This window comes from Danio rerio, chromosome 5, assembly GCF_052040795.2.
Source record: "Danio rerio strain M-AB ecotype USA chromosome 5, GRCz13ab, whole genome shotgun sequence".
Lineage (NCBI taxonomy): Eukaryota > Metazoa > Chordata > Actinopteri > Cypriniformes > Danionidae > Danio > Danio rerio.
The window spans coordinates 48,390,566-48,534,744 of record NC_141025.1 but is presented as its reverse complement, the minus strand read 5'-3'; the positions used below and the strand labels follow the sequence as shown (position 1 = coordinate 48,534,744).

Sequence of the window (144,179 nt, the reverse complement as noted above, 5' to 3'; positions counted from 1 at the left end):
GAATTACTATAGTTACATTAAACAGCAGCTCCATTTACAAAAGACAAAGGTAAAATACTGTTCTTTTATTCAACATGGATGCTATGAGGATAAACAAGAGATGAAAAAAAAAAACAAGGCCTTGAGTATGATAAGAATGACAGTTACAGCTAGTGTCTAAGAGGCATCCCCTTTTTGCCCAGTAAGCCTATCTTGTGATTTATCTGATAATGAAAGCTATTTATAAAATATATACATAATGTATAAAACTATACATTATTTATATTACTTCATATTACATATACGCCTGATATGCTTTTTATATTCATGGACAATGCAGAGACGATGATGTTTCACAATGTTTTTACATTACATTAAGCTTAGTTTACTATGTTTGCAGTGTTTACATTGTTCTACTTGCAGTAAATCTAAATCCTAAGTATCCAAAATGAAAACAGATTTTTAAGATTTCAATTATGTTAATTTTAATGGTGATTAATGCACTTGACACTTGACAGATTTAAGTGTTTTTAGTTTTAGATGGTTTGTGTAATGTGTTTTATGTTGGGTAAAATAATTTCTTATTGCATCTTTAGTGATTTTCAACTAATTACACTGGATTTAGCCGGTTTTGATGAAAACACACAAATTTAGTTAAATGCAAAAGTTTGCCCACACTTTAAATTTTTTTAGAATTGCAAGCCAGTCTGCTGGTCTTTCAAATCAACAGCTTCACATTTTATTCCCTAGCGAAAAAGCAACATCTCAGTTCTGACATAACATTTATTTAATCAACAAATGTGAGGCAATTTAAGTCATAACAAAAACAGACTTGTGCAAAAATTTGGGCACCCCAACAGAATAAAGACATCAATCTTTTTATAACAACTTTTTGCTAAAATAATAGCCTGTAGACACTTCGTATAGTCAAGGATAAGTCACTGAATTCACGCTGAAGGCGTTTTGGGCCATTTTTCCTAGCAACATTTCTCCAGTTCAGTCAGGGTTTATGGGTGCTGAGCTTTAACAGCTTTTTTAAAATAAATCTATAGGTTTTCAATGATGTTCAAGTCTGGGGACTGGGATGTCCATTCTAGAACATTGTATCGTGTCTGAGCATGATTTCCTTGGTAGGTCTAGAACTGTGCTTTGGATTATTGTCCTGCTGAAACATCCAACCATACCATAAATTCAGCCTCTTGAATGATTCCTGAACATTGTTCTTCAGTATCTGTTGATACTGGGTGGAATCCATGCGTCCTTTGACTCTTTCAAGGTTTCTGGTACCTGTGCTTGTCACCTTTCCCCAAAGCATGATGGATCCTGCACAATATTTTACAGTACGGAGTAGGATCTTCTCCTGGAATGTTGTGTTCTTTTTCCACCATGCAAAGCACCTATGGCTGTGGCATCTGTCCACACTATATTTTTCCAAAATGATTCATGCTTTTGCATATATGAAATGACTCTTCCTGTTGGCAGAAGAGAAAAAAGGCTTCTTCTGCATTACCTTCCATTGAGCTGTTGTTTGTGTAGAGTGCACTGGACTGTGGAACGATGTACAAATGACACTATCAGCAGTAAAATGTTCCTGGAGCTCTTTGGAGGTGGTCTGTTTTTTTGTCTGTGACCATTCTAACCATTCTTTGCCTTTGAAATATTTTTTCTTGGTCTACCACATCTTTCCTTCACAAGAACTGTTCCTGTGGCCTTCTATGTCCGTGCTGTATTTCTGACTCTGGAGATAGAGACATTAAACCTTTGCGGTAGCTTTTTGCATCTTTCTTTTAATTCATGTTGGCGAATTATCCTGGGTTTTAGGTCATTAAGAAATTTCTTTTGTGGTTCCCATGTTGCTACATTCCGGTTCACAGTAAGGAGAAGCACAACTAGCAATCAGCTGTCTTAAAAGTCTTTTCATGATTGGTTACACCTGTGTTGGGATTGTTTACTGCGTCACTCAAATCAATTGTATGTTGTAATCATTCAGCATTAAGTGACTACAGGTTTTGAAATCCACACAAAATAGTGGGTACTCATACTTATGCATAGCCTATTTTTCATATTTATTATGAAAAACATCTAGCTTTCTCTAGAGACTGAATGGCATATCACTATAATCTTCCTTATAAAGAAAGAGCACATAACTATGCAGCCACAGATTTGTAGTAATAGCATATAATAATAATAATAATAATAGTAATAATAATAATAATAATAATAATAATAATAACAATAAAGTGGTTTACAGTTATGTTATGACATTGTTTTTCATGATTTAAACGAGTTTCATTTTTTGTGGATTGTTACTACGATTATTATTAAGAAATGCAAATTTAATCTACTTTGGACCCTTTTACCTCAAACATTTTTCATGCATGGCTTGACTTCAGTGTTGGTAAATACACTTTTGATTAAAGCGCGGTGTATTAAATTGGGGTGACTGTGATGGAGCAGCGTTGACCTTCTCTCATCTTTGTAAAATCTCCCCACGTTCTCCCTCTAGATCTTCCGAGGGAATATTGATAACAACACTCCATTTGCGAACTCATTCACCCCTCCAATCGAGGCTCAGTATGTGAGGATCTACCCGCAGGTGTGCAGGAGACACTGTACTCTCCGCATGGAGCTGCTGGGCTGTGAGCTCTCAGGTGAGTTACCTCAATAGACAGCATGCATCATTCTGAGTGCACGTCCAAAGGGGACTTCAGAGCTCTGTTATGCCCCTGAAACATTGTCCAGACTGTCAATAAATAGTGCTGAAATCAAGTCTCTTAGCCGTGTTGTGGGATCTATATGTCATGTGTATATTGAGGGGAAAAGTATTTCACTAATTTTTGAGAAACATGTTTGAACAATAATTACTGGTAATAAATAAATAATAATAAAAAAGAAGTTACTGTAAAATTTCCATAAATTAAAACAATTTCATACATGAAATATATATATATATATATATATATATATATATATATATATATATATATATATATATATATATATATATATATATGCAATTTTCATTTGCTAAAATAAGGTGAGTGAGTCTTTAAACACCATAAAATATCAAATTTAACCCTAATGTACTTCTTTTTTAAAAGAACATGAAAGCTCCTGTTGTTATTTTTATATTTATTGTTATATACAGTATTGAGACATCTACTATTATCTATTTTACTATAGCATTTTTGCAATCGTTTGCTGAAAAAGTATGATCTTTTTATAGTATTATAGCATTGTTTTATAATGTAAATATCAGCAGTCATGTAAATCCTGTATCTTTACATTTATGAATTCAATTTTGCTGGAAAATGATGACAAGGTTGGCATAAAGGCTGATTTATACTCAACGTCGTCCTAGTTCGGTTGAGTTTGCACGGCAACTGTGACGTCATTGCGGTGTTTGCAAAGGTTCACAAAACTTGATTTAGGCTAGAAAGCGCACAACATTTTTTGAGACTCAAGCGAACAGTTCACATGCCAACACATTTCATTTGAGTTTAATATGAATCACTTTGGTTTGGATTTTGTCTGAAACATGTACTCTTATACAGAGATCTTTATGATTCATCCATGCGTGATCATTGGGTTACCCAGATGGCCAATAATTCTTGGCTAGAAATTGCAACAGCAGTGAGAAAGGAAGAAAGTTATAAAAACTTGAGAGATACGTTTGTTAAAACCGAAAAGAAAGGTCATGGCAAAAGTGGAGACCCATGTGGTTTTAATAAACAATTGCAGAATATGTTTTTCCACAAGGTTTTACACTGCTGTATATATTGCAATATTGAATTTAAAACAATTTAATAGTTACTAAACTAAAATAATAATAAAAAATATATGTATTTGATAACTGGAAAAGAATATTTGAGCCTAAAAGTTTACAATATAAGCGACGCAGTGGCGCATTAGGTAGTGCTGTCGCCTAACAGCAAGAAGGTCGCTGGGTCGCTGGTTCGAATCTCGGCTTAGTTGGTGTTTCTGTGTGGAGTTTGCATGTTCTCCCTGCCTTCGCGTGGGTTTCCTCCGGGTGCTCCGGTTTCCCCTACAGTTCAAAGACATGCGGTACAGGTGAATTGGGTTGGCTAAATTGTCCGTAGTGTGTGTGAATGTTTGTGTGTGGATGTTTCCCAGGGATAGGTTGCGGCTGGAAGGGCATCGGCTGCGTAAAAACTTGCTGGATAAGTTGGCTGTTCATTCCGCTGTGGTGACCCCAGATTAATAAAGGGACTAAGCCGACAAGAAAATGAATGAATGAGTTTGATATTTGTTGTTCTGTTGAACACAAAATAAGATATTTTAAAGAAAAAATGTTACCAATCATACACAAATTAGGAAAAATAAATGCATAAAGATATTTATAGGCTACATCTTTACTCACTTTAAAGTAACCAATTGATTTTTCCAGTAAAATAATATGTTAATAATGTATATGTTTATTGATTGTTCATTTCTGCTAAAATATACTGCATGGCTGGCCTTCAGAGGTGGAAAGAGTACTGAAAAATGATACTCAAAAGTATCATTTCGTACCCCAAAATGTACAACAAGTAAAATTATTTTTTGTAAATATTACTCAAAGTATAAGAGTAAAAGTAGCCCTTTTTCAAAGTACTCATACTCAAGAGAGTACTGAGTAGTAAATATGACACTGTAAAAGGTTGATGTGTTTACATGCAATTTGTGTGTGTGTGTTTGTGTAAACATAACATCTCTAGTGCATTTAGTTATTGTTTAAGGGCATTTTAGTTATCATACACTAGACATCCATCATTTTCTCATCAGTGTTGTGCATCTAAATAGTCTCTCAGTCATTGTGTGTAAAGATTTTGCGTCATCTGTGTCTTGAGGTTGTTCTGTATTATGACATTTAATTAGACGGGAATCACAGGACTGACTATTTTACTTTAGCCAATCACCATAGACAAGAAAAAAATTAAAGTAGTGACTGTAGGTTAAAGGAAAAAAGTGGAGTAAAAGTATTGATACAGCACTAAAAATTAACTCAAAGAACGCATTTTTAAAACTACTTAAAGTACAATTCCAGAAAAACATACTTAATTGCAGTAATTTGAGTATTTGTAATTTGTTACTTAACACCACTGCTGGCCATGATGCAATAGCTAACATAAGTTACATGGAGAAACCAATGTTTGTGTAACCTTGACTTATTTACACACATTTGAATTGTTCAGGATGTTCGGAGCCAATGGGCATGAAGTCTGGCCACATCCAGGACTACCAGATCACAGCCTCCAGCATCTTCCGGACTCTTAACATGGACATGTTCACTTGGGAGCCTGGAAAAGCAAGACTGGATAAACAAGGGAAGGTCAACGCTTGGACATCTGGGCACAGTGACCAGTCCCAGTGGCTACAGGTATGATTAATTATGTGTTTGGATGCTTGTGGACTGCCTATTCGTCTGTTATTGACTTTGATTCTATAGAATATGTCACGGTTGATTGCAAGAAAGCAGACCCAGTTGCAGCAATGAACAATGCAAAGATTTTTGTTGACGGAATTACGCACAAGTAGACAGACAAGGGTATGACAAGATTCAAACAGAAGAGGCAATAACACAGGGAAGCCAGTGGTAGGGATAAGATGACATTAAAATGAACAGCCAGCCAGGAGTAGGAGCAAGAGTGGTCAAAACCAGAGCTAAATCCTGGAGTAAGCCACGTAAATTTCAGACTGGCAGGTCAGAGAAGTCAGGACAGGGGATAGGACTGGAAAAGTAGAGGATAGCAAAAATATACAATAAAATAACTTACTAAATCTAAAAGAAAATATGAAATCAAATATAAATCCTATCAAAAAAAAAAAAAAAAGGAAAACTAGACTAACTTGGGCAACCAGAGAACAGAGAACAGAAACTGAAATAAAAGACTTCTAGAATCTTAAAAAGAGAATTAAACAATCACATAAAGTTGTCAAAAGACAACTAATGATCAACTACTAATACAAGACTGAGACTGGCAGAACAATGGAACAAAAATGGTCATAAGAATAAAGGCAAGACAAAGATTAGAACACAAAATTAAGTAAACACTTGGAAAAAAAAAACTAAAGAAGGTAGTAATTAAGAAAGTAGTAGTACAGTAAGTAGACAGGACAACTAGAACAGGCAAGACAAAATGCTCAGGAAGTATACAAGCTTTGAAACAAACCAGCAAAGAAATGAGAACACACAGCACAATATATACTGTAGAACAAAGCACACAAGAGACAGGTGAAAACAATCAGGATAACAAGGTCTAAATAAGAGGGCGGGGTAACTAAAAACAAGAAGGAAAGACAAGAAAAGCACATGGCCAACACAAATTAAGGCAAAGCAATTTAAGCAAGCACAGGACAAGCAGGGAAACATTAAACGCTGACAGGACGGACAAGACTGTCAGGTCAGGACCATAGCTGTGAATGATGAAGAGCTAGTTTAAATTGTACAGTAGCCCCTCTTTGATTTTTTTTTTTTTTAATATTTACCAAATGACGTTTAACAGAGCAAGAACATTTTCACAACATGTCTGATAATATTTTTTCTTCTGGAGAAAGTCTTATTTGTTTTATTCCGGCTAAAATAAAAGCAGTTTTAATTTTTAGGTTTTTTTTAAGCCATTATAAGGTCAAAATTATTACCCCTATAGCCAATAAACTTTTTCGATAATCTACAAAACAAACCATTGTTATACAATAACTTGCCTAATTACCCTAACCTGCCTAGTTAACCTAATTAACCCAGTTAAGCCTTTAATTGTCACTTTAAGCTGTATAAAAGTGTCTTGGAAAATATTTAGTCAAGCATTATTTACTGACATCATGGCAAAGATAAAAAAATAAAAATAAAAAATCAGATATTAGAAATGAGTTATTAAAACTATTATGTTTTGAATGTGTTGAAAAAAAAAATCTTCTCTCCGTTAAACAGAAATTGGGGAAAAAATAAACAGGGGAGCTAATAATTCAGGGGGGGCTATTAATTCTGACTTCAACTGTAAGCACTTAGCACAGCACTAAAAGTACACAAAAGTGTACTTTTACAACATTCAGTGTTCAGATGATCCCTAACAGAGAACCTTAACGAAGATCAAAGCTTCATCACAAGGTCATGATTCCTGCTATTTAGTTCCCAGAATCAAAGTTTCAACAAAAGCCCACTTATCCATTCTCCCTGGAGTCTTTCTTTTTATCTTGTTCATTCACAGTTCATTAAGGTAACCAATCACTTCAAGCTTCATCTGAATTTGCTTAGTTTGTTTTTTGCTGTAATTTAAGCAACCTGATAGCATTTCTATTTAAGAGATGCTATTGTTGTCATTAAATGTAATATATTTATTTTTGTTTATTTATTTTTATTTATTATAGATCTATCCTATTGAATGCAGTAGAGGGTTTTAATGGCAAAGCTGAATTTTCCGCACTCAAGTGCATGTGACAATTTACCTCCACACTTTCAGTTGAATGTCATGTTTTTTTATTATTATTATTATTATAAATTTTGATTGACAGCTCTGCATGTAATAGATGGGATTGTGCCAATTGTCAGAAGACATGGACGGTGGTTCATGAGACCAAGTGATATAATGAAATGGGAGTAATTTTCTGGCTCATGAGGTGTTAAAAGTGATTAATATCGTAAGATTGCTGAATAAATGCTCCAGTGCAATCGCAGAAATTGAGCGAGCGCGAGACACAGTTGGGCACGTTTCAAACATCAGTTGCCATGGCGAACTGTGGCCTTCTGCAGTGCCCCAATGGAGCAATCAATACCAGTGGCATCGCAGAATGACTTTAGGCTTAATAGATTAATGGAATTAATCAAGCCTAATGACAAATTAAGTATTCTAATTAATCAAGACAATTGCAGTGCTGCACAGGCAAGAATCACCTTACAAACTGCAGTAACGTCAGAGACATCTTGACCCAACTGCGCACATCTCAAGGATCTGCCATAGAGATGTGCTGAATCACACAACATCAAAATCCTGAGCTTGTCAGAGTGTGTCAGCAGTGCAGGTGCTTTTAGACTCGTTTTAGGTCTATTGATTTTGGGGAAAACAACACTGCAGTTGCTGGCAGCCATTTATTTGAATCTCAAATAAGTAGCATAAGTCTTGCTTGCTATTATATTTAAAGTATTCTTTACTTATATTGAGTGTCATTTAAGTCTGTAATCCAGAGTTAGTAAAGTTAAACAATTAAATTTTTTCAGAAAACTCTATAAATCTCAACATAACACACTATTAAAGACTTGTTCATGTCTTACTATGGTAATCTTGTGCAAAAAAAGCACACAAAAGCACTTATTATTTTAAACAGAAATAAAGATTGTCCTTTTTTTCATATCATGACGTATGTGCAAAAACACATAAAACAGTCATGAAATTCGAAAAAAAGTAGGGTGATGCATGATCTTCTTTTGGGAACTGATTGGATTGGCATGTTGGAAGACAAAAACATGACACATGATGATATCCCCACCCGAAAGGTACTCCATGTGACCAGAAGTGACGAAAAGTTATTGTGAGGGAGAAGGGTAGGTCATGTTATTTGAAAAAAAAAAGATTACGGAGGTGATTACATTTTTACAAATGATCAAAGTGCACAGATGCATCACTTTTAACAGGCTATACTATAACTACATACTTCTAAAAATAAGTAGAGCAAATTTTGATTTCATGCCGACTTTAAGTACTGCAATCAAATTTTGAGTTCATGTAACTCGTTTCTATTGTGTGCGATGTGCATTCATTCAAAACATGTCAAAGGAACTCACTTCCTTTAATGAATTGCACTGCTTGATTTTACAGAGCGCTTACTCCAGTCAAGCATTTATTTGTATGGCACTGAATGTGCTTGTGTCAACATAGAGCAGACCTGGGTATTTTACAGCCCCCGGGCCACATGCGGCCCGCTGGACTTCTTTGATCGGCCTACGTGAAGTATTTCAAGAGTTCACACTTAGTTGATGATTTACAATAAGCTTTTTTTGGCATGCTGTGCTGGGAGAGAGCCTTGAGCTCAAGGGAGAACATGCAAACACACAGAAATGCCAACCGGGCTGGCAAGGACCATAGCCGACGGTGTTCTTGCTGTGGGGCAACAGTGCTAACCACTTGCACCCAATCTAGGTGGAAGGGGTAGGAGAAGGGGAGAAAGGGGGGTTTCATCCAGATGAAGAAGATAGTTGTGGAATAAAGACTGTGGTTATTTATAATGACTTAGGAATCATATGATTGGAGAATCATGATTACCTAATGCAGGACTGGCTGTGGTCAATCATAAGCATGTGATCCTCTCTAAATTAGTTCATAAATAAACTTTATTTAAAGTTATTTAAATATTATTTACCATTATTTAATTTAAATTGAACCGCAAAAAGGGCCTTGCAATGCACAGGTCGGATATTGCGAGTCCACAAAAGGGGGCTGTTACAACCCCTGGGCAGTCTAGGGAAGTGGGGTTGCACACTTGATCAAGGATTTTGTTCAAACAAACACTCAAATCAAATTGTACTCAAAGTAATGACCACATACAAGAATTGCTGTGCAAATAAAGTGATTTATTACAAGTGGTGATAAGTGAAGCAGTGAGTAAGCTATTTACAATATTTACAATTCACAACCAAAACAAAACAAAAATTAGAAAGACTGGCTATGGGTGGCGCTAAAGCAAAGAAACAATCAAAACCAAACAGTCTTACTAATATCAAATCTCCGCTAATCTAGTCTAATAAACAATAATGTGAAAAATAAATCTTCAACGTCCAAGACGTCTTACCTAAACTACACTAACTATCCACTTAACCAAAAATACATGGGTTGGCGCTCACCCCCTTCCCTAGTGTATCTCTAGACAGTTGAACCCCTATGTGTTGAAATGTATGTGACGTGACCTACTTACCTACCAGTCTTTCTACCAAACCTCTGTAGGGAAACATGAGGAAAGGGAATGAATGATTACACTGGTAAAAACAGACAGTGACTAAACCAAAATGACAACACAGTGTAATTAAAGGATAAGACGGACAATATATCACAACAAAACTGAACAAAATGGGGATATAAACACAGGTTCAATCAAGCGAGCAAACAAGCATAGAAACCAGTAACAAGTTGAGCCAACAAAGACTGCCAAACTGCTGGCAGACAAAAAATATATATATAGTGAGCCGGAGTAATCTGATTGGCTGAAACTGGAACCAAGTTGTCACAGAGGAACCAATCAGCATAAAGCAGTGTCAGGATTGGTTGCATCAAGTAAATGTGAACCAGCCAATCAGGAACAGCAGTAGGCATAAACAAGGAAGTGAACTAGAGTGATAAAAAGAAAAACACAATGAGACACATCATATAAACATAAATAACCAATACGTGCTGGCACGTAACACCTCCCCACTAAAGAACAAACATATAATGTTTGTAAAATAAATATTTTTAACAACGAACATTCAAACATAAATAATTAAATCCACAATAACTGAATTGTCAAATTTAAAACTTACGTGTCAGGTCAAGACAGGGTATCAGCCACAATATTCTCTTTCCCCTTCTTGTGTCGGACCTCAAGGTTATAGCTTTGTATAGTCAGTGACCAGCGCATCAGTCTCTGGTTCTGATTATACATGCGTAACAGAAAGACAAGTGGGTTATGGTCTGTGTAAATCACCACTGGAGTTGAGCTGGAACCCACATACACTTCAAAATGCTGTAGAGCCAACAATAGAGCAAGAGCTTCCTTTTCAATCGTTGAATAATTCAACTGGTGTTTGTTGAACTTACGGGAGAAGTAGCAAATCGGATGGTCAATTCCTTCTTTATCTTCCTCCAGCAGGACAGCGCCAGCACCTACAGCACTTGCATCTACCTCCATTTTAAAAGGCTTTTCGAAATTTGGAGCCATCAACACGGGAGCTTCACACAGAAGTGCTTTAAAACTTTCAAAGGCATGCTGGCATTCAGATGACCACTTAAATTGCCTTGAAGGGCTCAGTAAATTTGTAAGAGGCATTACCACACTTGAAAAATTCTTGCAGAAGCCACGGTAATATCCCGCCATTCCTAAAAACCTACGCAATTGACGACAAGTATTTGGGGTAGGAAATTCTGCAATGGCTGTTACTTTTGCTTCTACTGGGCGGACCTGTCCTTGACCAACCTGTTTACCAAGATAGGTGATGGTTGCCTGAGCAAACTCACATTTTGCCAAATTCAGAGTTAGATTAGCATTGGCTAGTCGTTGGAACACTGTTTTCAACTGAGACATGTGCTCTGGCCATTCAGAAGAATAGATCACTACGTCATCCAAATATGCATAACATCCTTCAACTCCTGGCAGTACAGTAGTTATCAAACGTTGAAACGTAGCAGGTGCGTTGCGAAGTCCGAAAGCCATAACTTTGTACTGCATAAAGTGATCAGGGGTAACAAAGGCCGATATGTCAGATGCACGAGGTGTTAATGGCACTTGCCAGTAACCCTTTAGCAAGTCTAGTCACAAAACACAGTCCTCCATGCACGGCAATGGATAGCAATTAGGAACTGTCACTGCATTGACTTTACGGTAATCAGTGCTAAAACGATTTAACCCATCAGATTTGGCAACGAGAATGCAAGGAGAGCTCCATGGACTACAACTTGGAACTGCTAGTCCATTTTCACATAGATATTCCACTTCCTGCTTTATAATTTGTCTCTTTTGGGCATTAACACGGTAGGGATGCTGTTTGATTGGATTGGAGTTATAAATAACAATATCGTGTTGTATCGTGCGTCAGAGTGTCATGAAACAGTTCTGGGAATTACTCAGTCAGATTTTTAACATCCTTCTTTTGGGTTTCTGTCAAATGAGTCAAGTGTGAGGACAAGTTTTTCAGAATCTTAGAGTTCTGTAACCAAGCACATTACATATTGCGTGTTTTGCACGCTCAATTTTGTAATTTCAAATGGAGACATGCTGTTTCAGCACGCAAATAAGAAGAGATGCATATGCGGCATGTCACGCTCACGTTTCCAGGCACCGCGAGTTGTAAGAATGTAAACATTTTAGAATTCCGCAAGCGAACCATGAGTCATGTGACAGGAACAAACCAGGCAACTTCACTCTTTGTACTAATTACCTCAGATTAACAATTTAACAAATGCAGATACAGATCATCTCTCAGTGATGACCATTATATCACATATCCACGTCACATTTAACCTGACTTTAGTGAACTTGTTCGGCCCAACACTGTCAAGAATACGCTCATTGAACATAAAAAATTAATAAGTAATTGAATGAATAGATAAATTAATAGATGAATGCATGAATGAATGAATGAATGAATGAATGAATGAATGAATGAATGAATAAATGAATGAATGAATGAATTAATCAATGAATGAATGAATGAATGAATGCATTAATTAATCAATGAATGTATGGGTAAATAAATAAATGAATAAAAATTAAATAAGGTGAAGCAATCAAACTAACAACACTATGCCTTTTATATGAATTTGATATTATGGTGCTGGTCTTTAAAATACTTTAAAAGGGACTTTAGACAGTTTAGTATGGTTTTTAATGAAAGTTTATTGAATAGTTTCACAGTTGTTTTTTTTTTTTTTTTTTTTTTTTTTTTTTTTTTTCTCAATCCAAGATAAATGTATTGGTCTGGTCCTCTAAAATGGCCTTAAAGTGTAATGTGGCTCCTTGGAAAAATTAATTGCCCACCCCTGATATAGAACAACACTAAGCAAAAAGTTCATTTGCTTACATTCATTTGGCTGGCTTTAAAATTGCACTAGACTAATGCAAATAAAGTCTTATATTGCTCTGCAGTTTGTTTTAGTGAATTAAAATGCAGGCAGAAGTCAAACAGAGTCACAAACAACATTATCTTTTACATCTGTTGCAAACGTTCCCTCCATTAACCAATCAAAAAACAAATCATGCTGCTTTTCCGGGGACATCTGAGGTCAAACAAACCACTCACATTAAAATTTATATAAATCCCATTGACAGGTTTTGGAACAGTTTGAATGAAGCAATTACTCAAATACACTGCAAGTCAGCTTCTTTTTTTGTCTGTTTGGACAAACTCCACTGCAAGAAGGCCTTTTTTGAAGATTCTGTTGATTGCTTCCAAACATGCTGAGTCGACCAACAGACAGCAAAGAGACGCCTATTCTCATCCTTTTACATCTGTCTAGCCTGCCCGAGTCTATCTCTGGCTTTTCTCCCCTCGAATTCTTGAAAAATTGCCTTTTCAACTGGTTCCTCTCCCTCCTCTTCTTGTGTAATGAATCGATTTAGTGTCCTCATTTGTGGTTTCCTGTGTCGTCTCCACTAGTCAAACAGAGATGTGACCTCAGTCCCACACTGAGATCTTTTAGCTTTCGTCAGGCAGGCATGAGATAGAGCGCTTACATTCATTATACATCCTAAACCCACTCATTACTGACTGTATGCATGAACAGTTTAAGAAATCTCAGTAGTGTTTTTTCTTCACCAAAGATGAAGACTGGAATTTACAAGAAATTATATCTTAAGTCAGCGTTTCTTAAGCCAGGGTCCATCTCAAATAGCCAGGAGGTCTGTGGAAAATTTCTGAATTGGGAACAAAAATCTTGTCAAAACCATGACAAGCAATATGATAGAGCGCAACCCAGAGTTTTCCGGCAGCCTGGGGTCTACAGAGACATTTTCCATCCATTTTCTCCATATATGTCAAACGTTTGATTAGCTTTTATTCAATTTGACTTGGCCTGTGTTGTTTAGAATAAATACATTACAATCCGTCTTTGATTTATCATCTGTATGCATGTTTTCAGATTGTTTTCATGTTCTGAATACAGGTAAAACTAAGGGATTTAAAATTAAATGTGATTTTTTACATGGTAGCTTTCCTAAGTGCAGTTAAATGAGAGATTATAGGCTTTAGGCCAAAGTCAGGCTACTTTTATTTTCAGATTTTGACCTTGTTCTGTTACATGTACTTGTTACATGTAGCTTAGTAGTTTATAACAAATATCATTATAATTTGTGTTTTAGGTCATTTAATATTTGAAGCCTATGGTATATGGGCTATGCTTTTTATGCCGTGTAAAAAAAATAGATAAAAAAAAAATAATTCAAAAATGATTCTTTGGATTTACTTTTTTTAAGGTAAGTCATTGTAAACATTTACATGGGCTGAACTTAAACAAACAAATTAAGTTGAACATTACAAAGTGTAATTTGTTAAAATTCAACCTATAAATTGTAACAATTTTGCATTTTTTTTCAGTGTAGGCTCATTGTAGATTGAGATCGTTATTGAATATATATGGAGGAAACAAGCTTTTCACTATGGAAACCAAACCTCCAAAACATTTTTATTTTATATATATATATATATATATATATATATATATATATATATATATATATATATATATATATATATATATATATATATATATATATATATATATATAATTATTATTTTTTTTTTTTTGCTTTATTTTAAAGGGACAGAATTACTGATATTATCATTAGGTTTACTATACAATCACAAATTACCTCCAGTAATGGAAAGTACTGTACAAATTTTAAGTATCTGTACTTTATCTTTATTTAATTTTTATTTATGTGTTTATTACTTGATTATTTATTTCTGTATTTATTAAGTTAAGTTGTGTAAAAGGTTATTTGAAATTGTACAAATTGTCACTTCACGCTCAACATACTAATTTCAAATGTTTTCAGTGTAGGTATTAAAGTGTGCCAAATTTTAATAGTTCAACATCCTTGGAAAAAATACATTTGTCAGTAAGTACCTTTACTTTAAACATTTAAGCAAATAAAAAATAAAGTATTTTTGTCATTTTAAGTTATATTGAAAAAATGAAAACTATATATATTTCTACTGAAAGTGCCTGATTTGTATTTTGTCTATCAATATTTACCTGCGATTTTGTGATAAATACTACCAAAAAAAGATCATCAAAATATTAAAACCAATTCTCATAATGTTCATGAAAAAAATTATTTGGTTTTGTTAAACATAATTAAATAGGCTGTATGTGTAACAGTGTCAGGGTACAACGGAGGTGAGGTATGCAGTTTGTTAACAGCTCATACAGGCAATGGTCAAATAAGAACAAATAGAATCATGAGGGTAATCTAATAGCAAAGTTGTGGTCACAGACAGAGTTCGTTGCAGGCAGCAAACAGGATAAACAAAGAGATACTGGCAAGGATCTAAAGGTCTGAGAGGTGAATATACTGTATAGTCCATGTAATCAGTCTGTGATTCGTTTCCGGCTGTGTGTGTGCAATCAGGGAGAGAACTGGAACTGTTGTATGTGAGGTGGATGATGGGTTCTGTGACAGATTTGTAGTTCTTCAGTGATCTTCTAGAAACTGCTAGATTGCTGATGATTGTGCCAATAGGATTTTGTTAGATTATTTGCAGATTGTACCTGTCATGTCTAGTTTTTTTTTTTACAAAACTGGCAAAATTGTGAAAACTGTGCCACTGTTTGATATTTTTGCACACAAAGTCACACTTTTCAGATATCAAGACACCATACCTGTGGAGGCGGAAAGAAAACCTTGGTTGGTAACCAACTGTAGACACTCCAAATGTATTACAACAAGCTTTGAGCTAAATTCAGAATTAATCACATTATAACATCTGATTGGAAGTATAAACAAATCAAGGTACAAGATAACGGTACAAGTTTATGTGCTTATGATTGACCATTCATAATCCTAATCAGATCTGCAATGATGCGACCGTATTGATTTAAGTGTTTGGACGTGTTTAGTTATTTATTCATGGTAGCCCAGCTATCAATCTCAAGATTGAGTAAAGCAACCTCTCCTTTGTGCTCAATATAAAAGCGTTTATAACCCTGCAATGGCCTGTTATCTGTCTGGAGCTCTTCACATTGTTAAGACCACATTTATCATTACCCTCTAGAGGGGTCTTTCCTTTGACTAGAAAGACTTTATACTAACAAAGACGTGGAAGCGGCATGACTTTTATATGTTAATTATAGCTTGAATGTGTCATTCCACAGACATATTGCAAAATAATTTATTTCATTTAAGTCAAGTAGGAATATGTTAGTGTCATGTTGGTTTTGTTAGAGGTCACTTATGTCTTTTGAATTGTTCTCTTTGTACTGCAGCCTTACAAGAATTTGACTTTGTATTTCATTTGGCCTGGGGTTGTTTCAGATGATTTCTTACACACTCATTTCGTTAGAAGATTTGTGATACGGTAGACATTATACTGTCCGCTAAAGTTTGGGATCAGTAAGATTTAAATTTTTATTATTTTGTAAATTTAAATTAGTAAAAAAAAATATAATGCACTTTTATTTAGCCAGAATGCACTCAGTTTAGCAAAATTTGTGTAACAATAATTTAAACTTAATGCTGTTTTACCTTTCTATTCATCAAGAATTCTTGATATTAAAATTCAGCTGTCATAAAATAGACAACACTCATTTTCCTTTAGTTTATTCCCTTATTTATCAGAAGTCGCCACAGCAGAATGAACCGCCAATTACCCTGGCACACGTTTATGCAGCAGATGCCTTTCCAGCTGCAACCCCCAGTTCTGGGAAACATTCATACGATCTCTGGAGGAAACCCATACAAACACAGGGAGAACATGCAAACTCCACACAGAAATGCTTCTTTAAAATAGAAAACACTCTTTTGAAATTATAGTAATATTTCAGAATATTTTATAACAAAGAAATATATCTTTGCTTAGTTTTAGAAACTGAACATGAAGTGAAGGTCATTTCACACTGAGCATGTTGAAGTGTGTTGGGTAAGTTACCTAAAAAACTTTGTAATTACTTTACTTAATAGTACTTAAAATCCAAGTACATTTCAAAGCATACAGAATACAAATTAAACACTTTTTATTCTTTAAATTAATAAGTCACATCCATTTAGGTTTAATGGAAAATAACACAATTTTCTATAAAACAAATCAAAACAAAAAATGCTTTAAAGAAATAATGACACCATATATCATTCATACCATGTACTGTATTGATGTTAATTTCAGTTCATTGTTTCTTAAACATGTGTAATTGCCTGACAAATCTAACTTTCTTGAGTTAAAGTTCTTCCTCAAATAGATCTGTATAACATAATAATAATAATAATAATAATAATAATAATAATAATAATAATAATAATAATAATAATAATGATAATAATAATAATAATAATAATAATAATAATAATAATCTAATTCTATGAACTGATTTATATAGAACTGATGAATTTAATCAACAATATTTTTAACAAGTATACCATAAATAAGTAACTAACTAAATGACCGAAAATCAAATGTAATTTTGTCCTCTTAAAATTATAAGGTTCTATCTGACATTTTTGTCAAAATTGAGTTATTGATATATTCTTCTTAAATGACAAATTATTTACATTATGAGATGTTTTTTTATAAGTTGTTTATATTTTAAGACTTTTTTATTTAAAAAAAACAAAAAACAAATGTTACACACATACTGTTTGCTGTGGAAGGCTTTTTTTTTACAAACATTGGGGATTAATTGGGAAACATAATCTAATAACAGTAATATGTTGCTTTGAAACTAATTACACCCAATATTGTTGTTAGTGTTGTTATTAAATGATGTAAATTGCTGACATACTGTGCTTTCACACCAAATGGAAAACCCTTGCCTTTTATATTTATCAGAGCATTTTCTGTTCTCAGACATCAGTGATAACAAACCTTTGACATGCAATATTTACCATGACATAAAAAAAAACTCCTCATTTTGTCCTGTTGTGATTGTCAAATCTAGTGGTAGCTTCATAGGGATCCGTTGTTTAAATTTAAGATCATCTTGACTATGTTCACATGGACATCAATAATCAAATTATTTACCTTAATCTATGTGTTTGGAATATCCTGTCGTAAAATGCGGCGAAAATCCTACATGACGGTAATAGTTTAATTGTGGTGTTTACATGTCTGTACTGCTCTTCGATAATGCGACCAAAATCAGAATACTCCACATGTCTTAACTCTATTTCAGTTTAGTTCGATTATGACCTTAATTTTACATGGTATAATTACATGGTAGACTCTTAAACTGAGTACTGTCTTAATTGTATTAAACCAGATTATTGGTGTCCATGTAAACATACTCACGGTGTCGTAAATCATGCCTACGCACTATGAAAGGGCCCAATTCTGATCCCAATTTTTATAAATGTAACTGTAAGTAAAAAGAGAATTCATTGTTTGCTAATTTAAACTGATTGTGTTTAAGACGTACAACTATATTTGACATTTGAAGTCAACTGCACTGTTGTCAGCACTGTACATTGAAGAGCTGAGTGAAGCTCTCAGTAAAGTATCGTAGATTGTAGTCATATTGGAGTCCTCAGAACTGGCCTGTGAGAGGAGAGACTCCACTGTGAAAGTTGCACACTACACATATTTTGTTAGCATTGTTACCTGATTTGCATAATTCCTTTAGGGAACTGGGTGCTAAAACAGCACAGTCTGCATGTGCTAATAAACAGAGTAATCAGTGGGGATAATTCATTCTTAGTTAATTCCCCGCTTAATCTCTTTATCGGGGAATTTAATGTACCTCTACCTTGTTTTAGAATTACCAACCTTTTAGCTTTCCCATTTCTTTTTTGGCAACTGACCAACCTGTTGAATTGTTCTGTGTTTTGGCTGGCCTCCCTTGATGTTGCCGCAGGCACTGTTTCAGAAGAAGATAGAAAACCACTGTAGTCTGAGCTAGCAAGTTTCATACGGTGCTTTACATTCACTGTTCAGTATTGTACGTGAGGTATGAGAGACCAGGATCTAACTACAGTATTAAAACAGAAATATTTCTCTTTGGATTTCTTTCTTTTTGGCTATTTACAGTCATTTCCACATCATATCAAACATTTCCTTATTTCATTTTAAAATGATGAGTTTGTGTAAAAAAAATAAAAATAAAAATAAAAATTTAAAATAAAAAATTACCCTCATGCACTGTTCAAATGTACTACCCTATTGTTATGTTAAGGGATAAAAACTTCCACTGAATTAAACTGCTGTGACCGGTTTGTGAATTAAACCACTGTGTATGTGTGCGAGCGAGCACACGTGCATGTGTGTGTGTGTGTATGTGTGTGTTTGCATAAATCTGTTAATCAAACTCAGTTCTGATTAAAACTAATGCTGTAAACATTACATTTTTTTACAGGATTTTTAACTCTTTAATTTATTAATTAATAAATTATGTCATTGATATGGTCAAAACAAAACACACAAAATGCAATAATATATAAAAATAATAATATATAAAAATATGTATTTATCTGATGCATTTTTACAGTTCAATTTAGTAAATGTTTTCATCCTTAAGATAACAAAATGTTAGTAAGTTTGCCCAGAGTGTATTGTTGAGGCTTTTTTATATATATTTATTCAAATCTTTTATTCAAAATATGTGTTAAATGGGATTTGTCATCAAAAATCATTCTGCTAGCTGAAACAGAAAAGTTATGGCAAAATTAAGACTCAAAATCACCTCAAAGTGAATGAAAACATCTTCAACATATAAGATTTAAGAATGAAAAATGACGTTAGATAAATTGTTGCTGTTTTGATGGTTGGGGGCGAGGGGGATATTAAACATATTCTATGTCACATACATATTCTATGGCATTATTGTTTTTTTTTTTTTTTTTTGTTTCATTGATTAGAACAAAGTCAAAATGTGTGCAATATGCACTGTAAAAAAATCCTTCAAGTTATCCCTACACAATCAATTAACTTAATCAATTTTGTAAATTTAAGTGGATTGAACATAGAACAATTAAGTTGTCCCAAAAACTTTAAGACTTGTGTTGTTTCAGATCATTTTAAATAAGTAGTTTGAACAAGCGGGAATGTTTTTTGAGTGTAAGGTTGCCTACAGATTCTGACTGAAACATATGGTGCTATAACTGTAGTCAACTATACATCATTTGCTTTACTTTCACTGCGTGCAAACCAACACTATGCATCAAATGGTCATGTATATACATAAATGTGCTAGACTTTAATAGTAAGGCAAGCCAGTGTTGCAAAACCAGTGCATAAGTGGTGTTGTAGTATTCTTGGTTTGGGCATATCTATGATTTATTGAACAATCACATGCGTTCTGCCTTCTTTAAATGTACATCATTCTTTTTGAAAGTCTTCGTATTGATTGCATTCGTACTAGGTGCCATTGTCAGTCTAAGATTACTTTCAAGACAATCCAGACCTCATATCCAAGATAGTAAGTAGTTAAGTTTAAGTAATATACATTTTTAAACACAATCTTGACAGCAATTTTTATTTTTATTTTTTAAAAGTGCACAGAACTGCTGTGCATTTATAAGCAGTACATAAATGTTTTGTTACTAACTGAATCAACCGCTTTAAACAAATTAATAAAGCAGTACAATTCAAAATCTGGACTCTGGATCCAGACTCACCTCCATTTCATAAACACATGCAAACCTTGTAATTTTGTTTTTTTCATTTATTTTTGGTAGTGTTTAAAGTTTTCCAGTGTGGCGCTGTTATCATGATGTCCAGTTGGCTCGTTTTTTTTTTTTTTTTTTTTTTTGTAATCACGTTACATCTGGGGGTTCAAACTAAATAGGGTGTGAGCATGGTAATTTAACCAATTTTGAAAGAAGCTGCAGATCACATGGTTCTATACACTCATCAGCCACTTTATTAGGTACACCTGTCCAACTGCTTGTTAACACAAACTTCTAATCAGCCAATCACATGGTAGAACTCAATGTATTTAAGCATGTAGACATGGTCAAGACGAACTGTTGCAGTTCAAATTGAGCATCAGAATGGGGATGAAAGGTGATTTAAGGGACTTTAAATGTGTCATGGTGCCAGATGGGCTGGTCTAATTATTTCAGAAACTGCTTATCTACTTGGATTTTCACAAACAATCATCTCTAGGGTTTCGAAGAATGGTCTAAAAAAAAAGAGAAAATTTTGATCCCAGAGGTCAGAGGAGAATGACCAGACTGGTTCAACAGTATCTCATATAACCACTCGTTACAATCAAGGAATGCAGAAGAGCACCTCTGAATGCACAACACATTCAACCTTGAGGTGGATGGGCTACATCAGCAGAAGATCACACCGGGTGCCACTTCTGTCAGCTGTGAATAGGAAACTGAGGCTACAATTTGCACAGGCCCACCAAAATTGGACAATAGAAGATTGTGAAAATGTTGCCGGGTCTGATGAGTTTCGATTTCTGCTGCGACATTTGGATGGTAGGGTCAGAATTTGGCGTCAACAACATGAAAGCATGGATCCATCCTGCCTTCAGCAGTTCAGGCTGCTGGTGATGGTGTAATGGTGTGGGGGATATTTTCTTGGCAAACTTTGAGCCCATTAGTACCAACTGAGCATTGTGTCAATGCCACAGCCTACCTGAGTATTGTGGCTGACCATGTCCATCCCTTTATGACCACAGTGTACCCCTCTTCTGATAACTACTTCCAGCAGGATAACACACATGTCATAAAGCGTGAATCTCTCAGACTGGTTTCTTAAACATGACAACGAGTTCACGGCACTCAAATGGCCTCCACAGTCTCCAGATCAATCTAATAAAGTGGTCGGTCAGTGTATGTAATATACTCTATGTACATACATGCAGCATATATTTCATTATTGTGAAAATTGGCTTTTATACAGTATATGAATATGGCAGGATGAGGTCCAAGCAACATCTGCAAGTACATCTTTGAGAACCGGACCAAACAGTTACACCATTGTATAGTATAATACCACACTACAAAAAAAAAAAAAAAAAAAAAAAAAAAAAATATATATATATATATATATATATATATATATATATATATATATATATATATATATATATATATATATATATATATATATATATATATATATATATATATATATATATATATATATATATATATATATATATATATATATTGTCCCAACACAAATCAATGAGTTATCTTAACAAATTTAAGTGGATTAAACATAAAACCATAAAGTTGTTAAGGAAAAAAAATCTTAAGAATTGTGTTGTTTTAGCTCATTATATGTAAATAGTTTGAAGAAGCAGCAAAATATTTTTGAGTTTACTTTAATGTCTGCTATGGCCCATTTTTTTGTATTGAGTTTGTTCCTGCTTTTAATCTACACTCCCCTGAACACTTACAATACACATGCATGGCATCATCGTTTTTAAACACTCTCATTTCAGGTGTTCAGTTTTCAAAGAGATCCACTTTGTAACCCATTTTCAGATTTGTGTGTTTTCTTTCCTGAAAACACCATTGTCGCACAAAACACATACGTTTCTTGATATGTTTAAAACATTTTTGTGTAAACAGCTCAGTGTCATTTTGATGTCACCTAAAAGTGTTTTACTTTTCTGATTGTTTGACTCTTCTGCATTTTCTTTCTTCTGAATTTCAGTTGCATTACTGTAAAACTAGCTTTTTAGACTGATCAGACAGACCATCAAACAGAATGATCTGGACTCCAGAAAGCAGCTTCACAGTGGCAGAGACGGGACTGACATTAGAGAAAGCTTGAGGATGAGATGGTGAAATCTTCCAAAGCAAACAGTGAATATGCTCAGTTCCAGCTGGCAGAGGCATATTAGTTAATTATGCACATTAGCAGGCTAACCACATAACACACTGAGAGCCTGCCAGAGTGCACTTGGCTGTTTTGTAGAACTTCCTTGTTACAGAGTCATTGCAGCAATACAAGCATATGCTAAATGCTACAGTAAGTATGTTGACCCTTCACATGCAGCAACAGTTACTAGAAAAACCACAGAAGAAACCACACACATGACCAGTTAAATGACCATAGAAACCAACCAACTTGTGTGTTTTCTACCTAATAATACATATACATCTATGGTAGACATTCAGTTAGGAGAAGAACTTTATTGACAGATATGTTTATTTAAACAGGCAGTTTTAGGTGCTTGCAAATAATTTTTATTTGTCAATTATCTCCCTCTGATTGTATGAATAAATGATGGGTATAGGGTTAGGTTTAGGGGTAGGGATTTGTTTTGGACTAATTGTCCAGACAGGAATGATTTTTCCAGAAGCATTAAACTCTGCTATACCATGATTTGGCATTTAATGTCAGAACATTAAAGTGTGTTTATTAGTATACTTTATTTAAATTACACTGTTAAAAGTTTTTTTATATTTTTTGTTTAGTGTTTTTTTATTTTTTTATGCTTTTGAATTGCGTTATGGGACCTTGAAATTAACCTTGAAAAGGTGTTTTAATTAACATTTTGAATAGTTTAAAGTAATATATTGTCTATATTGGTGTTGCATATTTAGCTACAAAGCCTTGTGATAAACTTCCAGTACATTTTCTCTTATTTTACAGACTTATCTCTCTATATATTATTTATTAAACATAATATTATTAAACTTTGTTAAACTGTAGAGTTGAATTTTCCACATCGAAAGAAGACAGAGTAGAAATCAAGGTCTCATAATCCACAACCTTAAATAATCAGAAAACACTTATAATATAATATTATATTACAAAATATGTTATATGTTAATTAACAGTTAATTTTAACAGTGCGTAAAATAATAAAGTGTATTTTCAGTCTGCTTTTTACGTACTTCTTAGAAATATAAGTAGCTGTGTTTACTTTTTTGGTTGAATGGGCTTAATTTATTAATATGTGTTTCACATAATATTACATACTCCTTCAGTTTCAGAAACAAGGTAATGTGTGCACTTGGATTGGTTAAATAGAGAGACCAAATGACGAGAATGGGACACCGTACTAGGACACGTCACAGCTTTTCTCCATAATACTCATAATTTTACATGGAATTCAGATAAAAAAACTAGTTTTGAACTATACTTGTGCATTTATAGGGCACCTATAATGAAAATCATCTTTTGAAAGCTGTTTGGACAGGATTGTGTGTAGGTATAGTGGGTCCAGTCATATTGGACTGTTAGAAACACAATACATTTCTTTCTTTGTTTTTTTTTTTTTGTAGTTTTTTTTTCTGATGTTAAAATAGGATCCAAGTCCTTACCTTTTTGAGACCCATCACAACGTGACAAAGGAGTGTGGTTTCCCTGCCCACTAAGTTTAACAAGACAGGACGTGCGCAAAGCAACTGTGATTAAAAGATCTGTTCAGCTCACTGTGATCATCAGTCATCATCAAATGTGATCAAGAATGAGTTTTACAAGTTTCAAACGTTTTTAAAACAGTGCATGCTTGTAATGAATTACAGCGGTTTTATCGTCTTTGCTTTATCACCACAGCCACATGTCAGTAAAATTATAAAATAAGACGATTAAATCCCGGAATGTGAATGTTAAATCGAGTTTATTTGTCATAACAGATATTTATACAGAAGTGGATATTAATGTGTATCCTGTCACATTCTCCATGCAAAAACAGTGCAAAGTTAAACACATGGCATGTGTGTGTCTGCTGTGTGTATTTGCGTGAACATCGAAACGACAATGTGTGTGACTCATTATTGCAGAAAGGCTTGACGTAACTCTACAACAAATACATCAAATAATCATTGGGAAAGTTCTTACTGTAGTATATCCCACAAACGTTAGGTGAGATCTGCTTCCTTCATGTCTGTCACTGTGCTGTTTATCTGATTCAACAGAGGCGCAAACTGAGGCACACTCTGACGCCCCATCCTAAGTAGTATTCAAACAATAAACTTCCAACTATGTCAGTATACTTTAATATATGCAACTAATTCAGTATCTTTATACTTAAATATATAACGCTAAGAATGAAACTAATTATGTTTATGCACTACATATTTGCATATCAGTTTCATTCTTTTTTCTGATTCATTTGAAACGTTGAATCCCTTACATCTCCTTGATGAATTTGCATATAAACAAAAGAATTCCCACAGCAAGTGACTCCCATCAACTAATTTCAACTAAGGGATATAATTTTACACATGGGTCTCATAAAGCATCTCATAAATAAAGCTGTTTGCAGGGTCTGGCAATCTTTGTCATCTGATAGTCATGTGTTTTCGCAGTTAATTATCTCCTGTGTCATAATGAATACATTTGACTGTTGCTTTGCATTTAATTAAAAGGATCTCCAGCATTCTCTTCTCTTGTGTTGCCAGAATAGTATAGGAGAACATCTAAAAATGCCATGTCCTCTGATTAACAAGTGCTCAGGCTGAACAAGACTCATTACAAAGCAGCAGTGAACTGGCTCTTTAATACACCCCCCAGTGCTTTGCATAAATCACTGTAAATGTCATTAAAGCAATACCGTTTTGGTTAGGATAAGAAAACCTATCATAGCAGGCTTCCTGTAAGGGTTTAAATTTACTGATCTTAATTGAGCCAATGGCAAATGATTCACCGGACATCTTTTTATCATTCATTGTAGACAGTGTAATTAAGGGAAGGGCGACAAAAACTTAAATAATTGACAATTAGTTCACCTCAGTCTCATTTATCTCTCTCATGCCCTTGGAATTGTGTTGTACTTGATGTTGCTGCTATTTTGGACAGTAGCCTGCAACAAAAGCATCTTGTAGGTGTATAACAGAGCAAAGCAAGTGTTTTCAGTTCTTTCACATGGAGCAGTAATGTGTAGTATTGACATTTTGTTGCAGAAAGCATGACAAGCAAAGCATGCAAATCTTCTGGTATAACTGTACTGGCCAGGGGTTGCCAGTATAGCTGTATGCTAAAAAGGATGTCTGTACACTCTAAAAAACGTCAATATAGATAATTTCTGTGTGATGATGTCATTGGCCCATGAACATTTTCTGCTTGTTATCAAACTATTTCATAACTGGAACAAGAAGCAATTCAAACATAACGTATTGTCAAAACAGCAGTCATAACGTTATTTATCAATTTGTGGCTCTTTTTGGATTCTCTAAAGCTATAAAAATTAAGTGAAAGTCATGTTTTTAAAAAGAAAAACATTTGAAGTACTGTAAATTTATGTTTTTGCAATCAGAAATATATGTCGTTGCTAGCTGAAAGTTGCTAGACACAAAAAAAAGTATTGGATGCTCAATGCATGTCAATCTTTCCATTCAAAATAATCAAAAAATATGAAATGCTCTATAAAACATTGTTTTGTAAGTTTAATAAAAGTTAAACAAAAATGTTAGAATGAAATAAATATATTAGGAAAAGTCAACATATGTATATGCCTTTTATTTAGCAAAGTTTATTTGTAAAGTTAAATTTATCAAAATTTAAAAAAAAAAGACATTCAAAAAAAATATTAATTAAAAATAATGTATTAGTATTAATTAATAATAAATATTTAAAACAACTGTTTGGGTGTACAAATGTTATTAACAACTTGATTTACTAACAGCTTGTAGAAGATACTATTTATAGAATAAATAAATGAATGCATAAATAAATAAATAAATAAATAAATAAATAAATAAATAAATAAATAAATAAATAAATAAATAAATAAATAAATAAATAAATAAATAGTAATACTTTACGGATTTATTATGATGCATTCATTCATTCATTTATTTATTTATTTTTTTCAGCTTAGTCCCTTTATTAATCTGGAGTCACCACTGCGGAATGAACCGCCAACTTATCCAGCATATGTTTTATACAGCGGATACCCTTTCAGCTACAACCCATCAATTTTGCCTACCCAATTTACCTGTACCACTTGTCTTTGAACTGTGGGAGAAACCGGATCACCCGATGGAAACCCAAGTGAAAGTGGAGAGAACATGCAAACTCCACACAGAAATGCCAACTGACCCAGCCGAGGCTCAAGCCAGCGACCTTCTTGCTGTGAGGCGAAAGCAGTACCTACTGCGCCACCACGTTGCCCTATTATGATGCAATAAAACAATGAAAAAAAAATACAGATGAAAGGCAGTTGTCGACTTTCCCGGCTGGGCGAGTTGGCCTTTCTGTGTTTGCATGTTCTCTCCATGTCGGCGTGGGTTTCCTCCGGGTGCACCAGTTTCCCCCACACAGTCAAAAGTCGTGCAATATATGTGAACTGGGTAAGCTAATATGTCCGTAGTGTATGTGTGTGAATGAGTATGTGTATGGGTGTTTCCCAGAACGGGGTTGCAGCCGGTAGGGCATCCGCTGTGTGAAACTGCGTGAAACATATGCTGAATAAGTTGCCGGTTTATTCCGCTGTGGTGACCCTGATGAATAAAGGGACTAAGCTGAAGGAAAATGAATGAATGAAAGAAAGAAGCACATCTTAACCCATTTAGATGTTGTTGTATTTGCTGGAGCAACTAGCAAGTTGATAAAATTTTCCCTGCTCATGCTCAATTGGAATCCAGAAGACATACGAATAAGAGAGCAACATCATTTCTTAATGAAAGCTGACACTTAATTTAATTCCCATTATTATAGAATCTTTATATTGATACCAAATGTTTCATATTGAAAGCAACGGTGTAACTTTCATGTGAAAATAAATGGATTAACGGTGTATACTGCATGCATTCAACAGTGCCTCACTTTTAATCTTAACACACCAGAAGCCAACGTATGCCTATGAATGGCAAACTGTTTTACAAACACCACACTGAGGTGAGGCCAATCTAAAGAGACCAGTGATCTGTCTGAGCTAGAACAAATTGCTCAAGTGAAGGAGTCTGGGCGTGGGACAGTAATTAGGAGTAATGCAAGATTGATTCGTACTCAGCGGCAATGCCTTGATTAATGTCAGGCTCTCTGCAAACAGAAACATGTGTTAGTGTTAATCAGAAGGTCTGGTATAATTGCTCTGTGTTTGGGGGCCTGTTTTGGTATGTAACCTGGTGGATGCTTCTGGCAATTGAAACGGGTTCCCTTAGTCAACAACACCAGGCGAATCTCATCGTGTCCACAACTGCGAGCTTGCTACTTGCGTGTTGATTAAATTTCTGCTCTGTCGCAGTTGTTTATTGTGTACACACTTCAAAAAATGGAACGTGTCATCACCCTAGACTACAAATCTTCGAAAACTGCAGCCTTGGAAAAATGAGCGAATCGACTTGACAGAAGTTGAAAGGAATTGTAATTGTCTCCTAGAGCAGTAATGATGACTAGCTAAATAAAGGCTGGGGCTACTGCTGTTTTGATTAAATGTCACACATGAAAAATGAAGCTCAACAAGCAGCCATCGAAGCTTATAGAAAGAAGGATCTGAAGTTTGGTTCCATATTTGCCAATTATGGAATCAAAGCAGTCCATATATATAATGTGGCTTAGCTAAATGTCTGCTAAGTGTCGTTCTTGTAGTCTAGTCTCCTTTTTAACTTTTCTTCCCCACCCTTAAGCTGTTAAAATCATATGACATGCATTGCTTCATGCTGAACGGAATAGCTTTTTTAATGCTATTTGTCTTATTACCCAGCCTTGTAAAGGAATCAATAGAAATGCTACCTGAAGCCATGTTGTCTCACTGAACTAATTGTGAGCTGAAAATAAAGTCTTCAGGATTCCAATACAATCATTGAACAGACAACAAAACTAGCATTTCCATGATTCTTGGTACCAATCCAGAGCGTAAATGAAACGGAACAACTCCCACAGTGAGTCGAATCCCATTTGGGCTTCGGGGAAATAAGCCTTTATTTCACAAATAAAAAAGAAATGCAATTATAAGCATCCCATTTAGTTTTTAATTATGCCATTTACACTCAGAAATTATTCAGGAGCATTTCACGGTTGATTCGAATGGGTCAGATTCTGTGATCAGAGATGTAAAACTAAAAGACATAAACACAACATGTACGCCAAATCTTACCTACAAATCATTACTTGCATGATGGCAGTGCTTCAGCTTTTAGTGTCTTATGACAATTTGTTGATTGGTTGTAGTGAAACCTGTGGCTTCACTTAGGGTGCTTTCACACCTACACTTTTGTTTCGGAACGTATCTCGTTTGCCCAGTTAGCGCGGTTCGATTGGCATATGTGAACAGGGCAATCACGCTCTGTTCCGCGCCAAAGTAATCGCTCCGATATCACTTGAATGAGGTGGTCTCGGCTCGATTGAAACGAACCCTGGAGCGGTTCGATTGCAGTGAGAAAGCGATCCGATCCGAGCGCGGTTATATCACAGTGTTTTATGGATATGTAATAGGCTTACGGCTATATGAAGAGAGAATTATGAGTAGGGCGGGAAGTTTCGCGAGTCTCCGGATGCCCGCAAACGAGTGATGATCTCCTGGTAATCTCGCGTCTCTCTCCCAGTCCTCAAATAGGCATCGTCGCGCACCCTTCTCACCCCTCCCCACCGTGTCTCTCCTCAGACACGTCACGCGCGCGCACCCTGTCAATCACCACCAAACCATCACCTCTCCTGTCAGCTGAGCGGGACGCTGCAAAATAAACCCTGACACTCTGACCAATGTAAGGAGAGTTTACTCGCACGTGACTTGTTTTAGCTCTTTTGGTCCGATTACAAACTTTGCAGTGTGAAAGCGAACCACTCCAAGAGCAAAGAGCAACAATGTAACAATTTTAATCTCTGTTTAGGAACAACTGAATCGATTCACAGGTGTGAAAGCACCCTTAGTTTATCAACACCAAATGTCTCACACTGCTTGAAGTATTTCTCTGAAGAAAAGAAAAAAAATGAGGCCAAACATATTTAATAATTAAATTTATTGAAATCTTTCAAATGTATTTGTCTACTGTTGCTTAAATATTTGTTTACTGTATACATGTGATGGGATATCTTTGGTAAAATCTGACCTGTAGTAAGTTAGTCTTCCTCTGGAAATGTGCTGTAACCTTTAGAATGACAAAATGGCCTTTATGTGAATTTTTGTAAATATTTTTCTTAAATATTAGCAAAGTCCCTTTAAGGCAAGTCATTTCACTCGGTGGCCATCTTTGAAAAGCCTCTCGGGCAGTATGATCGGGCATTCTGTCTGAAAGGGGAAACATTAAATTCTCCACATTTTTGGTCTTGATGGTGAATCTCCTCCAAAAATTAAAGGGACTGTTTGTTTTCATGGTTGTGGCTGTTTGGTTAATTGCTGTCAAGAGATGTGCGTTTGACAGGATTGACTGTACCTCGCATTATTTCATGCAGAATACAAACCCCCCAAAAAATTTGTTTTCAGGTGCAGTTATTTCATTTACACATTTCAAGCTTTATTTGGATATATTTCTTATGTTTATGTTTCTTATGTTAAGCAAGTATTCGCTAAGATTTCAGTGTGCTTGTTGACCATCAACCTGTTTCAAAAGCACACGTCTAGTCAAAGATCAACTATCAACTAAGGTGGGGCTTCATTTGTCATATTGGCAGTTAAACTTTTTCCCATTTAAAACTATACGTGAGACTTGTGTATTCTATAGACTTTGATATTAGTCTACTGTAAACATGCAAATAAATCTCACCTGTTGTAAGTCAATCTGGCCTCTGAGAATGTGCTGCAGCCTTCAGAATGAGACAATCAAATTTGGGTAAATTATTGTAAATATTTGTTTTTAAATATTTGACTACTGTACATTTATGCATGGAAATACTGGTAAAATCTCACCTTTTAATAAATCAGTCTGCTCTCTGGGAACAACCTTTAAAATGAGAAATGTACATTTAAATGAATTACTGTTAGTATTATTTCAAAACATCTTCTACTGTAAATAAATGGGAGATCCATTCAACTCTATATTAAAATAACGGTAGTAGATTAGTCAGGGAACTAGAAAATTACCATTTTTATACTCATATAGAGATATTGCAAAGTCAAACCTAAAACAAACCTTACTAAGCTTAATAAATGTGGCCAAAGTCCAAAATCTGCTCTGGAAACATTTATACTGTGAACGATACATTAGGATCAGTTCATATATGTCATTTTATAACACAACTTTGAAGAATTATTACTTACCAAATGTGATGACTGAACAATTAAAATATTTGGTGAAAAATACCCCATGTGTCTGACTTCTTCTGTATGGCAGTTGGCAAACTGACTTAATTGGGCATATTCCACCACCTGCTGAATTGGAAGTATGGGGTAAAACTTAAAAGACGCTGGTTCATCACGTTTTTAAGTTGAGTCGACAAACTAGACTAGTTGGGACAACAAAAACTTACCAGGTTAAGTTAACATACCAACTTTGTGGTTTTAAATTACAAAATCATGTTAAAAAAAAGCTAAGGTCACTTTTTATTTTGATGGTGTGTTTGTTGAATTTAAGTTACATTGCATCTACATGCCAACTCATTCTCATTAGATTATAAGTAGACTGTTGGATTGGGGTTAGGGTTTCGTATAGTCAGTTAAATGTCTGTTGAGGAAGCAGTATCAACAGATATTAAGCAGAGAGTCTACTAATATTCGTATGAACCATCAAAACAAAGTGCTACCAAAACTAAAATGCAGAATTTTTTTTATAGCATATCTATTGCTCCTGGTCATCACATAATAGAAAAAGGAGGGAAAAGGTGAATTGTAATATTTCTGTGCCAATGTGTGCATTTATCAGATTGAATACTGTTTTAACACTACAGCACCTTATTGTTCACTCTTTGAAGAAGTGTTTTCACACATTAAGTGGAAACAGAAAAAATATATATTTAGCATTGATTATTATTCATTTCACCTTTAGAACATTGCTGTTTTCCTGTCAAGTCGTGTGCTTAAAGAACGTGAACGCAACAGATGTTGGTGTTCACCTGCCAAGAGAAGGCGCTTTCTCTTTTTTTTTTTTAATGTGTGAGGTGTGCAGGTGTGAAAAAGTCAAGGGCAAAATCACTTTCAGATGATTCGAGATGTTTTTGTAGGCAGATGGTGCTGATGTGCTCACCAGGGAATTAGCTAGTCTGAGCTGTGCGTAGAACTCATTGAAGTTTATTCACATTTTAGCTAATTCTAAATGACAAATCACGCACCCACAGTTAGTAATTTTTATTAAATACATTTTTTAACACAAATCTGTACTGCTTTGTGAGCTCATCAAATGGATGACTTATGTATGATTTGTAAATCGCTTATAAATGGCAATTAAAGGCTATGTGTGACCAGAAAAAGGAAATGAACAACAGAGAGATTCAGAGCAAACAAATGTTCATTTCAACATACAAAAAATGAAACTGTACAACTGTATCAAATGAAAAATAAATAGTTGCACTCGTAAATCAAAATAAGATGATTGTACAGTTTAAACATTGCTGAATGCAGTTCAATGTCAGGATACGAGGTGTAAAAAAGTATTGAACATGTCCCCATTTTTCTCAGACAACATATTTCTAAAGGTGCTGTTGACTTGAAATGTTCACCAAATATTGGTAACAATCAAAAAAAAAAAATAATAATAATAATCCATATATGCAAAAAAAAAAAAAAAAAACTATATGAATTAATTTACAAATGTTAAAAAAAGTAATGTGTAATAGAATTGAATAAAACATGTACAAAGTATAAAGAAAGGGAGGTATAGAAAGCCAGTGAAAGTCCAGACGGCAGGTGAAATTTCTCAGAAGTTATTTAGCAACCGTTTGCCATTCCTCATTTTAAATTAATATCAGCTGCTTCAGTCCAACACCTGCATTGCGAGGATTATGAAGATGAAACCAGAGTGGACATTTCAGCGAGACAATGATCCAAAACACAGTCAAGGACAGAGTTTCTCAGGTTTCAGAGAAAGAAGATCAAGCTGTAGAGGATAGGCCTGGCCAATCGCATGACTTAAATTCAAAAGAAAATACAAAATAAAGCTCAGATTTGATAGACAAGACCCACAGAACCATCAAGATTTTGTATGCTCTGTTGAATTCTGTGAAAAAAAAATCACATCTGAGCAATGTATGCACAACAGATAATTCTATAAAATATATCGTCACCTTAGAATTATAAGGTTCTATCTGAAATTTGTCAAAATGGAGTTATTGACATATTCTTATTTATTGACAACTTATTTACATTATGGGATGTTTTTGTGTACATTTTAAGACTTTTACTTTAAAAACAAATATTACACACACTGTTTGCTATGGAATGCAAAAACTTTAAAGCTCAATATCTCAAAATCATTCAGAACGCAGATAAAACCTTATATTTCCAAAGTGACGATATATATATATAAATATGCAAAAGTTTTCTTAAGTGATCATAGCGTATCACTCCAGTTGTTACATTGTTTTCCAGTAACATTTAGGATTAGGAGTATTGTAAGTTAGTTATTTTGCTTAACTAACTAATTGCTAATGCTTAATTTCATAGTGTGCAGTTATTCTAAAGTGTTGCCATAGTAGTCCAGTGACTTTTATTTTTTATGTGATTTCAAAATGACTTTATCCTGTTAAACTAAATGGCTTCTTGTAAAAAAAAATAGAAAAATAAATTTAAAAAAAAGATGAAAGATGAAACATTTCATCCTGACATGTTTAGACCACAGAGAGCAAGTGCTATTTGCATGCATGCAGTTTGAATTGTTCCTACATTTTTGTGTATTTGTATGACTTGTGGTGGTTTTGGTTTGTCTGTGACCCTTCAGATGCACATGTTTGTGCATGTGCATGGAGGAGTATTTTATTATTTATTATTCCAAGACATCATGTTTTTGGTGGTGCAGGTGTTTCAGCTCATCTGCCATGTGCTAGATTAATGTTTTTTCACCATTTCTATACAATAAAAACAATGGAGAGATGCTGATCAGTGTATAAAAGTGTAACTTTTATATTTATTTTGAATCTTTGCATAAAAAACTAACAACTAAACCTATATTGAAATCTAGCATTGAGGGAAATCTGTTAGTGAGCTTCATCTTAGTTTTCACTTCATGCTTTTTAATAAATCAAGTATGCGTGAGATTGTTTACATACTTGGGGGACATTTCCCCTCGTCTCCTCCAGAACTGAGAGCCACGTAAATGTTAACTCTGTGTTTTGTGAATGATCTAAAATTTAACTAATTCAATTTGAGAGTGCTTCTTATCCTCATCACAGACCCTCTGTTTGATGAAGGCCAATGAAACTTTCACTTTACCCAATTTGAGTTGATTTCCCTGAGTGTCAGCGCAAATTCGATTAGTCGATAAACGGTGTTACTTCAGGAAGAGAGGAGATGCATCCAGCTTCGCAATTCACTTAACATTCTTTAATCATTGCCTCTGTCTGCTTTAAAAAGATTATCACCGCATCACTGTGCACCTCGCGTGTGTCTATAATGGTCTGGGGGTCTTATTTACTAACCTTTATGTATTTCCCAACTGCTGGAAGCCAAAGAAAAATTATCATATAGTTTGAGGCTTCAGGCTTTAGACTCTTGGCTCATAAATATTCATAATAATGTAAATTAACACCGTTTTCATGTCTATTGAAGTTATGTTAATTTAATCTATTAAAAGGAAAACTCAGTATCCAAAAAACTATTCTAAATAATGGACTGGGAAGTTGATGCAAACCGATTAATAAATATATTCAGAGTTGAAGTAATTTTGGATTTTTTTTTAATTAATTAATTAATTTATTTATTTTTTTGTAAAGTTGATATCCTTTTCTTAACATTTAAATTAGGTGACACTTTAGTTTAATTGTCCCCGTTTGGACATTCTGTTGATTATATCCCAATTCTAATTATCTTTTTCTTAAGGGAACTTCTGTAAAAGATAAAGTTCCTTAAATAATTATTCACGTCCTTCGTCAAATATTTATTTGTGGAATGTAGTATTATATTTGGGATCCTCACACATTGTTCATGAGATTCACTTTTCTGCATAGCTTCAGACTAGATTCTAATGGAGCATCAGTACTTTTAAGGTTGCCAATTGCTAAACAGCTTTTATTGATTATCAAACTGTCGTAAAAGCACACGTCTGGTACTAGCTTCTCTCCCAGAGAAACGGAGGATTGGCTCATATACTAGTAGGTGGGGCTACATTCGACATATTGACCTTTACACTTTCCTCATTCAAAAATATATGAGTGACACGTCTTGTCTAATCTATAGTCTTTGCCTCAATGTAATGTTGAAAAACTTTCAAGCACTTCAATTGTATGGGGCATTTCAGATTTACAGAATTACTTTAATCCCTTTTAGAAACTCTTTTAGAAATCTGAAATGTGAGTTTGGATGGTTATTAAATACAAAACAGGCTCACTGCAAATACGTACTTCAGTCCTCATTTTTGTGAGACCAAAAAAAAATAAAGGTTCTTCAAAAATAAATTTAGCTGCAGTTTCTAGACAAAATAATCCTATAGGGCAAGATGACACCAAATCTTTTTTTAACAGCAATGTTATTTACAAGGAGATATTATTAACAAATACAGAATTATTTTCACACAGTTCCACAAAAGATGTAAAAACTATGTAAAATCAAGGTACAAGCTACAAAGCTCCAGAGCACATTTCTCTTATGTTTGCTTTTAAACAACTATTGGTTGGGTTTACGAAAGGGTTTTGATCAATGGCTTGCTTGGTGTTCTGCACAACAAACCTGGTGTAGCAGAGAGTCGGAGTACAATGGATGTGAGGATCCACATGCAGTTTTTTAAACAGATTAGTTAAGCAGGCAATTGTCAGAACAGAAGCAAGCATGGAATCCAGGAAATCCATTACATGCAGGAAACCTGAAAACAGATGAATGATCAGTACAGGCACCAAAACAATATTTAGGTAAACTAGACAAGAATCAAAACATGGAAGGACATGACCAGGAAAAGCTTCGTAGTGCTACGGAAAAACAAGACTCAGCAAAGTGTTTGTGAAAGTGAGTGGTTTAAATAGTCCAGGTAATCAATGATCATAAGTTTCAGCTGTTTAATGTGAGTGTCCGGATTATTGTCAGCCGTGGCAGGAGTTGATGACTGCAAAGAGTTATGGGAGTTGTAGTTCAGTGACAATACCTGAAGTAATCTCCAGCAAAGAAAACACTGTTGGCAATAACAACACCCAGCCTTTTGTGGGTTTTTAAAAGAAGGACCTGTATCTGCAACAGATAACAAAACAGATAACTTACCCTTAGTAATGTATTTTTCGTTTACAAAACAGTAAACAGTGGCCTCTAGTGAATATATCACCTGAAATTAGCAACTTTTTTTTACGTTTTGCAAAAATGTAACCTAAGACACTATAACTGGATGGAGTTAATTTAATCAGCACACAATCTTGGTGTTAGTCAAAAACAGAAGTTTTTTTTTTTTTTTTTTTTTTTTCATGAGAGAAAAAAACAACAACAACAAAAACACATGGACATTCTGGATTTAGACTGTGATTATATATATATATATATATATATATATATATATATATATATATATATATATATATATATATATATATATATATATATATATATATATATATATATATACTCCCTGTAAATAGTGAGAAGCATCCCTGTTAGAAACAATTAACATCTGAATAGGGCTTAAGGGTATCTTCACAATTACACGTCAACTAGCAGCCATCAGACTATTAGTAGACTAATATCTGTTAACACTGTATTGACAGACATTTCACTGTCCAAAAGAAACTTAATTAATACTTTCTCAGTTACTCAATAACTCTGAGTGGTACAAAGACAAAATACTTTGACACTGACAAATCTAACCCTTTGCTTTTCAAGCTCCGGTTTTATCTGTGGATCTTTCAAGTAACTAAATAAAAATCCACATAATTCTTTAAACAGTAGTCTCTTAACAAAAAAAATAAATAAATAAAGAGAAGATCAGTGCATGACCTGATAAATATCTAAGCTTCTATCTTGTCCTTTCACAGATGAGCAGGAATGATTCCCAACACGTCTACAGACTAGAAGCTGCATTTGTCACCTTAAGAATGTCCTTAGCTCTTAACTGGATTTGAAGCATGGATGGCTAAAGAAATTGATTTCCTCTAGGGAGCAATCTTTTTTTTTTTTTTTTTTTTTAAATGATCTGTATCATTTGCTATGCTATGCTGGAATGGATTAATGCAGTAGTGAATTATTTATTTATTTTATATTAGACTTTAAGCTTCTGTGACACAAGAGAAGTCACATTAAACTCACATGTGGATGTTCAACAAATGGAGTGCTTTGTTTTCAAATGGGCTCTTGATTGAATGCACCTTTTCTTTGTTCTCGAAAAGGTGTTTTTATTTCAGGCAACAAAAAAAAGTAATTTTTGGATGAGTGTGTAGCTCTTAGATGAGGTTTGGTTGTGTGAATTATGCATGCAGAGCAAGTGCTCTCTGAATTGAGAAGCTGTCAGGTCTGTTGGAATCTGGATGCTTGCTATGAATTGGAGATGCTTTTACTCATGAAAATGTTGCATCTTTCTCTTTTTTTCTCCCTCCTTCTGCTACCTCTTTCTCTCTCATTTTCTCTCAACCAGAGGTATTTCATTTTCCAGGTCTGATTTGTATGCAGTTTGTTAAGCAGTGGAACTAATTAATGTAATGGGATGAAAAGAAGCGATTTAAGTGAGAATCTGTACAGATGAAGAACGATTCAGGCTTGAAGGAAATGAGTGGAGCAATGAAATATTCACCACGAGGGACTAATTTGCTCTTAGTTTTGTCTGTTTCGAGGGGCTCACACTCAGTCTTGTTGTTCTCTTATCAAGCAGATTAGATCTATGAATGTGAAATACATGATACACAATACAGTAATGAAATTGTTTCATTTTTGAATGAAATTGAATGAACATCTATACCAGAGATGCCCAAACTAGGGCCTGCAGCCCAAAGTTGGCTCATGGTAACCTTTGATTTGGCCCGCCATCCCATCTGAGAAGAGAAGGAGAATGATGGGGATAGTTTAGAAATGTCATTTTAAGTTTAATGTAACTTTTTCTTTGTTTCTTTTATTGTTAAACTACAAAGAAATCAAACTGAAATTAAATGTTTCAGTTTAAATGATTTAATTTAGTTTTAAATGTACATACTGTCACACAATGGGTAGAGGACAATGCAGAGACTTTGGTGAGCAAATCAAGGCAAAGGCAGAATCTGCTAGACCAGTGTATTCAGCATTGAACTCCACTGTGGTATATAGTAAATGTCTATGTTTTTAGTGCATTAGATAAAACATTCACAGTGATGTTTTCAATTTATTTTTACATATTATAAAATAAACTAGAAAATGACCGATGGCAACTTTAATGTAAAATAGTTTGGTATATTTATCTTGCATTTATCTTTCTTTTTTTTTTTTTTGGCCCTTTATATTAAAACCTTTGGACACCCCTGATATATACAAACCTATTTGTGAGCACTTGTTTAGGATTTGCTGATAAAAAAATAAAAATAAAATAAATAAAATAAAAAAAAGATTTGTTCAACCAGCTGTTGAGATTTTGATAAATGGCAACAGCATTATGCTTTAAGCAGAGCCATAAATGTACCTGATAAGTGGCCATTTTCTAAAAACACCTGACCTTGTTCAGCAGCTACTTTAAAAGCTTCTGTTTGATTGCAATGAAAGGGACCATAGAGAGAATTGCAGGAACTAACTGTATTTTGTGTTCAAAAATATCTGGAAACCAGTTTGCCTGTTATTCTACAGCCAAAAAGCCACAAGAGGCAATCACTAGGGCCCAGTCAGTTTGGAAAATTGTTAAAAAATTGCCAAATCTGACAGATTTGAGCCTGTCGGTGCTGGAGTGCTATGTTTTGGTAGTAAACAGCAAATATTGCAGTATTGCACAGGTTTGCTTCAGTTATAGCGCCTCCTAGCATCAGAAATGCATGCTGTCCTTCAATTAGATTGGCAGAAACAGATTATCAGGAACATTCAGCTTTTAAATAGGAGAACAGTTATAAGTCAGTATAGGACAATGCATTGTATAATATTTAATAGACTAACAAACTTTCATGTGATTTATTGTATTTACAGTGATTTGCAGTATTTTTCTGTAAACTTTTATTAAAGTAAATTTAATATATATATATATATATATATATATATATATATATATATATATATATATATATATATATATATTTATTTATATATATATATATATATATATATATATATATATATATATATATATATATATATATATATATATATATATATATATATATATATATATATTTTTTTTTTTTTTTTTTTTTTTTTTTTTTTGTAAAATAAGTGTCATCTAGATCCCTTTGCCTTTTACATAAGGCACTTCTTACCAAATGATCAATTAGAAGTCAAGTTATTATTTGTTGTTCCTAAAACTTGGATAAGCGTCAAGACTTTTGTCAGGTAGTGAAAATAAATGACTTGGCTAAATAAACTACTTGTCTAAAAATTTCAAAGATATCACAAAGTTCATACTTTATTATATATAGGATATGTTTATTCATGTAGTGTTCACCAGAAAGGCTTTAATTTAAGCAAGATGTTACAAGAAAATCAAATGTGTTCATAGATTTTTTTTTTCTTGTAAGCATACTTGATATAGAACTACCTTTATTTCCTGAATAATGTGTGCACAGCAGTAATGTGTGAGGTTTTAAGGAAGCTAAAAAAGTGAAGAATAATAAGATCTTAACAACTCATTCTGTTTTAATTCTAGACTGGAGATCCTGTAATATGTAATTACATGTATGGCATTTATTTTTACCCACAGCTTGAGCATTCCTCGCATGCTGTGTGCACACTACAGTATTGTCTGCTTTATTAGATATGATATGCTCTTGTAGAGCGAGAACATTACATCTTTACCTGCATGTGTACCTTTGCATCCAACTCTCCAGACAGCAAGAAACTGGGTCAGAAAATTCAAAGGATTTTAAATGAAAAGGCTTTTCAACATAGAGCCAATTTAGTCCAGCGACAGGAACCCTGATATTGCAACAGTATAACTAAATGAATCCTGTTTAATTTGATTTCTTTCATGTGCCAGCTTTTTCCCAGAATGTAATTGTACAGTATTTCTGTTTAAGCTGCATGAGCTATGCAAAACAAAATATGCCAAATATGCTAATGTACATGATGAATATCTGTGTCTGCAGGTGATTTGTTAGAATGAAAGCACAATAAAAAACACATGAATGGTGTGAAAAGTGTTTCAGTTTCTAGTTCATTTATAACACTGAAAAAAGGTCGTTGTGACTTTTTACCTAACAATTATTTATATTTTTTCTGGCTGTTTCTGTTCTATAATTCAGACTTTTCAGAATTTTCTAATTCAGAATTTTCAGTATATACAGTCAAGCCCAAAATTAATCATAGTCCTGGCAAACTCTGAGTTTCATTAAAACTACTTTTATTCCACCATGAAATGTTGTTAAATTTATTAATTTAATTAAGCTAATTTGTATGAATTTGTATCATCTTATTCATACAATTTTAGTAGGATTTGATTATTCCCCAATGATGGTTGGGTTTAGGGGTGGGGTTGGGTGCCACGCCTACTTTTTAAAATCATATATTTTTACATGACCTAACTTGTACGAATTAATCACTAAACTGACAAAATGTGAAATATTTAAGTTTTCTTGTGAAATCTGGCTGTTATATCTCACAATTGGATGTTATAAACTTGCAATAACAAGTTAAAATCTCACAATTAGGACTTATTTTTTTCTCAGAATGTATATCCAATTTATATATATATATATATATATATATATATATATATATATATATATATATATATATATATATATATATATATATATATATATTATGAGATGTAAAAATATGGATAGAATGGCAAAATACGGTAGAATCCTGCCAAAAAAAAAAAAAAAAAAAACAGGAAGGTTGACATGTATGAAGTGAACAGGAAATGTTTGTGATAAAACAGTTTTGAGAGTGAACACAAAACGTTTTTGCAAGATAGCATAAAACATATGTGCGAGGGAACACAAAAACTTAAAAAAAACATCTATTTTTTAAATTTTTTTCCCTCTCACCCAGTTTTTTTTTTTTTTTTTTTTCACCCATTTTTCCCCCACCATCCTATCCCTTCCGGGTCTCCATATATAAATGAGAGTATGAAATGTACAGCTAAATACTTACTTACTTACTTGCTCACCCCTGAACCTTGAGGACCAGGACATACAAACATACACTATGGACATTTTAATACGCAATTCAACTATAGCACATGGGTTTGGACTGTGGGGAAAACCAGAGCACCCGGAGGAAACTCACATGAACACGGGGAGAACATGCAAACTCCACACAGAAATGCCAAATGGCTCAGGCAGGACTCAAACCAGTGGCCTTTTTGCTGTGAGGCGACAGCGCTACCCATTGCACCACCATGCCGCCATTTAAAACTAAATATGTGTTATTATTTATATTCCATAATGTACAGTATATGCCATAATTTCCTAAGTGTTCCTTGAAGATATTTACAGCAAACATTTTTTTTTACACTTTTACAATATCCAATCCATAGGCATATATTGTCAAGGAAGGCTAAACTTGCTAGCCACTGTCAGCACAAAAACGCATTTATTTCAGTAAACAAATTTACCTCAAGTCTAATCAGACTGTATAAGTTATTGTCAGTGCTGCTGAGCACAAACACATCTCTCTATGTTCATCAAGCTTATGGGCTGAGCCTTGTTCACCAACAGCAAGTCATTGCTATTCAACTGGTGCATTTTACACTGGGCTATTAGCAAATGGTGTGCCACTGGCTCTCTAAATGGCGCAGAAGCGAATTATAACCAGTTATATATCTAGCGCAGTGTGGAGAAGCATGCTCTTTGCATTTTAAAAAGTCAATTTAGGTCATTTGGGCAAGTTTGCGACATTGCCTGATTTACATAATTTCTATAGTGAATTGAGCATTAAAACAATGCAGACAGCACGGGCAAATAAACACTGCAAGCAGGGAGCGCAATTCATTCTTAACAGATCCCCACATTGGGTTTTTTATTATCATTTAAGACAGTCCGCGAGCTAAAACATTTGAATTAATTTGCAGGCATTGAAGATAAAACACTGTGTGCTCAGGTTTACACGTAACTGCAATTACTGCTTCAGCGTCAAGGTCCTCCTTTGTTCAGAAGGACTGGCTTGATTCATTGGTCTGAGTGAGATTAGCTTTGGGTTCAAGCCTCTGTGTGAAATCAAGGACAAGCAGGTGTGTCAAGCATTTCCATGCATTCCAGGCCACTCATTCTCCTTACACTTATCATTGTAATTACCTTGGAAATGTCACATGTGTTATAAATTGCAAATTAAGTAACACTTTTAAGACATTAATTTATTTCTGCTTTACACCATTCAGAAAAAAAAAAAAAAAAAAAAAATTATTCATCCATGCTTATAAAATCATATCAGGTCCTCTTAAATATGTGTGTTGACTAAACTTAATTAAAGAGAAGTCAAGTGAAGGTATATTGTTGTTTCTCTTTCACAGAGCAATAAAAGGAACAACATGTTGGTTTTTCACTGACTTCAATGAAGAGGCTGAGCAGGAGTCGTGTTGCAATAAACACAACAGTAAAGCAGCAATATAATATTGATACAGTAACCAAAGTTTATATACAGAGTGGTCAATATAGACTACCTCTGTAAACACTGTATACATAAAACATCAAAAACACACAGTATAGGGATTTATTATTGTACTGTTGAAGAGATTACATTGATTTTATGAAAAAAGTTCATCTACACCAGCAAGATATAGACTTATAAGGTTTAAAAGGTTTGTGTCATAGTTCCTGTCAGGGTTTCTTTCTTGTTCTTTCATAGCATTGTATGTCCATGCCATTGTCACATACAGCTTGCTTTTTCAGTATTTATTTTTCTAACAATGGTTACACTTTATTTTGATGTTGTTGAGGTTAGGATTAGGATTAGTGTTGACATGTTGACAAGTTGACATGTACTTGCAAAGTTTCTTATAGTCAGTTAAATGTCTGTTGAAGGAGCAGTATCAACAGATATTAAGTAGACAGTCTACTAATACTTAAATGGACCATTAAAATAAGTGTTACCTTAACTATGCACTGTAAACTTTCTGATTCTTATCCCATTTCCTATTGTAATAGAAGATAAAGCAGTGTTAGGAGTAATGCATTACATACCATGAATTGCAAACTTGTTTTATTTATTTATTTATTTATGTATTTATTTATTTATTTATTTATTTATTTATTTATTTATTTATTTAATTATTTAGTTAGTTAGTTAGTTAGTTAGTTAGTTAGTTAGTTAGTTAGTTAGTACAGTTGTTTTGAGTCTTCTTCATTTATTGGGTTTACTGTGCTCAAATTGCTTCATTTACTCAAATGGATTAAGTTTACAGTACTCATTAGAATTAGTTTTTGAACTTAAATGGTTTGTTGCAATCGGTTTCCTCAAATGGTTTTGGTTACCTTAACTTTTTGGGTTTTACAATGTATATATAACTTTAAACTATAATATATATAGATTTTAAAAAATAATAACTTTCCCCAACACTGGTCTATTGTTTACAAAATTGCTATTTTCTATATGGTGAATGGCACATAGTGCACCATATAGGGGATAAATTATTCAGAGAGTCTAAATATGTTTTCTGTTGAGGTGAATGAATGGTTTCGCACGCACAGTCTGCTCAGCTTTAGCATCACAATCTTATAGAGTAGGCATCTTGCAGGAGCCAACATAAAGCACAAAACATACAGGACACATCTGAATCCTTTACAGAATGCTAATTTAAATATGGAGAAAATTGAAAATGGCAGACAGGCTCAAAATTACTATTAAACTGTGGCTGTCATATGCTGACAAAGTCGGCTTTACAAATGCTTTCAACCAAAAATGAAAATGTTGTCATCATTTTCTCATCTATATTTGCTCCTCATATGTATAAATTCTTACTGTTACTAAACACATAGACGGTATTTGCCAGAATCTGGGTAACCCAGCAGGTGTTGTTCTTGTTGACTGCCATAATATGGAAAAAAAAAAATAATAATAAAATATATGGAAGTCAAAGAGGACAAGATTAAGATAATTAGTAAATGATGATGATGATGATGATGATGAAGATGATGATGATGATGATTATTATTATTATTATTATTATTATTATTATTATTATTATTATTATTATTGGTGAGTGATAAGTTGCATTCACACACTGTTATGAAGATTTTGAGCTCATTCTGATAAGTATTTTTTTTATATTCAGTCATTTCATTATGAAATATTTACCTATGCAGATGGGTTTAAGTTAATCCCTTTGACAGACCATGTTGACCAACAGAAAACTGGTTGTTTTAAAAGTCTGTGTAAATTGTGCTTCATGCATAGCTATGCACACTATTTAAAATGGATGCTAACATTTAGCTTATGTGACCACATTCTTATGACTTGAGATAATTGGGAATTTGGTATTTAGCCTCTTCTCTTAAGGGTGGTGGGTGTATGTACTCAACAGTAAGTAGTTCAGTTTTGTTAAACAGTTCCATCTGCCTGCACAAACAAACTCTCTGATGTCAAGATAATCTGCACAAGTCTCTAACAAGTGTAGTCATCAGTTAAAAAAACACACACACAATACATTTCATTATATTATTCATATGGAAAATTAAGTTTACCATTGCTGACAAACAGTTAAAGGCATGTTTAGGTTGTTATTCAAACCAAATGACGTAAAACACAACAAAATAAGGTTGTTTTTTAGCTTTGCAACAAAAAATCTCAGTAAATACAAGCACATAAAATATTAAGCAAATGCAATTTTCACATATTGCTGTGACTAGCAATCACAGTTCTGCTGAGCTGAAATAAAAGGCTTCTTCTTATTGCCCATTTTGCTGTGAATAATTGATGATGCCCTCCAAACAAATGTACGGGATCTTTAGAAGTTATTGTCAAAGACACGGGTGATAGACTCAGGCTATTTAATAAATCAAACGGTCACTAAATTCTCTTTCTGAAGGAAGAGTACTCATTATCTCCTTTTTCTCTGTGTTTTTTTAGGTTGACATGCTTCGGCCAACAAAAATTACAGGCATTATTACCCAAGGGGCAAAAGACTTTGGACATGTTCAGTTTGTTGGCTCCTATAAGGTGGCTTACAGCAATAATGGTGAAAGATGGCTTATATATCAGGATGAAAAACAGAAGAAAGACAAGGTAGGTTTCTTTCTTTCACACCATTGCATGTCAAAATGCATATTATTACAAAACCAAAAGAACTTTTCTCTTTTGACCAAAGGGGCTTTTATCTCAAGGTTGATCTGAATCACCTTGATTTAAATCAGTTTTAGTACATTCCTTATGAGGTTGCTTTTTGTTTTTTTTTTCTTGCGAAACCTAAACAGCAATCTAGATTGTCATTGTTGTCATAAACCTGACTTCCAATGGACATGTTTACATCCCAAAGTCAATGAAAGAAGCACCTCCTTGTCTAGAAAATGGGCTCTATATATTCTTCTCAATCCTCTCCCAGAGCAACTGGACAGACTCTCTCTCTCTCTCTCTCTCCATGGCCTGCCTATGCCCAGATAACAGACCAATCTGTCGGCCGCAGTGAAGAGCGTGCCAGAAATGTTTGTTTACAACCCTCTAGAGGATTACAAGCTTCCAGTCCATTGGCCTGAGCTTGTCTTTTGAGGCCTAAGCTTGTCTTTTGAGGCTTTTGACACTGTTCTTAAACTAGCAATACACATATTGATTTGTGTATGAACATTATGAGGACATTGTTGAGTAAACATTCATCAAGAAGTCTTGGTTATTAAAGGTACCGAATGGATATTGATAGCAATTGACTTTGACCTATTTGTTTTTCCTACTATGTATGATTACCAGTGTTGCGGAAAATTTAGAAAGGAATGCATCACAATATTGAGTTAGTCCCCCCAAAAACTGTTTGTGTTACTTAGTTACTTTTTTAATGTTAAGTAATGCGTTATGTTAGTTTTCCTTACCTGGCTGAGGTTTGTTCTCTTTCAGAACTTGCAGGGGTTGCAAGTTCTGTTTCACCATCAAGTTTCACCCTTTTTATAGAGAAGCTCTCTGCATTAAGCAACCACCTATATAACCTACACCTTCATTTTCCCTTTTAAAAAAATAGAATAATATTATATTTTGAGAACTTTTTTTTTTTAGCTCAGAGCTATACATGCTGTTTACAGATTAATAAAAGCATGTTAAGTAATGTGTTTAATGCTTTTGTACGTTTTATGTTATCAGTTAAGTAAATTCCCTGTTCATTGAGATAAGACCACAATGAAGCCTTAGAGTAGCTGCTATCATGAAATCATTTATATTAAGACAAAAACAGATTTAAAACCTTTAAAATGCTTAATAACAAAATGAAGAGTAAGACGATAAACAACACACTCAAATTAAAATAAATCTTTGAGCTTTTACTTTGAACAAATTGCTTCAAATGGCCTTAACAAATGTGTAAATCATTTCCCAAAAGAGAAATAATCTTACTATATTACAAAACATAATCGCTTCTACAGTAGACAGTGGCTGCAACTCTTTTTTTTCTGTTTGTTTACTTTAGTGGAATTAATTGTGAACTGGCATCAATCATTTGTTGTTTAGCTGGAGGTGCAGGTGTAATGCCTTGCATTCAGTTTTTTTTTTTTTTTTTTCAATAATTTTTGCATTTTTCAAGATTTTTACTTACTCATAATCTACACTTAACAGCAATCCACTTCTTTTCTTTGATCAGTTCAAAACAACAAGAATCCATTGCAAAAATGTAAGTCTCCGGCCTGCCATTGTTTCTGTTTCTGACTGTAGTCTGTTGTGATGACGGGCGATTCGCGAATGAATCGTTTGTTTTAACCGGATCTTCTAAGTGATTAAATTGACTGTAGTTGTTGTGAAATGATTTGCGTCTTCAGTACTAACATACCAGATACCCCCTCTGACTTGAAATGAACCAATATCCAAAATTATTCAGTTAGTAAAACAGAACACTGACTCATCTGCTGTGAAAAAAAGAGACCTGATGATGATGATGAGTGCGAGCCGAATGTCTGTTCCCTTGCAGCACGCTCTTTCAGTAAGTGTGTGATTCAACCTGACTAAGGTCATTTTTATTCTCCAATATGTTTTGTAAAAGCCAATTAAGCAAGGTAAAAGTAACTCAAATGTTATGACTTATTTTTAAAAGTAATATGTTACCTTGGAAAAGTAAAAATATTTTGTAGCCTGCATTATTTATAACGCGTTACCCCCAACAATGATGATTAGCAATTTTAAACATTCTTCAAAATATATACTTTTGTGTTAAACAATTAAAAATAAACTCTTAGATGTTTGAAACAACTGGTGGGTAAGTAAATAGTGAGTATCTTTCTTCTTCTTCTTCTTTGAGGTGGTGGTGGTATCCATTTATTTATTTAATAGGGTGGGCGGGCTATACCTTTAAAAGGAAAACTACAAGACAATTGAAATAGAGCAGTGTGGCATTGGAAAGAGGTATCTATATAAGTATCTGTTTGTGACCTTAATAGTGGCGACTTTTGTCATACATCCTTGATTTGAGTTTATTTTGCATACTGGGATAATCTTTGCATTTGGCTACCTTTAAAAAGATGCATCACGGTGGGAAAAGGAAGGCTGCTGAGAATTAGCTGGCACAGGGTCAGCACCTTGGCAAGTCAAGCACAGCGTGGATCTTCAGATAATAATGTGAAAAGTCAGAGATAGCCTCTTACGATTGTAATGAGATTGTTAAATCCTGATCTGCACCCCAGTGTTTCTCACTCCTTTTTCTTAATGTCGTTCCCCCCTCAGTTTTTCCTAGTTTCTAGCCTTTAAAGCTTCATTTCACATAGCCTGTATTTAATCATACTTGGTAGCATACATGATAGAATCATTTATGGGTGGGCTGGAGAAATCGAAACTGAATCTCAATTTAAAATTACATTTAATGTTGGAGTCAGTGGTTAACTGGGATGTGGATGAAACAAGTTTGAATTAGATCTGACCAGATCCCTATTTTCTTTTATTAGTTTCTTCTTGCTCTGTATTCAACATTCATCCATTACAATGTGTCAGAAAACCCCAAATAAAAATACTATAAATAAATTATACTGTTCCTGAGAAGTTTTGTTTTTAACATGTTTTTTACAACTATTTTATTTAGTTTTTTAGGGCAACTGTACATGTAGCAGAAAAGGAACCTCCACATCAAAAGCTACTGATTCAATATACTTTAAATGTTTCTTAATATAACATTTATTGTGTTCAATTGTAGGGGGGTGAACTGTTGTTCTGAAATTTTCTTCTAATCTAATTTCAGTTAGTCATTTTATATAATTTTTTGAGAGGCATTAGAAGAACAAATGCTGTTAGTTTTCATCCAGTGTACTTTGCAATAAACCCTGGTCTGTTGAGTCAGACTGCTTTGTCACCACAAGCAAATGCGTTTGTAAGTGGGCTGAGACCACCATTTTCTATTAATCGCAGAACGATTGTTTTAGTGTAGATCTGAGTGATTGTTGCGTTCAAACACGCTTAGATAAAAAATAAAAAAAACTGACTGGATTTCAAAATGACAAAGTTGGAAAAAGCACCCTACATTTCAACGATGTGAATTGGAAACCATCGCAACACTAATATGCTACTACAGCCTCTCTTTGTTTACATTTGTGCTCTTGCTAACTATTCTAACTCAAACATTCCATTTAAAGTAAATCTGATATGTTTGCAGCCCAGTATACAGCTCATCTTCTGATACTTATTTGTATGTACTTTTATTTGTTCTGTATTATCCTGATAAAATGTATAAAAACCATAAGTATTGTTGGCAACATGCTTACTATAGGCAAAAATCTAAAAGCCATGGGGGCACCATGGTGATGCTAATTTCTGGGTTGGTCTGCACAATTATGCAATCCCTGCAACCTTCTGTTAGAGCCAGCATGGTGGAGAGAGAGAAACTGATGGCAAAGTTTGTGAATAAATGTAGCTGTTTTCCTGTGATTTGCTTGCACTGCACCTGGCGAAAAGAAAAACAAATTGACAAGCTGCCATTGTCCACAAGAGAGTGCCGTCAATGCATTAACAACTAGTTGTTCAGCTTGCTTCTGTAAACACTACGTGGATTTAATGACAATTGATCCATCACTTCCCAATATAACCTTCTTGGTGCATACAGAATGATGTTAAGCGCTTAAACATGTGTGACAAACACAGTTGTATGTGGCCTGTGATCACTTGTAGCTTGTTCCTCAGATCTTTGGCTAAAACCCAAACCTATTTGAGTTTGTCTAGCCTCAAGAGACTCACCGCATTTTGCTAACTCGCTACCACACAACTCAACTTCCACACAAACAACGTCCTAAGAACATATTTTACCTGTTTTCTGTCAGAAATCCTCAGTCCCACTGAAGCTTTTGGCTGGGAGGACGCCATGACTGGCACATTAATACACGCCCATCATTGATTAGCCTAGAGTCAACGTCAAGGGGTTAATTAGCCTGTGAATAGAAGTATTCCCTGACCGGCAGTGGGGTCAATAGCACATTAGGTGGCAGTAAATAAGATCATGTCCCAAGATTAGCTGCCAGTGGTTCCCCTTCCCCCATCCAAGTATGTGTGCACATTCCCTTGGTGACCACTCAAAGAGGACATGGAGCTCTGCTGTTCATGTTAGTTTTAAATGTGTTGTATATTATACTTCCAAGCCTGAAGATGACATTTTGATTAGCAAGAACGCATGGGCTTGGTGGATTTATATCAGCATTTGACTGAGATATGATTGAATTCCTATAATCAGTATGACGAGCAGAACGTAATACATCAAAACAGATGGATTATTCACCTATTGTATAATCTGTATCGGTGTCAAATCTTGATGTACAACCAAGAAAGGTGCAAGTTCCCTTGCATCTTTTCCTAGTAGGTGCCCTTGGTTTCCTCATTGCAGAAATCAATACTGTGGAAACATTGCCCAATGGGTTAAATAGGAAGCACAGACCAGAACAGATTGAAGGGGAAAAGTAAAACTCTATTTCCAGCCACTGAGCAGGAAGTTTAAAGTGACACTTTGTGACCCACAAAGGGCACAGTGGATATTATTAAAGAGAGCACCTTTTAAATTTTAGAGGTGTCCAACTGAAATGTCTGCAAGGGATAGTTCACCCTAAATTTATGACATCGATAACTATGTTTGCATCCACCTATTTTTAAACATATTTTGGATTACTACATAACAAAGTCTAATGGAAATGACAAGTTGTGCATAAATATTTTTAAAAATGATATCATAACCTATGTTTTCTCTTCATTCTCTGAGGCACAAGTAATTATTATTATTATTATTATTATTATTTATTTATTTTTTTTTTAATTTTTGAAATACCACTTTATACTTTATTATGGTACTGCTTTTTGTGACAATTTTAACCTATTTGACTCATTGGATAGAAACATTATTTGCATGTTTTATGCTATATTTCAGCTTGTTTGTTTTTTGCTCATAAATCTAATTCACATATTTGGATGGACTCTTCACTTGTTCCTAACGAGTTTTGGTTTTGTGTTGTTCTTCTCGTTGCTCTATTGAACCTAAAAGGGGATATTTTGAAGAATGCTGGAAACCTGTAATCATTGACTTCCGTTTGAAAATGAAAATTGGATTGACATCAGACGTCAACGTCAGGCAGACATTAACGTCCAATGTCGGACAGATAGGGCAACACGATTAATCGAAAAAAGATCACGATCTCGATTCGATCCTACACACGATCCAAATTCAGCTTTTCTACGATTCCGCCAATTATATTTTCAAGGTCAGGAGAGAAGAACCTGGCCGCAGAAGTCTTCACAGCAACATTGACACCTTCAAATGGCGTTAAAAGTGTCATACTGTATTTATAAGATATAATTCACCCAAAGTGTCATTTCTGTCTTCATGTATTTATGGTCGCAAAATCGCACGTGAGCTGACTCACTGTTTATTTACTGCCGAGAACGCGTGCACACGAATAGTGTTATATTAAAAGTTATATTCTGATGTCATCATTTTACTGTGAATTAACAAACAGGACATATTGAGAGTCCACCATAATACAAAATTTAGCACTTTAAGCAACAGTAGAACTACACATAGGCCTAATATTATTATTGTTGTTTTACCATATGTTTGAAGATTAACAAAAATATTAGGCTAATCATATTAACCCTTATTTTACATATACAGAATCATGAAATAGAATCGTAATCTTGATCTTAAGCAAAAAAATAAATAAATTTGTGATTCACATTTTTGCCAAAATTGTGCAGCCCTATGGACAGATGTTGCATTTTGCTTATTTCCAACGCAACAATAAAATATCAACATCTAATGAAGTTACAGCTTGACATTGTGTGGACACATACGACGGGTATCAGATGTTGGAATTTGGCTGCCAAAATTTGCATTTTGGGGTGAACTATACTTTAACACATGTATGTATAGATGATCAGTTAATTTCTTTTTATATGATGACCTACCTGATTTTTAGTTTCGATTACTCTTTTATACATATCACTTTGTAGTTACAATACCACTTTCAAGCTCGACTGACACCTTATGTCATCCCTCTCATATACCCAGTTGCTTTCAAATAATGGAGAAAATGTGATATCTGATGGTATCATATCTCTTTTTTAACCTTTTCAATTTAGATCTGGTCTAACGCTAGTCTTTCAGTGCAATTTATCTGGCTGTTGGCAATAGGGTTCTTTGGATGATGGGCATTGAAGATGAAACTGAATACACTGCAACCTACTATTTATTGTCTTCAGGTGAAATGAGCTCTGGAACAGCGGTTGCATTAGTGCTGTGGATTGGCTTGCAGTCATAGACATTACCCTTCTAGCCTTCTAGACATACCCTTCTAGATCATTTTCAGAGTCACAGAAATAAAAAAAAAAGCTTCTGGAAGCATCTGAGAAATGGTGACAGTACGGTATTAAATAGTTACCGAACAAGTAATATAAACCGTAGGTACATGATCAAATGTGATTTTATGGAGTATAATCTTACAAGGATAATTCAACCAAAAATGAAGATTTTCTCGCTTTCCGAACTCAAAATTATAAATTTTGAAGAATGCTAAAAACCAATATTGATACTGTGGAAATCTGTAACTGGTTTCCAACATTTGCCTTTCCATTTTTCTTTTATTTTCAGTTGAATTATAGGAAAAAAACTCAAATAGGTTTGAAACAATTGTTGTCTTTGAACATTCCCTTTCAGAGATCATTTTTACTATGTATTTTGTGATTAATACAATTACGCTGGCTCTTAAAGTTTACATGTTCAATAAATATGCTTACCCCTGTCAGCATTTCAATGCATAACCTTTTATACATACACAGTTTGGCATTTTATATGTATGAAAAGGTATGGTCTTCTGTTTATTATTACAGCTGCATTTACCACATTTACAAATGTGACCCTCTCTGTGAAAACCCAGCTAAGGTCATGTTATTTGTGATCCACAGTATTTGACATAAATTTTTTCTACACAAGAGTTAGGAATTTTCTGTGAAAATACAACCTTGATATCTTTAATATTGACTGAGTTAGGCCCCGACAAATATTTGCTTCGTTTTAGACACAAAAAAATCATCTTTTTGAGAAATTCTAATTTGAAGAAAAGCTTAATTTAAAACGGCAAAAAAAACATACCTCTAATTATCCTGACTATGTGCCATGTATCAGATTAAAGTTGTGAATCTCCCATTTTTTATGATATACGACACATTTATGGAAAAAAAAATATTTTTTGTAAAGTAGGTCTGTAAAGTATATCGTCATCCTCCAATAAATAATATGATATAGGATATGTCATGTCATCATTTGGGGCAATTTCACAATGTCGTTGTTTAGCAGAAACTTTTGCCCAAAGCGAATCACAATTGAGCTGGCATTCAGTGATTCAACGAGCAGAGACATTTGTATTAGCTGCTAAAATCGTATTAGCTGTTAAACAATCCGTTATCTATTCCTTGCTCTTTATAACAGCTAATCAGTCTGACAGGAAGTTCATCAAACCATAGCATCAGTATGCTTTATAACTGAGTGAATGATTATTGTGGTGTATCCAATCTAATTCCACGAGGAAATGTAACTATTTTATATTTTGTTAGTTTAGTGGCGAGTTCAGTCATATGAAAATGTGCAATTTTAAAAAGGATGCATGGCACCCAACCCACCTCTAAACCCAGCCATCATTGGGTGATGAGCAAATCATACTAAATTGTATGAATGAGATCGTACAAATTCAAATTTGACAATTACGAATTGCTGTGAGATTGTGTTGGGTGTACTAGCCATGAAATGATCTTAAAATAAGCGAGTTACATTGACGAGCTTGGAAACAAAACCAATTAAACAAAGTTCTTTGGTTTGGCGTTGAAGCAAAATAAATAAAAAATAAATGAATAAATAAATAAAAAATCTAAACAGAAAGTTTAAGCAGGCTAATGTCACAGCTTATTTGCACTCCCAGGGACTGGACTGACCTGACATTTGCACTTGTAGAAAAATATTAAATTATTATATTAGCCTATATGTGGGTTCTAAAGGAAGAAAATAAATATTAGCACTGTTTCTGTACCGAAAGTAAACCCAGAGATGGTTGCAATCAGTGTTTAGGTTGCAAACCTCAGATTATTATTATTTATTATTTATTTATTTATTAAGACGCTCTTTTTGTAAAATTGTTATTTTAGTATTTGTTATGTTAAAAATGCATATCTAAAAAAAACTTTTAAAAACATCATTTATTGCAGCAAACAGTAATAGCATATTTCTGTCATTCTCATGGGTATATACTTTCATGGAAATTAATTAAGTGACTTCAGCCAGGGTTTTACAGAGGGGATCACATATCCTGCATTTATCTTAGCAAAAAAATCTGCAAGAAATTAGATATTGTAAATTATTTATATAATGTTAAAGCAAATTTTAAAGCAGTAATTAATGCACATTCCAATAGGCTGTTGTTTTGACCAAATTCTTTTTATACAATTTTTATAAACAGTATTCCACATTTATATATTTATTGTAGGTTCTATGGTAAATTTAATGGACAAAATAGTAGCATTTATTTCAATTCCTTACTGATCCCACACTTTTGAATGACACTAAGCCTACAAATATGTGCACTAAATGTGTTTAAAATAAATCAGAATAATGTGGAATTCATATTTTATTTGATTGACAACTCAAAAAAAGCACAAACATAATTTGAAAGCTGCCATATGAAACTTGCTTCAGCAAGCGGGGTAATGAGCAGCTTTGATAAGTTGGCATGCTTGAGTAATGACAGAAATTCGGATCAGGCCCTTACAGGATTGCTTTCCTGCTGAGTCACACCAGATCTTCTCGGTTTCATCAGCACTCAGGGGAAATAGGACAACTGTACCCATGGAGCCCTCACATCTGATCTATTGTTGGAGAATTGTTTGCTGTGATCAGCATAGTCTGTTCCTCTGTTACTACAGTATATGGATGAGTTAAAAAATGACTTATGAAGGAGAAAATGAGAAAGAATGTTATATTAAATGTGATTGTGTCCTCATTTGGTCTCCGCCAGGGTATGAGATGTCAAGTCACTGTAAATCATATTGCCTGCCACCTCTTAAACACTTACTTTTATAAACAGTCCAGAAAAGGCCAAGAGCTCACGCAGTATCTCCATCATTAGTTAATAACATTAAATTGAGCGAGCTGCTGCACTACAGATGACACCGTAACACTGCACAATATGAATTTGGCTCAGATGAAAGCAAATGAGGAGGATAATGCCAGCTGGCACATAAGATAAAGCATTATTATATAGTTTATAATATGATATAAAATATGTTGTTGTACTTAAAGGGTCATTTGTTTTATAAAGGGAGTATTTGGCCATCATTTTAAATTCATGTTACTGCCCTTGTGTGAGCATGCAAACTGTGAAATAAATACAAGATGGCAAAATGAGATGAGAGATATGTTCATTATAAATAAACTCTGGCTGCTCTTTATTTTAACAATCCCAATTATGTTGCCTAATTTGCAACTGTATATCAACTATCCAGTGTTGTGCTACTGTAGTTACTGAAAAATAGTAAGTAGTACCAGTTACTTCATTCAAAAAGTACCTCAATTACTTTATCGATTACTTAAGCCAAAAAGTAATGCGAAACTGTTAAAAGTAATTTTTGAGTTACTTTTCCAAAGACCATTTTAATGCTCCTATCAATGCCCTTATAATGTAACTTAAGTGCTGTATAAAAAATATACTTTGGTCAGCTTCACAGATTTAATTAATTTACATTCTCACAACTAAGACACACAACAAACTTAAACAAAAAGTATTTTTTTAACACTAATTTAAGTCAGAACAACGGCACAAAAATAAAAATATCACAAGGTGATAAACCAGCTGAATAATATATTCAGAAACAAGAAGCAAAAACTAAAGTTACTTTAACATCATAAAAGACAGCTTGAGTATGAAAATAGCAACACTATACAACAAACACAAAACCTTTATGAACTAAATAAAAGAAATTAATCTGAATTATCATTCATAATAAATTTGGTGAAACTCAGCAACAAAAAACTGCTATTATAGACAACCATAAATTTCATCTATTCTAAACAAAACAAAAACATAACAGCTGCCCCAAAATTTTATCTATGACCAATTTTTTTCAAACTAACCACAAATTAAATGTGGTATGTCAACAAATCATGGAAAATAAGCGGTATATATTCAAAGTTCAAAATCTGCGGTTGTATAACAGCTTTAAAAATATGTAAAACAACAAAAAATAAAAGAAAAAAACAAAATTATCACAGCATTTTTCTGAGGAATATAACACTATACATTTAAGTAGCGTGTTCTGAAATATAACAGAAATCACTGAAGTCACTGATTTGTCACTGTGTCTACTGAATGAATCAATTTTGACATACAGATAACAAATATGTGCTTATTTGAAACAAACATAGTATTATTAGAAATAGTTATAATAATGGTAATGTTAATAGTCTCTCGGTCTACCTCGTGCACATTCTGTCTCTCTCACAGCAATCCCACAATCCCGCTGTTAACAAGAAGATGTGGGCTAGACTGCAGCCAAAATTAATTAACTTACCAAGTAAGGGACAAACGCATCATATTGTAACATTTATATATTAATATGTTATTATGTTTAAAAAGTAATGCGTTAATGTTACAGTAAAAGTAATGTTACAGTATTAGATACTATAATGTTGTTACAGTAACGCATTGATGCGTTATTGCCCAACACTACAGGTAACCTACCTGTCCTCCTACAAATATTATTGTATAGGTTGTTTTTCATCTCGCTGTCCCAAATAAGCTTTTACTAATTATTAAATATCACCCCATTTATCCCATTTTTTTTAGCATTTGCCATGTTACCGAAGATTATTTGGGAAAGCCTTTCCTAACTGTTTAAACTTTTTTTAAGTGGTCCTGTTGCATCATGGCTGAATAATTATAAGCACAAACTGGAGCTTTCAACAAATGCAAATAAATATGTTTTTAGACCTGTAATTATAATTCATTACTTACAATGAACATGGAAGGGGTCTGCAGCTTGGGAAATCGCACTTTACCTGTATTTGAGCTGTGAAACTGACAGCTTTCTACATTTTTAGCAAGTATATTTGTTTGGGTGCCATTGTCACCCTATGCCACCCCTTTAGAACTGCCCCTGTCTAGCGAGTGCTAGAGGACACAGAAACATTAGTGCTAACGCATTGTACCATTTAGTATGTGTGGATGCCAATGAATAAATCTGTGTTTAAAAGTAGGCTACATCAAATAAATATTACAGTAAGGCTTTCATTGTGTAGCAAGCAAATTGAAAATGATACACATTTATATTAGTAAACAGGAAATAGAACATAATTCATTAAGGAAATGACTCTATGGGCGTATTTAAGTGTTCTTTTATTTATGTATATTATTTATTTGTTTTATTTTATTTATTTATATTTTTGTTATTGTTATCCATTCCATATCTCCCACATATGAGTGTTTTACCAAGGTGGTCTGTGTTGCAGGTTGGTGAGTAAATATACTTGCAGGGTTACACAACTGAACAACACCGGCTTTTTATTAATGATTGTTCAAAGATTAAATACAGAGAAACAACCCACAACCAATTACAAAAGACTCTGTACTAACAGTTGATTACAGGCAATTTTCTCGATTAATATCTGAAATATTCCTTTTACTATGTTCTGACCTGCCATGTAATGGCATTTTTTTTTGCCTAAACTTGCTGACCACTCATTCATTCATTCATTCATTCATTCATTCATTCATTCATTCATTCATTCATTCATCTTTTGTGGAGGACAGTAAAATGTTGATATACTCTTTGGTTATAGTTGGTACAATATGTTCAGTTTATTTTATTTTATTATTTATTTATTTATTTTCATTTACTGTCACCGCTTTAGGTACATTTAAAAACAGCTACAGGGTGACCAAAGCGCTGTATGGGTAAGAGTAAAAGATAGGTTAATTATACTAATAGCAAAAAAAAAAAAAAAAGATAAAACAAGACTCTCATTAAAACCAAAAAGCTACAAAGAATAAATGTGTTTTAAGACAAGACTCAGACAAAGTGGATACTGATCTAATAAAAAGTGGGAGTTTGTCCCGCAGTCTGAGACTGGCTACATCAAAGGCTGAATTTCCCCTTGATTTTAGCCCAGATCTGGGTATTTGAAGGAGAAGTGTAGTTTCAGATCTAAGACTTTTGGTGGGAAAGTGTGGGTGGAGCAGATCCGAAAAATGCCTGACCTGTACTTGCAGTACATATAACTTGTGAATGCTATGCATATCCATGACATTTAAGAGACCTCAGGCACTGGCTTACTACCTTAATCTTTCAGTTTCCCTGTCTTTTTAGGTGTAACATAAGAGACACATAATAATAAGTTGATAATATGTATGCAATTTTCTGTATTTAGTTATTAGTAAAATAACTGTAATTTTCTTTAAATCTATGCTATTAGACATTTAGTAATTCAGATCAACAGCAGCTTTGGCACCTGGGCGCTAATAAATAAAATAATCATGATTGTTGTGTTTTCATTGGTTTGTTTACGTATGGGTTATTTCATGCACAAGGCAAACTGTCCATGAATCAGTTGGCCAAGCAGACAAATGTGCTTTATATTAAACTAACTAAATTAAATCAAATGAAAGTAAATCATAACTTTTTTTTTCTCTCAAGGAGAGCAAAACTTTACAAAGTCTTCTGAAAAATTATCTATCTGTCCTTGTTGTATCATAGAAAAAATGTATACATGTTATTTGGTAATTCATGGCTTAAATTTGCCATGAAACGGAACGTAAGATTGCCTTTTGTTCCATATAATGACATACATCCCATTGAAATGGTCTTGAAATGAGAAATGGCGATTAACTTAAATTAAAACTTAAATGTAATAAAGTACTTAATTATGTATTTAGTGGAGCTGCAAGTAGTGATTGAAAATGCTTTGCAAATTACACACATATTAATCATTTTCTTTATTCTGAATGGAAATATGTAAGGGCTTTGGTAAATGTGGGCTCTATTTAATGATCTAGGCGCAAAGTCTAAAGTGCATGGCGCAAAAGCATTAAAGGCATGTCCATATCCATTTTTGCTATTTTAAGGATGGAAAAATACGCCTTGTACCGAGTTATGGGTATGTTCTGAGAATAACGTGCATTAAACTAATTAGAGTCTTATCTCCCATTCCCTTTAACAATCAGTTGTGTCGCGCCATGGCCTATTTGCTATTTACATATAGCAGACTTTGTAAGTGGAAAGGCTGAATGCTTCACTAGCGAGAAAACAGTTAAACACAATCTGTGCGAGGATAAAGAATAAGCCTTCTCCATTCAGCCCCTTTCCTTTCTTCTTCTCTTTACTTTTACCCCTTTACTTTGTGGGTTAAGGAAGCGAAGTTATGCACACTCCACTGAAGACATCCATTAGTCTACATATTTAATTTTGTTTGTTAAGCACAAGATTTTTTTCAAAACTATTTCTAAATTCAGTTGTAATTTCCAGCAAAACAAATAAATTAACAATAATAATAAAGTGTGGTCAACAAACAGAGTTATATCCAAACACACTTCTTATTCTTATGCCCCCCATATAGTGATTCATACGTCTCCAAAATTCAACAGGTGGACAAATCTAAACTTGTTTCTATTAAAACAAATATAAATATGCATATAATACATGATACTGCAAATAATAATAACACAAATGCCAGTTTTCTTGAATGAACTGGAAAAAAGGCAGAGAGGCATAAAGAAGGCATGGAGGTAGTGGTTTTTATATTTATGTAGAAAATTATATTTTTGTCCTTAATATCCATTTTAATCCTTAATATATTTTTTCATATGTTCAGACTTTGTGTATTGTTGTATATCCTGTGTGTATTAAGCAATGTGTAAGCGTTTCAACCTAAATAACTAATGCCCTCTGCTCTGAACGTTAGACTTACTTTTAGATGGTCAATGGCGCGGTGTATTTCTGTTCCTCCACGCAATTGAGGCGCCTAAACACACCTTTATTTTAAGCACACCCATGAGTCCACAAAATGACAAAAATGGATTTGCTATTTAAATAACGTGCAAAACGTAAAAATTAGGGTTGAGCTGGTCCCAAAATAGCAACACATCGCGCCAAACACGTCCTGCGCCTTATTGCGCTGGGTGCAGTGGCATTCTGAGGGAGGGGCTTCGGGGGCTTTAGCCCCTGATGTATTGTCAAAAGCCCTTGATATTTTTGGATATGTTGCACCTTAATAAAAATAAATGAAATAAAATAAAAAGTACTTAAAATTAGCACATCACGCGCATTCCACTTAACGTAGCATTTGTGTCGGGTAATTAAATAGTCAGCTGTTCAGTAGTACCTGTTTCTACCGTCAGGTGAGAGTGGCACTGTTGTCAGTAGGTGTTAAAAACACCCCACCACTGCACTGTCATCATTCATAAATTTTTCTGAGGAGCTGAAGCTGATGGTGTAATAATACTACTGTTTCGCCAACTGTTACAACTGAATAGTTCTAACTACTGATGAAGCTTAATATCTATTTTCACAGTATAAAATGTGTGTAGTTTTGGTGAAATAAATTAATTGTAATCAATAAAATGTTTGTCATATCAATGTAAATGCAGGCAAATTAGTAAAAAAAAAACATTAATTATACTAGCTTTCTAGATATGATATATCTAGGCATTTTTATCTAGATATGATATAGCCAGTCACATCTGTTTCTGTAATAGTTAAATCAGTGAGTTAATGCATCAATTATTTTATAGCTATATTCTACTGTAACATGCTATGTCAGTTAGCATTGAATTATAAATCGACTTCTTATGAAAAAACCTAAGATGGCTGGAAGAACACATATAAACCATTTATTCTCGCAGTCATGTAAATGATCAGTTAAAGCCTTTTTATGTTTACTCAGATCTTATTTTCATTCAACTACGGCAATAGGTGGATGCCTTCATCCATATTAGGGATTTCCTGAAATGTTCTGCCACTTTTGTGAGGCATATATGGAATATCTGCTCAAGTATGGATAAAACAGGCATTACATCCATTCAAAGTGCTACAATGCCCACCTATTCTGAGGAAAACTGAAAATAAATCTCCTTCTAAAGACATTTAAAGTAAACATATTTCTAGCATATAGATCTTTGTTTTTATTTTTGCACTATTTTGATACAATTGTTATTATATCAAAAACAGTAGCCTATTAAATATCAATATTTTTCAAGGTGTTGAATTTGGCAATTGCAGTATCTTGACAACACTACACCCTAGTTAATCACTCTGTCCAAATGAACATGTTTGTAGCTTTGTTTCACATTGGATAACAACTGACACTATAAAATAAATCACACTTCTTTGGGGCTAAGCCCCTCATCCCTTTTGACCCTAGCAACGCCCATGGCTGGGTGCATGATAGGGCCCAGTGTGTGATTTAGGGAATTTAGTTTTTAATTGGTAAACATTGCAAATTTTTCATTTAGATTAGTGAATTTCAGTGTATTTTTTTAAGGATGTGTTTTTAGTGTTTATTTTTATTAAAGTGTATTGAAAAGTCTATCACTTTCTGTCTGTCCCTCTATCTACTCATATGTATATCTATCTGTCTGTTTGTCAAGCAGATTTGAAACCAGCTGGCATCAAAGTCGTGCTCAAATGTAATACCCAGATCTGTCCACAGACAGCCTTGTTTTTGCCACGCTCCAAAAGGACTTCAGATTGCCTTGCCACTTTAAGCGTCACTCGAGGGATTTTCACACTGATTCAGCTCCATATGAAGGAGCCACTTCAAAGGACGTGTTTATGAATTGAGCAGTCGCGCAGCTTGAAGGGGCTATGAAGTGATAAAAGTGTCCTCCCCTTGTGATCGAACTCCATAAGCCCTCACCTCCAAATAGAATATCAGAGATACCTGATGCACCTTCTTAGAAAATCCCCCATTTGCTGCCACATGCCAAAACACTCCTTCACTGTGCTTAAGACCACTTGCAGTTGCACAGCTTTACAGTCATGAGCAGTGGAGGGATTAGATTAAGCAGTAAACACCGGGTGCAGATTTACTGGATGTCTGAGATGGATTTGTTGTCTTTGCGACTTTTATGCATAATCGCTGCAAATGTTCTTGGGAGCGCAGGGAGAGAAGGTAATTGAGAGTGACTTGTTTCCATCATGTCTTCAGAGGGTACATCAGAAGAGTGAGATGTCTCATTTGGTTACGGTCACAGCAAGAGAAAGTGTGCGCTGGAGTTTTAGTGTTTACTGTAGCGTGAAAGACTGAAATGGATAAGTACCATAAAAGGGATGTGCATTACACCTCAGTGGGTCTGTTTTTATTCAACAGCTTTTATCAGTCAAACAGCGAAGATATCTGTTGTTCAAGTAATTAACCTAAACGTCTTACGTGGGGAGTGCTGTTAAAATTAATTTCAGAGAACTTCGGCTCAAACTGGTCTGATTAAATTGAAAAATCATGATATTTATTGCGTTTTTTTTGGTAGATAATTAATCGGAAAAACAATGTTTAGATGAGAATAGATCATGAAATCAGTAGGTGTAAAATACACAGTTTTAAAAATACATCTCAGTGATTTTATAGCAAATGATTGATTTCAAAATTTTGAATGGCATGGTTGAAAACGATTTTGGACGTTGTATTTTTTCAATCAAATGAAAAATGTAGACTACACACCACTAATAAAAGTAGAAAATGTCCATACTTCACCTCATGGTGACCTCTATACTGTAAAGTCCATCTGTTAGCCCAATGACAAAACTAACAGCATGGTCGAAGGTTGAATGCCTAGCACTTCTGAAAATAATTGTCTTGTTTATAGAATTTTTTTTTTCCAGCTCTGAATTTAATCTGACTCCAATTTTCAAGTAATCATTAAGTTAAGACTATGTTTCTAATTAGTAAAGGATCACATTCATCAAAAGTTAATAAATTTAGATATTTGATTATTTCAAATACACTATATATTACTTTCAGTTATTCATTCAATGGGGACCAATTGTTGAGTCCATGCGTGGCCAATTTCACTTGCCTACCCCATTTGGACTCACCAGCTTGATTCTTAGACCCCGTTTACAACAATACGTTTTAGTTTTAAAATGGGGTTTTAGAACGAAAACAATCTGTCAACACTGGCGTTTCACCTAGCGTTTCTTAACAGCTCTTCGTCCACACTGCACCGCTGAAAACGTACATCACGTGACCACAGACACACTCTGGCATGTGCTGTAGCCTATGCGTATGTCTGAGCTCCAGGCAGTCAGTGGGTGCTTTGAGCACAAAACCCTAAGTGAGAGCTGTGCAATTCAGGATGGGGTCACACTTTATTTTGATAATCCGTATGTTGAATTCAAGTTACATTGCATCTACATGCCAACTAATTCTTATTAGATAATAAGTAGACTGTACTTGCAAAGTTTCTTATATTCAGTTAAATGTGTGTTGAAGGAGCAGTATCAACAGATATTAAGCAGACAGTCTACTAATACTCAAATGGACCATCAAAATAAAGTGTTACTCAGGACAATTCATCAAGAATCTACAGATGGATCTAATCTCACTACATTTGTTAAATGTGGTATTTAATTCATCTTGTTGTCTATATCTAATAACATATTACCTGACTTTGGTCTTTTGAATCTATTGTTCTTAGGTAATGTGTTTTGGCTGAACGCAAATATGTTAATTGATTACATTTTTTAACCACGTTTCCTTCTGGTGTTCCGGTTTCCCCCACAGTCCAAAGACTTGAGGTATAGGTGAATTGATTGAACTAAATTGGCCAAAGTGTATGTGAATGAGTATGTAAAACATATGCTTGATATGTTGGAGGTTCATTCCGCTGTGGCAACCCCTGATGAATAAAGGGAGTAAGCCAAAGGAAAATGAATGAATGAAAAAATGGCACTCCTGGTTGGTGTTATAATGCCTAATAGTGTTCAATTTATTTAGACACTGCAATGAAATGTGTGTTGTTCTTTTGTGTGGTGTTGCTAAATTATAGGCTTAGACACGTATTTCCAATGAGTCTGTTGACTAGTTCTGTTGGCTTCCCTTGTTCAAAACTTTTGAGTTTCCTTCTTCTGCCAAACACAAAAGAAGACATTTTGAAAAGTGCTATAGAATTTGTTCAAATGGGTCGATGGGCCACAGCAACCCACGTATTTGAAAACATGTTTTGTGATCAGCAAACACACAACAGTTTAAAATTACTTGAGAGAGAAGGGGGGGAGAGAGAGAGAGAGAGAGAGAGAGAGAGAGAGAGAGAGTGTAAATGATGAGGTAAAACTGTCACTGTAACTCTCTCACCGAACAAGTTGTGCCAAAAAAAATCCATTTGGGAGAATTATTAATGTTCAAAACTGCCTGCAAATATATGCTTTTCATTGACTTCAAGTAGGCTCACACTCTACAGGCTGCTGTATTTGGCCAACATCACTAAAGTGTCATAAGGGTTATGAAATACAAATGAAAGACATATTTTGCACTAAAAGTTGCAGTCTTATAAATCCTTCTTGACTTAAATGCATTTCATACTATCTGTCTACACATACAGCTGGCCAAAATATTCAGGCCTTATCGTTGTATGCTGTGAAACTGGCAGGAAAAGATTGGCATTGAAAGACTTTCCTGTGCACCGAGATTCCTTACAAACATACCAGGAATCAGATGAGAAGTTCAGCGAATGAGTTCATGTTTTGAGCTGCCCTTTTACCTAATCAATTTTTTATGACATTTCCCCTCGCTCTGCCTCTGAGAACATTGAAAAGAGTTGAGCAGCAAAACAAGACACTCACTCCATGGTACAATCTGGAAACGCTGATTCAGTGTGGAAAAGAGAGAGAGAGCAAGAATACAGTACTGCATGTCACACATTCCTGTAATGCTTGTGACACCAGCTTTTAGACACATAGGATCTCTGTGCTCTTATTGTTTACTCTGCACTGATGAATATGTGCTGTCAGTGCAAAGAGTTTAGCAGGATTTATCTTTGAAGCCCACATGAAGACTCGCTTCTTAGCCAAGCTCTTTGCTGCTTTCTGAATTTTACCCTTCTCTGAACTCTTTAATCTGAACATACTTGAGCTTTGTTTGCCTTCAGTGACTGATCAGCTGCACACTCAGAGGTTGCTCATAAATCATGGACTGCACATCCTTTCTATGACGCTGTATTGTAAATAAGGGCTGTTTGATTGATAGGTCAACGTTTACATCTGCAGTAGGAAATACAAAGTCAGGCTGATTTCATCAAGAGCAATTAAAAAAGGCTGTATTCGTGAATATAGATGTGAACTGATGATCTGTAAGCCAGAACTGAATGTTTTCAAACTATGTGAGGTTTCCACTGGGTTGCCAGGGAGAACTAAAGATTGCATTTTAAGACTTGTTACCGAATTGTATGTTTTCTGTTGCAGGGGACATTGTAAATGCCCAGAGATCCCAGCTTTTACCAGATAATGTTCATAATGCTAATTTTTCTTCAAAAACATCTCTCTGTTTGAATAAGTGAGTGTGTGAGTAACTGAGTTTAGTGTACTCATTCAGCACATGGTCCAGCTGCAAAAATCCAGCTGAAATTTTGATACTGTTACATCCCTAGATTTAGGCCCAATCCCAATTCTACCCCTTAGTCCACAGGTGGCAAACTCAGTTCCAAAAGGGCCGCAGCTCTGCACAGTTTAGTTCCAATCCTAATTAAACACACCTGATCAAACTAATTGAGTCCTTCAGTCTTGTTTGAAACCTACAGGTAAGTTTGTTGGAGCAGGGTTGGAACTAAACTGTGCAGGGCTTCGGCCCTCCAGGAATTGAGTTTGACACCCCTGCCTTAGTCCTTTCTCTTACCCCTCGTTTTGCATGTTCACATAAAGCGGTATCCTAATTGTCTTAGCTTGAAGATGTAGGGCTAAGGGAATACCCCTTCGAATGGAGATTTTTCAGGACCACACTCGAAATCAAGGGGTAAGAAAATTTTCCGGAATACACCAGCCACAATGGCAGTATAGCTGCACTCGGAAGTCAGGAGATCCATAAATTGAAGGTTTTGCAACAAACAAGCTTATGTTTTAATACATTCGCAACCGCTTTTTTGTTATACCGTCATACCGGCAAAAAAAAAAAAAAAAAAAGATTAAATAAAAACTGCTTGTATAGCACTCCAACAACATTCTGTCACTCGACGACACTCAAATACCCTGTTAGAAAAGTATAGTAGCAGGGAATGAGCTTTTTTTAGTGTCTGCTATAATGTTAATGTTGTTTTGTGTATATACATAGATGAATATGGCCACGCTGTGAATGCGCAGTACAGTTACAATCTTATTGCCACATTAGATCATTATGATAACATGATATATGCCTTCAGCGATTTCCTGAAGATAAATACAAAAAAAAAAAAAAATAGCACAACTGGAATAACTACAGCAGTCGCGATCGTCTGATCTCAAATGAAGCAAGAGATCACACTGACATATGATGACGTGTGCAGGTGTTGTAGTGCTGTCCCATTTCTTAGTTGTACATTTTAAAGCCCTTCTCTTTCACACTCTGATTCAAGGGTCAAGGGGAAGGGGTAGGGGTACAAAAATAGAATTAGGATGAGGTCTTAATATATATTTGTTATGTACATTTTATGTAGTTTATGTCTTAATTTGCATTTGTTTTAAGATTATAACACTCATTCTAAACTAGAATTTGAGTGAATTACCAATCATTAATTTGTTGATTCTTTAAGCTGCATTAATACAAAACTTAACTCATAATTTAACATCTTGGAAAAAAAAAAAATCTATCAATCAATCAATTCCAAATCTACCCCTCAGCCCTTCCAGTTAACCCTACCACTCAGTTTGTGCATTCACGTGAAAGAGTAGGTGTGGCTTCAAAGGGACTCAAGGGGAAATTCAGCATAATTGTATAATATTAATGCTATTAAGGCAGCATGGTGGCGCATTGGGTAGCACAATCGCCTCACAGCAAGAAGGTCACTAGTTTGAGCCCTTGCTGGGTAAGTTGGCATTTCAGTATGGAGTTTGAATCTTCTCTCCATGTCGGCGTGGGTTTCCTCCAGGTGCTCTGTTTTCCCCCACAGTCCAAAGACATGTGCTATAGATGTATTGAATAAAGTCAATCGACTGTAGTGTATGAGTGTGCAAGAGTGTGTGGGTGTTTCCCAGTGGTTGGTTGCAGCTGGAAGGGCATCTGCTGCGTAAAACACATACTGAATTTGGCAGTTCATTCCACTGTGGTGAACCCTGAGAAATAAAGGGACTACTCTGAAAAGAAAATCAATAAATGAATCATGCTATTAAAATATATATTATGTATTATTATATGTATAAATACTGTAATGTTAAAGGAATGTTTATTAACTGATAAAGAGAGCTTAATAAAGACTTCTGTTTATTTTAGCCATAGTGGAAATGAAACATGTCTCATATATAGGTATTAATAAAAGATGAAGCACAGGCTGTAGTTTTTCTGACAAATAGTTTCAAACTAAATTGGACATGCTACTCTAAGAGATTAGGAGAACTGACAGAGATCATAATTACACTTTTAAATTAAGCTGTTTATTCTGCAGTTCGTTTTCAGGGCATATAATTCACAGAATATATCAGCCTGCTATAATGATAGACTGCATTAAAGAGGGGGAAAAACACAAGTATTAAGGGCATTATCATGATGAACTCGTTCAGTTACAAACTTGAGTTTTTGTGGCTTACACTTTTCATTGATAAAAGATTCTTTGGTAACACTTTATTTTGATAGTCCAGTTGAATTTTATTAGATTATCTGCTTAATGTGTTGATTCTGACACTGATTCTGATACTGACATTTAACAGTCCTTCAACAGACATTTAACTGATTATAAGAAACATTGCTAACCATAACACTAACCCCAACCTAACAGTCTACTTAAAATCTAATGAAAATTAATTGGCATGTAAATGCAACATAAATTAAATTAAATAAATGGACCATTAAAATAAAGTGTGGCCAATTCTTTGTCCACTTTTTTGCTGCCACCATCCTCACTTGTCTGTGTCACTTGTCACTTTTACAGTACAGTCTTTGGTGTCACATCACATGTCTTGTTCTTGCACGGAAAACTCCCCTGCACAGTTGTTTTGGTGCTGCCTTGTATCTGAACGCTACGGCCTCTCACATGACAGCAGGGAAAAGCACAGCCAATCACATTGTTCATATATGTTTGGGGGTGGTACGACTCCTGGAGAGAACGTGATTTAATCTTTTCTGCATGTCTAGGTTAATATTGACAGCACAATTTTATTTTTTTTAAAGTGAATTAAATTATTGATGGGGACCGTCCCCTCCATTCACACTAAATCTACGCCCCTGGACGGTTCAGTTTTAAAGAAAAGTGCTGTCACTCAGTAGAATGGAGATTGCTTTAGTTATATTGTTTTGTATTATTTTAAGTCGTTTGGAATGCAATGACGCAGTCAAGTCTTTTGCTGAATAGATCCACTATTTTTGACGCTCGAAAAGTCCATGAAAGTCATCGTGGCCGGGGTTTGCATCTTTGATAAACTATGACTATGATAAAATGTTCATTGAAAAGTAAGGATGATTTATAAATCCAGTTGAAAAGTGACATTATGTCTTCAGTTTTGTGCTCATGCGTGATTTGCACTCACACTACAAGTGTACATCGCCAAAGCCCAACTGAACTGCGCTCTGGCACACCTCTTCTGATTCGAGGCACTCACACTTATCAAAAAAACTGGGAAATGTGCCCGGGCAAGATTCGGATAGCCTAGTCTGAGTTCACCCTATCTTGAACTGGTCATTTGTGATGCACTGTATATATTATGTGGGGAAATTGAAATATGTAATCATGTTTCATGTAAACAGTATATAGTGTAATTAATTGTAATTTTTATTGTTTTTTCAACAGGTCTTTCAAGGAAATTTTGATAATGACACCCACAGAAAGAATGTGATAGATCCTCCCATCTATGCCAGATTCGTTCGGATCCTTCCCTGGTCATGGTATGGCAGAATCACTTTGCGTGCGGAGTTACTTGGATGCACAGAGGAGGAGTGAAGACCCCTGTTTATTTTCCCTTTGCTACACTTTGGTCTATATTTAATATAAACTGTGCTTAAACATGTCAAATTAAAATTGATTTCACACAAATTTTCCCATTTTTAAAAAAAATATTACCATTTGTTTATATTCTTATTTTCTAAAGATGCAGAATTTAGTCATCTATCATGCCCTATTTGTAAGTTATTTTTGTGGTGTGTGCCATTTAGTAAATTATTTCATTATTTTTCTAGTATTTTCTTTTTTTTTTTTTTTTGAAGAGCTAAAGGGTGAGTTTTTTTACTGTGCTTTACGCAGTGGAACCACAGCCACTGTACAGTGTCACTTTAATCTAGAACAAAAAAAAAAAATAATGACATGCAGTGCTTCTTGGGCCATGATCACAAGAGATGACAGAAAAGACTAAAATTAATTTGTAAAATATGTTTCTACTTTTATTTGAACAGCAGGGCTGACTGAAGTTACAGTATATCACAAGCGACACTGATATTGTTGTGTAGACAAAAATATGTTGGTATTGTATTATATGTAAAACGCAAAATAACTGCATGATGCAAAAATAAATAGAAGTATAAGACAACAGGATGTATAAGTTCAAATTAAAGCATTTCGTAGATCATTTTTATTAATCATTGCAAATTTTTATGATCTGATTTCCTGTACTTTTCTAAAGACACTGTTACATGCTTCATAATGTAATGACATGCCAATAAAGTTTTGCTAAGAAAAAAAATATATATAAAATACTCAAATTTTGGAAGAACATACATCTTAAAGGGCACCTATGATGAAAATCATCTTTTGTAGGCTGTTTGGACAGTACTGTGTGTAGGTATAGTATGTCCACAGTCATATCAGAGTAATATAAACACAATAAGTCTCTTTATTTAAATCCCTGACATTAAAATAGGTTCCAAATCCCTTCTATTTCCAGGCCCACCACAACGTGACATAAGAGTGCAGTTTTCCCACCCATCGAATTTATTGACAGCTGAGCATTAACATATCTCTTGCAGGACTTGCACAAAGCAACCGGGATTAAAAGATCTGTTCAGCTCTCTGTGATTATCAGTCATCATCAAATTTGATCAAGAATGAGTTTTATAAGTTTAAAAAGTTTTTTAAAAGTGCATGTTTGTAATGAATTACAGCCATTTTACCATCTGTACTTTACGCCACATGTCAGTACAGTTAATAAATAAGACTCTTCAATCTAAATTTGTAAACATTAAATGAGGTTTATCTTGTACATTATCATAACGGATATCCATACTGCAGGAATATTAATGTCTATCCTGTCACATTTGCCATGCAAAAACAATGCAAAGTTAAACAAGTTCATGAACTTTGTAACGGCAGTCTGTGTGACTCATTATTGCAAAAAGGCTTTAATTAACTCCACAGCAAATACATCAAATAATCATTGGGAAAGTTTTTACAGTAGTATTTCTCAAACGTTATATGAGATCTGCTTCCTTCATGTCTGGCATTGTGCCATTTGTCTTACACAGACAGAGATTGAGGCACACTCTGACAGGCACGTTCAAACGGTAGGTGGGGAGAACTCACATTAAAGGCACAGGCAACAAAAACAGCTATAATGTGTTCAGAGCAGAAAATTCCAATATTCTAAAAGCTATATTAAATAATCTGATGGCTGTTTTGAGCTGAAATTTTACAGGCACATTCTGGAGACACAAAAAACATTTTAAATTTTGAAAAAGGGGTAAAATAGGGAAAAGGGTATAAACGGAGATCAGCTCCAAGTGGGTAGGCCTTCGAGCTCCTAGTGGGAGCCTACTCCAACCATAAACCCAACCTCACAGTAACCATTAATGTTGTATTAACGCCTACACCTACACCTACCCCAACCCTAAACCCAACCTCACAGTAACCTGGTCTGTTTTATAAATATCTGCTCCACCTACACCACCGTAACCCAGCCTACTTGTGGTTTAAGTCCCTAACATTTGGAGGTCACCCACTTGCGGTGTACAGACTTGGAGGTCTCCGGGCTGCAACGATACCTACTTCAAAATAGGTGCCCTTTAAAAGGTTAGCATCACACATATAGACAATTGACAAAAAGTCATGAAGGAAAAGTTGGCATGTAGGCAGTCTGTAACAATGACAAAAGAAATTTAAACGAAAATAATGTCTTTGGATTTATGTATGATTTTGTGTAACTTCCAGACATCTCTTTTTATTTAGGCTGTTTACCTGTACTACTGTATTTTTGTTTTTCTTGTTTGTAAAAACCTCAGGATAGATGCCGTCTTTTTTATTACTTGCAATTATAGACTTCAACCTAACTTTGGTGGAATGCAAAGTCCCTTTGAAATATCCCACATTTGTATTTGCTTGTTAGAAAAAAAGGAAAAAAAAGTTGTATGGAATATACACTTGAGTGGGATTATTCTCTCCTTTTTCTTCTTGTTTTCTTTTTTGGCCCCTTTACAAAGGCACCGATAAATGACAGCTTCCATGTATGGAAAGATTAGATGCAGATGTTCATACAGCTGTTAGGTAATCATCAAAATCGAGTTATGCATTTCAAAGGTGAGCACCATTGGGTTGTGAAATCACTGCATCAATTTACTTTTTTGGGGGGGAAATTTTCTGGGCTCATGACCCAAATGTGATATACACATGCATATATACAACAAGAACCCAGGGGGTAGGGTGTTATACTATTTGTACAGTCTTGAATGTTACCTAAAAAAAGTTCAAAATGTGTTAACATACAGTATATCATACACCAGAATCAGCGTACACATCACTTACACTACCATCTTTTTTAACTAACCGATAAGTGTTGGCATCGTGTTTCTCTGTTTATCATGACTATTGACATATATGGAGGTAATATCAGTAATTATTGTCTAACATTTCCCTGTGTCTGAGACTCTTCTCTAGCACTGTTCAAATGACTTGTGTGCACATAATTTTGTTTGCACATTTTTTGTACAGACCTTTTGAGAATGATTGTGTGTTAAGAAGAAAAAAAAATCTAAATGTGAGGTCCACAGGCACATCCTTTGAAAATGATACCTAAAATATATACATATATTGGTGGGTCTGATAGTCCAGCATTTACATTACATGTGCTGTGAATAGTGATTGTTTGAAAACTTGTATAGAGTAAAAGTCAAGAGAGACCCGGTGTGCCACATACTCCTTTGGATTTGCATTTATGCTGTCAGCTGTTAAAAAAAAGAAAAAGAAAAAAAAAGTCATGTTTCTTTTTGTTTCATTCTGTGTCAAGCAAGTGCTATATTGTCAAACATAACAATTACAAATTATTAGTTAAAGCGAAGTGTACAAAGGAGGACAGCCATTGCTAACATATAGACAGCTCTTTTGTTTTGGACAAATAAAATAAAATAAATCTGTGAAAAAAAAAGTTTGTCTGCTTTTTTTTAGCTTGTTACGGTTTGAAAAAAAAAATGAACAAGTATAATAGTAATAGGGTGATGCGGTGGCGCAGTGGGTAGCGCTGTCGCCTCACAACAAGAAGGCTGCTGGTTCGAGCCTCGGCTGGGTCAACAGGCATTTTTGTGTGCAGTTTGCATGTTCTCCCCGTGATGGCGTGGGTTTCCTCCGGGTGCTCTGGTTTCTCCCACAAGTTCAAAGACATGCGGTACAGGTGAATTGGGAAGCTAAAATGTTTGTAGTGTATGTGTGTCAATGAGTGTGTATGGATGTTTCCTAGTAATGGGTTGTAGCTGCAAGGGCATCAGCTGCATAAAACATATGCTGGATAAGTTGGCGGTTCGTTCTGCTGTGGGTACCCCAGATTAATAAAGGGACTAAGATAAAAAGAAAATAATTAATAAAAATAAAAATAATCTGAATTAATAAAATAAATAATCACTTTTTATTGATTGCCATTTAGTGTAATTGTTCAAATCCTCAAGTTTGTTAATTTGCAATGTTTTTTTTTTTTTTTTTTGATTCTTACCAGTTACCAGCATATAACCTTAATATTTTGACAATCCATTTTCATGTTCTGATAGTTTTGTTGAAAATCATTTTTTTTTTATTTTAATTTTACTTAGTTTAATATTTGAATTAATTATCAGTTCCCTAGTTTGGGATAACAGTTTTGAGGTATATTCAAAGCTATGTGACATGAAAGCATATGACATCTACAACAAGTTGTTGGAGACAACATTAAAGAAAAAAATGGGCCATTAAAATGGCTTTGAAATTCGTGAGTGCAATTTGCATGTGCAGCCACTCCTGCAGTTAGAGGTATATAAGGAGCACCTGTGAGATGCCACATCACAATTTTGCTTCAGAGCAAACATAACTCTCTGCAAGCTGTGTTCCTGTGAGAAGTAGAGAGAATTCCCAGTGGTACATAGCTAGTAAACATGTGTCTTTTTCAAGATGTTTTGCCAATGGTGATTTCCTAAATTTGGTGGTTTCCTGCATCTTAATGATGGTCGCAATTTTGGTGCTGCATGTCTGACTGGCCTGAATCATTGCAGCTTATGCTGTGACAAGTGTGCACATTTTTTTGCTGTTCCCCCGGAAATAAAAAGGTTAATAGTCTGGAAGATTTTAGGATTACACCAAGACATATCCTGCAGGCTCACCCCCCACTAATCTCCAGTGTGCTCCTGTTCAAGCTTCAATGGGGTGTGCTAAGAGGTCAGGGCACTTTTATCTTCTGGGATGGTTGTGCCTGTGAGTCTTGTTTTCATTGCCACCACATTTGAGCTGGAGATCTACATGTCTCCCCGCCCATTAGCTGGAACAGCGGTATGGTCTATATGGGGCAAAAAAGGTAGGCTCCCTCCTTTTCAGGAGTGAGTGAGCAGTCTAGTGAATGGAACTTATCAACTATGGCCGAATAGTTGCTCCCTGCTATCACTACACCTGCTCCACTAATGCAGCCTCAATATTGGCTTACCAGTTGCATAAAGCTCACTGCAGGTAATGCAATCAAATCTGTCCTTTATGCAGAGATGAAGTGCAGGCTAGCATCCTGTTCTTCACAGCACCCTTTAAGAGTAGTGGGTTATAGTCGTTATATTCTTTTTTTTATTATTATTATTGCAATCTTTTGCTCGCACAGAAGCACATTCTTGAATGTATCCATCTTCTGGATTGAATTAAAGTTTTGACCTGCAACTTCATCCTGACAAGGCCCAGCTGATAAGGATGCATTTTAGAGAGGCATGGGTCAACCTGTATGCTTCTCCCAAATCCACATAATTGTTGTTTAATTGCCTTTATGGCATGAATGCATTGACTCACAGCTGGCCCTGAAGCTGCACAATTATGTTTCTCCCAGTGAGTCTTCTCGCACAGACCCAGTGCAAAGTCAGGGAGGACGTGGAGCAGGTCTTGTTGGTTGCATTACTGGGCAACGCAGAGACCTGGGCTCCCAAACAAAATTATCTGATGCTTAACACTATCCGTTGGGTTAGAGCCCCCTCTATGAGGCACACATAAGCCCTGAAGTGGAGTATGTCTGTTGACATTGCAAGAAAATCTTGAACTTGCCCGATCACTGTAGTGTTGTTCTTTTTTCATGATAATTTGAAGTCTAGGTTGTCAAAATTCACAGGGAATGTTTACATTGCTGCCATCTCCGATCACCATTATTCTCAGGAGGCATGACTTGGTCATTCAAATGCTCTGAGGTGCTAGTGCCTCTCATGCCCCCTTAGTATGCCCACCAGGACTACGGAGAGATTATTTTCAGCTGCTTGTCTCAGTAACCATAAGATTCTGTCACTTTAGACAGTAATGTTGGTCATGCTTATATCAATTATGAGAATTGGAGAACCTGGTTCCATATTTGTAAACAAATAGTGCCTAGAATTGATGCTGGGCAACTCTCACATACTTCTGAGACTCAGCTATGAGCCAAAGCTTCCTACCAACTACTTTAGACTAGGTTTTGAACCTGCAGGCACTGCATTGGGAGGAGGCAGACCCTTGGTATTGTACCTTATCCATGCAGTGCACATTACTGCATGCAGAACATCATGTTCTGCGCAATTCTTAATTTGTTTTAGAGAGGGAAAAAAAACTGTCCCAGAGGTTGGCTCACTGGATTTTGAATGTCATTCCCTTTGTCTACTTGTCCTTTGTTGTGTTGTGTATTCTTGCCCACTAGTGGCAACTCACTTACAGACATTTGTAGAGCTGCAGGCTGGGTAACACTCAACACATTTGTGAGATTCACAATTTGTGAGTAGAGACAGGTTCTTCCTGGGTAACACTGGCCAATCAGGAGGAATTGAGATAAGTGTCAAAAACATTTGCTGCGCCAATCTCTCTAGCCCAGAGTTCAGTGTGCGTTTATCACTTTGCCGCTAAACCCATATTAACGAATCCTCTAAACTTTTCTAAGGTCCACAACACCTGATTCAGCAGAGCAAATATTTGTCAAATGTACTTACTTGGTTAACGGGAATTTTGGAGTTTGGTGCCTGTTTTGTGTGGTTCCCACCTTGCAACCCCATATATGTCGGTCAGCCATGGAGAGTTTCCCCTTCATTTTGTCAACATATGTCTTCCCCAGTCAAATAATTTATTAATTTGTAGGGCACCCCTTTGTTAGGGCAAGCCTATATACTGTATGTGTATGTCACAAGGACTCAGATGTAACCTTCGTTCCTTGAAAGATAGGATGGATTCTGTACGTTGCCACAAAAGCTGAATCACCAGTTGCATTTTAAGCAGTACTTGGTTCCTCAGCGATAAGCCAGAGATATCTTAAAGGGGCACCTTATATTGTATGATATTGTATACACCCAAATTGCAGGAGTGGCAGCACATGCAGATTGCACTCACCAATCTCATTAGCCTCATTTAAAAAAAAAAATAGTAAGGTAGTTAGTTAGTTAGTCATTAATATGTCTTTATTTTTGTGGTAGTTCCAAATATCCCTTCATTTGCTAAGAGAATAAATATCAGATGTTGTCTGATTTACCTCCCTTTTCATCTTGTACATTCCACAAAATTATCTCTGCCAGGACAAACCGAGAAGCAGATATTATAAAAGCTCTATTGCAAAAGCAGCAAATCATGTGGATAAACAGAGTTGTGAATCTTTTTGGTGATGCCTCTAATAGACACTATACAGCTGTCTTGGGTTTATCGGCCATGCAAGATGAGATTTGTATGGGCTTTTGTGAACCAAGCCATCTGATATCTGCCTTCTCAATCAACCCATTTCTGAGCATAATGCTGGTAGGTGTTAGCATGAGTCTATTGTGCAGTTCTGATTGTTCCGTTGGATTATTAATGCACATGAGTGATTGCTAGGAATTCATTTCATTGCCGGCAGAAAAACACAAGGTGGGCATCATGCCACAAGCAAAAAAAAGAACGTATGTGATTAGCACGCATGCTGAGATCTCTTCCACACTAAAGGTTATCTTGCTTCATTTTGATTTTCTCATTGCAAATTAGAATTGCTTTTGGATGAAACAGATGATTGCTTGTGCCCATGGCAGTGCTCTGTGAGGATGATCCGTTTGACCTCAGAATAAAACACAGCCAGAGTTGTTAAGTATAAATACTTTGTTACTTTACTGTAAGTAGATTAAGTAGATTTTTCTGGTATCAGTATTTTACTTATTATTTTTCTGACAACTTTTTTCTGACAACTTTTACTCTATATATATGCACACATGATACAATATATACATATGCACAAACACGTGATACACTCCATTCATATGCGCACATGACAAAATGATACAATATATACATATGCACACGTCATACATTTTATACAAAAACACAGACACATGACACAACATACATATGCACACATGATACATTCTATACACACACAGACACATGATACACTCCATACATACGCACACATGATAAAATGATACAATTTATACATATGCACACATGAAACATTTTATACCTACACAAATGATACACTCCATACAAATGCACACAGTATACACATACACAGCATACTCATTCTATACATATACACACACACACACATCATACACTCTATACTTATGCACAGCTTACTCATTCTATACATATACACAGACATAATATTCTCATAGCAGGAGCTGGGATAGAACCCAGGTCTCTGGCATGAAAGGTGAAACACATTACTAAAGCTACTGGAAGCTGATAAACATGCACATGATACACTCTTTACATATGCACACTTTATAAACTCTATACATATGCACACAATACATATCTACACATATACACACTTGATACATTCTATACATATACGCAGCACCATGATACACTCTATACATAAGCACACATGATAAAATGATACAATCAATACATATGCACACATGATACATTTTATACTAAAACACAGACACATGGTACACTCCATACATATGCACACATGATAAAATGATACAATCTATGCATATGCAGACATGATACATTCTCTACATATACATAGACACATAATACATCATACATGTGCACACATGGTACACTCCATACATATGCACACATGATACACTCCATACATTTGCACACATGATACACTCTATACATATGCACGCATTATACATTCTATACATACCCACACACATGATATACTTCATGTATATGCACACATGAAACACAATATACATATGCACTCTATACATTTGCACACTTAATACATTTCATGCAATGCACACAAGATTAACTCCATACATTTGCACACATGATTCATTCTATACATACCCACAATATACTTCATGTATATGCACACGTGATACACTATATACATATGCACTCTATACATTTGCACACTTAATATATTCCATGCATATGCACACATGATATACTATATACATATACACACATGATACAATTTATACATATGCACACATGATACACTTTATACATATTGTGACGAGTCTCTTTGACCAACCCACTGATCGGCCGAAAGCGGGAAGGACAGAAACTCATCTGCTCAATTAGGGACACCCGAGTTCCCCTCTATAAAAAGCCAGCAGTGTTGCCTTGTGAAGAACCGTGCTTTTGCTGCTGTTTGTTTTGTTTTGTTTCTTTTTAGCTTTGGTTAATACTTGATTTTGCTGACCTAAAGTGAGCACTTGATTTTTTCTTTAATGTTTAAATGAATACTTTTTGGTACCAAACCATCCGGTGTCCTCCCTTTAATTTGTCATTGCCTTTGAGCCGGGTCGTGACAATATACATACACATGGTACACTCATGGCAGGGTCTGGGATAGAACCTGGGTATGTGGTGTGAAAGGTGAGTCACATAACCACTGTGAAATATACTCAGATAGCAGCAACAAAAATGGGAAAATGTAATATGATCTATATTTAAAAAGTATTGCAGCAGATCATTTTTATGCGTGTAATATGTGCTGCGCGCATATAGTGTGTGTCTGTGTGTGTGTATTGTTCAGAAAAATACATTTCTGCACAAAATTTAGGCCTAATAAATAATAATATATTTATATTAATAATAATAATAAACCTAAAATATTCTTTTTTTTTTTTTTTTTTTTTTTTGCTAAATAGACCTTCTTTTTTTTTAAGCAGCAGGGTTGCACACTGGTGCTGAGTACTACTTTTAATTAAATACTTTTTATTTGTTTTTTTTATGTTTTTTTTTCCTAGTTTCCCATTTCTAAAATTCTTTAATGACTGCCTAAAATTAAAGCATGTTGATAAAATAAGTATCTGTTTCAAAGAGGCTATCAAAGAGCAATATCACACTGCAGCCCAAGACCGGGTACTTACTGAAGCTAAGCAGGGCTGAGTCTGGTTAGTACCTGGATGGGAGACCACTAGGAAACATCAGGTTGCTGTTGGAAGTGGTGTTAGTGAGGCCAGCAGGGGGCGCTCAACCTGAGGTCTATGTGAGTCCTAATGCCCCAGTAAAAGTGAAGGGGACACTACACTGTCAGTGGGCGCCGTCTTTCGGATGAGACGTTAAACCGAGGTCCTGACTCTCTGTGGTCATTAAAAATCCCATGGCACTTCTCGTGAAAGAGCAGGGGTGTAACCCCGGTGTCCTGGCCAAAGTCCCTCTATCGGCCCATACGATCATGGCCTCCCAATCATCCCTTTCCACTGAATTGGCTCTATCACTGTCTCTCCACTCCACCAATAGCTAGTGTGTGGTAAGCGCACTGGTACCGCTGTCCTGTGGCTGCCGTCGCATCATCCAAGTGGATGCTGCACACTGGTGGTGGTGTGGAGAGACCCCCCTCATGATTGTGAAGCGCTTTGGGTGTACGGCCATACACAATAAATGCGCTATATAAATACACATTACATTACATTCTTTCTTGTGCTTTTTTCATTCAGTAAGTTTTTTTAATAATATTTGAAATGTTATGCATAACATAACATATGAATGTGTCAATGTAGAAGATGCCTAAGCAATACACATTTTTTCTTTTGCCTCAAAATACATTTGGATAACCCTCTACTGCATGGTGTAACCATGTGGCAACATGATACTTCAGTTAATTTGCTTGCCACTGTTTCTTTAAGACCAACTTTTTTTTTTTTTTTTTGGAAAGAGTAGACCTTAGCGTAGCCAATGATGTGCTTTGGTCAAGTCGTATGACATGCAGTGTTTTTCTGTAGTGCGATTTTTCTGACAGACTGGTGTTTATTGTGAGTAGTTGCTGAATGCAAATGCATCAATAAAAACAAAGGATCAAATTTATCAGATCCACAAAAAAATACCTCCAGTAAGTTATGATGACATATTCACAACTTATTTTTTATCAAATTAGTTTTTTGTAAATTGATCAAATGTTTGTGTTGCCAAATGGCAACACTGTGTAATAGTGGAACATGCAATATTGCAAAAGGTTAGCTAGCTAGCAAGGTCAGCTGTGAACTTTTAAGTTGTAACAAAAAGAACATGAAAGCTAGTAATATAATGTTGATTAGTCATATGTTAATGGCATTTACATTATGGATAAAATCTAGTTTTAATGGCAATACTACTTTTGAATAGATATGAATACAGGGAACAGTTTATTATTGAGCACCGCCATGTTGTATGGTAAGTGACACAAGAAAATGGCAGAGCTGGCTCTTCCTGCAGATGAAAATGAGGATGAGATGGGTTTTAGTGACCATGAGAATGATGCAGACTGGACATTTGTTAGAGACAGTTCAGGTAAGTTAGCTCAGAGGCAGATAAGACAGGTGTAGCATAGTATATACTTTAATATACATAAACATTGCGAGCTAGTAGGTAATTTTTTTCTGATGCATCTGGATATACTAGACTGGTTATTTATTTGTTATAATATTTACTGGAGAAAATATTTATATTGGCGACGCAGTGGTGCAGTAGGTAGTGCTGTCGCCTCACAGCAAGAAGGTCTCTGGTTTGAGAGTTTGAATGTTCTACCACGGTTGGTATGGGTTTCATCCAGGTGCTCCTGTTTCCCCACAGTGCAAACACATGTGGTACATGCGAATTGGTTAAGCTAAATTGTCCATAGTGTATGAGTGTGAACGAGTGTGTATGGATGTTGCCCAGATATGGGTTGCGGCTGGAAGGGCGTCCGCTGTGTAAAACGTGCTGGAAAAGTTGGCGGTTCATTCCGCTGTGGCGACCCCGGATTAATAAAGGGACTAAGCCAAAAAGAAAATTAATAAATTAATATTTTACTGTATGTTGTACACATAATAATGCAATCTTAGGTTTGTTTTTAATAATAATCATCAACAAATAATGGAATGAATGAAAGCTGTTGTTTAAAGTATTTATAGTACATATCAGTTGTTTAAAAGTATCTATAAGGCAGGGGCGGACTGGCCATTTGGCATTTCTGGCAAATGCCAGAAGGACCGGACCATTTTTTAAAAAAAATATTATTATTTTTATATGTATTGTTTTTACATGCAGGCAGCGTTTATCTCATCCAAGATGTGAATATCATGATGACGATGATAATGGTATTAATATTAGTAATAATAATAATAATAATAATAGTAAATGTTAAGCATTTGGCCCAATTGGTGATGGCCGACTAGCTTCGAGAGGGGCCGACCCAATCAGAGGCAAAAAGCTCAGAAAAAAAAACAAAAAAAGGGCTCTAAAATCAGACGCTGCCAAATGCATAAAGTTAACTGAAATATTCTCAAAGTTTAAATTTGGCCACTGCATTGGAGGACAGTAGCGCCGTAGAGGAGGTAATAAAAAAAAAGTCATTACACTGACAAATACTGTCATTTTGACGCCTTTCACACTACTTCTGACAGTTTTTGATAGGTACCCAAATTGTGCTTAACAGTAAGCTTAGTGTAGAACTCCTGTACATTTTAAAGTGTCATTATAATGTGAGATTTAGGGTATATAAACTGCTGTATGCTATGTACTGTACTAGCAATATAGTCTAAAATGCAAAAAAAAAAAAAAAAAAAAAACAGCTTTCGCCATAATACTGTAGGCATTTGCAGTGAACTCTGAATACATAGCTAGTCTCTAAAGTAAAACATTAAATACATGCACAGGTTACAGTGCTGGACAACACTGCAGAGAATGACATATATAGTTATTTGTTAATAAAAGTATGCTAAAGTGTTGCATGTCCATTTGTGTGTAAAGGTGTGTTTGTGATATACATATCATAGGTTACTCCAATCAATAGCAGACAAACGTCATAAACAGACAGCACACGGACTCTAGACAATTCACAAACTATTTAATTATCTTTTACTGTATGTATAAATTTGTTATAAACGGGTTGTTTTTGTTCCAGTCACATACATTAAATGTTTAAATATCTATTATATATGGTACTGCTTATATCATTCAATATATCACCATCTGCACACCAACGTGCGTGTCCGTGATTGGGGCTATGTCAGTGTGGTAATGTGGGCTGCTAGGGCTGAATTTTTGTCCCAGTTCGCCCCTGGCATAAGGTGTCATTTATAAGTTCTGTGTTAACGCTTAATAATAATACTACTGCAATACTAATTAAATAATTTCAAATAACAAAATTATTAATCATAAAGAAAAAAAATATATACTTTAAATTTCTAAGTTAGATCCATTGTTGGATGTTGTTGCTATATGGCAACATTTCATAAAGTACCTTTAAAAAATCCCCAAAAAATTTGACAGCATTTTAAGTTAAGCCATTTTATGAAAAGAAAAACAGTCAATTTTTTTTTTTTTTGTATATTTATCATAAGGTGAACGAGTCTGGCTCTGGATGAACACAGTTCTCCACTGCAGCTTGGTCCCACATTCATTTCAAAGAAGCGTTACCCTGCACTAAAACGGCGGCTCTATTGACGCATTCCTTGACAGCTACAGGGTAGACACCATCTAATACTGCAGTTTTCTCGGATATAAAATACAATAACGCTTATTTTTATTAACTGATTTTTATGGATTGACAAAAAAAATTTCAATCATTATCAAGTATTATCAATCATCTTTTATTATTGTTATTATTATTATTATTATTATTATTATTATTATTATTATTATTATTATTATTAATATTATAATTATAATTATAATTATAATTATAATTATAATTATTATTATTTATGACCTGAGTGAAGTGTATGTGTTTTAAAAATAGTGTATGTATGCTGTATTGTATCTTATGTCAGTGTCAAATATAAATTTCGGCTAATCTTACAATGCAGTCCAAACAATAAAGTAAATTAAAAGTAAATTATGATTGTAGTAGTAAAATCACAACACAAGATAATTATATAGGTAGATATTTATTATACAGCAGAATATAGACAATAGCAAAAGGGTTGTAGTGAGTAAAATTTTAATAAATGAACTACAATGCAAGTAGCAAATTGTATATTAATATTGTTTGTAATATGATGATATAATAGCCTACATCAATCAATGTGTCAGTTATTAAATGTAGACCCTTTTAAACAAAGTTTGTGTGTTCTGTTTGGTAATGTGGTGCATCATTATTTTGTGGAAGATAGACACAACTAATAATAATAATAATAATAATAATAATAATAATAATAATAAAGGATGATTGACAATACAAACCAAATGTTGATTTGTTCATTTAGTTTATACAAGTTTACTGATAAAGAAAATGTATTCTTATATATTTTTTGAAAGCAACTTCACTGTTACAGGATTTGACCCAAATCTATAATTTTCCAATACTGAAGCTTTGTAAGAAGTTTTGTTGAATGTCTTGAAGATGTTTGTTAGTCCTTCTGAATTGTCAGATCCCAGCATGGAGGATTGGCTGCTTTCAAACTCCTTTTACAAAAAAAAAAAAAAAAATCACAACAAGAAGGTCAGGTTTAAGCCTCGACTGGGCCAGTTGGCATTCTGTGTGGAGTCTGCATGTTCTCCATGTGTTGGTGTGGGTTTTCTCCAGGTGTTCCGGTTTCTCCACAAGTCCAAATACATGTGGTACAGGTGAATTGGGTAAGCTAAATTTTCTGTAGTGTATGTGTATGAATGAGGGTGAATGGGTGTTTCCCAGTAATGGGTTGTGGTTGGAAGGGCATCCACTTCATAAAACATATGCTGGATAAGTTGGCGCTTTCATTAGCAAGTTTTCCTGTAAATGAGAAAATTCCCCCCACAGTTTCCTCAACTGTTTTAATTAATTAATTAATTTGTTTATTTAGAAAGCTTCAATTAGTGAGAATATTTATCAATTTAATGTGAACAGGTTGATTATAAGAGTAATAAAAGTGAAAATAAACTGAACGTTAAGATATGTCAATATTTTGATCACAGCCATTTTATTTTGTAATAAAATGTAAGCTGAAATATATAACAAGTATGGTAAGCTGATGTTATACTTTTTAGATTTATAAAAAGCTTTCATGGCTCATCAATATTGATTGTTAACAACAAAGTGTAATTATTTTATTTTATCAAAAGAAAAAAAAATAAATATGTTTTGGGCCAAATTAAATTTAAGACATGTATTATTTATAATACTATAGGCCTACAGAATTATGTTTTAGAGTATATGAATGAGTATGGCAGTTGATGTTCTTAACAGCCGTAAAGTTAGGTTTTGTGTCCAGGTGATGAGACACAGTTCAACAAAAGTTTAGTCAGTACTTCAACTTTTACCAGAGTTTTTAAACAAATATCTGCTTGAGTAAAGGATGCGTGTACTTTTGCCATCTCTGAAAACAGCACATGTTGCAGAAAAGCATCATGACAGCAGAAAAAAGTCTTCAGTCAATAGTGTGCAGGTCCTCAGTGCTTAAGATTACAGGCCAAAATTTACTTAGTAAATAGATAACAATAATATCTTTACAGTACAATATTAACTTCATTAGCTATTTATCTCAGTACCTAAAAATACATTTCCAAACTAACAGATTTCAGAAAAGCTTTTTATTGCTCGCTCTCATAACATTTCAATTTAAATGATCATGGGACATCTCATAAATGTGTGAGGCTATGTTAACACTGTGAGGTTTAGTGCTCAAGTAATTTTTTTGTTTTTTTCTCAGATCAAATTTTTTTGCACAGCCGTTCACACTGTTGTAATAGATGTGGCCTATGTCTGATTTCCAGTGTGAACAGGAACAGTGTAAACTGGCCCGCATGCGCAAAAGTACAACTACGCACAGCACAAAATGTCTAAGTATGCACACAATGTTAGTAATGAGAAGTGCGGTGCGCCCGGTGTGTAGTGAACTCATCAAGGGTTAATGAGCTTAATATATATTTCTTGCAGAGTCTGTTAACCTAGTTTACTGTTAATTCATGTTAATTTGTTGTAAACAGCATAGGCTTAATCCAGTTAAAACTCATCAAATTGAAACTAAAATGTTGCCTACCGGGATATTGAAGGATGTTGTCCTTCACATCAATAAAAAAGTTTAAAAAGAGCATTAAAGTTGTTGTATTTGGTTTTTTTAATCAGTTCACTATTTATATGAAATATGTAAGCCTATGTATTTTTTTAAATATATACAAATTTTAAAAATGCAATTATATTATGGTGGCATTTTTAATGAACATTTTTTTTTTTGTCCACAGATTAAAGGTTAATGTTTGGTTAACCATCTGTCAATCAAAAATATCCAAAATGAACAACCCTAAATTTTGGGGGTAATGTATTTAGTGTTTGAGAAAAGAGTGTTTGCAGCACTAACCAGTACAGAATAATGATGCGTGTCAATCGAAAATGATGTAAAAGTCACATGAATTCCAACATGACCATACACACTGCAGTCGGATTGCAAAACATCAGGTTTTTATCTGGTTTAATACCCCATATAAAAATAAAGTGTCACAAATCAAAATAAAAAAGATCAGATTCCATGCAGTTTGGATTGTTCACCCTGTCATGACACAAACAGATCTGAGTCGCATCACACGTGGGTAAAACAAATCTGATTTAGGCCATATTTGGCTGCAGTGTACACTTAGCACAAGTCATCTGGACACTGCGTTAAAGTGCTCATAATAAATGGTAAATGTTCTTTTCTTTTATCTTGCATCAAGGCTGTTTTTCATGTCCACAAAATATGGTCTCATGAGGAGTCAAAGAAGTCGTTGCAGAACTTAGATGTGAGATTCTCAGCAGGGTTCCTCTTCTGTACCGTTTACACGGAGAGGACAAACTAAGATCTGAGAGTTCTCTAAGTCTTTTTTTCTTTGTTTTTCTTATTTTGGGATATCCTGAGCTTTGGACTGGGACTTTGGGACTTAATGAGTTTACTTCTGTGTCTGTGACTATGTAAACTACATTGACCACCTTATTTAAGGTTTTGTGTGTGCGTGTATGTGTGTATGTCTATCTGTGTGTATTTACTTTGTGTGTACAGACTTATGTGGTTTACAGGGACAAAAAGTTTTATAATGGCATGGGTATAACTTAGTTGTACTAGGTTTAACTTAGTGACACATCTCATGTTTCCGTAATCATAAAAGCTGAAAAATTATACTTAACAGCATCTTTTGAAATTCACAATTTGCCACGTTTCTTGTAAGGGTTGAGTTTAGGGGGTAAGACCATATAATAAGCGTTTTTTTTTTTTTTTTTTTTTTTTTTTAACAGTATAATATACATGTCCCCTATGGAGTGTGTCTATATCTTGTGTGTGTGTCTTGAATTGACCACATCGATCTGTATAGTTGAGTCTGAAACAATAATGTAGTCTGACTGGAAGGGGGAAGAAATATTTGACTGTTTACCTCTTGAGAGAGAATGCCTGGAGAGTGAGTGTTTAATTTAGGACACATTTAATCCTCAGCACACTGTTCACAAAAGCATTTATTATAGGATGAGAGCATACTTAAGCTGGAAGGACTGATTTAAATGAATTTACAAACTCCTACAGATTGCATTTGAGGTAACATTCATATTTGAATGAATGACTCTCTCTCCATCACCACCTTCCTCTGCTTCTCTCTTGAACATGCTGCTGAGATGTTGTTTTTGTTTATACGCCATGAATATTCCATATCTCTTTGAAATGCAGTGTTAGTTTACTTATGTACCGAGCCACTCTGGCAAGAAGCCACCCTTGTGTGTAAAACAAACATTTCAACAAGCTGATATTACACATGCAAATGTGCCTCAGCCAGTGGGCAGAGGAATTGGTAACAGTTTTTAACTGTAATATTCAGCTCCCAATTGTGGCTTCATAACAAAATTCATATTTGTGCAATAATTACAGACCTGAGTATGAGAATGGCAGCACACATAATTGCTTAATCACTTGCTCACTTTACTTTGGCATATTTTTTTTCTTTCACAGGTCTCCACAGTAAAATTTGTAGCCGGTTACTCTGGCATATTTTACCAGCAGATGCAACCACCATTGCTGGGAAACATCCACACTCAATCACAATGTGCTTAATCAAATTTGCCAATGAAAAAAGTGTTTCTGGGGAATGATTCAACAGGCTCATTCTGAAAAGGTAGCCCTATATACATTTCTGGAGATTATGAAGCCAGAAGTACATATGGCTGCATTTCGTCATCAAAAACTAACACTACGGGGCGGTATAACAATGTTCCTTTTCGCACTAGAAGCTGACCGCCTATCTCAATATGGGCACCTTTCCTGATGTCCAGTTAGTCCAGTAGCTCGCTATGTACGTTGGCGGACTTGAGACGCAGAGAGGAGTTGACCATGACGACGTTGTTCGAGTCTGTTGAAAATTGGTTCCAGAAAGTGGGTTATACAAAAACAGAAGAGAAAAAATATAATAAACAAATAAATAACAGGGTGAACACGTTTTAAAATCTAAAAACGTGGTAAAAAATCAGGTGAGGGCTTTTCTTTTTCTGGACTGCTTTTGAAAACTGTTGGTTGGGTTTAGGGAAGTGGGTGGACGCTGGTCAATCAGTGCCTTTGAAAACACTATTGGTTGGGTTTAAGGAAGTAGGAGAGTGGGTTAGTCAGTTGGTCAATCAGTCTGTCAGTTGACAGCAGCCTCTGGTGGATTTACACGAGAACAGCAGGCGTAAATGGCATATGTGAGAGAAATTTGAGATCTCAATGCGTACACAGCGGCCTCTGGTGGAACTGCAAAAAAAATAAAAAATAAGTAAAAATTTTAGCTCTTGGTATGTATTTGACGCTTTCCAGAAATGTATATAGCGGTACGTTTTCAGAATGAGCCTGGGTTGAAAAGATTATGATCCTTTGTCTCCAGGGATGGTGATTTTCACGTGCATTCTGATTGGGTGCTCATGGAGAAACTGGTAATAGAGTCATTGGCTTGGTGCTTATATGAATGTCTTTGCCGGATCAGGATCAGGAGACAACAAAGTGAGCAAATGAAGAAACCAGCAGATGGTGTGGAGAGCAGATAAGAAGCTAAAATTAATCTGGCGAGTTCATGGATGTAAACTATAGAACAGACCTGGGGTCACCAACACTGTTCCTGGAGAGCTACTATCCAGCAGATATCAGTTGCAACCCTGACCAAACACACTTGTCTGTAATTATCAAGAGTTGCTTCAGGTCCTAATTTATTAGTTTGGCTGGGTTTGATCAGGGTTGGAGTTGAATACTGCATATAGGTAGCTCTCCAGCAGGGTTGGTGATCCCTGGACCTGACAATGAGAAAGGGCCAGGGGGGAATTTTTAAATGGGACTGATGAGGGTGTGCACATGTACTGGTGATTAATAATGTGACTGTGCATGGGTGAATTGGGATTTAGATGGGGAGGTGACTGCCTGACATTGAATCTGATTAACTATAGTAATGATAAAACAGTAAGCTTTAAAATCTTTACTTCATAGAAGATTAATACACATGCAGCAGACTATCAATAAATAATTTGATTACACATAAAGAGGATATACCTTCTATAAATCACAACTCTTTATATATACGGTTCAGTCTTTGGATGGACAGCAAAAATCTAGGCATGCACTTTGCAATTTTGGGTCAGATTTTGAGACAATCAACTCATGATTCTTGTTTGAACCGGGCCAAATTTCGGCATTGTTTGTTGTGCATTGTTTGTGGTAGGGTGGATGAAAAAGAAGGAATGGGAAATTCTCCCATTGGGAAGTCAGATTGCCAGACGATTTTCTGACATGTCAGACATGTTCCGTTGTTAAGCAATTTCACAGTTGACTCAGAACTACAAACCAGTTGAGTTTAACTCAGTGTCTATGCCTTTACTGCACCTGCTCAAGTTTTATTAAATGACATGGTATTGTTAAATTTATTTATTTTTGTAATTTCAGAGAGAGTGAGAGGGGTCCAAGTGCAGTATATAACCCGGTCTAAGAATACACCTTTTTGTCATGAACGTGCAGATCAGATCATCAGTTTACACTTACAGATGACTGACATAAGTTTAGAAGTATGCTGTCTGGGGAAAGGGCTCTGACCTAAGAAGGGCACTCTTATTCATCTCATTCCCCTTGCCTGGATAGCGAGAGTGAGATGAGCCTTAGCACAGTGTATAGCCTGGCCTCAGAATGCTCCCTCAAAGATGCTATATAGTGCAGGACAGCAGCCAAATGGAAGAACTCCCACAAAAAAGTTGCAATATTTAAAATTTGCAGGGGTGTTGATCTTAAAGAGAAAAATAGGAGTTTATATATGAGCTTCAGTTGAGGTCACTGCTGCTGCAGTAGTGCAAGGTAAAGGGGGAGGTTTGGATAAAAGTGAGAGTGGTTCAAGCGAGAGTGATAAATAATAAATAAACTCCGCCATGAGTGGTTGAGAGAGGTCAATTTATCAGTAGTGATTTGTAGATTTGGATGTGTGCATGTGCTCAGCAAAAACACTCACTGCTGTGGCAGTGGTGCAAAGAGGGTGGGGAATGTTTTTGGGGTGGGGCAGGGACTCACTGCTACGGAAGTGGTGCAAAGGGGATGGGTCTCTGCTGTGGTAGTGTGTGAAAAAATGAAAGTATGGGAGCAATAGTAGCTGCCGGAGCCATTACTAGAATCGTGCCTCATGCTGCTTTTTAACACCTGAGGCAGTGCTTTTTATGCTGTTTTTTTTTTTTTACTTCAGATGAAAGGTTGATGTGATTATTTTCAATTCCATAAAGTTCCTTTTACAGTGTCGATAATGTAATTTAATTAAACAATAGATAAATAGACATAAGCACTCATGTAGTTGTTCAAGCATAAACAAGCTGGACGGCAGTTTAAATTAGCACCATCAGGATTAGCAGGTGAGTGCTGAAACTCCATTGAAAATACTATAGTAAAAATAATGTCCATATTTTAAAGACATGGCATGAAACAATGGAATTTAATGCAGTGCTACAGTACTAGTCCGGTCTGAGTCTCACTTATATCATATCTCTATTATGCAGTGAAGATAATTGATTTTAAAGAAACCAGATCTTAAATGCTGCGATTTTATAATAGCATGACCGATCAGTAGACACGCTTGAGCTGGCTTACTGAAAATTAAGTCTCTGTTATGAAGGATGTGCTCTGCCACTATTCGCCAAGGCAGCCTCACGTTTAAGTTAGTTCCTGGGGCAGGCAAAAGAGGGAGGGGGGATGCTGGACTTCAGGGCTGGACAAAGGGGATGTGAGTCTAGGGTAGGTGAGAGGGTTATAGGTTAGAATGATAAGAAGGCTGATGGTGTATATAGACTGGCATATTTGGGTAGAGCAGAGATAACTTTTCTAATTCACTTAAATATGAGTTTAACAGTTGTGCTGTGCATTAAGGAACTAAAAGCAGAGAGGTGTGGATGTGAGCTTTAAAAAATGCATTTCTTAATTTATAATACCAAAGAAATGCCAAGAAACACTATAAAAATAGGCAAGAGAAGGTTTTGACATATGCTTCTGAGTGTTGCAGAATTGGTGTATTACTGAGCTGAAATCACATACTTGTAGGCTATAGTAAAGCTTTTTTATCTGTTAATATACATAGTGTAATAAAGTTCCCTTACTGCCAACCATGTTTATTCATTCATTTATTTTCTTTTCGGCTTAGTCCCTTTATTAATCAGGGGTTTCACCACAGCGTCATGAACCGCTAACATATCCAGCATATGTTTTATGCAGCGGATGCCCTTCCAGCTGCAACCCATTACTGGGAAACACCCATACACTCTCATTCACACACAAACTATGGACAATTTAGCTTACCCAATTCACCTATAGCATATGGACAACGGGGAAGACAAGTGCTACCCACTGCGCCACTGTAACGGCGTAATGTTGATACCTCTGTTTATTCTTTAATGATTCCTTAAAATCATTGGGACCAGCATTCGATTACTTTTGCCTTCTTGAAGCTGGGCCCTAAATTTGATGCACCACAAAGCAGTGGAGTTATAGCATTGTTAGCGGTACTGAGTAACGATTTCATGTGGTAGTGAAAATGCAATTGGGATAGGACTTTCCCACTAGTGGAGACACTCAGACACACAGAGAGATGTCATGCGGCTTGTTGTAGCAAAGATCAGTGCTTCGATGGGTAGTTGATGCTTGGTTTATTGGGGTTGGGGGCTGCTAACGCTCTGACGGAGGCTTGTCCTTGTAGTTTGGAGTTAAGAGCACTGATGGTGCAGGAATACTGGCAGCCTTGAGGCACAATTGTGGACACTATTGATGTGTTCTGCGGAGTGCTGATGCACACAAAGTTGGGTTGGAGACTCAAGAGAAGGCGTGTTGTTAATGGTGTCATCCTAAGGGAATAATTCTGACTTAGACATAGTTGCAGCTGAAGATCAAAAGAGATAATGGTGAAGGACATACTTGCTTATTTATTTGAATATGTTCTGGTGCTAAGATAATTATAGGTGTTGGTGAGGAATTAGCCTTGTCAATGATCTGAATATGCTCCCAAAATTAGCTAGAGATCTGTCTTTGTTTTTGGGTTTTGTTCTTTGTGATGTTCATTGTCAGATCATTGGAATTTCTTGCAGTTAATCAAACAGTGAAGCTATAATCTTACCATGAATTGCATTGTGTTGTTAAAAAGACAAAGAAATAAAATAAGAAATTCAAAAAAAGGACTTTAGTTTTTTTTTTCAGAGCACAGAAGCATTTAGTAATTATATCTATGCATACATCCTTAAAAATATAAAATTTTATCTGTGAGCGGTTTAAAAAATGACCTTGAATTTTTTTTTAGATTAAATATGTGTCCGTGCATTAACACTTTTATTGATTTTAAAAAGGTTTGGGAGTCGAACGTCAAAACGACTTACACAAATGTTCCGACTCGCACTGCTATCATCATGTCATCAAGTCTCTGCATGATCATAGAGAGTAGTCCAATCTGATTATCTGTCTTAAAGTTATATAGTGACTTTCAGAGAGCAATTCGGCATTTATCCATGTTGATTACAATGCCATCTGTTCCTCCAACCGCACTGCAAAGAAAATAGATTTGACTAAATGTTTGTGGCAGGCATTCTGTACAAAACCAATGGACCAACCACATCTGCTGCTCCAAAAAGCCTTTCTATTATTCCACAGGAAAGCATTGGGGAAAATCTAATGCTGTTTTGGCATTGGTCGAGGTCTTTCTTCTGGAACAGCCCAGGTACTAATTAAACTCTTTAAGAGATTTTTTTTCCAGCTTGGCCAGAATGGCTTATCCTAATCTACATCCTTTTAGGTTAATTAAATATGATGAAAAACTTGATGACACTAGATGGTAACTTAATGGTAATTCTGTATATTTATTTTGGCAGACTTTTGCTTTCATTTTTCATTATTATGGCAATTTTAAGGTTCCAAGGTCAATAAATAAGACTTGAAACTGAGGGTTGGAAATTTAGGCTTCTATTTAAATTTTCTATTTAATCTCTTATACAGAAGCTCTATTAAGGGATTTGTTTTATTAGTATTTTTTTTATTTTTATTTATTCATTCATTTATTTTCCTTAGGCTTAATCCCTTTATTTATTAGGTTTCACCACAGCGTAATAAACTACCAATTTATCCAGCAAATGTTTTACGTAGCTGATGCACTTTCAGATGCAACCCAGTACTGGGAAACACCCATACACTCTTACTTTCACACATTACAGGCAACTTAGTGTATTAAAATCACCTGTACCTGTGCATATCTTTGAACTGTGGGGGAAACCGGAGCACTTCACACTGAAATCAAGGACTCAAACCAGTGACCTTTTTGCTTTGAGGCAACAGTGCTAACCACTGAGCCACCGTGCCACATTTTCTTTTATTTGTATTAAATGTAATAATGTAAACTCCAAGTCAAACAATGTCAAAGTTTTCACAAAAACCTCTTGGGTAACATTTTATGGAACCTGTAGTCATATTTATGAAGTATAGTTTCCCTGTGTCTTCGCTTGTTTTTTATGTTTAGTTTTTTTTTTACTGTTTTTTTCCCCTTTGCACTTACATAAATGTCTTCCACTAATTCATTGGACAGTTGTTCTTTTTTATTATTATTTTTAATCTAAAATGTTTTGACTCAAAAAGGTCCTATGTAAGTGCTTTGGATGTGCATTTATTTTATTCAGTGTTTTACATAATCTCAACTGAAACATAAATACAGGGGAGGGCATGTAGTAGCCCCTCCTATTTAAAAGAAAAACAGGCAATAGTGTTTGTTTTTATCTCAGCTTTGCCAGTGAGAGTGGTAGATATCAAGCACATAAAATGAAAAGCAAATGAAACTAGCGAGCATTTGATTGTTTAGAAGATTTGATCAGAAACTGACATATGAAGTGATGTGACATCAAAAAAACATTGAACCATTTTTTATATATTCTTTTTTATATACATTTTTAAAACCATTTTTATATATTCTACCTGAGAATTGTATCACAGTCTTGGACAATACTAGCTTATAGATATCCTTAAGATTAACATATTGACATTAATATCTGAAAAAGTATTAATTTCATGTGACCTTTGATGCATAACGGACAGACTTGAATATGCTTTTTGGCATCCAGTTTTGTTCTTCTTCTGGTGCTTTTTCTTATCATCATCATTATCACCATTATAATCATTTTGTCGTTTGGCCATTTAAATCCCTCTTGCCATGATGTGACTATGACTTAAAAGAGAATTCATAGAGGAAAAAACTCTGCAAATGGTAAAAACAACTATATTATTGTCTTTGTCCAAGCATTGTCTTAATTAAAAAGTGCTGTAGATTTCAAAAGTAAAATAACACCAATCTTGACCATTTTAACTCCTCTGCCTATTCTCCTGCACTTTTAAAAACCCATTTAACCTGCCTGAGATGAATAAAAAAACAAGAAAGAAAACTGATTTGTTAGATTACCAATCAGACAGCAAGACAGAGAGGGACCTTTTAATTAATCTCAACCTTTGCTGTCTTATAAAGTGCATTCAGATTAAGAATTGCCATTCATTGTGGGAATATATTCTTTCCTCATTGTGATTTTTTTTTTTTTTTTTTTGAAACACTATATCACAAAACAAACTGGAGTGATAAAGCTATGAGGCGATGGCCACACAGTGATCCTGTGCATTTTGACTTATATGTGACATCCGAAAAGACTGTAAAGTAGCAGAACAAACAAAATGATAAACAGAAAACAGCTTTGTTGACTCATAAATGCAACCCTGACCCTGTAAAATTGTCTCTGGAGCAGTTTATTATTGAAGCTTCAAGGAGAGTTCCTGAGAAAGTCAACAGTATCAATATGGCAAATTCAGTAATTGACCCCACTGTCTCGGGTCGGGAGAAGAATGCCATTTATCAACATGATGACATTTGCAGAGAATCTCTCTCAGTCTCTCTCTCTTCATATTTTTCCCACCCTGTGTATGGCTTGCATTCTAATGCTGTTTCAAAACTGACATGATGAGTTACAAAGCTTATTTTTTCTTAAATTATTATTATTATTATTTTCAATCTGTGTTTAATTGTTTGTCTCCATTGAGATGGATGAACAGAGAGGTTTAGAACATACATGTTTAAAGAGCCCCTATTATGCATAAAGTCATATTTTGGTTTTCCAACAACAGGCTGATATGCATGCAAGGTCAAAAAACACTTTTGTTATCTTATAATATGCATTTATTTTTACCTAATTATCCCAATGACCACCAAATGATTTGTTCATCGATTCATTTGTTCCCAAACCCCTCTTCAGTGTGATGCTAATCTGCTCTGATTGGTCAAATGACCCAGTTTATTGCGATTGGTTGATTGCGTTAAGCAACGCCCACCAAGGCTTATCAACAACTTTGAAGTAGTCAGTGTGCAGAGTGTATGTGTGAGCCCGATTAAAGCAATGCAGTTTAACACTAGCATATTGCTTTATTCTTAACCACGACACACATTCAGTATTAATCCACACAATGGCAAAAACTGTTTTATTTTAAAAACTTGACGACCACACGTATAGGACCAGCTGATGGTGGCCATAGCAACAACAAATGGCAGTAAATTGCGAGCTCGCATGTAAATCCATATACAGAGCAGCACGCGTCGTGTTTTTAACGTGATTTTAGGCTTGACATGAGAATATGAAGAGTTAACCAGATACAGTACAAGCAACGTGGAGCAGTTACAAGTAACAAAACAAAAGTAAAAACATAATTTGCAGGCAAAAGAAAGCAAGGATGCAACCATTTTAATCACACTTAAGTTACTTACACTTGTGAAATGGAGAGACTGATCCATGAACTGTGTACTGTATAGTTCCTGTCAAGCTCTGACAAAGTCCCATACATCAATAGTTTTTCTGATCCTTCCATTAACAAATGGTTGACGAATGCCCCTTTTTAAGCGCCTAGATTGCTGAAGCACTTGTCAGAAAATAGCCAGCAACACAGCACAAGGCTGGGGCTATAATGCTGAGGCATTTTTGCAAAAATAAACTTCAACCACTGACTCTTCACAGCCTCATCTTTGGGTTGAAAAAATAACACTTTGTCACCTTAGAATTATAAGGTTCTATCTGACATTTTTTTTCAAAATTGAGTAATTGAAATATTCTTATTAAATGATAACTTATTTACATTATTGCACTTTTTTTATATAAGTTGTTTACGTTTTAAGACTTTTCATTTAAAAACAAATGTTACGCACATTGTTTGCTACATGGAATGCAAAAAAATTAAAGCTCAATATCTCAAAATCATTCAGAATGCAAATAGAACCTTATAATTCCATGGTGACTACTTTCCCTCACAGTTCAGAGCACAGCGTCTGTGCAACATGATTCAACCCGGATCTGCTACAGTGTCTTCTTCTCTCTACAGTGTTTGTGGGTGGGGCTGGTGATTTCAATTTTCCCAGGTCTGCGTGTGCAACAAATGGATGGGGCTTGAGGTCCATATCAACGTCATGTCGACACAGCTAAAGACTTGTTACCTCCACGATTGATTTGAACCACTCTGAGTCGACTCTTTTATAGATGAATCAATAGATTTAAACATGGTGAACTTTCAGATATAAGCCTTAGCTGGATATTTCACTTAACTTATGGCTGTGTTACACACTGCAATGAAGGTCATTTTCAATAACCCATAATAAGGGCTCTTTAATTATCTTAAAAATTAGTTAAACAAGCTCTGATTATTGCAAAGTGTCAGGTGTAAAGCATGCCACCACTGGACTTTAGAGCAGTCCAGTTAATGCTGAACTTTTTAAAAAATATATATTTACAACCATCAGAACAATTCTTTTTTTCTAAAGCCTGCAATATAAGCTAGAACCATATAGGCCGACTCTATAAATACAAGACAAATGTTATCTGTGCGAACTGCAGACAGATCTCTGTGCATATGCAAAATAACCCCTGGAGGTTTCTTATTCACATATACAGCACTATCACCGAGATGGCATATATCATTTTGAGTGATGCGCTTGTACATTGCATGTTGCACACTAAGATATCTCTGGACCTCACCGATAATTCCTTCCACATCCATCTCCACTGACAGCCTACGTGATGTTTACCGATGAGTTCATCTTGAGGTAGTTCTACAGTTTTTTTCTTTCTTTTTTAAACTTGGTATCACTAGATGATATAATCTTACACCTTAAAGATTGGTGTTCTCGGTACATGGTGTACCGCTTTTCATATTGCTTTGTATTTTCATACCGTGAGAGCAAAAGCACAGAAAAGGAAGATGCACAAATAGCAAGACAATTATATTATATAATTACCTTGTCTTCTGGGAGTCACTGGCAGATTCAGGCCAGCTTCATACAAAGAATGCAGCTCTTAATGACACTTCACAGCACCTTTACACACTGAAAGTGGGTCTAAAGTGAAAGCAATATTAATTATTCTTGCAGACTGAATGAGAAACCCTTGACCAATATCAATCACTTGATGGTTCCAAGATTAGTGTGCCACAAAGGATGCGATGGATGCACTTATCAAGTAATGAGAAGAGTAGACCTATTTCCAGTAAGAAATGAAAGCATAATAGCAAAAGCATGGGGATGTTTTGCAAAGAACATCTACAGTCATTTCAATTATTTCAGAGAAGCAATTTGAAATGGAGATGACCTTGATGACCTATATTATCCAAACTTCAATCAATGAGCATTGTATGATTTCTTACATTTAGTGGGTGCTTTTTATTCAAAACAAGTTAAAATAAATTGCAGAGACAACCCCTCTGAGTAAGTAAGCACAATTCTAAAGGACACAATAAGATGTAATAGCACCTAAAGTATTCTCTTTTGGTTGCATCATGCCCTTCACCCTAACAGCGAGTTAGACCTTTGCTAAACATCTATAGTAACATATGGTATTTTAAATATTTTTGCATGGATTAAAAATTGTACAAATTATTTTCAGTTGTACATTTACAATGACAAAAGGGTTAAATCTGTAATATAAAAATGGAGAAAGTGTCGTGAGAGTATCAGAGCAGATTCAATATTATTCTCCAAGAACACAGAACCATTCATTGACATTCATCAATGAATGATAATGATGCAAGGCACTCATTATGTGTTATTTCTCATCTACACATACATGTCTTTAAGGGTTAGTTCACCCTAAAATGAAAAATCTTTGTTTACTCTGTTTACAAGTAGGTTACAACTGTTTTTAGAAATTTAGAATAGACTTTCAATGGAGGGACAGAAATCTCTTAGATTTCATTCAAAATACCCATTTCTACCCATTTGTTTATTTGTCATGCTTTGTGTTTATTTTCTCGTATAAAAATGTTATATTTGGTTATGTGGAAACTACAGTTGCCAGCATGTAAATTTGTTGTACTGTATGTGTGCCTTCAATGTCAAATTTGATTAGGGGGAGGACATTTGGCATCAAGCTAAAAAAAAAACAGTTTTGAACAGAGACAATTTTATTAATGACCAAATTTCTCATGTTTAAAAGTAAAATACTATTCAATGTGAAATGAAAAATAAACATCTAAATTTAAAGTTTCCAATAAAGCAAATACTGTTCTCCACAATGGTAACAAAGTCAATATAACTAAGTCAATATTAAGAAAAAACAAAGAAAGAAATGTTTTTTCAATAAATCACACTAAAGAATTGTGTAGACACCTTGCAGAAGTGAAGTAAAACAGGTCAGTTATAAGTGAAGCTGCTGATGTTGTTTGTGGAGTTGTTTAATGATCCTCTGCAGGGATTTTGAGAGATCCAGGCCTGGTTTTACAAACCAGGCTAATACTAAACCAAGGTCAGGCCATCTATCCATTTATCAATCCATCCATCCATTTTGTGCCTTAAGTAAAATATCATTACAGATGCCTATTTTGAGAAAAACAAACAAAAAAATAAAACAGGTGTATTTTAAGATTAGTCAGTGCTAGATTCTTTCAGATAAAACAGATCAGAATTTTTTTAACCGTGCTGCCTTAGGTTTTTTAGTTGAATCAAATTAACTTTTCTAGTCATCTAAAATTACATCAAGCAAACTGACTAAAAATATGGGGTTAAACTTTGTACAACTTTTTTTGTTGTTAAATCCTGATTAACTTAAGTTAAAGCAACATAAACATGTTTGTTGTCTTCACTTTTTTGTTGTTACATTTTTTTTTTTTTTAAGTGAATGTTTAAGTCTTGTCTGTGAAACCAGGTGTTATTGTATTTAATTTACTTGAGTTCTTTTAACGTTTTCGTTCACACTGTGATTTTTAATAATCCTACGATAATAGCTTGTCCGCTTGCAAGATCTCAATTGTCAAAATATCAGACAGAATAACTATTAAGATTTACCACATACAGACACACAAGAAAACTCACCCAGCGTTTTATGTCATTCATCTATCACACATTCAGTAACCAGCATTCTGAAATGATACCTCACAGAAAATATTATCATCTGTATAGTATTTTACTTTTCTCACAACATGACTTAATAATGAAATCAAAATAAAAGTTTTTGAGTTTTGATTTTAGATTTCCCTGCATCACCAAATTTGGCACTGCTGTTGGTTCTTGGTTTGACGCTCATTGCAGCTGAAGTCACACTGCAGGAGAGTGTCTGAAATCTTCTACCACTGACAGAACAGGCTGTAAAAGAGCCGCTCTAAATATCTAAGCATGTCAAACTAATGATCAAAGACCACAAATGTTAGCCTAGGATTACAGAAATCTTCAGGATTTCCCAAATTTGTTTTAGACGACTAAATTGTGACTGAAATTATACAATGTGAGATGGGCTGAAAGCCATAACTGAAGTCAGTATTAGTTTTTTTTTTTTTTTTTTTTTCTAAATGAATCTGCTTGTTAACAGCAGGAGTTTATCATTAATGCTCAATAAATACTTAATTATTCACTTAATTATCTCATTACCTTTAACTCTGCTTCTGTATCTATTTGTATGAGTAACACCAAGTACTCTGTGTTTACTGTAGGTGGGATATTATAAAAGGAAAAAAAAAACTAAACAAGACCAATACCTTTGATTTATTAACTTATTGACACAGTATTGCCAAATTAGCTATGATTCATGTATTCTGTAACTACAAGACATTTACCCACCGACAACTATAGTTGCTTGGCAAAAAACTATAGATCTCTCGTAAGATTAATTTTCTTTGGAGGATTCTAAAGATTTTTTATTAGTAATTCATAGTAATATGAAAATTGATTTCTTTTGGAGGCTTGCCTTCATAATGCATCATAGAATTAGAGGAAGTCCATTCCTCTAAATAATAGAGGAATAATGGAGTCAAAATAATATATAGCTATAGATATTTACTGGCATGTGCTTGAGGAATAAAACGCATATACCAATTAGAAAGTTGCTTACAGGTGTAGGTGTGGGTGGCACTGGGGCTCAGTGGTCACCTCAAAGCAAAAAGGTGGCTGGTTGGAGACCCGACTGGTCCAGCCGATATTTCAGTTGTTCTCTCCTGTTGGCGTGGGTCAGGTGCTCTAGTTTCCCCCACAATCCAAAGACATGCGCTATAGGTAAACAATTTTCGGTGTATGTGAATCACAGTACTGGATTGTGGTTGGAAGGACATCCGCTGCGTAAAACATATGGCGGAACTGTTGGTGGTTCATTCCGCTGTGGTGACCCCTGATAAATAAGGGACTAAGCCGAAAGAAAATGAAAGAATGAATGCAGGTGTAGAGATATGGATTTGTTGCAGTCATCTGTTTAATTTTATTTTTATATATAGCTGTTATGTTTGCGTTGATTAGTCATTGTTTAGTATTAGTGTTGCAATAAGTTCAGTTTAGTTCTAATGTGTTGATGGCCATCATCTTTTTAACCAGTATGTCCTGGCGAGTGACGCTAGGGGGCGATTAGTGAGCCATGCGTGAGCCGCGGCAGGTTTCACGCATTAGAGAAGAAGCCACACTGCCATTACTAAAACTCATATCATTACATCTCATTGTGTGTGTGTTTGTTTGGTTTTATTGCAGGTAAGATGTATGATGTGGCATCAAATGTTTAGTATGTGTTTAGCTGTGTAAATAATGTGTTGGAGGATCGTTTATATATGTTTATATGTATAGAATAACCGCATGAGTGTAATCGCGGCAGACATGCGGTCGAGCGCACGCACGAGTGTAGGCCGCCGACGTCCATAGATGGAGATCTAGATGACAGAGTCTGTGTTATTATACAAATATAATATACAAATAAATATGATATACATATAGATTAACAGGGTTTATTAAGTGTGAGTTTACCTTTTGAAACTAGTGTGGGTTAATACAGTTATATTAAAATGTTAGAGAGTATTTAAATAAGAATAGTAAACCATAAAGTAATTAGTAGATAATAAAGTTATTTAAATAATTACTGTTTGTTGTTTATGTAAGAGTATGAGTTGAGTTTAATGATTATAACTCAGATATTGGTCATGCATATTATTGTGTGGATAAATGCATTGAGTCAGTGTCTATTCATTGCCATTGTTTATTGATTATTCTATATTTGAGTTTTTGTATAAGTGTTTCTGTGTTCATTGTTTTCATGCATTAGTGAAGAAGCCACACTGCCAGTACTGAAACACATTTTACATCTCATTGTGTGTGTGTGTGTGTGTGTTTGTTTGGTTTTATTGCAGATTGCAGTGACAAACATTAGCTGCGTCCCAAATGGTACACAATACACTATGCACTCATGCACTATGTACTTATGCACTTACACACTCAACAGGATAGTATATGTATGTAGTGTCGTCCCAAATGGCACACTTATGTATTTTTACTAAGCGGAAATTCAAACCGTTTCCCTGATGACGTTTGACTGTTTCCAAATCAGTGAAATAAACGACTGAATTATCAAGTAATACCTGCTGTGAGTATTGCTGCATTCACCATCGGGAGGCGCTATAATCACTCTCGTAGGAGAATTTTGCTTTCACCATCCAAAATAAATAAAGTTATTCAACATGTGCGCCCGATCGCTCCGCCCCTTCCGCTACGTAAGCAAACCTGCAGTCGTTGAGTGCGTGAAGTGTCCATCATTCCACACTTCATTTTAGCGGCTGAATGAGTGCAACATCCGGGTAATTAAAGTGCACTTATTATTTTGAGAGTTTTCAATGTGAACACACTACTTACACTATTAATACTACAAAATGGCGTAAAATAGTGCATAAGTATGCGATTTTTGACACAGCTAATAAAAATAATATTATGGTGCCACAAGAAAACTCCGCCTCTTCTGTGTGTGCAACACATGAGTTGCAGGTGGGCTAATTTGTGTCAGAAAGTAAGCAAAAGTGGGCTTGTGGGCTAAGAACAACATGATGAAATATAAATGGTTACAGAATTTTCAACTGATAGAATCATTGGTAACAAACCAAGTCAATCTAAAAAAAAAAAATAGATAAATCAATAAATACTCAGATTACAGATTAATTACAATGGACAGAGTGAAAAGATGAAACTGGGTGCCAGCAATGATGGAGAACTGCCTTACAGTGACGTTTTATATAAGAGGTGATAAATGCCATTTGCCTTCCAGTTGTCCTGTAGGCGTCTAATGCTATACACAAACAGTGCCTTTCTCTCTCTCTCTCATTGTCAACGACATGCATGCTGCTCTGTGCTCTCTTTGGAACCAATTAAAAACACATAATATGAAAAAAAAATACTGAATGTGGCATCTGTGAGTGCATCACATTGTAAAATGAAGGATGAGCTTTTGTATTTGCATACTGTGAACCAATGGCATCATGAAACAACTGCATCTGTCAGCCTGCCCAAGGACATCCAAATGATTTTAATGATACTCAAAAAATATATAATAATAATTTATGAGGCATGAAATATAGTCAAAAATATCAAGACTGCTATTATGATAATAAAATTCAGCAAGCAAAGATTTGCTGAATGTCCAGAATTCCTATCACATATCACTTGTGCAAATATAAATGCAAATTTAATATTTCAGATTATAAACTATTTCACATTATCAACTATAAATATGAATCAAATATCTAAAACTGATATAAACAGTCAATGCATTAGCAATTCAACAGGCAGTCATCAGGTTTTTGGTAATAATCAGATAATATATATATTTTTTGAGCCATTGATATATTTAAAAAGAACAAAGTTATAACCGGTGTAGAAAATCTTTGTGACATGCTCCCTGCAGCCCTGCCCACTGTTAGTTCAAACCTCTCTGATGCACGCATTGAAGGCCTACCACATGGTTCACAGCTGCACCCTATCACCCTAATCATCAACCCTTAAATAGTGTGGCTTCAGTACCACAGTATGTTCTGGTCTTTCACTGCTCTAGGCTCCATGTGGTGTTGTGGATGCGTGTAAATGTGAGTTATGGTTTTCTTGTAGTGTTTATTTATGAAGTATTTTATGCAGTTTTTCCTTGTGTTTATGGAGTATTGATTTTGTATTTGTTTCTTTATGCATTTATGGTGTAGAAACCAGTCTTATATCATGTGGAGAGAATGTACTGGCATTGGTAAATAAAACTCTAAGAAATCTTGCTTCAAGTGTTTTGACTGACACTCCATTGTGATGCCCCCCTGTGAGTCAGCATTACCTTTCTAATTGCCGGAGAAATGCAGTTTGTTTACATAAAACTGATTTTATAAGGATTTTATAAGAGTTGCAAAAAAAGTTTCAGTTCAAGTCTTGGCTGAGCCAGTTTCAGATGAAAGACTGGCCATCCATTTAGAACATTCCCCTGCCTACGGTCTTGTATTGGCATGTACGCAAATCTTTATGATGGGTTTGAGTTTTTTCAGCTTAATGATGGCTTTCTTGAAGAATAATAATAATAATAATAATAGCTGTGTTTCCATCCAAAAATGCAAAGTAACTTTATGCGCAAAACTGGATCATAGCATAAAACGTGTGCAAATAAAGCAGCGTTTCCATCCAACGAGTCAAAATTTACAAAAAAGTCACTTCCTGATTAACTGGCACCAAATATCAACATTCAATTTGCTGTGGTAAGAGATGCTGCGTAAATCTTTTGTTCATCCAATAAATGACTTGTGCCTCAGAAGGCAATCCTGACATGCAGTGTACTTGCAGTGGCATTTAAAGAAGTGATATGCAGAGGACAGACGCTCTTGGTTCTGGAGGTTGATCCGCTGCGTAAAACACATGCTGGATAAGTTGGCGGTTTATTTCGCTGTGGTGCTGAAAGGAAAATGAATGAATAAAACTGAAGTGCACTCAAAAAAATTTTTGCATCAGAACGGAAATGCAAGGTCATGTGTCAAGTTTCGCAGGTCGCAAGTGGGAGGGACATATGCAAACTGTTGTAATTCCTACAGCGGCCACCTGATTTAGATTTAAATACCCTCAAAATAAAGCTGACAGTCTGCAGTTAAAGCCCATCTTGTTCATCTCAATTCATTTAAGAATACGTATTGAAAGTTTGACTTTCTCATCACACATTTTGAGTCACATTTTTTTAAATATTTTTATTCTTTGAAGTGGCATTCGTGCCGAATGTTCTTTTGTAAATCCAACAGAGGCCACTGTCGACTAACTGGCTGACTGAACGATCGACTTACCCACCCTCTCCTTCCCTATACCCAACCAGTAGTGTTATTAAAAGCACCTAGTGACCCACCCACCCCCTTCCCTAAACCCAACAGACAGTTTTAAAATGCAATGCAGAAAAAGAAAAGCCCTTGCCAGATTTGTATGTTTCCAGATTTTACCACATTCTCACCCTGTTATTTTTTTTTTCTTTTTTTTTTTTTTTTCTTCTTGCCTGCTTTCTGGAACTGTCTTTTGCCGGACTTAAACCCTGTCGTCGTAATCAACTCCTCTGCGTCTCAAGTTTGCTGACGTACATGGCGAGCCACTGAACAAACTGGTAACAGCGGAAAAGCCTTCCACTCAGAGGTAAGCGGTCATCTAGTAAGCACGGCAAAACTGGTGTCATACTACCCCGTAGCATTTGTTTTACAGACAATATGCAGCCATACGTACCTCTGGCTACATAATTCGCAATCTCCAGAAATGTATATAGGGCTGCAATTTCAGAATGAGCCTATATTGATGTTTTCCTAAAGTTTTTAAATTGATTTCAATTTCAATGCTATAATTATTCCACTATTCAATCACACCTCATGTAAATAAGGCAGTGAAATCTGAGCTGCATCCAATGCTTTTTAAGGTGCTCACCTACCCTATACCCCTGACAGTGACATCACTAGCTCCATTAAAGGCATTGTGTCTGACATTTCATCTCTAAAATATGCTGTCTCTTCTTGCATCATCAAGGCTGCATCCAGATACTATTAGCTTGTTTGATGCTAAGCAGAGATGTATAGTAACGAAGTAGAACTACTTCACTACTGTACTTAAGTACTAAAAGGCAGTATCTGTACTTTACTGGAGTATTATTTTTTTCTCCTACTTCCACTTTTACTTAAGTACATATTTTCCATGAGTTTAATACTTTTACTCCGATAGATTTTTTATGTGCTGCATCGTTACTCGTTACTAGGGGTGTCAAAATGATTGATATCAGTTCAGTAATAATAGGTCATACCCGGTTATTACGTGATGACGTCATTTATCTCCTATGCGCGATGTCGCAATACTATAGCTAAGGACGGAGGCGCGAGGGCGAGGCGGCACAGCATACCAGCCGCTAGTGTACTATTAGGGAGAAATGTTGTAAAACTTCACCTCTGCCTATCTCTCGCTCTCTCACTTTGGACATTTGACCCGCTGGCCAGTTTGTAAGGTAACTTTTCCTCTCTTCTTAGCTGGTGGATCCAGACATGAGCGTGCCAAGTTTTCTCCACTGTGTCTATTACCTGTGATAATCGCGTATTCTTCCCGCCATGGCTGAACAGCGCTTATATTTCTAAAGCCCTTTCTGTTGAGGACAATAACCAATCATAGCCGTGTAAGACCCGCCTGTCAGCGCTCAAAAAGCAGGCGGGATAATATTGACATGAGTTTATTAGCTGTAAATGCTTGTGCTGTCTTCTGTGCATGAGTTTTGTTTGATACATCCAGGAAGAGTGTTTTCTTTGAGCAGGTCAAATTAAGGGCACAGTTCGTATATCTGACTGCTGTATTAAAGGACAAAATTTTATTACAAAAACCCCTTTAACTGTCACACCATATAGAATTTCTAGAATAGAATCTAGCAATAGAATTTCTTTTTTGATTGCATTTCTTAACTCCAAATGTCGCTAGTTAACACAATCAGTGCATTTTTATTCAACACATCACATTATTTCTAAAACATCAGCCTCTACCAAATGGTTGAGATGTTGGTTTATACTAAAAGTACCAGAATTAATAAATATACTACAGAAAATATGAACTGTAAGACCAATATCAATAAAAACATAATAAAAATAAATAAAAATTATTACTAAATCATAGCCATAAGCCATAAAATATTTTAGATTTTCATTTAACACAGTAATATACACATTTTCCTGTTTTTTTTTTTACAATAAAATCAAAATCAAGTGAATTTGTGAAGCAGGATTTAGTTTGCTTGTTTAGTTTAAAGCTTTTTATTTTAAAACAATCAAACTTTAAAACTCCCAAAGTGTGAGTGTGTCTTTGTGTGTGTGTGAGTGAGAGTGAATAATGTGTAAGAGAAAACAACAGTGTGATTGTACCTGTGTGTGTGTGTGTGTGTGTGTGTGTGCGTGTGTGTGTGTGTGTGTAAGAGAGAGTGTAAAAACAATTGCAACCTATGTAATGTCCCCACAATTCACAAAAATGTGTGTGTGTGAGAGAGAGAGAGAGAGAGAGAGAGAGAGAGAGAGAGAGAACTGTGTGTGTGAGAGTGTATGAATGTGTGAGAGTGGGGAGAGAGTGTACATTTAGGTGTGTGCAGGGCAGTGTGTGTGTGTGTGTGTGTGTGTGTGTGTGTGTGTGTGTGTGTGTGTGAGAGAGAGAGAGAGAGTATGTATGTGAGTGAACATGCTGAATTATCTCATCAGTGAAGGCATTTTCTGGTAAAAGGGCCTGACGATGTGAGCTCTTGTACCATAGAAACTATTTACAGAGAAAAACAGTATCATAAGCCATGTTTCTTTTCGTTCTGCTTAATCAAGTACCCCAAAAAGATATTTAAAATAAACAACAATTAGTGTATTTTGACTGCTTTCTTTATTAACTACATTACACAATACTTGTACTTTTACTTTCAGTACTTGAGTAGTAAATTTTGAAATAAACTACTTGTAATACTTAAGTACAAAAAATGTTGAATACTTTTGTACTTCCACTTAAGTATGGTGCTTAAAGAGCACTTCTACTTCTACTCAAGTCAATTTTTGATAAAGCACTTGTACTTTTACTTAAGTATGGGTCTCTAGTACTTTATACATCTCTGATGCTAAGTAATAGTTAGGTAGTGATAACATTTACTGTAGGTATTAGGCAAAAATAGGGATGCAGAATAAGATCATTCAGAATATGTGCTTTATAAGTACTAACAGCCAATATCTGAATAATAGTGAGAATTGGTACATAAACTACAATTTTATTCTTCTTTCTTTTATGAGAGAGTAATGTCATTTCTTATACACTTTGATTTTTGAAAACTTTTTTTACTACACGCAAAAATCAGCTGATAAAAGCATGTGGGTACTTTTAAATCAAATGTGGATCATACAACTATAATATCCTGGTGGGAAAGACAACAAAACATGTTGATGCATCTGTTGCTTTTTCCAACCTTCTGGATGTAAAATCAAAATCACCGAGCTTAAATTCTCGTATGATATATTGATATCCCTCTGAATCTGCGCAGAAACATCGCCCTAGGCCATGCAGCAGAGGGGGTCCTGCTGTGACAGACAGAAAAAAAGCAGCCTAAACGCAGAGGTTTGTCCCGGTCCCTGTGATTCCTCTCTGATTCCTGCTCTGCATTCAGCATGCTCTTATGCCCTCGTTTTCCATATCACAGCCAATCCATTTTCAATGCCCACTCTTTCATTCCGCCCGTACTGCTCATAAAGGGAATTCTCCACTCTAAACCTCATTCTGAGTAGGTGTAATTAAAAGGCTTTCATGGTAATATTCCCAGCTTAGGACCCTGGTTGGTTTGTCCCTCCAGCTGCAGGGAAGTCCAGCCTGCTTTTTACAGCCAGAAAATGGTATAAAGCCCAATTTTCAGCAGCCTGGAAGGATAGCTTACTGGAAGTACGTTGCAGTGGATGAGTTGAAGGCTAATTTTACACAAGTGGAGTTTGGAGACTTGAATTTGAAATATTCTAAAGAACCAGGTGACAGCAGGCAGACTGCAAAATGAAGACTTTGTCATGATATTTTTTAAGGATTATGGGTCACACTTTACAATATGGTTTCATTAGATAATGTATTTGCTTATATGGATTAATACAGTACAGTACTTGTACAGCATGTGGTAATCCTTGTGGACTCTTTAAATTTACCACCCTTTTGTTATGTTAGGAATAAAAACATGATAAAATCTGCTGTAAAAATGCATCATAAATAATTTTATTTTGTTTTGCATAAATCTACCTCAAAACTACATTTTTTTTTTAATGACAGGATTTTAACTCTTTAATTTATTAGTTCATAAATTATGTAATTGGTGAAAAAAAAAAGACGTTTTTTCAATATAAAAAGTATTTGTGGACAGGATTTATTTTTACCCTCTATTACAGTCTTGGACATGTGAACAATTTGTAACAACACTGGCATTGATGCATTGCTATATTTTCATTTTTTTTTTCTCTCTCTAATTTACTGTTGGTGGCTGTTTTTGCCCCGCTGACTTCCAATATAATCACAGTTGATGGTGCATAAATACACAGTCTTTGTTTTTAATTTAGTCCTGAGAGCAGAGATTCATATTTTGATTTTCTCAGACACATCAAGGTAAGTGCGCAAAGGTCACTTTCACACACACAATTTTATTTGCTGTTGTACTCCATGTGAAATCCAGAAACTAAGATTTTTTTTTTATTTTATTTTTTTTTTGCTCAAACGGGTTAATGGTGTAAACTGATGTTCCGCAGTAAAAATTTTACCCCTTCCCAACAGGGAAAACCACCAACAATCCAAAATGCATAATTATATGGTGTCATGTCATTGCAATTTAAAAAAAAAAAAAAAAAAAGTGGTTGTAATGGAAGTCAATGGGGCAAAAACAGCCACCAACAGCAAGTTAATGGAAAAAAATTAAAGTTAATCAAAAACAGTGTATCAAAGGCAAGGTTGTTTCACAATGTCCACTTTGATTTTTTTTTTAAAAATGCAGTCCACAATAACTTTATATATTAAGATTCATTTTGTGTGCTTTGTTTTCATCAAATCAGTGACATACTTTATGAATTTGACAAATAAATCTGGAAATTTTCTAAACATTTAGTAGATTTGATTAGGACTAAGACTGATTAACATATTTATGGGAAAAAAAAAGGTATATACCTGGATGGGAGACCCCTTGGGAAAGCTAGCACCAATGCCCCAGTAAAGTGAAGGGGGTGCTATAGTGTCAGTGAGTGCCATCTTTTGGATGAGACGTTAACCTAGGTCCTGACTCTCTATGGTCATTCATTAAAAAATCCCATGATACTTCTCATAAAAAAAGGGCTGTAACCCCGGAGTCCTGGCCAAATTCCTTCCATCAGTCTTTACCCATCATGGCCTCCGAATCGTCCCCATCCACTGAATTGGCTCAATCACTGTCTCTCCTCTCCACCTGCAGTTGGTGTGTGGTGTGTGCACTGACGCCGATATCCTTTGGCTGCCATAGCATAATCCAAGTAGATGCTGCACACTGGTGGGGGTGTAGAGAGACCTCACTCATGCGCAATATAAATGCATATTAAATTGCAACATTTACTAATGCGTTGCTAAAATCCAAAATGTTTTTGTTTTTTTTTTTAACATTAGTTATTGCACTGAGTTAACATGAACTAACAATGCATGGAAAACTTTAATTTCCGTTAACTAGTACTGGTATAAATACTGCATGTATTGTTCATTGTTTGTTCATGCTAGTTAAATACATTAATTAATACAACCTTATTGTAAGTGTTATGAAAATAGAATAAAAATAGCACTTTACCCTAGCGTAAAAAAGCATTTAGAAGAATGACAATATATTAAAAAAAGCCCTTTTGGATTGTACAGTGTGATATATGGCGTGGGACCAGACAAGCACTTCCTAGGGATTTGAAACAATTTAAACATGCTTAAAACTACTCTAAACTGTTACCTTGTCTCTAAAGAAGAACTATATCTGGCATTTTATTTGACAGAGATCACAACAAAGGAATATAAATGCGCAATGAGCCTGCATCGCACATCAGAGACCATTCAGCCTTCCTCCCACTTCCTATTCGCTTTCCTCTAATCTCCCACATCAAAGTTTAATGCCTAACATTTCCAGAGCCTCTGAAGTTTTAGAAAACAGCTCCTGTGATTCAAATATTCTAATCTGGAAAGAGAGAAAAAAAAACGTATTAATAAAGTGATTTATTTTAGCACATTTTAATTTGCAACAGCTAATGATATATTTGTAGAAATGAAGTCTGAAGAGACACTTTTAAATATTCTCAGTAAGGCAATTATTTATTTAATAAATGATTTTTGTCTTTGATGGGCAAACAAAATTATAGACATTTTGTTGCTGTTGTTGCTTACTAATGTTGTTTATGGAGTCCCAAAAATAATAATGAAAATAAATCTATCAGGCAGTCATTCAAAAAATAACGTTAGCAGATAAAATGAAAATGCACTCATCATGACTTCAAGAGAGTTTAATATTTGAAAGTGGTTTTGCATGATTGATAAAGTGTGTGATTCATATAGAAAATAAAAGACAGTTAGACTTTTAAAAGATAAACTGTTTGTTTTTGTGTGTGTGTGTGTGTGTGTGTGTGTGTGTGTGTGTGTGTGTGTGTGTGTGTGTGTGTGTGTGTGTGTGTCCTCATCAAGCTCTTTTCAACTCTTTTAGTGCTTTTGTAACATCTGTTTCTGCCTTTGAATCATGAAGCAAACTTTTCTGATTAGCTCCATCTCCAACCAATTCGCCACGATGCCAGGATTCATTCATCTGTCATTTGTGCCATAAAGAAAAGCATCTACACGCAAATCCCTTTCTGAATAGAAACCATTGAAATCAGCCGAGTTGAGCCTCTCTCAATGAGCAATCAACACCATGTGAGCTCCCACTGAGAACCCTAATTAGGATCTATCATAATTTAAATGATTTAGAACTCTGCCATGTGCACTTCAATCTACAACAGAGACAACGCAGCATCGTGATGATTAAGGGCACGTGCTGACGATTGATAGTGCACAGCTCTGTTTAAACATACTAAAACGCACAGTAAATATCCAAGCCAGGCTCATTCTGATTACGTACTCCAATATACATTTCTGGAGAGCACCAAATATGTCTCAGGAGGTACCTTTTTTGCAAATCCAACAGCAGTGTTAGTTACATTGACGAAAAAAAATTTAATGACGAACAAGTTTCTACCGACAAAAATTAGATGAAAACTCACTAAAAATTAAGTGATGAAAACTAAAATAAAAATATACTGTCATTTTCATTGACTAATAAAAACGAGACGAGAATGTAATTAAGGGGATGTACTTTGGTAAATATCCAATCAGAATTAATCTTGATGCATGATGCAAATGCGCACACACACACACATTTAAAAATTTGTCCACCAGTAGACATGGGATGCGATTACATTACTATTTATAGGGGCGTCTGTCTGATTAAACTATGTATAATGAGATGACAACAGCTAGCAGAAAAGAAAATTCAAGTTTGTTGTCAAGACAAAAAGACCGTTTGAAATATGGGGAGGAAAAGGCAGATATAATATAAAGTACAAATCTAAAGAAACAAATCTAAAAGTGACAACAGTATGCCATGGAATCATCCTGAAATTCACGGTAAACGCAATTTTTAGAGTGTGTTTAGCACATGTGTAAATTAAAAAAGATTATGACTCAGATTGTACATAACAATCTAAAAAAGAAAAGCCTCACCTGATTTTCACCACCTTTTCAGATTTTACCACATTCTCACCCTGTTGTTTACTTGTTTATTTAGTTTTTTTTGGCTTTTGTTTTTGTCCTAACTGCTTTCTGGAACAATTCTTCGCCAGACTTGAGCCACGTTGACACAATCAACATGGCTTTGCGGCTCAATTCACTCTGCGTCTCAACTCTGCCAATGGAGGTAAGCGGTCAGCTGGTTAGCGCTAAAAGGAATCATACCACCCCGTATCTTTCATTTTAAAGATGAAATGCAGCTATACGTAGCTCTGGCCACATATTTTGCGATTTCCAGAAATGTACATCGGGCTACGTTTTCAGAATGAGCCTATGTTGCAAATATCTCTTTTCCTTCTGTATTTATATACTTTAGGTGTGACATCAACTGTGCAATGGAGAATTATTTATTACCTTCGACTCTCTGCACAGCATGCTAATGTTACAAGATGGTGCTATCATTAATTATTGATTTTCCAACAGTTCTGTGGCTTGTAGGTCAGAGGGGCTGGGAATGTCTTTATATCTAACCTGAGTTGTCTGAGCTGTGATTATAGCTTGGTTGTTTGATGTGCTAAAAAGAGCAACATGCTTGAAGATGATAATGAGAGCAAGAAAGGTGAGAGAAATGTTTCCCTCCAAAAATCAGGCATGCCTATTTTGATGAATGTAAAAATCTAAATAATATGACAACACAGGCTCATTCTGAAAATATACCACTATATACATTTCTGCAGAGTGCCAAATCCGTCCCAGGCAGGTACCTTTTTTTTTGCAGTATTTGTTTTTGTGAATCCACCAGAGACCGCTGTGTATGCTTTTTCAGATCTCAAACTTCTCTCACAAGCAGGGGCGTTGCTCGGGTCGAAAGGGATAATGGGCTTAGCCCCAAAGACCCCAATCCACCCCAAATTAAAAAAAAGAATTTTCTAATTCACCCTGCTAAAATACCACCATTTTCAAAAGGTAACCTACTTTTATAAAATTTGTTAAATGGTTTAATAATAAATAGGGCTTTTGAGTTGAATTTTAGCAATAAATTTTGAAGCTTTGTGACTTGTAACACCAAAAAGGAAAAAAAAAAACATTAATTAATTATCCCACTTTTCATTTACTAGTCTGTTGTGAGCCATATCATACCTCTTGAGCCTCCTATCTCCTCTCTTGATTTGCAGTTTCTGTTTGTTTTTTGAAAATGTAATTTTCTGCATGTCTTCAAATCTAAAAAATATGATTTATTTTATATTGCGAGTTGTTATCCAATGTGATACAAAGCTACAAACATGTTCAGTTGGACAGAGTGATTAACTAAGGTGTAGTGTTGTCAAGATACTGGAATTTCTAAATTCAATACCTTGCAAAATATTGATATTCAATAGGCTACTATTTTTGACATAATACAAATTTTATCAAAAATAGTACAAAAATAAAAATAAACATTTATATGCTAGAAATGTGTTTACTTCAAATTTCTTTTGAGGGAGATTTATTTTTTTATTTTTTTCAGTTTTCCTCAAAATAAGGTGATGTTGGCATTGTAGCACTTTAAATGCAAGTAATGCCTGTTTCATTCATTCATTGAGCAGAATTTCCAGATATACCTCACAAAAGTAACAGTCCAGGAAATCCTTAATATGGATGAAGGCATCCAGCTATTGCTGTAGTTGAATGAACATAAGATCTGAATTAGAATTTTATTTTCTTTTTTTAAATTTTTCCCAAATGATGTTTAACAGAGCAAGGAAATTTCCACTGTATGTCTGATAATATTTTTTCTTTTGAAGAAATTCTTATTTGTTTTATTTCAGCAAGAATAAAAGCAGTATTACATTTAAAAAAAAAAAAAAAAAAAAAAACATTTTAGGGTCAAAATTATTAGCCCCTTTAAGCTAAATTTTCTTTTTCTGATAGTCTACAGAACAAACCATCATTATACAATAACTTGCCTAATTACCCTAACCTGCCTTTAAAGCCTTTAAATATCACTTTAAGCTGTATAGAAGTGTCTTGAAAAATGCCCAGGCATATATTATTTACTGTCATCATGGCAAAGATAAAATAAATCAGTAATTAGAGATGAGTTATTAACATTTAAGTTTAGAAATGTGTTGAAAAAATCTTCTCTCCGTTAAACAGAAATTAGGGGAAAAAAATTAACAGGGGGCTAATAATTCAACTGGGGCTAATCAGACTTCAACTGTATGTCTTTTTCCAGCCATCTCAGGTATTTTCATAAAGTCGATTTATAATCCCCTGCTAACTGACATAGCATGTTAAAGTAGAATGTAGCTATACAATATGCTAGGTGCATGAGCTCACTGTGATTTAACTATTACAGAAACAGATGTGACCGGCTATATCATATCTAGATAAATATGCCTAGATGATCTATATCATATCTAGAAAGCTAGAACAATTTACGTTTTTCTGACTAATTTGTATGTATGCATTGATATGATGCACATTTTATCGATTACAGTTATTTTATTTCACCAAAACTACAAACATTTTATACTGTGGAAACAAATGTTAAGCTTCATTAGTAGTTCCCCTTCGGGGGGAACTTCAGCACTATAAGTGGATTTGATTTGTAAAATCCACGCATTGGGAGGTTCGGTTCAGAAGCTACTCGTCTGAAAGAGTATTGAACGGGCCAATTAAGAATGAATTGGCAGCGCAAGCCTGCACAGGTGAGCGGCATAAGCAATCAACTGAGTATATAAGCTCACCTGGCGCCAGCAGACGCTATCCTTTTCGCTTCAGAGACTTTCTGATCGAGTCGATGAGGGTTCCTCCTGCTGTGACCAGCGATTCTGAGCGAACGAGAGCATTCTCCCGGTCCAGAGTGTGTACACGCAGTGGCAGACGGTCGAGCTGGGTTTCTCCCTTGCCTGGCGTTCTTTGGGTCCGGTCCTCCAGAGCGGTGCGTATAAAGTTGCAAACTTCACAGAAAGAGCAACACAGTCGTGCAGCACGTCCTTATCAGGACGGCGCTCCGACTGTGCGTTTCTGGATGCGGTGGTTTCCTGTCCTCGGATGATGGGCGCGGGCACTGCGTTACATGTCTGGGGGTCCAGCATGTTAATGCGCTGCTTGCGGGCAGTTCATGTCGTCATTGCGATGCCATGACTGTTGCGCAAGATCGCGGTTAGCCTTTGCAAAAGGGTGAACCACCCCAGTTGTCCCCTGCTCTGCAGCGGGCACTCGGGCAGATCTGAGGGTTTCAGCGAGAGATAATCCGTCGCCCACGGGCCCGCGGACCTCCCGCTCCTCTAAGCGCTCCATCCAAGCTTCGGGCGGGGGAAGCGATCCGTCTAACAGATGGTAGCCCTTACGCCCGATGACACCGGAGACCAGATGTCCACCGCGGCATCGGAGGGTGGGCTTTCATTGTCCGATGATGATCCAGACCCGCTCGCCCCCTTCGGGCTGGTGAGCGCTGTCACTACGGATCCTGAAAAGGACATGTTAGCCGTGCTTTCCCGGGCTGCTTCGGCCGTGGGTTGGAGATGGTTTATCCCCCAGCTCCGCGGCCGGACCGACTAGAGGGGCGTTCCCTTCTTCCCGGAGGTGCACAGTAGGCTCACGCGGTCTTGTAAAGCACTTTTTTCTGCTCGTGCTGCGTGTTCCTCCACCCTAACCACTCTTGACGGTGAAACAGCCAGGGGGTATGTGGCGATTCCTCAGGTTGAGTGCGCGATGGCGGTAAATCCGCGCGGCGCCTCTTCTTAGCGGGGTCCGCCTCGTCTCCCATCCAAAGCCTGTAAGTTATCTACCTCCCTCGGAGCTAGAGCTTACATAGCTGCGGGCCAGGCTGCTTCTGCCTTGCATGCGATAGCCACCTACCAGCGCTACCAAGCGCAGGCGCTGGCCGAGCTGCACGAGGGTGGGTCCAACCCAGGCTTACGAGTTTCGCACCGCCGCCGACTTAGCTCTTCGGACTACTGAGTCCGCTGCGTGTGCGTTGGGGAGGACGATGTCCACATTAGTGGTCCAGGAGCGCCACCCCTGGCTGATATGCGCAAAGTCGACAAAGTCCGCTTTCTTGACTTCCCCATATCCCCAGCCAGGTTCGGCGACACTGTCTGTGAATTCACCCAGGAATTCAAGGCGGTGAGAGAGCAGTTGGTGGGTGATGTCTTATCGGCGGTCCGTAGCCCGCTCCGCCCGCCGTGCCATTCATACCTGCTCCTCGCCGAAGGCGCCCGCCTACGAGAGCTGCTCCGCCCCCGCACACGCCTCAGGCGAAGCGAGCGCGTCGGGCACCTCGGAAGCAGGCAGCCCCCCTGCCCAGAACGCCGCTAAGTCCGGCAACGGACCGCGAAGCGCCCCTGGGACAGGCCATCTGGAGAAGAGGGAACTTGCTCTTTCCCCGCTGGAGGGCGGGGCCCCATTTCCAACGGCACTTTTTACTGCCATGAAAACATTATGAAAGGGCACTTTTCACTTCCCCAGATGTGACAGCCCGAAATCTGCCAGTCTGGGACGCTGTGCTTTCTAGCTTGCAGATTCGGTGCGTTTCGCCAGTGGCTCACGAGCGCTGGGAGGACGGTCTCCTTTCTCCCACCCCTCGAGCCTCTCCTCCGGAGCTCGGGTTTGGAGTGAGAGCAAATATCTCACCTCCAGCTTTTCCGTGGGACCCGCGAGCTTCCCGGATCAGCACACCCACTCCGCGCTGCCCCACTGCTGGTACGTCAGCGATTGTAGCGATGAGTCCATTAGCGAGAGCTCTGCCTGCCTGGTTAGCGCGGGCCAGCTCTTCGCGGTGGCTCATACGCACAATCAGACTCGGCTATGCGATTCAGTTCGCGAAACGGCCCCCCAAGTCACGGGTGTGTATTCACCAGGGTCAGCCCCCTGTCCGCCCCTGTCTTGTGAGAGGAGATTGCTGTCCTCCTGGCGAAGGATGCAATCGAGCCGCTCCCTCCAGCCGAGATGGAGAGTGGGTTTTACAGCCCACGCTTCATCGTGCCCAAAAAGAGCGGTGGGTCACGGCCAATCCTAGATCTGCGCGTTTTGAACCGCTGCCTGCACAAGCTGCCGTTCAGAATGCTCACGCAGAAGCGCATCCTCCGGTGCGTTCGTCCTCTGGGTTGGTCTGCAGCATTAGACCTGATGGACGCGTATTTCCATGTCTCCACTCTTCCTCGCCACCGACAGTTTCTGCGGTTTGCGTTTGAAGGTCGAGCTTGGCAATACAAAGCCCTCCCCTTCGGGCTCTCTCTGTCTCCGCGGGTCCTCACCAAGCCCGCGGAGGGTGCCTCAGCGCCCCTTCGGCTCGCGGGCATCTGCATACTCAATTTCTTTACGACTGGCTGATTTTTGCCCTCTCTCGGAGCAGTTGATTATGCACAGAGACAAAGTGCTCTGGCACTTCCACCTGTGGGGGTTTCAGGTCAACCGAGAAAAGAGCAAACTCGCCCCCGTGCAGAGGATCTCTTCTCTCGGGCTGGAGCTGGACTCGGTCACCATGGCAGCGCGCCTCTCCGGAGAGCGCGCTCAGCTGATGCTGTACTGTCTGAGAGAGCTCGACAGTAAAATAGTGGTCCCACTGATACTATTTCAGAGGCTCCTGGGGCATATGGCATCCGCAGCCGCTTCATGCCGCTCAGATTATTCTATATGAGACCACTTCAGCACTGGCTTCACGATCGAGTCCCCAGACGCGCATGGCACGCGCGCGCACACCGAGTCTCTGTTACTGCGCTGTGTCGCCGCGCCCTCAGCCCTTGGAGCGACCCCTCGTTCCTACAGGCCTGGGTGTCTCTAGAACAGGCGTCCAGTCTTGTTGTCGTTTCAGCAGACACTTCCAACACGGGCTGGGGGGCTGTGCGTTGCGGGCATGCGGCTGCGGACCTGTGGAAAGGTACCCAGTTGCATTGGCATATCGCCTGGAGCTGTTGGCAGTGTTCCTCGCTCTTCACCGTTTTTTTCCGGTGCTGGAGCGGCAACACGTGCTGGTCAGGACGGACAGTACGGCGGTGGTGGCGTATATCAGCCGTATAGGGGGTATGCGCTCTCGCCGCATGTCTCAGCTCGCCCGCCGTCTGCTCCTCTGGAGTCATCCGCGGCTGAAATCGCTGCACACCATTCATATTAAGGCAAGCTCAACCGTGCAGCCGATGCGCTCTCACGGCAGCCTTGCGTCCTGGAGAATGGAGACTCCACCCCGAGTCTGTTCAGCTGATATGGGCGCGATTCGGGGAAGCCCAGATCGATCTGTTGCTTCCCCCGAGATCGCTCATTGCTAGTTGTTCTTTCCCTGACCGAGTGCTCTCGGCACGGATGCACTGGCTTACAGCTGGCCTCGGGGCACGCGCAAATACGCGTTTCCCCCAGTGAGCCTGCTCGCGCAGTTACTGTGCAAGGTCAGGAAGAGGACGAGGAACAGGTTGCTGGTTGCGCCCCTCTGGCTCAACCGGACCTGGATGTCAGAGCTCTCCCTCGCGATAGCCCTCCCCTGGCAGTCCCTTCGAGAGAGCACCTACTCTCTCAGGGACAGGGCACCACCTGGCACCCTCGCCGATCTTTGAAGAGATTTTAGACGCGAGGAAGACTTAGGTAACCTCCGATTGCGGTGGCTAATACCGTCACTCGGGCTAGAGCCCCCTCCCCGAGCGCGCCTATGCCCTGACGTGGAGTCTATTCACTGAATGGTGTGTCTCTCGCTGAGAAGACCCCCGTAATTTGCAGATCAGCGTTGTGCTTTCTTTACGCCGAGAGAAGCTGGAGAGCAGGCTGTCGCCCTCCACACTCAAGGTTACGTGGCTGCCATCTCCGCTCTCATAACGCGGTGGCTGGCAGCACCGTGGGAACGCATAACCTCATCATCCGGTTCCTCAGGGGCGTTAAGCGAATTAATCCATCCCGCCCCCTCTCATGCCCTCTTAGAATCTCGCCCTCGCTACACAAGCCGCGTCAGATCCCTTCGATCCTCGACTCAGTATCTTTCTGTCCCTGAAGACAGCTCTGCTGGTCGCGTTGATATCGATTAGAGGGTCGGGGACCCGGAGGCATTTTTCGGTCAGTGACTCGTGCCTGTAATTGGGCTGGCTTCTCTCACGTCCTGAGACCCCGCCCGCGATATGTGCCCAAGGTTCCTACCACTCCGTTTTAATACGAGGTAGTGAGCCTGCAAGCGCTGCCCTCGGAGGAGGCAGACCCAGCCCTTCTTTATTGTCCAGTTCGCGTTTTGCGTATTATCCGGACCGCACTCAGAGTTTAGATCATCTGAGCAGCTCTTCGTCTGTTATAACGGTCGGCAGCAGGGAAGTGCCGTACCGAAATAAGTTCCCACTAGTTTGTGGATGCCTTTCTTTCACTATCAGAGCCGAGATAAGCCGCGTCCCCCGAGAGCGCGTGCGCACTCCACTCGGAGTTTCGCATCCTCTCGAGCGCGCGCACGCGGCGCCCCTCTAACAGACTTCTGTAGAGCTGCGGGCTGGGTGACACCCAACACATTTGCAAGGTTTTACAATCTGCGAGTGGAGCCGGTTTCCTCAAGGGTATTAGGTAACCCTTGGTGATTGAGGAAACAATTCGGTAGGGTGTTGAAACACGCTTGCTGCGCCATTTTCCCTAACACGGAGATACGTGCGCCTTTTTATCTGTCAGTAAAGTTCCCCGTCAGGTGAGCCCTGCAGATTCCTCCGTGGCCCCCAGCACTGACTCAGCGGAGGAGTCACTTGCTGGCCCACTACGTTGTAGGTCTGCCCGCTGGTCAGCCCGCGTTTTGGGTAAAGGTGCCTGCTATGCGTGATCCCCACTAGGCGATCCCATATGCTTATTCCGCCACGGTTAAGTCCCCCCCCCTGGGCGGACCCGTGTCTTCCCTCCCCGCTAACCACTCTTTTGCTATGCGTACTCCCCCTTTTTAGGGCTAGTCCATATGTAAATTCTGCCATCTATCCCCCCTTGGGTAACGGATGGCCTCCGCAGCGTCCTCCCTATCGGGATTGCACGCTTCCCAACGTACTGTCGTATTTCCCTAGAATTATCTAGATGCTCACGACTTCCCAAAAAATATATCTAAATCCGTAAAACTTCTGTTGAAGTAGGATAAATTAAGGCCAGGGACACGTTGGAGGACCGCGCCCCCCATGATGCGGGTGCGTCACGCTTGCTTGACTATCTCCTCATCGGGGGTGTTGGTAAGGTGCAGTCATTATGGCGCTTTCAATGGGCTCCCAATGCGTGGATTTTACAAATCAAATCCACTTATAGTGCTGAAGTTCCCCCCGAAGGGGAACGTTCGAGGTTACTAAAGTAACCCTTCGTTCCCCGAGGAGGGGAACGGAAGCACTATACTCCGTCGCCATAATGACTGTCCCTTAGCTGTTGAAAGTCTCTTCAGCTTAAAAAGGATAGCGTCTGCTGGCGCCAGGTGAGCTTATATACTCAGTTGATTGCTTATGCCGCTCACCTGTGCAGGCTTGCGCTGCCAATTCATTCTTAATTGGCCCGTTCAATACTCTTTCAGACGAGTAGCTTCTGAACCGAACCTCCCAATGCGTGGATTTTACAAATCAAATCCACTTATAGTGCTTCCGTTCCCCTCCTCGGGGAACGAAGGGTTACTTTAGTAACCTCGAACGTTAGAACTACTCAGTTTCGCGAAAGAGTTGTATTATTACCTCATCAACTTCAACTCTTCAAAATAATGAATAAATGAAGTGCAGTGGCGGAATTTTTTTAAACATCATGTGACAACAGTGCCACTCCCACCTGCCGGTAGATACAGGTACTGCTGAACAGCTGACCCGACACAAACACTGTGTGAGGTGGAATGTGCGTGATTTACGCAGTTATTTTCAGTACTTAGATAAATTAAATGTTATACACCATTATATATACTTATATATTATATATACTTATATTTTTATTTAAGTGCAACATATTGCAAAAGATCAGGGGCTTTTGACAAAAGATCAGGGGCTTTTGACAATACATCAGGGGCTTAAGCCCCCCCCCCCCTCGCAACGCCACTGCTCACGAGTGCCATTTGTGCCTGCTTTTCTCATGTAAATCCACCAGAGGCCGCTGTCAACTGACTGATTGACAGACCAATCAATCTAAACCCACTCGAGAGTCTTAAAAAGCAATCCAGAAAAGAAAAGCTCTAGCCTGACCATGTTTTCAGATTTTTGCACATTTTCACTGTTATTTACTTGTTTGTCTGATTTTTGGCTTCTGTTTTTGTCTTACTCGCGCTCTGAAACTGTTCTTTGGCGGACTTAAACCTCGTCATTCTGGTCTTCTCTCCGTCTCTTCGTCTCAAGTCAGCTGATGTACATGTCGAGCTACTGGACAAACTGGTCACAGCCATCCATACAGAGGTAAGCAGTCAGCTGGTAAGCGAGAAAAGGAATGGCGTCAGAACGCCCCGTAGCAATCATTTTAAAGATGAAATGCAGCCATACGTACTTCTGGTTACATAATTTATGCAGTGTTGCCAACTTAGCAATTTTGTTGTTAGATTTAGCAACTTTTCATAGTATTATCTTTTTTTTTTCTTTTTTTTTTTCAAACAGCACCTAACAACTAATTTAGCAGTTTTTAACATTAATTTGATAATTTTAGCTAATTTTAACAAGTGATTTAAAAGAGCAGCGGCTGCTGGCTTCACTCAGTAGAGTAGCTAGCTTAGATCGTTTTTCATTACTCGTAATTTACTGATATTTGTTAACATGTATAATTGTTGGTAATTTAGGTAGCAATAAATTATAAATAGTGCTATAATTGTTGTCACTTTCACAAATATGTTAATTTCGCAAGTTAAAAAAAAAGTACACAAGCTGTGATTGTTTAAAAGAATGTAACTGTTCATTATCAGTGTTATATTAAAAATATTAAAACTCAAAAAATCAAAAAGTGTTTATTACTTTCAAAAAATAGTCAACAAAAATTTTCATCCAAATCTAAATGGTCATATTTCAACCAATCTTTTTGCTAGGATGGCCAGTCAATTTGAGAACATTAATTATTTTGTATACTACATAAAAATGTAGTTTTGAGTTGCGATTGCGCAATGGCCTCGTCACGCAAAGTAATATGTTTATGAGAACCATTTTATTGTGCATGTGGGTGTAATGTTTTAATATAATTTAATATTTATCCATAATAATTTAAAATATAAATGTAATTATTTAAAAATATATATAATATTTAATAATATAATTATAATATTTATTATATAGTAAATATAATTATTTAATATAATATAATGATCCTTAGAGCATAGAGATATGATGGGCTTGCGCTTCTCAGACACTACGTGATGATGTCACTGATAAGCAAATTAGTGTGTGACGTCATCTGGCAATGTTTAGCTACTTTTCAGGCAGGCTTTAGATACTTTTCATTGGAAATAGTTGGCAACACTGAATTTGTGATCTCCAGAAATTTATATAAGGCTACATTTTAAGAATGAGCCTACATAATAATAATAATAATAATAATTTGTTACTAATTCGTTACTGGCCACTCAAAGCGCTTTACACAATGGGGGGGAAACTCCTCATCCACCACCAGTGTGCAGCATCCACCAAGATGACGTGATGGCAGCCATTTTGCGCCAGACCGCACACCAAACACCAGCTGATTGGTGGAGAGGAGACAGAGTGATGATATGCCAATCATGATATAGTGAGGGTTAGGAGGCCATGATGGACAGAGGCCACTGGGCAGATTTGGCCAGGATGCCAGGGTTAAACCTAGGATTTTTAACGACCACAGAGAGTCGGGACCTCGGTTTAACGGCGCTCACTGAGCAGTATAGAGTCCCTGTCACTATACTGGGGCATTAGGAGCCACACAGAATGCAGGTTGAGCACCCCCTGCTGGCCTCACTAACACCACTTTCGGCAGCAACCTAGCTTTCTTATGTGGTCTCCCATCCAGGTACTGACTGGGCGCAGCCCTGCTTGGCTTCATTGTGCAACCATGTGAGAGTTGCAGAGAGCTAGCTGCTGGCACATTTTAAGAATGAGCCTATGTTGCAACATGAAGTTAGCTCATTTAAAGTTGCCATGAAATCAAAATGTATTCTTCTTATTTTTATATGTTCTATAGTAATTCTTGTTATAAATGATGGACACAGTTTATGTGCACATTATTTCATAATTATTATTTTTGCCCCATAAACTTTAATCAAACTCCACAATATTCCCTCCCTCTCGAAATGCCTTTCTTCACTTCCTGGTCACATGAAATTCCTTTAGGGCTGCATATCTGTGCTTGTCTCTCTTCTGCTCAGAATTTGTCAATTTGTCAATCTTTGTTCATTTTGCTAACATCTTTTAAAAATCTAATCATTTTCCAAAAAACAAAACTTGCATTTATTTTCTCTTTTCAGGACCATTTTAACAGTACCGCTGTGGAAAAAAATTACAACCTTGCTTCCATTTTTCTGGTGAATTTAAATACACATCATGCCTCCATGTTTGTCTAGAATGATCTCATCTTATGCTGACAGCCAAACATGACATCTGTCCTTTGCAGCTGTGATAAATTCATACTCATCTGCAAGAGTTATTTCTTGGCTCATGTTACTCCTGCTGATGGGCAAACCTGGCTGGTATCCTCAAGCTAATAACCATCTGATATAAATGTATAGACTCTTAAAAACAACAGAACTATGTTTGCGCTGATAGTAATGCTGATCATCATGAAGATTCTGATGTAGATTTAGATGTTTTATCTTAATAAATACACTCTGAAACCCTGGGATATTCCTAGATCATAGGGGAAGGTTAACAATGGCAACACTTAGCTATTTTTATGAATTGCACCCTAACTTGGGGGGTTTGGCACCTTAATGGACATTTAAATTAAAATAATAAAAAAATGATATATAAATATAAATATATTTTAAAAATAATAAATAAAACAATTTATTTATAAAAGAAGATAAAAAATATAAAAAAACAAACATTTTTGGATATATATATATATATATATATATATATATATATATATATATCCACACATACACACACAGTTTGTAATTAATTCAGTTGTAACCATAGCAAATTATTGTCCTTATTTTATTTTCAAGTATTACTTTTGATTTAACTTTAACAATTAATTGCTCCATATTGCAATGCAATACAGTCACATAGTATCAACACTCTCCCACATATCTAGCTATTTAAACAGCCCTTTTTTTCTGTTTTGGTATAAGATTGCAGAAATGTACAGTTTTTCACCATCATACTGAATACATTTTTAGTCATTTAGCAGAACTACAGTTCGAACCGCTGTATACTGTAGTTAAACCCTATTCTTGCACTATCACTAGGCTATAAATATTACTAATGATCATATTTTTAATATTAATCTGATTGTATGATTTTCAGAACATTATTGTGCCGGCATTTAAATCACTCATTTTCCCGTCTGTAAAATAAAGAAACAGATAAAAACAATATGATTAAATGGCATGACGCAATCAGAAGCTTCAAAGGTCTGCTGCACCAGTAACAAGATCCACTCGTTTAATCGCTGAACAGTGCAGTGCAGCTGATTAAAACAAAAATTATTGTTGGTTAGTTTTTATCTTTTTGAATACATTTAAGTCCTTTTTGTTAACAATAACGTGCTGTTCCTGCTTTAGATGAGTGGATCAGAGCATACATGCAAATTAATAGCTTTCAGTGAGGTTACAGGTACAAATGACTTGTCAAATTTCCGTTTGTGTCAAGCTACAGAATAGGCAACAAACATTCTCTCTTCCTTATTTTATAGAAAATTACCTTTTCTCAGAGGTAGGTCTCTAGTCTGTTTTGAATGTATGACTCTTGAAAGTGGCAAATTGTGAAATAAACCTCATTTGTGAAGCACCTACAGATGTGTTCAGATATGATTGTCATGTTTTACAATGCTCTTGTGTTTTAACGACACCTAAAAGCACATTGACTTTCTAAATAATTCACATTAACACAATAGTTTTACTGTTAATGAATTATGAAGATTATTATTATTATTATTATTATTATTATTATTATATAAATTTGGAATAAAAAAATAATAAATAACTCCAAATACCTGAAATGTAGCATCCAAGTCCTCATGCGTATCAGCATGCACAAATGGAAAATCTACTACTATGTGTGACGATTTTGGCCTGGTCTTGAAATATTATTATTATTTGTTAGTGGGTAAATTTAATTTAATATTGTCTTTTGTATATCCTGAAGTGGTTTACCTGATTTATATCTTTATGAAGGTTTATTTATATTTTATCCCTTATTAATTGTCTTGTAAATTGTATTAACGGGTATTGTGCCTGGGCCTGGAAATTTAAGTTTGTTTGATTTATGATGAGTTTAACTAAAGTAGGTTGAAGTTAAAGCTTGTTTGCTTTTTTTTTCTCCTTTGTGAATGTATTGATTTGGTTGATTGAACATTTTATATAGGTTGATTTGAATAAATCATACAGTTGTTGAAGCTTTATTTTTTTATTATTTCATTTAATTATTTAAGAAACTAATGGGGTTTTCCCCTGATTTCCAACCCATTTTATTTGCCAAAAACCGCTACAAAAGCAACATTAAAGCTGCAAGCAGCTATGAAAGGAACCTTGCACCCAGGCTCACTGCTACCCAGTGGCCTTAGGATGACAGAGAACAGTAGACAACAGTAATTTAATCTGATAAATGTAAAAAGAAAACTGAGAAAATCACAGATTTATGCAGATTTTTTGGCGAAAACTCTAGATCTTTACAATATCACCTCACAAAGGTCTTTGGAATAAACTGATGGAACAATAATTTAATCTGATCAATTTGTAGGAGGAGTTTGTTACAGTGTAAAACATGTCATTTCCTGTTGCCAGCAGGTGGCACTATAAATCTAACTGAATATTGGCATGTAATTGTGTTCAGGTCAGGACTCTTATCGAACAAGTAGATTCTAAAGCAGATCAGAAGCATGTCTGTTACAATAACTTCCTTTTTCGTAGCGAAACATCAAAGTTTGTGAGGCTGCCACAGACACCCCATTCATCGAAAACTCTATATCTTCGCAATTTAACATCACCCATGCCTTTAGATGACAATACTTATTTTTGGTGTTTTTATTATAAAATCCCTGGGAGGAGTTTGTTAAAATACAATGCCTGGAAATGGCAAAAAACTTAGCTTTTTTGGCAGAGGAAGTAAAAAATATCTGACTTACTGGGTGGTTTGAGATTTTGCTCCAGGACACTTTTTTTGTAGATAATGGCATGTTTGATGTGTGTGCCAATTGTAGTACGTGTGCATGAAACGTAGTTTAGAGGCCACTCTATTAAAAGTGCATAGGTGGCACTGTCCAGGCATTTTGCCACAGCCACTTCCAAAACTTATACATTTTTGCCACTTCTGGCGCATGTGCAAAGTTTCGTCAGTTTTCCAGCATTTTAAGACCCTCAAAATTGTGATTCATTCTAAAGATGAAAAAGCAAAAGGAAGAAGAAGAAAAAAAAAAGTGAAATTTATTTATAAACTAATTTCGAGAGGAGCACATGCTTTTGATTGATAGCACCTGGTCCACATTAGCTAACACTGATTTACCAATCCGACGACTCCTTAACCACTATAAATAACCAGAGTATCTTACTTAAGCCATCTTCGTCTTGAAGAATCCCCCCTTCCACCCCTACTCCTCCCATTTCCTTGTCAGGGCAGCACAGAGGCCTAGTGGTTAGTACCACAGCCGAACAGCAAGAATGTCACCGGCCCGGACACTTCCAGGCCAGGTCGGCATTTCTGTGTGGAGCTTGCATGTTCTCCTCGTGTTTGTGTGTGTTTTCACCGGGATCTCCGGTTTCCTTCCACAGACCAAAAACATGTAACATAAGTAAATTGACAAATCTAAATTGACAGCATAGACACTTCATAGCATCAATCTACTTCCAATATTATCGAGCAGGGGACTTCTCGAGACCTACCTGAACTTGGACTCCCCTCTCGCCCTGCAACGGGAAGGAGCCCCGGGCTCGAGGATCTCACAAGTTCAGGGCTCTCTCCCAGGACAGCATGCCAAACAAGCTCCATAATCAATCATCAGCTAAGGGCGAACTCTTGAAACCGCAATTCCAACAGGGCCACTGTTGTATATTGAGTTAGTAACAAATTGATTGTTCAGTTACGACGCACTCTAGTGGTGTGTGTGTATATGTGGTTGTTGCAATAGTGAAGTAAAGACGTGTTCAGAGCAGCTCCGGTGTGATTGTCTTAATTACTGTTATGTAAGTGTACAAACATAACAGAACTGGCGACGAGGATTGTAAAGACCCAGTTGTGCAGCAAGTTTCATCATCAGGCTTAACGTGCAGTGGGTAATGTACAGTATATACATATATTAACGAACCGAAAGGGAAGACGAAACAGAAATGGCTGCGTGCATCGGACAAATGGATGCTTTTGAAAGCACGGTGGAAGACTGGGCAACATATGTGGAGAGAGTTGAGCAATATTGCTTAGCCAATGACATCGGGAACGAGAGAAAAGTTGCCGTTCTCTTGAGTGTAATGGGGGCAAAAACATACAACCTCTTACGCAGTTTATCAGCACCAGTTAAGCCAGCCGAGAAAACTTTCAAAGAGATTGTGGAAGTGCTGCAAACGCATTTAAATCCGAAACCATTGACGATCGCGGAGCGCTTTCGCTTCCATAAGCGAAATCAACACAAGACAGAGTCTGTATCGGAGTACATGGCCGAGCTCCGGAGACTCACAGAGCACTGCCAATTCGGTGATGGGTTGTCTGACGCGCTCAGGGATAGGCTTGTTTGCGGCATTCACAGCGAGAGCACGCAAAAGAGACTCCTTACTGAAAGAGAGCTCACGTTGGCGCGAGCGCTTGAAATCGCCGTTTCTATGGAGACAGCCGCAAAAGATGCGCTGGAATTACAGAGAAAGGCGATCTCGGAATGTCACATAAACAAGTTCACGTCAAAGAAAAGTGAAAATTCATTGTGTTTCAGATGTGGGAAAAAGTCACATAGCCCTACTGAATGCTGGTTTAAAGAGAAGGAGTGCAGACAATGTCATCGCAAGGGACACATACAGAAAATGTGTAAAACAAAAGCAACTGAAAATAAAAGAAAGTCATTTGGAAAAAGACACACTAAGATGCATGAGCTGAACGAATCTGATACAGAAAACTCTGATGTGGCAAGCCTCTCATACATTGAACTACACGCCCTTAAAGAGACAGATCGCGAAATCATCTGGGTGAGTCCTATCATTGAGGGAGTAAAACTGAAAATGGAGCTTGATACAGGATCGGCACTGTCAATAATATCGTACAAGGATTACAAAGACCATTTTGAAAAGTTCAAACTAAAGCACACATCTGTAATACTCAAGACATATACAGGAGAGAAAATCTCACCCATAGGAAAACTGAAGGTGAGAGTAAAATGTGAAAAACAAAGGCGAGTCTTGAATCTTTATGTGCTGAAAAAGGGGGGAGTACCCTTATTTGGACGAGAATGGCTGAGGAGCATTCGGCTTAACTGGCAGTCCTTAAAAGCTATACAAGTTACCCCGGAAACAACACTTCAGCAAGACAAATTAGAGGAGGTGCTAGTGAAACATGCACAAGTTTTCCAAGATGGAATTGGAACTCTAAAACACATTAAAGCAAGGCTCAAGGTTGAAAGTGATGTGCAACCAAAATTTCACAAAGCACGCCCTGTACCATATTCAGTACGCCCAAAAGTGGAGGCGGAGCTAAAGCGACTAGAAGACCAAGGAATCCTGTCTAAGGTAAACTGGACTGACTGGGCTACACCTATAGTCCCAATTGTCAAGAAGAGTGGTGATGTAAGAATTTGTGGCGACTTCAAAGTCACGATTAATCCAGTCTTACAGGCAGACCAGTACCCATTGCCTCTCATTGATGACATTTTTGCGTCACTGTCAGGTGGGCAGCGTTTTTCAAAAATTGATCTTGCCCAGGCGTATTTGCAGATGGAGATGGAAGAATCGTCTAAAAAGTACCTGACAATAAATACGCATAAGGGTCTCTTTCGCTACAACAGACTTGTATTTGGGGTCTCGTCAGCACCAGCTGTGTGGCAAAGAGCCATGGATCAAGTCTTGCAGGGTGTCGCTGGCACACAGTGCTATTTAGATGACATTATAGTCACGGGCCATGACGATAAAACCCATCTGGCAAACTTGAATGCTGTGCTGGAAAGACTGGCTGAGTATGGTCTGAGAGCAAATAGGAGCAAATGTGAATTTTTCAAAGATTCAATTGAATACTGTGGACACCGGATTGACAAGGCAGGCCTTCACAAGTCTCCAGACAAAATCAATGCCGTACTTAATGCACCAAGACCAGAGAATGTGAACCAGCTTCGTTCGTTTCTCGGACTGGTGAACTATTATCACAGATTTTTACCAAATCTCTCCACAGTTATACATCCATTAAATGCTTTGCTTCAAAAGTCAAGTAAATGGGTGTGGTCAAAGGACTGTGACAAGGCGTTCAAGATGGCTAAGCAATTGATCACGTCAGAGACTGTGTTAACACATTATGACCCCAGTCTACCCCTGCGTGTTGCATGTGACGCTTCACCATACGGCATAGGTGCAGTTTTGTCTCACAAAATGACTGATGGATCTGAGCGGCCAATTGCATTTGCGTCTAGATCCTTGACTGTGTCAGAACGCAAATATGCACAGATTGATCGAGAAGGCTTAAGCTTAGTATGGGGAGTGAAGAAGTTTAATCAATATTTGTATGGAAAACACTTCACTCTGATCACAGATCATCAGCCATTAGTGGCCATTTTCAGCCCCAACAAATGTGTCCCAGTAATGGCTGCAGCACGCCTACAACGATGGGCGTTGTTTTTAGGTGGTCATGACTATTCGATTGAGTTCAAGGGCACTAAGCACCATGGAAACGCAGACGGACTGTCGCGCCTTCCTCATGAGAATGCAGATGAGGGGACAGATGAAACGGACATGTTTCACATTGTTCAAATGGAACCTTTACCAGTCACAAGTGCTCAAATTCAAAATGAGACTCGTCGAGACCCGGTACTGTCCAAGGTGTTTGAGCTGACCATGAAAGGATGGCCAGCTAAAGGGGATCCTCAACTGTTGGACTACTCAAATCGTCGTGAACAGCTTTCTGTAACACAAGGATGTGTCATGTGGGGTACTCGAGTGATAGTTCCACATAAGCTACAAGCCAGAGTACTCACTGCCTTACATGAAGGACATTTAGGGGTTGTGAAAATGAAAAGCCTAGCCAGGAGCTATGTTTGGTGGCCAGGGCTAGATCGCCAAATTGAAGATCTTGCTAAGGCATGCTCTGGATGCCAGCAAATTCAGAGACAGCCAAAGGCAGCACCTTTACATGTGTGGGAATTTCCTACCAGCCCCTGGCAGCGAGTTCACATTGACTATGCAGGACCCATTTTTGACAAAATGCTTCTGGTGGTAGTGGATGCATATTCAAAATGGCCAGAGGTATTTCCCATCAAAAATGCAACATCCACGATGACTGTAGAACTGCTCCGCACATTGTTCTCTCGCACTGGCTTGCCAGAGCAGTTAGTCAGTGATAACGGTACGCAGTTTACTTCGGAGGAATTCCAGTCATTTGTCAAAAGCAATGGAATAAGGCACACAACATCTGTTCCTTACCATCCTGCTACGAACGGTTTAGCGGAACGCTTTGTTCAGTCCCTAAAACAGTCACTAAAGGCCATGGGAAAGGAAAAAGTGTCTCTACAAGAAAAGATTGCAAACTTCCTGCTGGCCTACAGAAATGCTGCACATGCGACTACAGGTCAATCTCCAGCCACACTTTTTATGGGCAGAAGTCTTCGTACGCGCTTAGACTTGCTTAAGCCTGATCTACGCCGACATGTGCAAGCCAAACAGTGTCAGAAAAACACAAAGCAATCCGTACTCAGGACGTTACATGTTGGACAAAATGTACTGGCTAGAGACTACAGACAAACACATCAAAAGTGGCAACCAGGCAAGATATTGTCCAAGACTGGGCCCCTTACTTACACTGTACAAGTTGGTGCCAACATGGTCTGGCGCAGACACATTGACCAGCTTTTGGATGCAACCTCACAGGTTGATTCTTCTCAAAACTTAACAGAGAATGTGGAAACTTCCCCATGCCCTGATGAGTATGCACTCATAACACCAGAGTTTCCCTCTACAGACACTGGTGTAACCGAAACAGAAACTGTTCAGGTGTCCAGTGCTCAGTCCTCATCTCAAAACGCAATGCCTCAAGCGAAACGTTATCCTGAGCGTGTTCACAAACCACCTGACAGACTAAACTTATAGTTATTCATATATACATATGATAACTAGCTGAAATAACTGTTACAACTATTTGCATAGTTGAATAAGTTCTGCATTGTTGTGTTTGGAGTGTTTGTATTCTTACTGGTAAATATAATGTAATGCAGCTTGAAGGGATACATCAATGCTGGAGGGGAGGAATTGTTGTATATTGAGTTAGTAACAAATTGATTGTTCAGTTACGACGCACTCTAGTGGTGTGTGTGTATATGTGGTTGTTGCAATAGTGAAGTAAAGACGTGTTCAGAGCAGCTCCGGTGTGATTGTCTTAATTACTGTTATGTAAGTGTACAAACATAACAGCCACGCACCGTAGGTGCTCAGTCCCTAATGATTGGATCATAGTTGAAACACTGCATTGGGAACAGTGTTGTTGTTTTTTTACTATGTTCCTCTTTCTTTTTAAACCATAATCAATTAAAAAAGACAAATGATAATGACACTATGTTTTAAATTACACACTTTTTTGAGAATTCTGGATCAAATTAGGACTTTTTGAGAAAGTTTTGTTTCTACTCAAGGTCCACAAATAATACATAATACTAAACAAAACTGATACTGCCTACTACCAAGGAGTTAGTCCAAAGAAAGCATCAATACTTTTTTTGTTTAAGGCTGGTTTGTTGTGAGGGTAGAAACATGTTGTGGTATTAATGCGTAGCAGGAGTCTAGTTGATAGCAGTAATGAGGCTGTTGAATGTTGGATTACTGCTGTGTTAATAATTGTACTCTCTGCTGTGCTTATTGAGTTTTATTGGATGCCAATATCGTCTTGAAGTAATGTTTGCACAACCCCCTTCTGTGTTCAGTAATTTGCTTGAGGGGATAAATACAATAGAGATGTTTTGAAATGGTCAGTCTTGTTTGTCCTACCAATGTCACTTTCTAAGATCCACAAAACAGCAGGATATTAAATTAGTGAGGAATTATTTAATATACTATGGGTATAATTAAGTACACATATACACACACACACACAGAGAGAGAGAGAAACACACAGAGAAATAGGTGTTGTATGTATATAGGAGAATAATAGATGACAGGTGAGTAATTTGTATTTATTTTAAATAATTACTTAACAATTAATCTGAATAATATCCAGCTATACCAATAAACTATCCAAGGCAATGTGCAAATCATGCTGTCTATATTAACAATTATATCTGAAGCAATATTAAAATAATATTAACACTAAAGTATGCTGTTATTTAACAGTTACATTGGTAGGAAACAAGATGATATAAATCCATGAAGTGTGAGGCTTCATTTATGTACTTATATTAAGTACACGTTTCCACTGGTGTAATAGTCTATTCTCACCCCATAGTGAGTCATACTTTGATAAATCAAATTTATGAGATAAAATGACATCATTAAAACATCACAGCTAAATTTATGATGTAAAAGGTCATTTTTATGAGGTGTGATATAAAAAAATCTTTAATATGGCATAAAAAGTAATAATTATGACAAAATCATCATCATGAAGAGAAATAAAGTCAGATTTATGACAAAAGCTGTCTTTTTCACAAAATTTCAATGATTTACCTAATAATGATGATATTTATTTCAGAATTGTATCTCTTTTGGTCCTAGTTTTTAACCATCTTGGGGTCTGGAGAAATTCTGATGTGCCCTGACATTTGTGTTTTTTTAGATGCTTCTAAACATATAAGAGGCTAAAGTCTAAATGTAAACAGCACAAACTGGGCTACAATATTTAATTGGCAACATTTATTATTGTTATTAAAATTATTATCAAGATTATTATTATTATTTTTTTTTAAAGATTTACTTTTGACATTTTTTGACGAGACAGCAGTTTGACAGAAAGTGAAGTGGGAGAGAGAGGGGGGTAAGATCCGAAAAGGTCCACAAGCCAGGATTAGACTCGGGACGCCCCGAGCGCTTTTGTACCATATGTCAGCACACTAACAATTGTGCTATTGTGCTGACATGTACAAGATTACGCATGGTTAGTGAAAAACTAACATTTTGAAATCACTGAAATGACTCCATGAAAATGCACAAAGTATTTGGATATTGGATCCTACTCTCATTTATATCATGTATTTTTTTTTCTGAATTTTCATCCCATAATTATAACTATAACTATATATATATATATATATATATATATATATATATATATATATATATATATATATATATATATATATATATAATAACGTAAAAACGTAAAACTTGCTGGATAAGTTGGCGGTTCATTCCGCTGTGGTGACCCCGGATTAATAAAGGGACTAAGCTGACAAGAAAATGAATGAATTTTACACTTGTAAATAAAGCACCCTCCGGGGCATTGTTTGTAACACCAGCTAACTGTGTTTGTGTTTTCCCTCTGCCTCGCTACAATGTATACAGTATGTCACAAAAGTGAGTACACCCCTCCCATTTGTGCAAATATTTTTTTTATAACTTTTCATAGGACAACACAGCAGAAATGACTCTTTGACACAATAAAAAGTAGTCGGTGTAAAGTGTGTATAGCAGTGTAAATTTATTGTCCTCTCAAAATAACTATATATACAGCCAATAATAGCTGAACCCCTGGCAACAAAAGTGAGAACACCCCTAACTGAAAATGTGAAATGTCAAAAATTTGTGTGGCCATCATCATTTTCCAGCATGGTTTTAAGTCTTTTGGGCATGGAGTTGACCAGAGCTTAACAGGTTGCCACTGAAATTCTCTTCCACTCCTCCATCACAACATCATGGAGGTGGTGGACATTTGACACCTTGTGCTCCTCCACTTTCTTTTTCAGAATGCCCCAGAGGTGTTCTATGGGGTTTATGTCTGGAGACATGCTTGGCCAGTCCATCACCTTTACCCTCAGCCTCTTTAGCAAGCCAGTGGTCATCCTGGAGGTGTGTTTGGGGTCATTATCATACTGGAACACCTGCTCTGTAGTCCAGTTTCCTGAGAGAACTGCTTCAGTATGTCACAGTACATGTTAGAATTCATGTTTGCCTCAATGAAATGTAGCTCCCCAATGCCAGCAGCACTCATGCAGCCCCAGAACATGACACTCCCACCATCATGTTTAATGGTAGACAAGACACACTTGTCTTTGTACTCCCCACCTGGTTGCTGCCACACAGACTTGACTCCATCTAAACCAAATAGGTTTATCTTGGTCTGAGACCACAGGACATGGTTCCATTAATCCTGGTCCTTAGTTTGCACATCTGCAGCAAATTGTTTGCAAGCTTTCTTGCATCGTCTTTAGAAGAGGTTTCCTTCTAAGACCACAATCATGCAGACTAATTTGATGCAGTGTGCGGCGTACGATCTGAGCACTGACAGGCTGACTTCCCATATTTTCAATCTCTGCAGCAATGCTAGAAGCACTCATCAATCCTTTTTTTTTCCAAAGACAATCTTTGGATGTAATGCTGAGAATGTACACTTAGCTTCTTTGGCTGACCATGGCGAGGCCTGTTCGGGGAAGAACCTGTCCTCTTAAAGCACTGAATGGTCTGGGCCACTGTGCTGCAGCACAGTTTCAGAGTGTTGGCTATCGTAGACCATCTTTATGTAAGGCAACAATTTGTTTTTCAGGTCTTCTGAGAGTTGTTTGCCATGAGGTGCAATGTTGAACTTTCAGTGGCCTGGTTGAGAGAGTGGAGGAGCTTTAATACCAAATTTAACTCACCTGCTATCTGTGGATACCCAAGACAGTGTAACACTTATGAGTTACATAACACAGAGAAAAAAAATGACTACTTGTGCTCAATTTTGACATTTTCACTTAGGGGTGTACTCACTTTTGTTGCCAGGGGTTCAGATATTATTGGCTGTATTTGTAGTTATTTTGAGAGGACAATAAATATACACTGCTATAAAAACTTTACACTGACTACTATTCATTGTGTCAGAGTCATTTCTGCAGTGTTGTCCTATGAAAAGTTATAAAAAAAATATTTGCACAAATGGGAGGGGTGTACTCACTTTTGTGACATACTGTATACATGTTATATGGCTTGATTTTTAATTATTTAATTAGAACCGTAAGGCCTGACTTTGCTTAGACTAAAGTCTTGTCACTTAACAGAAATAATGTACAGTATAGAATATAAAGTAATGGTGCAGTGGAAAAAAGAATGAATATTGTGTATGACTCCCATGAGCTTGGACTATTGCATCTATACATCTCTGCAATGATTCAAATACCTTACTAATCAAGTCATCTGGAATGGCGAAGAAAGCGTTCTTGCAGGACTCCCAGAGTTCATCAAGATCTTTTAGATTCATCTTCAATGCCTCCTCCTTCATCTTACCGCATACATGATCAATATTGCTCGTGTTTGGTGACTGGGCTGACCAATCCTGGAGCACCTTGACCTTCTTTACTTTCAAGAACTTTGATGTGGAGGCTTAAGTATGAGAAGAAGCGCTAGCCTGATGAAGAATTTGCCCTCTCCTGAGGTTTGTAATGTAATGGGCAGCACAAATGTCTTGATACCTCAGGCTGTTGATGTTGCCTTCCACTCTGCAGATCTCTCGCAAGCCCCCATACTCAATGTAACCCCAAATCATGATTTTTCCTTCACCAAACTTGACTGATTTCTCTGATAATCTTGGGTACATGCAGGTTTTAATATAGGTCTTCTGCAGTATTTATGATGATTGGGATGCAGTTCAACAGATGATTCATCAGAAAAATCTACCTTCTGACACTTCCAAATGATCAACTAAAAGTCAAGTTATTGTTACATTGACGACAAGACTGTTGTCAGGTAGTGTATATATTAAAATACTGTATTCACAACACAATCACGTACGTGCTGGAAAACAATTTACCTAATGGACTACAATTTTTACATATAATTTCACCCCTATAATTGTGTATTTGTTTACAATACCCATTTTGGGAAAAAATTAAAATAATTGGATAATTGGCAGGAGGATGTAGTGATGGTGACTGTAGGAGCACATCCCATTTCTGTGATGAGTCTACTAGAAACTGTGAGAGGACAAAAAGCTCATCTTTATTTGTTGGCTTCTCATTCACACCTGGCTGGAGGCTATGATAATGTCTTTGTATATAATAATGGTTTAATTAAAGTACAGCTCGACTGGCCTTGCATAGAAATATGAGATTTTACCAAACGCACTGTCACTTTATCAGAGCGCAAATTCATGATTTATAGCACCTATCTCCTTGGTTACAAACACTCTGAATTAGAAAAAAAACTTTTACATTTCGTCAGTAAAGAGAAAAAAAACAATTTGAACAAACTCGCAAAGGTCTGATTGCAATAGGGTTTGTTTAATAACCTAACAAAAGCTTTTTCTCTGTCTGTATGCATGGCAAATCTTGCAGCTATCTCTTTTGCTGACTTTTTGTGATCTATTCATTTTCCGTAAGCAGATTTGTGTGCCAGTTTAGTCTGTTTTATTGATTCAAATTGTATCATTGTGGTCAATGCCAGTAAACGTACTTAAATAAGAATGCAGTTCCATCCAAACTATAAAACCATCAACAAGATATATTGGCTTCGTACTGGGATTATAATTCATTCACAAATTACTCTCATTGGGCTGGAGTGCCAAACACCACAGTGCCAAATAGAAAAGAAAAAAAGAGAAGAGAGAGGACCTATCCAAGTCTTGATCTTGTAGCGAATTTTTACATTACTTCGTTGCATACAGTTGATAAGCAAACATGCATTCCTTCAGCTTTTGCTTTTCCTCTTTTAGCTGTCTTACACAGCCGCAACATAGCAGGAGATACAGGACATGTGACAACAGCCTAAGCACCTCTTAGGTTTCATTTGGAGATATAAAAAATCCATTTGCATGAAAATGACATTACTGAAATTGCGATCAGATGGCAGCGTGCGAGGCTGAAGTGTCATTCTCGGGAGATGAGGTGGCAGCCGTATCTTTAATTGAAAAGTGAATGGGGATAAAACCTTGTGCTGATAAGCGGAGAGAATGTTCTGTTAACCCTGTCCAGTTTATTGTCTTCTCATTGTTCATTCTTTTTTTACACAGCCTATCTTTCTATTTTTTTCCTCATTGTTCTCACAGTCTCTTCATTTTTTGTAAGTCTCTCACTCACTTTTTGTAATAATCTGGGCCCAAATGCTCTTTTATGGCTATTCAGGGTAAAAAAAAAAAAAAAAAAAATATATATATATATATATATATATATATATATATATATATATATATATATACTTTCTTTTTTTAAATACACTGATTACATTTCATCAACGTCTGCTTACACTAAAAATAGACTACATAAGTAACAACATGCTGTGGCTGGAAGGGCATCTAATAAAGCTGAATTGAATTGAATCTGCTGCATAAAAATGTGCTGGCTAAATTGGCTGTTCGTTTCGCTGTGGCAACCCCAGATTAAGGAAGGGATTAAGCCAAAAAGAAAATGAATGAATGAATGAAGTATCAACATATCACCACCTTAGAATTATAGGGTTCTATCTGACATTTTTGTTAAAATTGAGTTATTGACATTCTTATTAAATTACAACTTATTTACATTATGGGATTTTTTTTTATATAATTTGTTTACATTTTAAGACATAAAAAAATATTACACACACTGTTTACTTTGAAATGCAAAAACTGCGAAGCTTAATATCTCAGAATCATTCAGAACGCAAATAGAAGCTTATAATTCCAAGGTGACGATGTGCTTGAACTTTCTGTTCTTGTTTCAAAATGTTTTAATGATGATTTATTGAAAAGAAAGACCTTAGAATTCAACATAATAGTAAACTGTTTTCTGTGTGCCTGCAACATTGGTTGTGTGTGCTAGACTAAATTTATTTGCACTACAACCTGGTATTACAATTATGGTGTTTGAAATTATAAAAACCAATGAACAAACCAACAAAACAGTTTGCAATCTAACCAGCATAATGAAATGCTTTTGCAGACTTGTATTTTCAAGTCTAAGAGCTATATCTGCTTATATTAAACTAAATGAGCCAGACATATAATAAATAATATCATTGCACCTGTTACAGTATGTTTTATGTTTCCTCTGTTTTTTTTCACGGGCAGTATTGCAGAGTTAAAGTTGGTTTTAGCTATGGCTACCGCTTATTATATCACGATCTATTGTTGCGGCTGAGAACTGCAGAATGTCCATAGCACAAGTAGGCTATGCATATTACAATCAAATATGTTTGAAAAAACGTTCGAGGTTACTAAAGTAACCCTTCGTTCCCCGAGGAGGGGAACGGAAGCACTATAAGTGGATTTGATTGTAAAATCCACGCATTGGGAGGTTCGGTTCAGAAGCTACTCGTCTGAAAGAGTATTGAACGGGCCAATTAAGAATGAATTGGCAGCGCAAGCCTGCGCAGGTGAGCGGCATAAGCAATCAACTGAGTATATAAGCTCACCTGGCGCCAGCAGACGCTATCCTTTTTAAGCTGAAGAGACTTTCAACAGCTAAGGGACAGTCATTATGGCGACGGAGTATAGTGCTTCCGTTCCCCTCCTCGGGGAACGAAGGGTTACTTTAGTAACCTCGAACGTTCCCCTTCGGGGGGAACTTCAGCACTATAAGTGGATTTGATTGTAAAATCCACGCATTGGGAGCCCATTGAAAGCGCCATAATGACTGCACCTTACCAACACCCCCGATGAGGAGATAGTCAAGCAAGCGTGACGCACCCACATCATGGGGGGCGCAGTCCTCCAACGTGTCCCTGGCCCTAATTTATCCTACTTCAACAGAAGTTTTACGGATTTATATATATTTTTTTGGGAAGTCGTGAGCATCTAGATAATTCTAGGAAAATACGACAGTACGTTGGGAAGCGTGCAATCCCAATAGGGAGGACGCTGCGGAGGCCATCCGTTACCCAAGGGGGGATAGATGGCAGAATTTACATATGGACTAGCCCTAAAAAGGGGGAGTACGCATAGCAAAAGATTGGTTAGCGGGGAGGGAAGACACGGGTCCGCCCAGGGGGGGGGACTTAACCGTGGCTGAATAAGCATATGGGATCGCCTAGTGGGGACCACGCATAGCAGGCACCTTTACCCAAAACGCGGGCTGACCAGCGGGCAGACCTACAACGTAGTGGGCCAGCAAGTGACTCCTCCGCTGAGTCAGTGCTGGGGGCCACGGAGGAATCTGCAGGGCTCACCTGACGGGGAACTTTACTGACAGATAAAAAGGCGCACGTATCTCCGTGTTAGGGAAAATGGCGCAGCAAGCGTGTTTCAACACCCTACCGAATTGTTTCCTCAATCACCAAGGGTTACCTAATACCCTTGAGGAAACCGGCTCCACTCGCAGATTGTAAAACCTTGCAAATGTGTTGGGTGTCACCCAGCCCGCAGCTCTACAGATGTCTGTTAGAGGGGCGCCGCGTGCGCGCGCTCGAGAGGATGCGAAGCTCCGAGTGGAGTGCGCACGCGCTCTCGGGGGACGCGGCTCATCTCGGCTCTGATAGTGAAAGAAAGGCATCCTCAATCTAGTGGGAACTTATTTCGGTACGGCACTTCCCTGCTGCCGACCGCTATAACAGACGAAGAGCTGCTCAGATGATCTAAACTCTGAATGCGGTCCGGATAATACGCAAAACGCGAACTGGACAATAAAGAAGGGCTGGGTCTGCCTCCTCCGAGGGCAGCGCTTGCAGGCTCACTACCTCGTATTAAAACGGAGTGGTAGGAACCTTGGGCACATATCGCGGGCGGGGTCTCAGGACGTGAGAGAAGCCAGCCCAATTACAGGCACGAGTCACTGACCGAAAAATGCCTCCGGGTCCCCGACCCTCTAATCGATATCAACGCGACCAGCAGAGCTGTCTTCAGGGACAGAAATATACTGAGTCGAGGATCGAAGGGATCTGACGCGGCTTGTGTAGCGAGGGCGAGATCCTAAGAGGGCATGAGAGGGGGCGGGGTCGATTAATTCGCTTAACGCCCCTGAGGAACCGGATGATGAGGTTATGCGTTCCCACGGTGCTGCCAGCCACCGCGTTATGAGAGCGGAGATGGCAGCCACGTAACCTTGAGTGTGGAGGGCGACAGCCTGCTCTCCAACTTCTCTTGGCGTAAAGAAAGCACAACGCTGATCTGGCAAATTACGGGGATCTTCTCAGCGAGAGACACACCATTCAGTGAATAGACTTCACGTCAGGGCATAGGCGCGCTCGGGGAGGGGGCTCTAGCCCGAGTGACGGTATTAGCCACCGCAATCGGAGGTTACCTAAGTCTTCCTCGCGTCTAAAAATCTCCAAAGATCGTCGAGGGTGCCAGGTGGTGCCCTGTCCCTGAGAGAGTAGGTACTCTCTCGAAGGGACTGCCAGGGGAGGGCTATCGCGAGGGAGAGCTCTGACATCCAGGTCCGGTTGAGCCAGAGGGGCGCAACCAGCAACCTGTTCCTCGTCCTCCCTGACCTTGCACAGTAACTGCGCGAGCAGGCTCACTGGGGGAAACGCGTATTGCGCGTGCCCCGAGGCCAGCTGTAAGCCAGTGCATCCGTGCCAAGAGCACTCGGTCAGGGAAAGAACAACTGGCAATGAGCGAACTCGGGGGAAGCAACAGATCGATCTGGGCTTCCCCGAATCGCGCCCATATCAGCTGAACAGACTCGGGGTGGAGTCTCCATTCTCCAGGACGCAAGGCTGCCGTGAGAGCGCATCGGCTGCACGGTTGAGCTTGCCTGAGTATGAATGGCGTGCAGCGATTTCAGCCGCGGATGACTCCAGAGGAGCAGACGGCGGGCGAGCTGAGACATGCGGCGAGAGCGCATACCCCCTATACGGCTGATATACGCCACCGCCGCCGTACTGTCCGTCCTGACCAGCACGTGTTGCCGCTCCAACACCGGAAAAAAACGGTGGAGAGCGAGGAACACTGCCAACAGCTCCAGGCGATATGCCAATGCAACTGGGTACCTTTCCACAGGTCCGCAGCCGCATGCCCGCAACGCACAGCCCCCCAGCCCGTGTTGGAAGCGTCTGCTGAAACGACAACAAGACTGGACGCCTGTTCTAGAGACACCCAGGCCTGTAGAAACGAGGGGTCGCTCCAAGGGCTGAGGGCGCGGCGACACAGCGCAGTAACAGAGACTCGGTGTGCGCGCGCGTGCCATGCGCGTCTGGGGACTCGATCGTGAAGCCAGTGCTGAAGTGGTCTCATATAGAATAATCCGAGCGGCATGAAGCGGCTGCGGATGCCATATGCCCCAGGAGCCTCTGAAATAGTTTCAGTGGGACCACTATTTTACTGTCGAGCTCGACAGTACAGCATCAGCTGAGCGCGCTCTCCGGAGAGGCACGCTGCCATGGTGACCGAGTCCAGCTCCAGCCCGAGAGAAGAGATCCTCTGCACGGGGGCGAGTTTGCTCTTTTCTCGGTTGACCTGAAACCCCCACAGGTGGAAGTGCCAGAGCACTTTGTCTCTGTGCATAATCAACTCTGTGCATAATCAAAAGAGAGGGCAAAATTCAGCCAGTCGTAAAGAAATTGAGTGTGCAGATGCCCGCGAGCCGAAGGGGCGCTGAGGCACCCTCCGCGGGCTTGGTGAGGACCCGCGGAGACAGAGAGAGCCCGAAGGGGAGGGCTTTGTATTGCCAAGCTCGACCTTCAAACGCAAACCGCAGAAACTGTCGGTGGCGAGGAAGAGTGGAGACATGGAAATACGCGTCCATCAGGTCTAATGCTGCAGACCAACCCAGAGGACGAACGCACCGGAGGATGCGCTTCTGCGTGAGCATTCTGAACGGCACCTTGTGCAGGCAGCGATACATAACGCGCAGATCTAGGATTGGCCGTGACCCACCGCTCTTTTGGGCACGATGAAGCGTGGGCTGTAAAACCCGCTCTCCATCTCGGCTGGAGGGAGCGGCTCGATTGCATCCTTCGCCAGGAGGACAGCAATCTCCTCTCGCAAGACAGGGGCGGACAGGGGGCTGACCCTGGTGAATACACACCCGTGACTTGGGGGGCCGTTTCGCGAACTGAATCGCATAGCCGAGTCTGATTGTGCGTATGAGCCACCGCTAAGAGCTGACCCGCGCTAACCAGGCAGGCAGAGCTCTCGCTAATGGACTCATCGCTACAATCGCTGACGTACCAGCAGTGGGGCAGCGCGGAGTGGGTGTGCTGATCCGGGAAGCTCGCGGGTCCCACGGAAAAGCTGGAGGTGAGATATTTGCTCTCACTCCAAACCCGAGCTCCGGAGGGGAGGCTCGAGGGGTGGGAGAAAGGAGACCGTCCTCCCAGCGCTCGTGAGCCACTGGCGAAACGCACCGAATCTGCAAGCTAGAAAGCATAGCGTCCCAGACTGGCAGATTTCGGGCTGTCACATCTGGGGAAGTGAAAAGTGCCCTTTCATAATGTTCTCATGGCAGTAAAAAGTGCTGTTGGAAATGGGGCCCCGCCCTCCAGCGGGGAAAGAGCAAGTTCCCTCTTCTCCAGATGGCCTGTCCCAGGGGCGCTTCGCGGTCCGTTGCCGGACTTAGCGGCGTTCTGGGCAGGGGGGCTGCCTGCTTCCGAGGTGCCCGACGCGCTCGCTTCGCCGGAGGCGTGTGCGGGGGCGGAGCAGCTCTCGTAGGCGGGCGCCTTCGGCGAGGAGCAGGTATGAATGGCACGGCGGGCGGAGCGGGCTACGAACCGCCGATAAGACATCACCCACCAACTGCTCTCTCACCGCCTTGAATTCCTGGGTGAATTCACAGACAGTGTCGCCGAACCTGGCTGGGGATATGGGGAAGTCAAGAAAGCGGACTTTGTCGACTTTGCGCATATCAGCCAGGGGTAGTGCTCCTGGACCACTAATGTGGACATCGTCCTCCCCAACGCACACGCAGCGGACTCAGTAGTCCGAAGAGCTAAGTCGGCGGCGGTGCGAAGCTCGTAAGCCTGGGTTGGACCCACCCTCGTGCAGCTCGGCCAGTGCCTGCGCTTGGTAGCGCTGGTAGGTGGCTATCGCATGCAAGGCGGAAGCAGCCTGGCCCGCAGCTATGTAAGCTCTAGCTCCGAGGGAGGTAGATAACTTACAGGCTTTGGATGGGAGACGAGGCGGACCCCGCCAAGAAGAGGCGCCGCGCGGATTTACCGCCATCGCGCACTCAACCTGAGGAATCGCCACATACCCCCTGGCTGTTTCACCGTCAAGAGTGGTTAGGGTGGAGGAACACGCAGCATGAGCAGAAAAAAGTGCTTTACAAGACCGCGTGAGCCTACTGTGCACCTCCGGGAAGAAGGGAACGCCCCTCTAGTCGGTCCGGCCGCGGAGCTGGGGGATAAACCATCTCCAACCCACGGCCGAAGCAGCCCGGGAAAGCACGGCTAACATGTCCGTTTCAGGATCCGTAGTGACAGCGCTCACCAGCCCGAAGGGGGCGAGCGGGTCTGGATCATCATCGGACAATGAAAGCCCACCCTCCGATGCCGCGGTGGACATCTGGTCTCCGGTGTCATCGGGCGTAAGGGCTACCATCTGTTAGACGGATCGCTTCCCCCGCCCGAAGCTTGGATGGAGCGCTTAGAGGAGCGGGAGGTCCGCGGGCCCGTGGGCGACAGATTATCTCTCGCTGAAACCCTCAGATCTGCCCGAGTGCCCGCTGCAGAGCAGGGGACAACTGGGGTGGTTCGCCCTTTTGCAAAGGCTAACCGCGATCTTGCGCAACAGTCATGGCATCGCAATGATGACATGAACTGCCCGCGAGCAGCGCATTAACATGCTGGACCCCCAGACATGTAACGCAGTGCCCGCGCCCATCATCCGAGGACAGGAAACCACCGCATCCAGAAACGCACAGTCGGAGCGCCATCCTGATAAGGACGTGCTGCACGACTGTGTTGCTCTTTCTGTGAAGTTTGCAACTTTATACGCACCGCTCTGGAGGACCGGACCCAAAGAACGCCAGGCAAGGGAGAAACCCAGCTCGACCGTCTGCCACTGCGTGTACACACTCTGGACCGGGAGAATGCTCTCGTTCGCTCAGAATCGCTGGTCACAGCAGGAGGAACCCTCATCGACTCGATCAGAAAGTCTCTGAAGCGAAAAGGATAGCGTCTGCTGGCGCCAGGTGAGCTTATATACTCAGTTGATTGCTTATGCCGCTCACCTGCGCAGGCTTGCGCTGCCAATTCATTCTTAATTGGCCCGTTCAATACTCTTTCAGACGAGTAGCTTCTGAACCGAACCTCCCAATGCGTGGATTTTACAATCAAATCCACTTATAGTGCTGAAGTTCCCCCCGAAGGGGAACAACAATCTATTCACATAATGTGCTGCAGTTATGGATATATTATATATTGATACTAATATTGATATTAATCAATACTTTGCTGTTGTTTGTTTTATTGCTTAAATAGGGTGTTTAACCTTGAATCAGTATTTCCTATATATATATATATATATATATATATATATATATATATATATATATATATATATATATATATATATATATAAAAATTTTTTTTTTTTTTTCTTTTCTGGAGAAAGTCTTACTTGTAAATTTAGGCTAGAATAAAATATTTTTTTAAACCCATTTTAAAATTATTAATTATTTAATATTATCAAGCCCCATTAAGCAATGTTTTGTTTCAGAATACTTGCAAAATTACCCTAACTGTTGTTGTTATATTTTAGCATAAGAATTATATAAAGACAAATGATTTTTGTAATTAAATCTATTTAGTAAAATAATTAGAAATAATTTAGCCATTAATAAAATAATCCACATGATGACCTTTAACCTGCAGACGACGTATACTTGTAGGACGTTTCCTGATTCCGAATCTTGGGATGTGTTCAGTCGACGTTCGCAGTTTTGCGGTAAGTGCTTATTTCTCATCTTGGCAGTGTTCTTGTTTACTTGTTGTAAGTTTACAACAGTTGTGCAATGGCTTTGCCAAGCTTCAAATCAACTGAACCATTTGTTTGAATGATTCAAGCGTTTGAAACACCTGATGAAAAAAGTTGCAAATGCAACAAAACCTCAAGCTACATGTGCGTTTAAAATTGCCTTTGCACAT

The 144,179-nt window shown here is 37.2% G+C and overlaps 1 protein-coding gene and 2 long non-coding RNA genes across 5 annotated transcripts in view; all 3 read left to right on the top strand.

The window, feature by feature from the left end:
• The window catches only part of edil3a (EGF like and discoidin domains 3a), a 317,498-nt gene extending 245,532 nt beyond the window's left edge, over positions 1 to 71,966 (top strand). For all 3 annotated transcript variants that reach the window (XM_087254105.1, XM_087254104.1, XM_087254103.1), the window contains 4 exons: positions 2,486 to 2,630; positions 5,175 to 5,359; positions 44,895 to 45,050; positions 68,411 to 71,966. In XM_087254105.1, coding sequence (XP_087110231.1) covers positions 2,486 to 2,630; positions 5,175 to 5,359; positions 44,895 to 45,050; positions 68,411 to 68,560 — 636 coding nt within the window. In that variant the 3' untranslated portion in view covers positions 68,561 to 71,966. The remainder of the gene's footprint in view (positions 1 to 2,485; positions 2,631 to 5,174; positions 5,360 to 44,894; positions 45,051 to 68,410) is intronic.
• Positions 19,599 to 21,854, top strand: LOC147844356 (uncharacterized). The gene is made up of 2 exons (XR_015491733.1): positions 19,599 to 20,752; positions 20,814 to 21,854. It is a non-coding gene; the product is annotated as an uncharacterized LOC147844356 (long non-coding RNA).
• A 30,137-nt stretch (positions 71,967 to 102,103) lies between the features above and the next one.
• LOC147844355 (uncharacterized) lies at positions 102,104 to 122,566 on the top strand. The gene is made up of 5 exons (XR_015491721.1): positions 102,104 to 102,159; positions 103,650 to 103,714; positions 120,121 to 120,177; positions 122,196 to 122,252; positions 122,342 to 122,566. It is a non-coding gene; the product is annotated as an uncharacterized LOC147844355 (long non-coding RNA).
• The last annotated feature ends 21,613 nt before the right edge of the window (positions 122,567 to 144,179 follow it).